This window comes from Strix uralensis, chromosome 3, assembly GCF_047716275.1.
Source record: "Strix uralensis isolate ZFMK-TIS-50842 chromosome 3, bStrUra1, whole genome shotgun sequence".
Classification (NCBI taxonomy): Eukaryota; Metazoa; Chordata; class Aves; order Strigiformes; family Strigidae; genus Strix; species Strix uralensis.
In genome coordinates, this window is record NC_133974.1 from 23552698 (window position 1) to 23696876 (window position 144179).

The window sequence follows — 144179 nt, forward strand, 5'->3', positions numbered from 1 at the left end:
GCTTGGCTGTTGTCCTTTTTGTCATGAGCAAGTCTAGGTTGTCTTCATCCAGCATGGCTGGTGCCCCTCACCACACTTGCTGCTGTACAGAGCTGATACAAAGAAATAATTTTCCTTCAAGCTAGTAAACATCAGAAGCCTGATTTTTCATCAGAACAGAAACAGACCATGGAGTTGACAGAAGTTTGTGTGGGACAGTTTATGGTGTTATCTAACCATAATCTGATTAACCTTTCCTGGAATAATTAACTTTAAGGCTCAAGGTTTATGTTTCTTTCTCCTGCATGAGATTTACAATGCTAATAATCTCCCACCCCGCATTTTCCAAACTTTCAACAAACTTTTGAAGTTTTTGCAATTAATAGTTTCTGGTTTATCTTTGTAACTCTAGGCTTATACATTTAAGTTAAAAGCTGAAATTTTGTCACTTCAGGAGTGGGAGGCTCCCAGAAAAGTATCAGATGTTTTCAGGTAGATGGTTGTAAAATTGCCTTACAAATCTGATGAATCTGAGAGAAAAGCTTGTGGTTTTACTCAGAAGGCTACTACTACATGTGTTGTTAAACACAAAGCTAAGAAAATGTGTCTCCTCTGAGAAGTAGATGCAAGGGCCATTTTGCCCATCTCTAAGATTTCAGCAACTTTGACATCTATATCTGAACTACTTACCCCAGGAGGACAATTTTTAGAGATTTACTTCAGAATGGGATGACTTGCATTTGTGAAGTGGCTTTCTCCACTGGCAGTAAAGATAACCCATGGCAATGAGTTCAGGTACAAATGTGGGGATAAGCAATTAATAATAGCAGTCTACATTCACACTGTAGGACAATCGCCTACAAGATCGTAAATCATCAGGTGAGGATCAACTTTGAATGGATTAAATAAGGAACAGTTGTGGGTCAAAGTGAATACAAATCAGAATGATATCCTGGATCAGTGGTTATGACTCTGGCTGAGAAGTGCAGAGATTTTTGTTTCTTGACCACTTCTCTTATTTTATATGCAAATATCAACATTTTTTGTAGGCATGGATCTATGAAGCAGAAACCAGGCAGGGAAACTGTTGCATTTCTGTGAGAGGCTGAGTGCCTAGCAGACAAAGCCATGGCTGAAAGGTCTCTAAGGACTATTGCGTGTTGGAAACATATTTTCCTGAGGGATACTGGCATTGCTGTTGTTTGAATCAACAAGGAGGAAATACATGATGCTGCTTGTATCACATAATTTTGTCCATGTCCTCCCCTGAGGGTAGGTGAAGCCACAGTTCTATGTAGTCAGACACAGTTATGTGAAAATCTTTTTAATTTTATTTGTAGAATACAGAGACCTAATTTTTTTTTTAAGGATGTTGGGTTTTAAGGATTAGGTAGCCAAGAATTTGTAGGGGTAGAGGGTCTATGCTTTCCTTCTGGTCTAGGGGCTAATAGAATTCAAGTCCCCTTACGAACTAGGTTCCAAATTCAGCTCAAGCTCATAAACTCGTTTGTGGTTCTGATATTTCAGAGCACTTTTTGCCCTTATTATATTTCTCCTCTGGAAATGCAGTTTCTCAAGGTGAACCTGGCGTTGTGAGCTGAGAACTTCTTGCCTTGGAGCCCCATCTAGTGGGTAGTGGCTTGCACTGAGCAGTACCAAGAGCAGCTTTGTGTTGCTGTGAGAAATAAAAAAGCGGTAAAAGGAGCTGATACGAAGATTCCTTAAAGAGCTTCATAATCGCAAACTAAATCTCTGTGTGTTCATTCTTCTTCTGCTGACATTTTGTTTCTCTATCTCTCTATATAGACAGTTACTTTGCATTATGTGCTGAAACATTTTCATAATGTAGCAGAAGCATACCCCAGTCATAAAAAAAAAAAAAAAAAGAGAAGGGAAGGGAAGGGAAGGGAAGGGAAGGGAAGGGAAGGGAAGGGAAGGGAAGGGAAGGGAAGGGAAGGGAAGGGAAGGGAAGGAAAGGAAAGGAAAGGAAAGGAAAGGAAAGGAAAGGAAAGGAAAGGAAAGGAAAGGAAAGGAAAGGAAAGGAAAGGAAAGGAAAGGAAAGGAAAGGAAAGGAAAGGAAAGGAAAGGAAAGGAAAGGAAAGGAAAGGAAAGGAAAGGAAAGGAAAGGAAAGGAAAGGAAAGGAAAGGAAAGGAAAGGAAAGGAAAGGAAAGGAAAGGAAAGGAAAGGAAAGGAAAGGAAAGGAAATCCATTCCTTCTGTACCCCTGCATTTCTTGTAAAGGAATGGCTGCGTTATTTCACTGAGCACGCTTCAGTCATTGGTAAATGATTCAACGATATCAGTATTACTCGGTGAAGTTATCCATAAGTTAAGAGGCTTATTAGGTAACCTTGCAAATAGGAAGCATTCCAGCAGCACTAAAAGGTCTGTCAGAGCCAAACATTTAAAATCTGTGTTTTGTCTTGACAGAACTGTTTATATGCCAGATTGCTAAAGTGTTAACCATGTTCAGACATGAACTGTTTGTTGTACATATGTATTAGGAAAAGAAAAGAAAGTGGCTTGAGAAGTGGAAAAAGGTTTTATGGCTATATCCAAGTCACTTGTACAAATTTTTCTAGTCCATCTGTCAAATGAATTTAGCAAGCCAAATTTGGATTTCAATTGCACTTAAGTCATTCAGTGTAACCCGAGGGAGTAAGATGGATAGCTAGACAGAACATATGGCCCTGGCTCTCTAAAAATTTGCTTTTTTAAAATAAAAAGGAAAGGAAAGAAGGAAATAGCTAAACTATCTGGTAAGGATAAAGATGTTTTCTCTGGAAAATGTGTTTTACAAAACTAGTTATTTTCAAGAGAGTGTAATCGTACATAGCTTGCAGTCTTTCAGTTTAAAATGAACGCTGATGAAAGCACTTTCTGAAGAGTTTCTGTGCTATCTGTATCTTCAGAGAGGATCATAAGGGATGGAGATGGAATAGTCCTGAATTTGTGTTATAGGGTTATTTTGCAAAAAGTTATTTCATAAAGGATAGGATGATTATGTTCATTAAGGGGCATAGTGGGGTTATTTAAAAACACTGCATGAAACTCACAAGGTAGAGATATTGGAATACAAATGAGAGTCTGGCTAAAATAAGAAGAGCATTGTTGGGAAAGAAGGCTTTTTTAACTTTGACTGTTGAACCATGATTTTGGACTCCTCTTGCCTTAGGGTTGGTTTATTTGTTTTTTTTGGTTTTTTTGTTTGTTTTTTTTTTTTTTTTTAATTTAGTGGGGGACTAAAAAAGACAAGTGATGCAATATCTGGAAGGCTTTCCAAGCCTTGAAAATCTGACTTTTCAGTTTACTGTTTATAAAGGAGGAAGAGTTTGAAAGGAAGAATGTGTGAGTGTGTGTTTTTGTGTGAAAGAATGATTCACAAATGATTTTTCCTTTTTTTCTTATTGACATGATATCCATTTGCATTATTTTCTCTCGGTTTTCAGCATCTCTTATTTTATTCTTTGGCTTCTATAACTGACTTCCCTTTGGCAGAACACTTAGAGCTCTCTCTTTTGATAGCCTAGGTTGGCTTTACACTGTCTCAGGAGTCATGTAGAGAGTGGTGAAGGTCTTTAGTTGTTCAAATCCTGGAAAAGCTCTAAATTCTCTCCTGGCATGGAGAAGGTCTAAATTACTTTTTTTTTTTTTTTTTTTTTTTTTTCTTTTCCCCACTGTGTTTCTCAGCCTGTAGGGGCTAAAATAGTTTCCAAAATAAATGATCCTGGAAAAAATTACTTTCAGAATAAATGATCTGAAGCACAGTGCTGGAATTACAGCAGCTGGAATGGTCCCATAAGACCCATTACACTGACCAACAATTGTCCTAGCTCAGCTCCCCAGAAAAGGCATGAAGGGCTGACAGAGGTGAATGCTGATAAGGTTTCTAGGAAATAGATCTTATTTGTGAGAGAAACTTTGTATCACAGATATATTCCACTCTAGACTACACAAAAACCATATTTTTCACTATGATTTCTGAGCGTCAGAAAAAGTTTTTGAACTGAAGCAGTACTGATACTCACGTTAAATGGAAGTCCTCCCTTTGCTTATATTGAGGGTCAAGTCCTGGACTTGGGCTTCTTTATGTTTTCCTAGTTAAGCTATTTCCATTTGATATTTGACTATTCAAGTTTTAGAAAGACTGGGCAGAGTCAAATACAGCCATTTGGAGAGGGAAGATTTAATCCCTTTTTAAATTCAAGTAGAGGTTAATACCAAAGAGGAGGAGTTGCAGTGGAGGAGCAGAGGTGCTCCCAAAGAACATGGGGCTGAGGGGAGGGGATGGGCAGATGCAGGGCAGAATGCTAAGTCTCAAGCTGTATGGCCGAAGGCTGTGGCTGTCTCCTCTTGCAGCTCAGAGGGTAGGCTGTCTCTGAAGATACCTCTGGAAAATGGTCTAGTGCTTCCTTCATGCTGAGGAAGGTCTTCTGACCTTGGGCTCAGGCTTGGTGAGCCAGTAGCAGTAACAACTACAAGGCTGATGGGAACAGGTTCACATCCAGCCGCTTGCCTGGTAGGTGCCTGCCCTCTCATCTCTTTCTCAAACTACATGGTACAGGTGGGAACCCATACCCAGGGCTAATCTGCTCTCTGGTGCTTTCCCAGTGTGAAAAGGAAGGCAGAAGTGTTGCCTAAGAACTCATATATATATATAAATACATCTTCAGTGTGGCCTGAAACTCATCCTTGGACCTGAGAATCCTTTCCTATCAATTCCATATCCACAGATGTACTTATCTGGAGGTAATTTCTGTTGAATGCAAGCTAATATTTCATATACTGTAAATATTATATTTAATATGAACTTTGATATTTATCAAGTTTATGGCAGCATGAAGTTTAAATAATTTGCAATACTGAATTAATAGCTCACTGAAACTTGCTTATTTGAAACTGGAGTTTGTGAATCATAATATATTGCAAAAAGTAAAAGAGGCTTTAAAAGAAAATTGACCAGCTTAATGGGCCAATTATTTAAGTGCAAATAACGCTGCCATGGAAACCCTGCTCTGTTATTTAGGATTCCTTACTCATAAAAAGCTATATCTTGTGTTATAAATAAGACAATAGACATTTCCTGATCAATGCAGTTTCACTGATGGCCAACACTATGCAATATGTTTGAAGAGAAGTCAGAGGCATGGAGGAGGCTTTCACCAAGTCTCCAGCTCTCCACAGCCCTCGGCACCACTGAAAAGGTCCTGGCTCTGTCTTCTTTACACCCTCCCTTCAGGTATTTATACACATTCATATGATCCCCTGAGACTTCTCTTCTCCAAGTTGAATAGTCAAGCTCTCTCATCCTCTCCTGGTATGTCAGTTGCTCTAATCCCTTAATCATCACCATGGCATTTCAGTGTAAATGCTTATGTATGCAAATTTTCATGTAATGTATGTAACAATAAATCCAAGGATGGTAAATGAAATGCTAGAGGGTAGTCTTGTAAATGGTGGCCAAAATTATTAAGTCATGAAACTTTCTTGAAGTTTAAAGAAATCTGAGGTGTTTCTGAATATTGTTAAATTTAAACACCTCATATAGACAGTCCCATCTTTCAACAGCTACTATTTAAATTATTTCCTGGAGGGAGTTGTTGATCTTTAATGTTGATCTTTAACTGTAATGTATCTACCTAGGAAGATGTCATTGTACTTGACTCCTCTTCTGATCTCTTTTATACACACTCTGATTTATCTTTCCTCTTTACTTGGTTACTGTTCCCTAGTCTTTCCTTTCAACAGATTACATTCGCCAAGCAAATGTTCATTAGCTTCTGGAATGCAAATCAATTCTTTGACCTTTTCCTCTTTAAGATCCCTGGTGCATATTTTACAAGTGTTGTCTTAACACAAGAATGACTTTATTAGACCAGGCCTAGAGGTACATTTAGCATCTTCTCCCTGTCTATGGCAAATAGCAGATCCCTAGGGAGGTTTCAAAGAACAGAGCAAATGTATGTTGTGCTGCTCCCCAGAGTAGTTTCCATTCTCTGAACCAATTTCAGCTCAAGGGCTCTATGAGAAGAATATAGTAACTCTTCAGCTGTGAGTTCAGAAGGTCTAGATGTGGAGGGTTGCTTTCCAGACCAGCATTAGCCTACCATGTTCCAGGTGCCTGTGAGGTCCATCAGCAGGAAGGGCAACTGCCCATAGGAGGCCTCATCAGAAGACTGATGGATGGCATGATTAGTTATGCTACTAAGTTATATGTAACCCTGCTTGTTCTGTGTCTCTGTGAGTGGTGAGAGGTGGTGGCATTGTCTTCCTGGTCCTCCTCTCACCCCCTGGGCTGGCACCAGTAATGGGACTTATGGACATCTCCCTTTTCTTTCTCCTTATTAAGCATTATTAAGGGGGGGTGGTGTCTGGGAAGAGGAGAAGCAAAAAGTAATAACGAACAAGACACACAGCAAATCTGAAGTCCAACTATTGAGACAGCTGCTCTATATTACTTGAGACTGAAGCTTTAATGGACTTATTTCCATGTGTTTCTCATGAGGCACGACTGTTTCCCAGGGCATGTGACACACTAGGAAATTGCTGGCATGGTTCCATTGGAAAGGGAGTAACATGTGTCCTTTCTGCAGTAGGGAGATACACACGCAGTGGTCTGTTGTCTTTTCAGTGCCATATTTTTTTAAAAACTGAAAACGGAGGCAGTATTTCTGTTCCAGATGTATCATGCATGAGTTTAAAGTGTGTGATTGATCAAAGATCCCAGAAAAACAGCCACCATTTTTTGTTGTCCATCTAAACTCACTAAGATCAGAACAGCTCTTTCCCTTCCACATGTCACTGTTTGCTGGCTCCTTTCATGATTCCTGTGAAGACACGACCTTCTAAGCTGTCAGGCAGCCTCACAGCTAGCAGCCATCACAATCAACATTGCACTCTTTATACTAACTCTACCTAGGTTTAAGCAGGAAAAACCATTTGAAAAGTATATTTGTCTTTCTATATGTACACAGCTAAAATTCAAGTTGAAGCTTTTATGTTACAGTATAGGACTGCAATGCACTTTGCTCAGTTAGTATTTCCCAGAAAGCTTCTGAAAAGAACATAACCCTAGGGAGTCCTTTTGACGAGGTTCCTCTTTTTACAAGCTTCCTCTTTCTAGAAGATTAATTTTTTTCTAATGTACCACTGCAAACTATTTCCTCCATTGCTTAATGTTTACCGTGACCTATGTCTAGCCCTTATCTCTGATTATGCAAAGGTCAACACATAATGCCATCTTCCTTGTTACTTCATTGCCTACTTCTAATATTTTCTAAGCAATCACTCTCTTTTCTCCCACATCTGGAAAATGAAAATTATAAACATCCTAGAACAAGACTAGTTCTAATTCTTTGGTCCTTTCTACCTTGTTCACAGAAGTCCTGTCTGCTTTGTGCTCGCAGGCTGCACCAGCATCATACAGTCAGAAACAAATACTCTGTCTAGCAACTGCAGTGGGAAGGAGAAGAGTGAGGATTAGTGTGTGAGCACTTTCAGCAGAAGTAAATATGGTGGTTTTCTTTTAAAACTGACAAGCCAGCAAGAACTACTGGATGGAAGGTAATGCTAGGCAAATTTAAACTTGAGAAAAAAAGGCACAATTTTTTTACACTGAATATGATTAACAGTTGGAGGAATGTACAAGCAATAGGGAAGAGCTAATCCCTGGATATGTCCAAATTAAGACAGATTTCCGTTTATAGAACAAGTACTTCAGCCAGGTGGTGTTTTGACCACACGTTTTGTCAATTGCATGGTGTCACTGCACAAAAGTAGCAAACATAACTGAATAGATGGTGAGGTATAAATAAGATGGTCATGATGATTCTTCTGGCCTTAAAGTTTATGTTTCCAGTCAAGAATTCCCACGTACTGGAAACTCTGAGCAGCTGATTTCAGTCTCTTTGTCAGGGAGGGAGCAATTATCTGTCACTCCCTGAGGCATCCTAAGCAATCCCAATGGTTGCTGTGATGTTATGATGTTGCTGTTGTTGTTGTCCTGTCACAAATGCCCAGACATCTTGACGACTGCACTCAGCTCAGGATTTTTTCCTCTCCTGCACTGCTGTAGTATTTGTGTCACTTGGGGAACACTGCCAGTGAATGGGATTGGGTACAAGTGTAACCAGACAGGCCACTGAGGCAGGGAGGGAGGACAGCTGTCCTAAGCATTCAAAGCTTTACATTCTGTGCTGCTCTGATATGACCTGGGCCTCAAGATATTTATTAAGCTGGAAGAAAGCCTTTTTTGGTCTGGTAGCTCTCTGAATCTGCCTACCTGTTATTTAGGATATGTTACAGTGGAATACAGAGAGGTACCTAATGCTGCCTTATTGCAGTAGAAATTCAGAATAAAAGAAACAGGCTCTATACTGCCCATGAAGAAAAAATTTTACTGCCATCTCAGGCTGTCTGTGTATCTGGAACCCATAACTTCCTCAGATTAAAATTAAGAATAATGGGAAAATAGTTTAATTCAGATATCAGTAAGGTAGGAATCAAAATGTGTATACTTATATCTGTAAAAGTTTTTCAGTCAGCAATGTAAATATTTCAGAAGATATATAGTTGCAGAGGAATACTGAGCCAGCCCAGCGTGTGAGACAAGACACAGGCTAGATGACTTGTGGAGAAAAATAAAAAGAACAAAGTATTGATAACTTGTCTAAGTTGTGTTTGAATGTGAAGGGTGTTTGTGTGGGGAATCCTAGTCTTTATTTAGGTAAAAAAAGCCTTTGAAATCAAATAAGTCTTTAACTTGCAGACCAAGGATGCTAGTGGGTGACTGATTTAGTGACAACTGAATGTGAAAGAATGAAAATAGTAAATAATCAGTTAAATGGCATGGACAAAGAATTCAGTGAAACCTTCCCATCAGGAACACTTGCAGCTGTATAGTAACTGAGGAGCAGTAGCAGTAATGGTGAGAACTGGTGATGTCCAAATGTAGGTTGATCAGAAGCTGGACCATGGAGAGAAAGAGTAGTTGAAGGCTGGAATGAAATAGTCAAGTAGGACTTTTCAGTCTGTTTTCTGTAATGAAATGTTGCTTTGTTTTATGAACTATGGCATTGCTCTTGAAGACTGGGAGAAGAAACTACAGAGAAGTTGGAGAAGAATCAGTGTGACTCATTGGCACTTCTGCAAAACAGTGGTTTCTTCCTTTGTTGTTACTAAAAATGATAAATTCTATCTATTAAAACAGTGTAAATTTGGGACCTGCCTGGGACCGGCAGTCTTAGCACACTTCTCATTGTATCTACTTGTGGTGAACTCAATCCTTTTGGTTGTAACAACCAAAGAATGAAAGAAATCCAGCAGCAGTGAGGAACAGGAATTAAAGGGTCCAGCTGCTATCATTCCTAAAGAAAATTGTGCCTGGGCTGCATTTCCAATAGTTCTTGCCAGTTTACAGTGAAACCTGGTTAGACTTCCACTGTATCATTCCTCCAAGCTGTTGTGGATGTGAGCCATTTAGCCCTGAAACCAAACAATGTAATTTTTCTAATGAGAGTTACCTGCTTCCAGGAATATACTAAAAGCTCATTACCCTAGAGCACATTTATGATCATATATAAGTCAGACAGTACATCATGTGTGGCATGGACCATACGCAGCATAGCTACATGCTTTCAGTGACATGAACTGATGGATATGCCACACAAAGTTCAATAACCTTGAATAGTGGGATATGCCTGAACTTGATACCATTTGATGTTTTCATGTCAACTCTCACATTGGATTCATCATGCAGGTGATCTGCCATGTCTGTCACATATTCCTTTCCTTCTCATTTTCCTCTGTGAAACAGGAGCATGTTATCTGTGTGAGGATATGTGGAGTGTGAGAATATTTTGTTCTGTAAGGTTATCTGACCAAGGATGTTGTCAAATGGGATGATAAGGAAAAGGGGAGAGCTAAACACACAGACACTAAAACCCTGACTGACTATTGGTAATGAAGTCAATAACCAGAAACAAACCTAGTCATTAGCACTAACTGATAAGGATAGTGGAGAGTGAGAATGCTTACTCCAACAAGATGATCTGATGGAGTAGCACTTAAAATCAGGTTGATAAGAAAAGGTGAATGCAACAAACATACAGAGACACAGACCTCACAAACAATGATGGAGACTATAAGAAGAAACAAACCTTGCCAGTCACACTGATTGATGGACTATTCCAGAAAAACTACCCTGCACATTGCAACTGATAAGGTTATAACTGGAGGGGTTGGGATGGAGTGAGTGAAGATCCTGAATGTTGGACCAGAGGAGTGGGAATTGGTAGATCTGTGCAAAGTGATGAATAAATGTTTAGGGGAAGGAATCAGGGAGAAACAAAGAGAGGAACAGACAGAAAGGGGTATAAAAGGGGCTGGTTGTGTGTAAAACAGGGCAGGTCAGCACTCTTGTCTGACTGAACCCTGCTCCTGGTCACCACTGTCTGTCCTGTCTTCTTTAAAACCTTTCTTAACTATCTCCCTGTGTAATCATCCCATCTGTGTGAGTGCTGCACGGACTGAGTGCCAGTTACTGGTGGTCTGACATGAGTGGACTGGGTGCCAGCTATTGGAATCAGACTAGGGGTGCAGGTGTCCCTACACACTACATGTAGGTATTGGGGCAGACTCACGGGTGTGGGGTGCCTGTGGGGTGAGTGTATGAGTGCATGCATCTGTTTGCAGCGAGCACCGACCTAGACCAGAGAAAGAGTAGGTAACCAGACAGCAGTGTGTGCTTGTGACCGTGAAGAGTGTTGTGTGTGTGTCTGCACTTGTGACCTTCAGTCTCTGTCGGCCCAAGAGGAGGAGGGGACAGGACCAGAGACAATGAGACACAGGAGGTTCTGAACATCAGGAAACCCTTTTTTTTTTTTTTTTTTACTGTAAGGGTGGTCAGGCACTGCAACAGGTTGCCCAGAGAGGTTGTGTAGTCTTCATCCATCTGGACACGGGCCCAAGCAACTGGCTCTAGGTGGCCTTGCTTGAGCAGGTGGACTGGACAAGATGACCTTCAGAGGTCCCTTCCAATCTCAACCATTCTGTGATTTTGCGGCTAGGTTATTCGTGCTTATATCTGGTGTGAGCCCTGTATGTAGGTGCTGTTATGATCAGTAACCCCACAGCTGGCAGCTACTAAAGCCTGAAGGCATTAAAATAGACTTTGCATGGTGCTACCTAGTGGTGGATTTGGGACTGTAGCTGTTTCACCTGCATTTCCCAGGTGAATCCTCTGGGCCACATGACTGCAGTGTAACTAGTTCCTGTCTCTGCTCTCTTACAACCACAAGTTGTGTCTAGGTTTAATCTGTTGTGGCTGACATTGAGATTAGTTGATAGAGATAACTTACTACAGCAGATGTTTGCAGAGCATGTTGTGTGATACTAAGAATAAATATACCACATGTGCTGGTTTTGGCTGGGAGAGAGTTAATTTTCTTCACAGTAGCTAATATGGGGCTAGGTATTGTATTTGTGCTGAAAACAGTATTGATTATATAGAGATGTTTTAGTTATTGCTGAGCAGTGCTTACGCAGAGTCAAGGTCTTTTCTGCTTCTCACTCCACCCCACCAGCGAGTGGGCTGGGGGTGCACAATGAGTTGGGAGGGGACACAGCCAGGACAGCTGACCAAAGGGATGTCCCAGACCATATGATGTCATGCTCAGCATATAAAGCAGGGGGAAGAAAGTGGAAGGGGGGACATTCAGAGTCTTCTCGTCTTCCCAAGTAACCATTATGCATGATGGATCCCTGCTTTCCTGGAGATGGCTGAACACCTGCCTGCTGATGGGAAGTGGCGAATGAATTCCTTGATTTGCTTTGCTTGTGTGCACAGCTTTTGCATTACCTATTAAACTGTCTTTATCTCAACCCAAGAGTTTTCTCACTTTTTCCCTTCCAATTTTCTCCCACATCCCACAGGCATGGGGAGTGAGTGAGTGTCTGTGTGATGTTTAGTTGCCACCTGGGGATAAACCATGATACCAGGGTAAGAAAAAAATCATTATGGTCCTTATCTTTGCAGTTGGTTGAAAAATAGATCTCATTTTAATGGTGAATGAAGAGGTGTCACTGAGCTGATACACTGCTAGTGGGGTCTCCTATGTTATGGTTTGTCTAAGTAACGACAATTAGTAAAGTGTAGGAAGTGCTGTTGTTTTCATTAAGGTTTATCAGAAACACTTCCAAAAGATTTGATTAAATAAAAAAAAACCCCAACATTTGAAATATGAGCTGCAACTTCACGTCACTGTCAAGAGACTGTAATTTTCTTGTCTCACCCTAAAATTTAGCAAAACCTATTTAGCTAAGCATTCCCACTGGCTGAAACCCCAATTTTAATTAAAGTATCACTGTCAGCCCGTTACCAGCTCTAGAGTATTTTATGCTGTCCAAAGCAGTGGAAAGCATTGCCACTTGCAGCAACTCACAAACTAAGTAGTTGAAACATTCTGCTGCACCAGGAAACTCCATATTTTCTGTTTGTGGCTGAGCTAACCTTCTGTCAACTTTTTAAAGAGACATTAAATCAAGAAGGATATGAATCAGAGTTTTCCTGAGTCAGTAAAACCTTATCACTGACTCTCATGTGCTCTCAAGTGGGCCCCTGGACAACAGAATAACACATTATCATGTAAATATCCTATAAATGATCAACTCACTGTAACTCAGTGGTGTGTTTGTCTTCTTAGATATAAATAAGGATACTTACCAAGAGATTCAGTTTATCTTATACTGCAGGGAAAAAAATCGCAACATTTTATATATTCAGGTATTTTAGTATTTGTTCAAAGGCTCATACTAGAAGTGTCTGATGTTCTGTATGCAGTTCAGTGTAGGTCTGTTAAATAGCAGTTGAAAATCACTGTTTAAAACAGCTCTTAGCAAGTGGGTTTTTTTGCAGCTGCTGTCATCCTCTCTCCTTGGAGCTGTACAGCCTTCCCTTGGTTGCAAGCATCTCCTCCTTCTCCTCCTCCAAATGTCTTGACTCTTTTATGGTCTTATCTCCACACAACCTATCCTCATTTCTGAGAGGGGTAGTTTCAGTTTTTGGCAGTTTGCAGCCACATGTAGCCAGCCTTAAAATACTTGAAAGTTGGGCCGCATGAACACATTTACAGTGCTGTCAGCAGTCAAATGTGTCTGTTACTTCTCTCTTGTTAGCTAATCTTCATAAGTAGGTCCACTGCCTCCAAAATTTTTTTGAATTAAGTGTTTCAGGAAGTAGTATTCTCTTTTGAATAAGACACATTCTATTTTGTACATATATGGACCCCATACTTGACAATTTTGAACTTCTGACCAAAGACAATAACAGAAGAAAGAGCACAATTCATTTTTCATATGGTTGAATTTGTATGCCTTGTTTTGTCTTTCATTTGTAACACCAAGGGAGATGCTAGAACTGGGGCAGCTGTGAAGGAAATCCAAGACTGCTCTATGATCACCAGTGCAGAGTATCCATTCTTCTAGCATGGCTTTAGAAAACTTACTACAGGGCTCTGTGAATAATTAGGACTGCTGCAGAGATCAGGAACTTCATTGCTAGTTACCAATCTTTTAATTTATACAAAACTATAAATATACTACAAGCATTTGAAGAAATCAAGAGCTAACATAGTATCAAAGCCGGACTTCAGAAACTGCCATAAAAAGATGCAGGCACTCTTACAGGCTAAAAACATACCTCTTCTAAAACCATTACCTTTCATTTCATTACTGTTTTGGTGTTTCCTCCAGTAGCTTAAAAGCTAATGCATCTTTTTTTCCGAACTCCATTTCAGGTCTTCTTCCCCTTTACTGGAGTAGTTGAGCAATTACTTAAGCCTGTATCAGTTAAACAACCCACATCAAGGGATTGGTGTAAGATAAAGAGGTAATTCTAAAATACCACATTCACAAAAGGATTTTAGCACATGCTCAGTTTTAAATGCTTGAATAATCCTTTTGATATCCTGCTAAATCTCTGCTTTAAAAAAGCACCTCTTAGGGAAGAACTTCTATCTGAGAAGTGGAAGGATCAGGAGAAGATGCCTTCAGTGCCAGGGAGGAAGTTTGTTTGAGGACGTAATGTAAATTATTTTATGATTAAAATGCTGGATAATTTTTGGTGTTCTGCTGCCTAGATTTCAACACCACTGAATAACACAATATTGCAGTTTTCCCTTCTACCCTGTTTGTGAATAACTATGAAGAGAAGGAGAATTGATTTATTGACTAACCTGGAGACAACCTGGGACTGGCCCCACTGCACGGTTTGTTGTTGCATATGACATGTTGCCCACAGCCCTCAAGATGCACTTTCACATTTTTGACATCCAACCACACCCTGAAGAAAGAACTTAAAATAGAAGAGAGCTGAAGTGTAAAGGCAGACAGAGCAGGCTGTACATTCCTTCATTTCTTTAAAGCTAATAAATATAGAACAAGAAATTAAAAGCAGAGAGTGTAATGAGAACTTTAAAGTTTTCCTGAAAACTGACCCCTTACCTCCCACAGGAAAATGCAATACGAGAATAAGAGAAGGAGCTGTGTAAGTAAAGTGGGTTTGCTCTGGATTATTACATGCTAATTACTTTGACAGCTGCTTCTGAAGCAACATCTATGCTCAGTGCATGTGCACTCATTCCACTGTGTCTGTCTCTGTAGATCTAATTCTGTCAGACTGTTACAATTTAAGATCGATGGGAGGAAGGGAGAAGTCTGTGTCAAGCAAATGGTAGTGCTAGATGATAAGAAAGTAGGAAAGGTCCTTACTGGAGCTATTAGGAAACTTGGATGAATACTGTGAATGTGATAAGAATCAGTTGGTTAAAGGCTTTTCCACACCTTGTGTGCTTCCCATACATGTATGCATAAGAAGAAAACATGACTTAAAAGAGCATTGTTCGTGTATCAAAGTTTCTTATATCAAGTTCTGGAAGATCTTAATTGTCATTTAGTGACTTTGGTTTTGACCCCATTCCTATATAAATAAACTGAAAATAGATCTTGCTATTTTCAAATACTTTGAATATCAATGAATTCCCTACTTATTGTATGTTGCTGACTCACTGGATATTTGAGTCATTATGGGCCGAGTCATGAGGTGTGATTAGATCTGCCATATAGCCAGGTTTTCTGAGACATGTTGTCCTATTTCCAGACAGAATGAGAGGACTGTGATTATTTCTTCATGCTTATCACAAAGCCTTGTCAGAGATCCTACCCTTCCTTCCCTTTCCCCATATGGGCTCATGTCACAGGACAAATGCCTATGGTGTTGCATACACCAGAATGGGACAGAGTGACTGAGCCCATGCTCACCAGCTCTGCAGAGCAAGTGCTGCTACCCTATCACATCTGGACATGTCAGAGCCACCACCATGGTGCCTTGGAGCTTCTGGATAGAAACCTAGGGGCCCTACAAGCACCAAACCTCTGTTTTAGGTGGTAGTAATCAGAGATCATCAGGGTCTGACAGAACTGAGTGATTTGGCTGTGGTTTTTTCTCTGCATGTGTATACCTCTATGTATTAATTCCTCCTCCTTTACCTACAAGTCACAGAGAAATCTCTCTCAGATTGACTGGTGACATTGTGGAGATAGAAATAGTGAGTAGGAACTGGACTTTCTTTAAATCCATATTAATAAGCTTTTTATGCAGTTGCTATGCCTTCACATACTGCAGCCGTGTTCTCAAATCCAGGGAGATCTTGAGGAGGCAATGGGGAGGCTCAATTTACAGCCTGGGGCACCAAGGGGATCTCATGTCTCTCCTAAAAAGATTCTGGAGTTTATGTCTCCTCACTGGTCTTCTAAGTTATTGATTATTTAGAAACTTCAATCATTTTAAAATAAAAAGTTCAAGCTGTTTTCTGACATTAAACAGTTTCCCATGTGCTTGGTGTTGCTGGGAAAAGAACCCCCACTTTCAACATAAACAACTGCTTTTTTTTTAGGAAAGAGGTCTATCTTTTCTTAAAATACAGTGTAAAACTGTGTATGGAGTAGGGATTTTCTTCTGCCTTTATATCACACCCTTACTGCCTATTAGGCTGACCTCATTTGGTTAGTTCTAAATATAGCACTGCATCTGCCCTTAAATGGGAGTGGAGGGGCAGTAGCCTTTAGAGAGGGGAATTATTTTTGTTTTCCTCAGCCAGAGTTTACTAAACTGGGAAAGGCTGGTCTTCCTCTGTGCTTTGCAATTTTTCTATATCCCTTGGTAAGTCCATTTTTCATCTAAGTTTTTCTTGTTCAGATCAAATGGGAGTGATTGTACGAGGGTGTTAGTTGCTTTTCTGTAAAAAATAAATTACTTTCCTTTGGGAAAACAAGCAATAAGCAAGACACAGATTGATTTATGAAAAGACAAACAAAAAAGTAAAATAGAATTGTTTTATTCTGTGCATAGTCAGCTTGATTTTATTGCGTATTACATTTCCTCTGTTTCTTTCTGCATATAAAGAAGTACATTATACCAATCCATAGCTCTATTGGTATATGTGCTTCTCCAATTGCACATATATTGGCAATGCCATTGTCTTGTGTGCTTATACTGTATAAAGAGACAAAACATGATTTATCTGAAGTATGTGGGTAAATAATTAAGCATAAAATCCTATAGTAGATGGCAAAACTGCCTGAAGAATAGGATGTAGCCAGGACAAAAATTTCTACTTTTATTTTTTGTCTACCATACTTTCAATTACATGTCTTCACAAGGCATATTTCTGGTGTCTGTATTGCTCTAGGCTACGTGATGTGTTCTGTGCCACATGAAAATTCCAGCTAAATACCACTGATAGAGTCTTGGGAAACCATGTTCATGCTCTTGAAACTATGCCTGTGTGTTGATAATACCTGAGAGCCAATGAGAGTATCGTAATGAAGGATAATGAAGGTTGGGATGATGGGAAGTGACTTTCACCATCTCACTGTCTCACATTCCTTGCTGTCCAGCTGAAGGGATGTAATACACTTGCCAAGTGAATGGAAATCTTAAAACTTTATCAGAACATGTTGCAACTCTTTGTGCATTTGGAATGTTAGTTTGGCAATGTTTAAAGTAAATGTGGACAAATTCAGACTCATTTAATTCCCAGTCATGTAAGATCATGAATTCATAGGAAAGTACCTACGTAAGTACCCTCTCTGGGCTCTATGCTGCTTAGCTTGTAACGGATATGGCAAAATAAATCAGATTGCAGGCTTCCAATCCTTTCCATCATGACAGTCATAGAAAAGCCAAAATTACATTTTCTTAGACTCAAACAATGTGGGAACTGGTGCTCCCTTCCACAACAATGACCTTGCTGGAGGGAAGAGTTCCCATGGCTCTGCCTTCTACCTACTTGTGACAGAGCAAAGCTGGTGGTTAACTCCATCAAGGATTGTGTCTATGACCATGGCCATGGCCACCCATGGTATATTCCAAATTGCCTCCACACTAGCTGTTATGGCTAGAGGGTGAAGCAAACCACTCAGGGACTACTACAATGTCAAGGTGTGCATTCTAACTAATCGTACAGGTGTTATAGCCAAACGATTGCATTAAATTGCTTAATCTACCGGTATGTCTTTACAAGCAGAGTCATTTGATGTAGTGAAATATTACAAGTCTACTCATTCAAAACTTATGAAATTATTAATGAAGAATAAGCACATCTGTGATGGCCAGTATTGTCAGCTGTTTGAAAGTGTTGCTGTGCTGGATATTCAGATGACTAGAAATAGATGAGAGGTTTTTTATGTTTAATGAGAAAGTGTATGCACTTCTGGGGATGATTTGAACCAGATTGAACTTGTTGTCCATAAGATTTCTATTTAAAACTTATTTGTGAACCTAGGATAATATTATCCCCATACAAAGGAAGTATGATCAGTAAAACATAAGACCAGCTATGTTGTAGCTAAAGATGTCAGAAAATAAAAGACAAGGAATCTCAAAGCTTGCTGAGTAGTGTCTGGAATTCCACAGAGTTTAAGCAAATGACAATCCCGTATGTTTTTTTTAATTTCAGAAGCATTTGTATTCTGTTGTCAAAAAAGTTAAAACTGAATTCTTATTATGCAGAAGGAAAAAACTCTGCAATGGAAAAGACAGAAGCATCTTAAAATGACAGTAAATTGTGTGGTTTTTTAAGTTCATCCTTTTTCATACACAGAACATAATGTTCTGTGTAAGATCTAAATACACACATGCACACAGAGATAAAAGACTAGAGACACATATTAGCATTTTAAAAGTTTATTACCAAAGTGGAGATGTTACAAGACCCTCTACATCCCATTCTGTTTTAGACTGCAGTGTGTATGAGCTATATAATGATTCATGCTGGTTTTACAAGATTTCCACCAAAGTAAGTTTCCCGGGGGAAAATGTTCTTATGTTATTATCTACTGCAATTTCTAGAGGACTGATATAACCATCTGGAAAAGACCACATGTTTTCTGAGACAATATGGTAATTCTTTAAACTGGTCATTAGAAATAAGTGATGACTAGAAGGTGGTTTGGGGTTTTTTTGTCTTTTTTTTTTTTTTTTTTTTCTTGTATCTTTTATTGTGGTATATAGGTGGTATGGAATTAAATATCTTTTATCAGCTAAATATCATGGGCTTTAATGTACCATGGAAGTATAAGGTGGCAAATTGGAGCTTCCTAAAACCACTTTGAACAATGTGGATAACAACAAGCAGATCTACAGACAGGTAGAGGAAACAATGCCAACGTCATGGGAAAAACAGAACAAACCCTCAAGTCAATACAAATGGTCAAAGATATTTAAGAAAGATGAGATACAGAGGAAGATCAAGAATGAGGATATGCATATAGGAACAGGATGTACTGACCTTTCAGCCAGAATGAGGATAGGCTACGTGAGGGCAGGCAAGAACCTGCAAATCGTTTTTGGCTCTTCTGCAGATGGACAAGGACAGACATAGGCAAAGAAATTGCAGGTTGCATTGACAGGTCAGGCAGAGAAAGTACATGCTGTATGGTGCATTGCTCATGACAGGATCCTTCTGAGTCTGGGAATGCAACTTGTCTATCTATGGTGAGCACAACCATGTTCTTCTTCCCATGGCACTTGTCAATCCCATCCATCAATTCATTTGGTTGTGTGCCTGCTCTCTGAGGCTATGTGAATGATCATGCCAGAATTTACTGCCTGTCCTTTAAATCTTAAATTAACTCACTTATGAGACTAACAATGTCTATATCAGACCCTTGGCTTCTTTGCTCAAGAATGTGGCCCCTTGTCACATGGTCCTAGATTACTGCTTTCTATTCAGACCAGTATTGCTATGGCATGAAACTATGCATATCGTGGCCTGGGAACTCTGCCTTTTACTCATGACCAATTATAAATTGTTATATACATACTACTAAACATGTGGAAATATATATTTGTGTAGAATAATTCAAATAGGCTAATTCACCTCTGGTTTATATCATTAATCCTTAAGGACATTTTAGCTGACTTAATACTTTTGTTTGGGTTTAATAGCCTTCTGACTGGTTTATACAGCACATAGATTAGTGCAGTTTAGGTCCTTCTGATGTCCCCAGTATTTATAGTCATAGAAATAAATAGGAATGATTAAAAAAAGAGGTAGGAGTACAATGGCACTGTGTTCCACCAAAAAAATAAAGGTCAGATGAGAGACCTTTTTTAGGACCGTTTTAGGACCATCTTGTCCTGTGACTCTAGGTCTTTTTCTTGAAATCCAGGGATTTTAATAGAATCTGCATGGATGAAGTTCAAGGGCTGTTGGTGACACACAGGCTGTATATTTCAGCAAGTTCTCTGTAACTCTTGCAGTCATATACTGGTAGAACTTGGTGAATAAAACTTGAGACTTGCTTTTTAATTTGTTACAATTATCCAGAATATTAATTTGTCTTTCTTTTGGCCTATGTATGCTTTTTCTGATTCTTTTGGTTTTGTGCTGAATTTTCAATTGAGTGGGAATTTTCAATTTCCCACTCCCATTTCAACTTCCACCAATGGACTTGCCAGTATAATTAAGTGTCCAGCCACTGCCAGTAATAATATCTTGGTTCACTTACATCGGTAGCTTCAGTAGGTCTAAGCTGTCATCTGCATATCATGTTATCTGTTAGTCGTAGGTTTACTAAACATTAGTATATATTTCAAACATCTCACATAAACGTGTATCAGTGGAAAACTGGGAAAACAGTCAGCACATTGTTCCTAGGAAGACAATAGAAACTTCTCTTATCTTGAAGTCAGGATACCCTACATGATCTGTAAACTGCTGAACCTGGTTTTACACTGCGGCCATGATTTTGCTCTTCAGCTACTTGTCTTTGCAGCACTATTAAGTATTAAATACATACTCTGCAAGCATCATTTTAATTAACAGATGATAATTATTACATTTGGAATTGTTGCCAGGCAGCTCCCCTCTGTGTTAACATAAGGCAAAATGAGTCTGGCTGCTAACAAGCTCAGTTAATTGCTTGTATGGATGCTGGGAGTGGATAGCTATGCTTATTTCTATTCTAAGGGTGTTTGGGTAAATGTGGAAAATATCTGAACCCAAATTTTGAGAAACTCAGGGTGCTGTTTAATAGAAGAAGATATGCTAATTAAAATGTAAGTTTTCCATTTAGTGGAAAAGGCTGAACTGCAAATGACAAAGATGTTTCTTCCTATCTCAAAAATGAAAATAACCCAGACTGTGATCCATCTAGACACATGGGCATTACTCTGCAACCCTTATATGTCAGAACTCAGTGGGAGTTATATACATAGCAACACATAAATTGCATGTTGATAAATTCACAAAATTATTTAACTGGGCCACATGTAAACATGAGTAGCGCTTAACAGCTGAGTCAGCTTAATCTATGGGTTTGCCCTTTGCACCTTCATTTAGGTGAAAAGGCTGCTTAAAAATAGAAAAGAGGGAACATTATACCATCAACTGTCCGGTTAATGTACGAACTAATGGAGAAGTCAAATGTCATACACACAATAGTCACACAGTTAGAGAGCAGGAAGAAAGCCAGTATTTGATGTCTGCAGATATAGCATAATGTCATGTACAGATACCAAAACTAGGAGAAGGCAAGGCTGCTCATGGATCTGCATAACTGTGTTCATGTAACTAAGACAACGTATTGTATGATGAGTTAATAGGTCCACATCAACTCAACATCATTGCATGAGGGCACCTAACCAAGCTAGCATCTCTGCTAGACGGTGGACTATGCTGTACTAACTTGGGTCATGTTAACTTTCTTGTTGCTCTAGAAACGTGGTAATATATTTCTTTAATGTCCTATAGTAATGCTGTAAACCTGTTTTATTTTTGTCTTGCAGTGTCTGGTATTTTGCCTAAAACTCTCATTCCTGAACATGTGACTTGTAATTTTCATATCTCTTGAAAAAGGGTTGAAAAGGTAACTATAGGTTATGCAGAAGATGCAGCTATTAGGTGATAAATTGTAAAAACTCATCTCTTTAGATCTCATGACTTTTTAAAATAAGATATATCTGCAATTAAATATACCTAATGTCTTCTCCTGCAGAGTCCTTTTTCTTGGAAAAGTAAAACTAGCTGATGTGAGAATGTCATGACTTAGGGGCATCTGGCTCCACTTTTGAATACCTGAAACTAACAGTCAGACACAGCTGGAATTTATTGCACTACTTAATCAATAACTAGCATTTGCTTTTGTTGGTAAATTCTATATGCTGGAAATATGGTATTTACAGGTATTTTAGCATGTTTAAATGTTTGATTTCTTAGCCTATGAAACATGGGGCTTTTTTACTTAATTTGGGCTTAATTTTATACAGTTCAGGCAAAATTATCAAACAAACACATAAAATGAAGGGACTTGCTAAACTAAGAATTGCAGACTTTCATTGAATCACCTTACATTCTTCTTTCTAAAAATATGATATGTTGTATAAGAAATCTAGCTCTCATTGTTCAAGAATAAATTGCTGCAATGAAATGTAGAAAAAGATTTCTTCTGCATATACGATCTGGATAGTAGTACAATTAGAAAAAAAGATAACAAGTCACACGTTAAAAATTCATGCAAAAGTCTTGCTAATATCTGTAATTTTTCAACATTTTTATCACTGCTTCCCATTCTCAAATGGGGATTTTGCAAAATGATTTTTCAAAACATGAGATACTAATAAAAATTCCATTATGTGACAGAAAACATGATTGCTTTCAGAATAAGTAATAAACATTTAGAAACCTATTTTCAGCAATATTTTATTAAAGTGCTTTTCACACAGTAAAAAGATTAATGAAACCATAAAAATTACAAAGAATTTGAAAGTTGACAATGATGTAGTGACTGGATTTCTTCAATTTTGAACTAGATCTCATTTTACCAGAAACCACTTTTTCCTGAAACAGTTATTAATTGAATTTTGATGTGGGTATTACCCATTTTTGTTCCCAAAGCACGTATCTCCAGGTATTTGATAGGAAGCAGAACATGACCTAAAACTGGTCAGTACAGGTGCCTTTGTAATTACATAGGAGGAGCTCGAATTGTATCTAAGTGAGTTTATAAGATTTTTATTCAAATCCCTTTGAGCTTTCATTTTATATACATCACGAAGCTGCCTAACTATGGGACTTTTTGTTACAAATGCAGACTTTCGGTGTGGGTCTGAGGATTTCCATCACAGGCAGGTTCTTCTTGGCAGGACCCATGGCTGGGCAGGGCCAGGCTGTAAGAAGCTGGAGACTGACCCTGTTGCAGCGTCACTGTGGCAGGGGCTGACGGCCCTGGGGGGCTGAAATGGGATTCTGGGCTGTGGGCAAGGTGGGGGGAGCCCTGGAGGATGATAGTCAGGGACAGTCAAGTCCACTGTTGCCCCCAGGACCCTGACACCCTCTTAATATGGCCCCTGGAAGAACTAGTGTTGCTTCACTTCCCATGGGTAGCCCTGAGGTGGGTCCCAGGCCATGCTTCTGCCTGTGTCCCAGATTCTGGAGCGGAGCTGACAGGCTGCACCCCACATGGGAGCATAACTACGGGGTGCTCCCCTTACCTTTCAGGAGGAAATTAGAATGTATTGCAGGAATTTGCCTGACTAAAAACTTCAGGATTTGGCCCAAGCTGCTTTATAGACTTTATATTGAGAAATTTCTTCAGTTGTCACTGAAGCGCAGCCATCTCATGGGGAAGCTGTTGCCTGTTCTGTTGCCCCCTGAAATCCCTCACCACTGTTTAGGCTAAGTGACCCAGGATTAAAGAGCCCCACATCCAACTGAGACTGTAAATGGAACTTATTCAGCTGACTGTAGTCACACAAGCTGGCACATACTCAGGACATGGCTGGTAACATTCCCCACTTTTGCAAGAAGTTGTCGTCATGTTTCTAATGAGCACAAAGGGATGTGGGCACCTCTGGGTTCTTTTAAAGCCATGGTTGGGAATTTGCTTAACTCTGTCTCAGTGGGAAATATGCTCTTCCCACGCACACTGTTTCTGGGAGCTCCCTGAATGTTTCTGAGATCCTTCTATCCAAATACCCATCAAACTATGCCATACTTTGGAGGAAGTCTGCAGGAGAGCAACCAGAATGATTGGAGGTCTAGAAAAAATAACCCATGAGAAAAGATTAGATGAGACAGCTTTGTTTAGTTTAAACAAGACAGCTGAAAGAGGATGCAAACAAAATCTTCAACAGGCTGCTTCAAAAGTGGGTGAATACCATCTATTTTTTGTTGTCATGGTGAATTGAACAAGAAACAGTGAGCATAAATTGCAAAAAGGGACAAAGTAAAAGCTTTGAAACACAGAGCTGAAACATCTAAAAATGCTCCAAAATCTGTCAAATTTTCATCCCTGGAAATTTCTATGGAGGTATTAAATGACATCTGCAAAGAAGGGGAAAAATGATGCAGCAAATTCTCTTCTAGCTCTATCATCTATGATTCTACAGCTCACGCTGTGTGGCTGCTAACATACAGCCTGAGGTACCCATGTATATCACTGATGGCTCTATTTGTTATAAAATGATGGAATTTGATACATTTGTACGTGTACACACACATATCCAAAAATATCAGACCTAAGTGTCTGAAATATATGGCTAAATGTGATTTCACTCTCTGCAGGAATTACTAGTTGTAAGAAACTGAAGTATGTCTTCAGTAGTGGTGCCATTTTACCAGAGGAGGCACAAGCACTTTGATCAGTCCTATCGCAACATTCAGACAAGATATATACTTGAGGAATATGCAGCAAGAAAGTAAGTGTCATCTCTTTCACATATGGAGCATAGAGACCTCTCTATTTTGGGTAATCAGTTCTTAGAATCAAGATATTTAGCTTTGTCCTCTGCCCCCCAAAATTTCGATTTATTCAGAATGGTAATTTTCCAGTTCCTTCCATTGGGATGCTCCGTGTCTATAGTCTCCCACCAGCATAGCTAGACTTTCTAGCTATGTTGCAACTCGCCTAGATAGACTTTTTAGCTCAGGATCTGTCCTGTTTACTACCTCCAAGGTGGAAATTCTTCCTTTCAGGCTCTGACTTAAGGAAAATTGCCACAAAATTTATTGTAAATCACAGAAAGAGTTTTTTACTCATTCTTCCATATGACATGAAGATATTCCTTCTCCTGAAGTTAGCTATTCCTAATTATAATTTTTGTCATTCAATTTCTTTTTTTTTAAATTAAATAAAGGTTTAACTCTTGTCATGTGAAATCTCAGAGTTTTAGCCACAGGATACATGTTCTTTGTATCTCAAAGTCTGGAGCTTTGAATATTGGTTGCTTAGGAATCACTGTCCTCCCTACTCAGTAATTAAGATGCCTTGCTAGCCTAGCTAGCCATGTAGCTTGTCCAGCTTCCCTTATGAAAGAGAAGAGTTTATGCAGAGGTTTTGTGAAGTATAGAAAGGCAGGAATATTTAGAAATAGACAATGTTATAGGCATTCTGTGTGATTTGTGTATTAGATAGGCTGGTACCCTTGTGGTTCACTGAAGTGCTATCATAGCACTTGAATGATTGGAAACTGAGATAAGTATAAATTTAATAGAACTGAATGAAATAAAATGTCTAATGATCCCCTGTGACAGATGATGGGCAGTAAGCCCTTGAAGGACAAGTGAAAATCAGCACCCTATGCAGTCTGTGAGGAATGCAAAGTAGGTTTCTCACTGAACAGTGCTCAGTCATGGTATTCAGCTCATCTAAAGTAATTTCTCTGACTTTTGTGAGTTCATGTTTTACCAGAATTGCTGGATTATAACAATGTCTTTTATATTTGAAGGGCTGCTTCCAGACAGGCTGCCTATTATGAATCGTCTGGCTTGGGAAAAACGACATGTAGACTCTGTGCCAGGAGGGCACGCACCTTGGCTCATGAAGCAATGCAAGAATCCAGGAAAAGGTAAAGCTCTGTTGGTCCCATCTGACCTGTGTAGTGGCTCTGGTCCCATTTAGTATTGCTCTTTTGCCAGGGGTCTTTACAGAGTATACAAGACTGGAGGTTTTTTCTGTCACTCTTCTTCACTAAACTATTTTGGCTGAAATACTAAATGACTGAGTGTCACTTTCAATCTCATATTTCAACCCAAAGTTGTTCCCCTAATCCCCACTCTGACCCTTGAAAACAGCTTTAAAACTAAAATAAATTAGAATCTCCCTGGCATCCAGAACTCATTTTTGAACAGATCTACTCCACTATTCCTAAATTTATGATTTGGATCAATTTAAACTTTTTGAGTTCTTTCCTTAATATCAAGAGGACTTACTGTCACGTCTCAGTTACAGCATTGATATGGAGTCCTATAGTAAATGTGCTGATGGCAGTATTCTTGTTTGTTAGTGAATTTGACAGACAAATAATTCTCTATCTACTGTTCAGTGAACTTCATGCAAGCCTTCTCAATTCCTTGATGGCATGTTGGGTTATGCTTTAAGAGACTTGCCATATTCTATAATGATAGCCACGTTAGAAATATCCCATATTCAGCTCCCTTCTTCTTTTGTCCTGTTGGCAAGGCAAAGAGTATAGGCTGCTTACTGAATCAGCAGGAATGCAGGAGCTAGAGCTAGCTCCTCCTAAAAACATTTATGAGGTGTTTTTTTTTTTTTTTTTTTTTAATTCTGAAAAAATCTGTGGAGTTAGATTTTCAGGGAACCACCCACAAATTTCTCAAAATGCTGTCTTTTCCGGTAGTTTCTATAATACTTCCTGCTCACCCTTGCCCAAGGACAGCTTTTTTGCATGCAGCAGTTCATCAAATCCTTGTGAACTCCTTGGTCTGTATCTTTCAGGTGAGGCCAGCTGATACTGCCCTTGGAGCTAGCAGAGCTTCCCAGGTGCTAGAGCCAAGGGCACACCATAAACAAGGCCCAACTCTTATCAGAGTGTGAACAGGCACAGAACATGCCTTCACTCATATTGGTTACTCTTGCCTGATATTTTTTCTTGTCCTACAGGACTCATGAACAAAAGTCTCATGCAAGTGAAGAGAAAAGGATCCGGTTCGCCAGTGAGTTGTCTGCTTTGGAAAAAGAGATTCACACAGCCAGGCACCGTGCTAGAGAACATCTGGATAAACTTGCTATACAAAGGATGGTACGGTGATGAACCTTTTTGTTCCTATCCAAGCAGAATCATAAGACATACTAAAATTTAGGCCTGTGTTTCAAATATAAATAGTGATTTAGCATCTTTTAATTTTGTGTATTCAAGATTAGATCTTTTACCCCGTTTGAGTCTGGTGCTAGATGCTTCTTTTCTTTTCCTGTGTTTAATAGGTAGAAGAAAATATGGCTCTGGAAAGACATGCTATTGAGGAAAGTATAAGTCGAGCTCCTGAAATTCTAGTGCGCCTGAGGTCTCACACTGTCTGGGAAAAGATGTCTGTGAGCCTTTGCTTCACTGTACAAGGATTTCCCACCCCTGTTGTACAATGGTAAGAGACTAGCCTTTCCTAGCCCTCTAAAAATGTTGTTAAGCTTTTTTCATTTGGAAGTTATGGCATAACTGATAAGTGTCACATACATAATGGCTATGTTAAACCCCCTTTATAATCCTCATAGATGTGCTGGATGGTAGCACTTGATACTGTAGTGGAAGGGGTGGGAGGACAGCTTGCTGAATGGCCCTGTGTAGTGTGAGAAGCAAGCTCAAGTGTTTCAGAAGGCAGACTGTGGAAGGCATGCCAGTCTTTCTGGCTGTCGAATTCCCTCACGATGAAGTAGCAAATGGCAAAATACACAGAGCTGACAGGCTACTTGCTAGGCCTGGGTCAACTTGCACAGCACCATTGTTGCTATGGGCTGTATCTATGTTCACTTTGTGTCAGTCTCTCTTGAGGCAACGTCCCTGAAGCTGCCCTTCTCTCCAGCCAAGCACTGTCTTGCGTCTGTGAGAGCCCCAGGCTGAACTGTGAAGATCTAACCCGAGGCACAATCCTGTTACTGCTTCCCTTGTTTGTGCTGAAGTGCTTTGCTGTGATCCAAGACAAAGTTTGCTTCCCATCTTGTGTCAGGGCTAGCAGACTGTAAAGTTCAAGTCACATGCCATCTTCTCTCTACTTCACTGCCAGCTCTTCTGGTTTGGGTGCACATCTTCCACTTTCTTACTGCAGTGATGGTCCCCCTTTGCCTCCATGGCCCAATGTATATCTATCCGTGCATATTGGAAAATACTCTATGCAAGCAGAGACAATTTATAAAGAGCTCAGATGACAGTAAATGATATCTCTATGTAAAAATCTACTAAATTAATGCAGTGCATAGTAGCTGATATTAATGAGTTCAATTTTTTCTTGATTGTCAGGTACAAAAATGAGGAATTGATTACTCCTGCAAGTGTTCCAGCAAAGTACAGCATTGAAAGCAAATATGGAGTACATGTGTTGCATATAAACAGGTAGATTATTCTGGGGAATACAACAGATTTTTCTACTCTACACAAAGTATTTTATATCAAATACAATTAAAAATTTACACAAAGGCTGCAAGAGAGTTGTTAAATTCAGCACACTTCTCTGTTGGTACTCACATTTATGCTAGAGAAGGTTCACTAAGCAGCTGAATATTAAATCATTAAAATGAAATGAAAAATCAGATACTTCTATTATTTAACTCTAGCAATCTACAAGAAGATAGAAAAGAAGAGGTAAGTAGCTGAAAGAATGGTAGTTCTTTTTTTATTAGGATTATATCTTCTCAACTTTCAAAGTGTAAAATTGTCTGTATTTTACGATCTTGCCATGATGAAGCTCTTTAAGGTAAGCAGAAATTTAGGTGATAAGGGCAGGGATACCCAGTCATCAGTATTTGTTTTATTATACGTTAAGTTCTGTTTATTTTTTGACTTCCATTTTTTGTTCTTCAAAAAGTGGGGAAGGATAAATTTATTTTTTTTAAAAAAAGATTCTAATATAAATAATTTTATTTTTTACAACCTTGTGGTATAGAAAATGTCAGGGTAGAACAGCTTCCTAAAATTAATCCTGTGCTGTCCTAAACAATTGAAATATTGTATGTTACATGTGACCTGGTACAAGTGTTTTTAAAAATTATAAAACCCGAAATTAAAATGAAAACATGACTGTGGTATTTAAAAAAGAAAATTAATATCTAGAGCAGAGACACAAAACCCCCCTTTTAATTTCTCAAGAACATGAGCATCAGCTGTGCTGAAACAGCTGGAATATTTGTGGCTAACACTCGGCTAGCCAAACATTTCATCTTCTATCCTGTCCCCATCTGTCAGCAGTGGAAGCAGTCTTGAGCACAGCCTTGTGGCATTGGTGCAGAAAATAAGTGAATCATTCCTTCTGCTTTGGGGAAGGACTACTTGCCTTTGTCATCCTGCAGCAAAGTCCAGCCCAACTGTGCACTTTTTCAGAGCTCAGGATGGGAGAAAGAGATCCCTATACAGAAGCTGGCAGCAAGAATCATTATGTTGTTTCTTCTTAAGGGATGCTTCTCAAGGAGTAGCAGTACTTAGGAGTACTGCTAAGATACTCATAGTCTTCTACCCCCAGGCCATGGATAACTTACTGACTGCTCTCTTTATCTGTAAGATTCTCAACACAGATGATTCTTCTCATCAACATTACTTTTGGACATAAGAGCAGGAGGTTAAAAGATAAAAAGAGGTTGTCCTCTTGCAATCCTCTCCCTTGCAGCAAGGAAAATGGAAAATTATCTCCTTTGTCTGGATGTGTGTGAGTGACAGTCAGGAGATGAAACTTTGGTGACTTCCTGCCGGTGGGTGACTGCAACTGTTTATTTCCCTTGGTTAGTGTCCATGAGCAACTGCTTGGTGAGTCCAGATGCCAGATATGTAGTATGTAGGTTCCTTTTGTGACATTTTAGGAATAAATAGCTTTTGAAGAAATAAGAATCAGTGTTGATGCTGCTTTCTGAGTGTCTGTAACCATCAGGCTGAAGGGTACTAATAGCTTACATCCCCTTGGTGCTTTTTTTCTCTTTCCTGTGCTGGTTATCAGTCACATAGACACCATCTACAATCAGCTTTGGGACTGTTCAAACCCAGCCACATTTATTCAGACATACTACAGAGTCATTCATCGGTACCCACTCAGGTTCCCACATCCACCCATCATCACCCACTCTTTACTAGTCCCAGACCTGTACGTATGCATGCAGGGTCCCTCATGTTCAACCAAGATGCTGTCTTCAGAGACTGTTTCTCTTTCATTTTGTCTGGCAATGTGGTCTTTTTGCCACATAAAGATACCTGGCTACTCTCCCACAGGTTTCCCTTCTCCACTTAAAAGAATACTGGGGGATTGTAGACCCAGACTTATGATTTATTTACCATAGATTTATAGTTTATTAAATTAAATTTTCTAACCTTAAATTTATTTCTTTATATGTTTTATTTCAAATTTTGACCATCAGCCATATTTTCTGTCTCAAAAGACAGAAAATCAACATGCAGGAAATGGAAGAATGTTTTGATAGTGTATTACTAATATTAGGTGTTTCTTGTACTGAAAACAATGGATGTATAGGTAGTGGTTAAAATATATATATATATAATTCATGTTTTTATACAAACATATATCAATTAACTCTGGATATTCCATGAATATCTTTGTGCACATATATTTGTAGTATTATTTTTTTCCAGGAAGTAGAACTGCTGAGATTTTCTACCTATCCACTTCTGTGCTCTTCTCAGCTGTTCATACCAAAGTGCTGAGGTGCATGTCATCTGATCTGCAGCCACTCAGAACAGCCTTGGCATTTCTTGGCTACCTTCCTAGTGCTTCAGTGAAGCTCAGGGAGTGAACTTTTCCTTCTGATGCAAGTGTGATATTTATTCCTACGAGCATTTCTTGATCCCAGTGGAAAAATTCTTGAGGCACCAAAATCAGAATGTCACCTTGTCATCTTAAAGTAGTAATGACACAATTTCATCCCCTCTGTTTGCTGTGTCCCAGGGCCCATAACCTATACAGTAGCCAGATCATTTTCATTTCTCCATCTCTTGTTTTTATGATGCTCTGTGCTCAATTTACCACATTTTCTGCATGCATTCAGCACTGCCATTATCATATAGTGCCTCTTTTTTGCTCCTTTTAGGCTCTTCAGTTGGGAGCTTGAGCTCAAGGTCTCCCTTGAGCAGTAAAGAGGTTTGGAGTTTCATTATATTTTTTTTCACATCTCATAATTATAGGAGAAGAGATATTGCCAGCCTGCACTGGAGCGGTGGGTCATCCCATCTTCCATCTCACTTCTGATAGGTGTTTCAGAGGAGACTGTGAGGAATCCTCTGAGGGAAAGCTACCGGTAGTTGAAGTGATTGATACATGTCTGAGAATGTAAGGGTTTGCTTAAAATGCATTGCTTTGTCCTGCCTACTTTAACTATGGATGGGCACATAACACAAGGAGTTAGAAGTAGTCATGATGAGGATGCCCCATTGCTTTATAGCATAGCTGCAAAATATTTTCTGCCTTAGTATATATCTTAGTAATTAAAACTCAACATTGTGAATTTCTTAGTCACTGCTACTTGTTTAGCAACAGGTTGGGGTTTTTTTGGTGTTTGTTTGGTGTGGGTTTTTTTTTGTTGTGTTTTTTTTTTTTACTATGATGTGAATGGCTATATTACATTTCCTGATATGTTGGTCGGGGCATAGAGGGGCAGCAGTATGCTCCTGACTGGAGATGTTCCTGACCCCTACCCCTCAGCGAGCAGGCAGGTGAGATGATGGGATGCTGGACAGTAGAAGGAGCAGAGAAGGAAGTTTGATTTTCCAGCGCTCTGTCAGTGTGATGTGGCTGCACAGTCTTACCTATAGAAGGCTCAAAGTTTGGCAGTATTTTGTCTTTTATTAGGGCCCTCTCCCTGTTTTGTTAAGTTATCATTTAAGAAGTGCTTGTAATTGCAGCAGAAAAGATTTGCAGTTGCATCAGCAAAAATGTGTAGCAGGGCCAGCAGAGTGCAGTGTAATACCTGCTGCCAGGAGGCAGAGCTAGCTCTGATCAGACACTACACTCAGCACCACCAGCATTGCTTTAAAAAAAAAAAAAAAAAAAAAAAGCTTAAAAATTGAATGAACCTTCTCTGCTAACTATTCTCATTTAACAAATTATGCTGTGCAGTCAGTACAGCGCTATTTTAGTTTGATTAGGCACAAAAGGCTTGAGGTGATTTAATCTGGAGAGCTACAGAACGAGGCCTGCCCTTTCTCCTGCTGTAGATGGAAGCAGAGCAGAGCAGAGGCATTGCGACAAATGCAGTCCTCTGGTGTAGAAGGGAAAGCCCTTGAGCTGTATAGGGTTGATTGGGTGATAAAATGCAGCTCCCAGGGTTTTGCAGGTAGGCAGGACCAGTGAGAGTATAGGCAGCAGGCATGACGTACTTATGGTCTTCTTTCCTTGCTGAAATGCAAACAGCCCCCAAATGAAATGGTCTGTGATCTTCTGACCTGTCAGTCACTGTCCCCTATAAGCTGCAATAGCTGGGAGCTTGAGGAAGTGGCAACCTCATAACAGAGGTTCCTTCTTCAGTAAAAACAAAACCCAACCAAACAAAAAGAATCAGACAGATCCAGTGTGACTGGAGAATCAGCACATGAGATGGTAATCCTGCAGAGTATTTCCACACTTTGAAGTCATATAGCCATAACACTGAAAATTTTGTCATTTGGATTCAAAAGAGGCAATTTTAACTCTATAATTCACTATGTTCTGCTTCCTGTTCCTGACATGTACTGAGCTGTGTTCCAATTCAGGCAAAAATGTTATTTCACTCTTAACTTCCGTGTTTAAATCTGCACTAGGCAGATGGATGAATATATACATTTTAAACAGATATATCCACCTGGGGAATATTCCCCACACAAACATTAGCACTTCAGAACCTCATGTGGATTCAGGGCAATTTAATTTTCACAAAAAGTATTAGTACCTTGGGACAGATACATCTCCGCACTCACACTTCATGCTATCTAAATGTACTCTATGCATATTTTATCTGACCTTTGTAAAGGTTGGAAAAAACATTCTCCATTGTGATGCAAGAATAACTGTTGGAGAGACCACACCTTGCTTCCTGGGTACTTCAAATACCGTTCCTAACTGGTCTTGCCTCAATGTACTTTACAGTGCAGTATAGGAAGTGTAGGGTTTTTAGCGTACAAGGAAGTAGATAGTTTCCAGGATAATCCTCAGTCCGAGCATTATCTAGCACAAAATGAGAGTCAGGACCTTATGTGACTTGCCATCCTGTCCAACTTTCTTCAGAGTGGGTATTAAACAATGACCCCATACTCTTACAATATCAGATTTGAAGGTATTCCACTGAGTACTAACCTATCTAAGATGGTTTGATTTATCTCTTGGAGAGTCAGGTTAGAGATCATAGCAGGGAATTGTGAAATGCTTTCGAAACAGTGACCTCCGGAATATGGGTAGAGTTGTTAGGACTTCTTAAATAGCAGGAAGTGCTTGGCCTGCGGAATTGTTACCTGTATGTTCATAATAAGTGTAAGCACCTTGTTCCTCTTCATAAAACCAAAGGATGTTGTAAGAGTGTGGTCAGTCATTTGGTCAGTAACTTCTTTCTTTTGTTCTCCCTGAGAAAACTAATTATCATTCTATTACTAACTTTGTCAAATAGTTGCTTCCAGACACTGAACTTCTTGGGCTAAAGAAACAACCATTTTATGAATCTCCTGTCTGTTCTAGAGAATTCTAGGATCATATTCTGTTTTCTCTACCTTGGAGGCCATCACAAACAGAAAAATCTCATCAAGAGATGTATTTTGCTGTTCCTTATGAGAGCAAACATATGCAGAGGGGCTTGAGATGAGCGCAGATATATGTCCATTTGAAAAGTTAATCAGATACCTGCTATTCTGCTTTTTCATTTTAGATAGACAACTTTGCAGTTCTTACATCTCTAAACTTCTGATGCTTTGAGTGGTGTAGCATAGACTAGGCCTTCACTTTTCTTCAGAATACACATTTCTATAGTTTCTGGATCATTTTTACACCACCTTGTAGTTAATGATAAATCACTCTTTAGATCCTGAATCCTGTGTAATTTTTAGAGAAATTAGTTCCTATTGATTATTTTATCTGTTGTTTTGCTGGAAAATGAAGCCAACACTGAGAGCAGATGATTATTCTTATTGTCAACCCTCTGTAACAACAATGAAATTTAAAGAGCAGTTAAGTTGGGTTTGAAAGAAGCAAAGCAGCCTGAAGTAATACTTTGTTTATGTGAGGGAATGGCCTAATACAGCAATGGTAGAGTAGTGTGCATCACTCAGTTATGATATGGGTGCTACCTAAATCATGTCAAGCCCAGGGATGGATCAACACCTCATCAGCAAACACAGCATGGCTCCTCCAGCACATGCCCTGACAGATGTAAGTGTGCACCATCCTCCTGGAGGATCTCGCTCACTCAGGAGAAGCTTGGACATGTAGGTGGTAGGAAGACACTGTGCACTTCCACAGGTCTTTGGGCAGGATGGTGAGTGGCCTAGACCGGGCTGGAGGGCAGGAAGCCTTTATAAGGCAGGTAGCTGGGGACAAGGCCTGCAGGGTACACTATGGCACCAGTGCCTAGGAATTACACTCCTGGGTTCTGCCTGACATGGTGAAATAAAGACATCCTTTGCCACAGTGGCCTCCTGGCATGGTATGGACTAATTCTGTCCTTCAGGACAGGGCTGTCAGGACATCCAGACTGTTTTCTGGAAATGGTCCCTTACTATCTCCTGAGCTGTGTCTGGGAATACTTTTGGTAAGCTGGTGCACACCAAGCTGTGCCAAGGGCTGTTCTAAAACATCAGCACTAGGGTGATCACAATCCTGTTTCTGGGGACAAATGATCTAACACTGTTTAATTTACTAATATGTAATATAGAGTATTAAATATACTATATACTATGTACTATTTACTCTATACTATATACTCTCTATATATTTCCTTAAAGCAAGGATGTAGTGCAGAGTGACGAGAACACCTCACAGTTCCAGTACAGTTAATTCTGCAATGCCACTTCTTGTAAGAAAGTTTTGAGATGCCTCATTTGTTTTTTCACTATAACAGGGCACTGTACTTGGCTGTGATAAATGTATGAACTCTGTACATTTTAGTATAGAGACATTATAGCATGAGTTAGGAAAAAAAGCTTGTACTGCAGTTTTACCTTGCTTTTCTCATTTATCACCCAATTAAACAGCGTGAAACTGGGATAGTAAAAAATTGTTCTTCTTCTAAGAAGTTAGTGCAAAGGAATGTTGTCAAGTCTGACAGCTTTCAAGCATGTTCAGAATCAGTTAAGCTTTATATAAATCTGTGGACAGGTATTGGCATTTTTTAAATCCTTCTGAAAACCAAAACCCAATATTGAATAATATCGAGCCTAGTATTCCAATTCTTTTAAATTGTTTTTCAGACTTTGCCTGTCCAGATTGTAACAGGGTGCTCAAGAGCTCCATACCCAACTGCAGGCTTTTTGGTTAAATGGCCTAATCTTAGGGCTCTGTCTTTGATAATTAATTGTATGACAAACTTTGTCTTTTTACTGATTTATTTTGTGAAATGTGTGGCTGAAGAGTTGCCTCCAGGAGGAGCTGTTAGTCTTGTACATTTAGAGAGGTAAATCTCAATTTAATAGAGCTTTCATCAAGTTGTGTTTTAGACATCACAGTACAGATAGTATCAATTTTGTGGTATGACACTGTCCAGAATATATGCAAGAGCTGAAAAATAGGTGTCTGATGTGCCTGTCACAGGTGCTGCATACCCCCAAACTGGCATCTTGTTATGCAATTTACATCAAACACTTTTACATATTCTTTCTTTTCCCACACCTGGGATATATGCCCTCTTAGAAGACAAGTGCAACCAGAATTTCATCCCTTTCATCTGGTAGTTACCAAGAAGATACAAATTTGTTCTTCTGAGAGAAAACTAAGTTCATGCATGCAGAACATTTTATCTCATCACTGGAAATTTCTGAGTGTCCTCCATTAAATGCACTACTAAATAACCTACACAGAAGCAGGATTTAAATGTGTGTCTTTCAGACAGTGCTCTGATTAACTGATGGCTCAACCTAATAGAAATTCCAAGAAATAAAACAAATCAACAATTTTGTTTGACAAACATATTGTAGAATACTTGACTATTGGAAAAGTTCGAGAAAAAATATTGAATTAGACTAAATAAAAAGTTTTGCTCATTCCAAACCAAATGTTTTATTTCATATTAGAATATTTAGTATGTTTCTGAAACCAAAGCAGAAGTAAATTCTGAAATAATGTTTTAAAATTCAAATAATTCTGAAATGTAAAAATGAAATACTCTACTGTTTTCAAAATTGTTTCTTCATCTAGACTAAATTCTTTCAGCAAAATTGAAGAGATCTCATTCTACCCAAATCTGCATTTTACCAAAAACTAGTCCAAAATATTTTAATCTTTTTCTAGTCAGTAGACACTTTCATTTATATTTATTAGAAATATAGCAGATAAGTTTATTTCAACTGTAAATTTGAGTAATTGCACCGGACATATATATTTGCACATACTTTAGTTTCCTTTACTTCAATTTTATGTCAGTAGTTCTTCTGACTACCCTATTTTAAATAAGAACTGGGACATCAAAGTTTGTACCTATATCTTGACATCTGACCATATATCTGCTAATGTAACTTCCTCTTCAAGGAAGGACGCAGTAAGTGAGACAATCCATCCCTGGGTCCTATTTTACATGAAGTAACTATGTTTTTCTTTATTTTTTGTTATATTATCCTTGCATAATAAATATCTCTTCTCAGTAAAAATACATCAAGCCAAGACATTTATGCCCATAAACAATTTTGGTCAGTTTCCCTGGTTTTGTATCATTTACTCTGGACTGCCTAAGATATATGAAAGAGGCAAAAAATGCCAGTATTTGCCTGCTGGGAATAACCATAGAAGAAGGAATTTCAGCAAGTATCACATGTGCTTTTCTTCCATGTCTCTTAAAATACGTGACAGAAGGGCAAGACAGATTAAGGAAGAAGGTTACATACAGAAAGAGAATATCCAGACTGGCATCCTCCAGCTATCTCCTTTTGATCATTCTCTAAAGGTCATTTCAGTTTGCTCAAGTTAATGCAGCCTGCACACTAAGCTGTAATAAAACTGCAGTAAAAAACAGTAACAGCTTTCTGATTGTCCTTCATGAATGTCTTGCACTGTGTGACACCAGCAAAGAGCTTTATACACGTTCCTCAGGGATGATGTAGCTTAATTTGTAATATCAATCATTAAGAGAATTTGTATTTGTGTAAAGAGTCATCTGTTTTCCTCCCTCCCCTTTTCAGAGCTGATTTTGATGATTCTGCTACCTATTCAGCAGTTGCAACAAATGTCCATGGGCAGGCATCAACTAATTGTGCTGTGATTGTGCGAAGTAAGTCCTATTTCATGATTAAAACAAGGAATAAATATGTTCATGTCATTGAATGTTTATTGTATGTTTATTTATAGGGTTCAGAGGGGATGAAGAGCCTCACCCAGCTGGGATAATGCCTTTCCACTGTAAGCATTTTCTTCTTTTTGCTTAGATAGTTTGTGTACTCTTATCAGAGCACTGTTTTACAGATGAGAAAATTGGATAAAACTTGCTGCTTCTGGCTTTGCTTTCAAAGCATTCAGTTACAATAGGAGCTGTCCAGATGCCTTTGCTTTCCCAGTTACATTTCTAGATTGGCATAGAGTATTAACAGAGCACTCCATCTCTTGTTCAGATTGGACAGTGATCTGTTTGTGCCAAGTACAATTTATTATACTCAAGAACGTTCTCATTTTCTCACGCATAGTGCCTCTGTCATATGATGTTTGCTTCACCCACATTGATGTACAGTTTCTGGAGAAGTTTGGAGTCACCTTTGGAACTGAAGGTGAAACACTGACCCTGAAGTGTTCTATGTTGATCACCCCAGACCTGAAAAGACTACGACCTCGTGCTGAGTGGTATAGAGATGGTAAGTTAGTACATTGAATAGAATCTACCTGGAAAATGCTGGAGGAAACACTGAGAATGCAGATCTGGCTTAAAACATGAGATTCTCAGAATTAGATTTGGAATAGAGCAAACAAATATCTCTAGTTAGAATTTATAGACATGCACTCTTTTTCAATTAAGTGACTTTTCTTGAGCACACATTTAGAGCAACAGGAGGTAATCTCATATTATCTAATAACACAATAGTTAGAACATTTACTGACTAGGTGGAGATCCAAACTGACTTCCTAGATTTATATTTAATGATTTATAATTGAATGCTGTGACCACTGAGCTGAAGGGTACTCACAGAGCAGTAAATTAAAGTTTAAAGCACTGAGGTGTGGGCCTCCACTTCCATCTTACTCCAGTATTTATTGTGAATTTTATGTTAAAATCAATTTAATGTGTAGTTCAGAAATACTGACAGGAGCCAGGCCTGAAACACATGCCTTTGTCTGCTGTTTAAGTGCCATGCTGGTAGGTTGCTTTCCTTGCCTCTTTTGTCAGTGAAAAACTATGCTATGCCAAGTGAAGCGGTCTTAAAAGGAAGTACTGAAAATAAAATCACTGAAGCATATGATATACTTTGGTGGATGGTACACAAACCCTGCATGAGTAGTGTTTGTTCACCATACCACAAAAAGGTCTTGAAACATAAAATTAACTATTTAGTTTAATGAATAGCAGGCTATTGTAGATATTTAGCTCACCACTCTTCACCAACCACAATCTCTGTGTAGGATTCTGAAGTAAATGTTCTGCCTAAGGATTTAATGAAAGCCTTGGTTATTTGTGAATGGTGAGACCTTTCCCCAAAGAGACGATGTTTGAGAATGGTGGACTCCCAAGATTGATTTTCAGACTGGTCCCAGGCAAGCTGGCAGAAATTTCCATAGCTGACAAAATGTGATGCATAAACTGCTAAGAAGTGACAGTAAGATTAATAAGGCAGTCAAGAAAATTCAAGATTAGGAAAATCAGGAAAAGGATGCTTTTATTGCTGCTACTTATGCCTTTTGTTTCATTTGCATCATAGTTTTACATAGATTCACATCTGGTCCTTCAGGGAATGGACTGTTACTGTTTCATTCCTATTTGTCTATCACTGTAGATACTTCATTGTGATGGAACTATTAGATGTTACTAAAACAAACAAACAAAAGAAATAATAAAAATGGCTTTTTTTGTTTGGTGAATAACATAAAGTCTAAGGCTTATCCCTGAACTCAGATTCTGTTCCATCTGGAATGTACAGGGATTTGTAATTGCTATAAATAATCGCTTACCTCACTTTGAGGTGAGTCATCAGTTTCAATGGTACCTTTACTTTGTCTCCTACTGGGCCCAGTTTCTTGAGGTGCCAAACCTCTGAAATTTTGGGTTTGGTACTACAGCTATGACGAACTGCTAATTTTCAAGTGATGCCCCATATTGTTCCACATTTCATCGAATATGAATTCTTCTTGCACTATGGATAGGTGAACAAAAGTTTATGGCTCTTTCAGTTTAAGCCTTCATAATGCCAAGATAATTCCCTCTTGATATGTAATAATATTGCACTCTTTGTTTTCCCCCTTATTTGACTTAAGTTTACCTTCCCTGTGAAAACCCGAGATGAAAACTTGGTCTCTTTGAAGCCAATAGTTTTTTGCTAGTAAGTCAGATACGCTTTCATCCCATTATTCTATTTATGTTACAGGAAACAAGAAGGTACAAACAAGTGTAGATTTGTCCTTCATTGCAGGTACTTGGATCACAATATTTCCAAGAGGTATACAGGTGCATCAAGTAGCAGAACTTGTTCCCGAACACAGCAAGAATTCATGCACTGTGAACCTTTGCTATGAGTTCCCTGTGTTGAGTCTCTTGAGAGCTGGAGGCAATGCATAAATGTAAACAATGAGAAGGTTAATAATTTGTTCAGCATCATATGCTTTAGACGTTTTGGTTCTTTTAAGAGGTAAAACTTAATTCTACTCTTGCATCAAGACAAACTGTATATTTCCTAAAATTTTTCAGTTTGTGTTAACCAAATAATAACAACTAAAGCCATGAGGTGGATACGTATGATTTACTTCTAATAATTATACACAAGAGAAATATGTGTTTATCCAGCATTAATAAGCTTCACACGAGTGAACCTTATTGAGGATGTCTACTAGACTCCTAGGGGCATATAAGTCAACTGAATCAGATCCTCTAAAGTGGTTTGGGACTTGACAACCATGAATATGATGTCTATAATTCATGGCCCACTTAGAACATTTTAAGATACTGAAAGAACTAAATCAAAATAATACTTCAGGAATGTAGATCTAATATAGATATGAGTTCAGGTGGTAACAGGAGCTTTCTGTTATTGATATTTGATGCAATATAAACATTATAAAGCTATATGCACCAGCATTCTGAAGCCATTTATACTGTAATCTAGAATAAAATAGTTGAATTCAGAGGGAAAAATCATGGAATGCAGAATTTAGCTGAAACTTCAGAAGACCAAAATACATGATGAAAAGAAGCTTCAGTATAATTTCCCATCTGTATATGAATTTTGAGCAGAGTAATGTTTTAGGAAAACTGTCTCATGTACTGAAAACAGCATGTGAGCTTTGAGTCACACTGCCTCCAAAGGTTAGTCTACTGCAGGTTTATTCTTTGGTAAATTCTAGAAGTGACAGACAGAGAACAACACATGGATAAACTGGGAATCTGAGTACAGTAGTGAGACCCTGTAATTGTAATTTGTGGCCTACAAAATCTACTCTTCTTCCTGGCTTGTCTAGAAAGCCATCCATCCAGACTGCATTAAAAAAGAGATCTCCTGCTTTCTTAGGGGATCTGGTGGGTCTTCGGCCTTGTGTGAAGGAAAGAAGTTTTTCTGCTCTTACCAAACATGACTACCTCCACAGTTTCTGGTCTCAGTTACATATAAAGGGTGGAAATGGATGATTCTGGCCTTAATAGACAATACAGGCTTGTTTATAGTTTCTATATATTCAAACTAGTGTCTACCATTCCCCTCAAGATTGGAGCCTAAATAAGTGACCTGTTTTTCAGAGATGCTGGTCACTGAACTTTGTTTTTTCTTCAGGATTTTCCACAGAACTCATGCATTGATTAAAGTTTCTAGGTGAAGACATTTTCTGATTTCATTTCAAGTACTTTATGTCTCTCTCCACAAAGTCTCAGTACCATTGTAATATGCATGACAGAAAGGGGACATGCAGATTTTCTAGGTAAGGATCTCATGATTAAGGATCTCATGGGATGGAATGTAACTGAATTTACTTTGTACGCTTCTTAGAAAACAACTGTATGCTTAAGTGATTATGTAATTTACTGCTGTAAGTTTTAGTACTGTGTGTCTTCCAGATGCTTTATTATCTGAATATGTGTCATTTTTTTATACCTTCTTATGCAATTCAGCTGATAGGTAGGAAGATCGATTTCTTTGCAATTGTTTGAGTGTCTGCTCCAAAGTGTATTTAAGCAACAGAAGAATAAAGATTTATAGATATTCAGCTCCTTTAAATACAGTTCTGCTGCACTGATTACAATAAATTAGTATGCAATGTGTCTTAGGGAGTTAAAAATAAAAAATAATCCAATCAATTATTAAAAAGGGTGATATGAGAAAGTCCCTTGGCTAGCATAAAATATCCCACTCATTCTTTTGCTCTGGTTTCACTAGGCAATCAGATTAATTTGCATTAATCATGGGTCACAACCTCTCACCTGTGAGAGATTCAAATTTAATTTTATTCACTGCTCAACGGGCATGCCTTGAAGTTTTAAATTTGGTGTATATTTATAGCAGTCTTCAGATTAAACTGAAATCTGGTCTTTAAACTTGGAGGAAAAAATTTAATAATCTGACATTTGACCTGAACAGGTAGAAAAACTTATTAAAAATGAAACAAATTTCCACCCTGCATTCATTACAGGGTATGGCAGGTTTTCACATTATTGTTTTGAAATGTGGACAATATTTTTCTCTGTCAGTGTATTAAAAACTACAGTAATGGAAATTCTGTTGTTGGCACTGCATCAGGTAGTCTGAGACCTCATATTCTTTAAAATTCACTGATCAAATAAATTTAGAGAGACACAGCTTACTCTCTGTAGAGTTTTCATAACACCAAAGCATCATCACTCTGAGTAAAGCTGGCATAAAGGTTAGTTTGTGCCCCTGATTAGCACAGAGCTGCACCAGGAGGTAGGTTGTTCTGGCCGGTATAGTAACGTGTCTGATGGGTCTTCTCTTCCAGATGTGCTAATAAAGGACTCCAAGTGGACAAAGCTGTATTTTGGAGAAGGTCAGGCAGCTCTTTCCTTTACTCATCTGAACAAAGATGATGAAGGTTTATACACCCTGCGCATGGTTACAAAAGGTGGAGTGAGTGAATACAGTGCATACCTGTTTGTCAGAGGTAAAGTTTTCATCTGTTTCTTAAGGAGAAATTGAAAACAGCAGTTGAAAGATTAGCTTTATTAAACAATCCCATGTAATGTAATGACTGAAGCACAAAAGAAATCCAGCTTTGCAGTATTTCATAGTAATTTGATTTATATAGTAGTCTGTGCTAGAAAAAACAGTCACCTTACACGAATGCTTCAAGAGGAGCATACTGCTGAGGACATTTTCTTCCCTGAAGAACTAGGGAAATCATTCTTGTGAAGAAACTTCTTGTTTCTTTCTTTGCTGTCTCCTTTCCCGATAAGAAATAAGCACCTTTGCATACTACCAATCCTCATAGTGATAGTTCTAGCTCTAGAGATTGCCAGCTGGGAATGAGCTGTGTTGGGCATTCTTATATCCTGTGCCTGACCTTTGGAGGAGGCACAGGAGAAAGTGAAAGAAACATTCCCACCACTATACCAATCACAGTCATCTCAATAATCAGAGAAAAGAAGCAAAGTAAGAAATTAGCTCACTGAAGAAATATAGTTTTCACAAGGGACATAGATAAAAGGAGGTAAATAGAATAAAGAACAATAGTAAAAAAGAATAAAGGTCAGAATTTTCTCTCACATTTGCATGCACGACTCTCAGTGAAGTGAGAATGAGCTTCCATATGCACCTGTGGGCAGAACTTGGTTTTCGCTTTTTTATTTTTTCATTGAAAGATGAAAATATCTCTGGCTGATGAGTTCTTTCTTAAATGCATTGCACAGCATCCTTGATGGTGACAAACTGGAGCAGCCCCACTGAAGCCATTAGAGCTGTATTAATTTTAACCCTTTTTCTTCTTGGAAATGTATTGGAACATATGTGTCTTGGGGAAGTGTCATCCAGAGAGTTTGTGTGAGGTGGAGGGACATGAATGTTTTTTCAGGGGGTTGAGATCCATCTTCCTCACAGGACTAGTGCAAGAGCTTCATCAGATTTGCAGTGGGTCCTGAACAAGCCACTCTGTCACCCTGATCTCATTGGAAACAATGTGCTAAAGGTTTCTGTTTCCCAATTACCTTCTAAGAAAGGAAGTACCCAGTTGAAAAAGACCCACTGATACATAATAAATTTCCGAGAAGTTTTTGCCGTAGTGGTGGGTCAATTTTAGGTACCTCTATTGTCCATTTTATACTATGTCTGATCCCTTTGCTTGCACAGGACTCTGGACTTGAGCTGTGTCCTCTGGAGTCTCTGGTGTCCTCTGTTGGTCTTTCTCTTGAGTTTTTTCATGTAGGCTATGATCTGATACTGAGCACTAGCCACCTCACAGCTGATTGCAATTAGACTCTATAATTTAGACTCTATACAGGGTGGTTTTGTGTTATAGAAACCTTTTTTTGAAGGGAGAGAACTTTATGTGTTAGGAGACTTCATTAGGAGTTGTGGGTCCACATCAGTCAACACCTCTCAAAATCAAGCTGCAGAAGGGTATCTTAATGGTGGAATGTTGATTATTTATGTCTGTTGGTATTGTAAGACTTTAAATAAAAATTAGGCTTAGAAATATACCAGGGGTTTGCACATTTTTTATTCTTAAGAGATTTATTTTCCTCAGCTACAAGTTCTTTACTGAGTACCTTGGTCTGATCTCAGAGTAACCCACAGAGCCACAGCTTTCAGTGGGAAAGAGCATCAAAACCACATGGGATAGTTGGGCTTTTAATTCTTGTGAAAAATAATAGGTGTTTGATGCCTAAATTGCTTTTGTGTCCTCAAAAATATCCCTGAACATTTTTATCTATGTGGAATTATAAACACTATGGACCTGATTCATTAGTGCAGTAAATTAGTGTGTAATGAAATCTTTGGGCTCCCATTCATATAAAGAAATAGCACAATGAACTGGAAATATTCTCTTTTGTCTTTGTGATAGATTTCAGAGGAGTCGGGGTCAAAACTGATTTATTTTTATTCATGGTCCAGATGCTGATGCATTGATTGCGGGAGCACCAGGGGCGCCAATGGATGTTAAATGCCATGATGCTAACAGAGACTATGTTATTGTTACCTGGAAACCACCAAACACAACCACTGAGAGCCCAGTCATTGGATATTTTGTTGACAAGTATGTAAATATTAGGATTTATTTAATTTTGTTCATTGCTAAAAACCTGTATATACTGAAGAAAAAAAAAATTACCATTATATCCTTCAGTATGCAGGTTCTTTAGATATATTTTTACAGAACCCCGGCACTGGAACTCAGTTGTATACTGTGTTAAATTACTAGACTGTTTCCTGGCAAACTTCTGGCCCAGATGATCTAGTACCTTCCCAGGTAATTCTGGGCACAGTCTGGGATTTAGCAAGGGCTGGGGGCCATTCCCAGTAATCATTTTCAAGCAGCCACATTTTATCAAACACTAAAAATGTTCAATGGTATGGATGTAGCCAAATCGGAAAATAAGCCCTGACAATATTTAATTTATAGAAGCCAGAATCCATGGGTATCTTGAATTAGATTTAGTCTCTTTAATCTGTATACTACAAAAGCTGAAATCTAGGAGTTATTACTTTATCTTTTTATTTCTGCCTTAACTGTGGTACACCAAGAGTTCAAGGCATGGGCTCCTGGGAGCTGGTAGTTTAAATCAGAATGGCAGTTCTCTCTCCTCCAGTCTACTTTTCACTTTGCTGGGGTTTCAGCTCAATGCAGGCAGTCAGGGAACAGGGGATTCAAGCGCTGTTTTGCGTGTCTCTTCCACTGAAGTGCATGCTTGCCCCTTGTAACCAGAGCAGAACATCTGATCCTTGGTGTCTGAAACTGTCAGTCAGCAAAAACATTACTGAAATGATTTCATAATGTATACTGCTCTACACTTGCTTTTGCAACATTTGCAGCCCATTGCTATTTGCTACCCTGTAATTTGGTCTAGTTCAGTGACAACTGTATGGGAATTGCTAGAAAATGTTGGCTTACGAATGACAGTCAATATGAAGAAATTAACTTAAGCCCTGGCGAGTCTATCATTTATATTCAATTTGTGCAGTGCAGAGATCATGGGAGTATTTCACCTATTTTGTGTATAATCTAGTCAGATGTGCCTTTTGACATTTTGCTTGGATTACTGCAGTGCCATGGAGCCCTTTATCATGACCCTATTTTTCCTGCTACTCTCAGGGCAAAAGGCAGTCTTCTCCACAAAAGATTATAGTAGTAGGACACAAAACAGATATGTATGCACAAAGAAGCCAGTATGAGGACATCACTCTGCTTCTTGGTAACTCTTACACTCTGTGGCCCAACCATTGTTGGAGTGAAAAGCACAAAGATGTCTGCTTAAAAATATGACAGGAAAGAGATGGCAAAGATTAGGTGAATGTTGCAAATTCATCATGTTCTGTGGAGATGCATGTTAAAACAAAAGTGAATAATTTGTTCTTTAAATGACAAGGAAGAGAACCAAATGGAAGTGAAGCAGAGAGAGTTGAAAAGACTAAAAGCCATGTAAGAAAAATGACTTTTGCAATTCCATTATGAATAAATATGAGCAAGGTAGGAATTAATTGTCTGTTCAGAGGAAAGAGTGTATAAAGTGTATGACTTTCATTAATAAGGTGTATGGTTTAGTTCCTCAACTTAGTGAGGATGACTTCTGTGATTCTGACTTGGTGTGTGTAGGATATTTATTGTGGGATGGTACTGATAAACACTATCTTCTGCTACTCCAAGATGTGAAGTAGGTTTGGAAAATTGGATCCAATGCAATGATGCTCCTGTAAAAATCTGCAAGTATCCTGTGACTGGTCTTCATGAGGGACGGTCTTACATATTCCGTGTGAGAGCAGTGAACAGTGCTGGCATTAGCAGACCTTCTCGAGTCTCTGAACCAGTTGCAGCTCTTGACCCCATTGACCTGGAGAGAACACAAAGTAGGTTATGCAAGGCTGAAACAGATGTTTAATTTTTTATTTTTTTTTTTTTAAGATTCTCTTTGCTTAGTTAACCTAAGAAGCAGAGTTTATTTCTTCCTTTGGTTGAATATCTCACTAATTTCAAGGTGGGGGATGTAATTGGAAGGCAAGGTCCTTACAGACAATTTGTCAGGACCTGGGGACTCCATCTCAATTATGGCTGGTTTTGCTTAGCTTTAGACATAGTCGTTCATTATCACGAGGGGCATGTTTTCAAAAGAGCTAATATGCCCTGAAAGATTGTATCATCTGCACTGGGAGATGGGTCCTCAGATCCCATAAACTTCTATGTCTACTGGTAGTAACTTTTGAAAAAGCTATTGAATATGTCTGTTTTAGTTAAATAAAAAATAAAAATTGTCATATGAATTCAGTGGCTCACATGTTGTATTTATCCACATCTTTTTTCTCAGTGAAGTGCCAGTACTGGCACAAAGCCCCCATGCTACAGCTTGCGGGGGTCTCTGATATTGTGAGTTTTCTGACAGAGGGAAAAAGTCAATCTATCTAATGAACAAGCTCTTTCTGAAAGCTGGTCTTGTGCTGAAGGCCACTGCAGACTGTAAAGGAGCCTTACAAGATCTTCTCCATGAATAGAGTAAGCTGGCTTGCTCTGGGGAGTAGATTTATTGATTTAGCCTTGTCCTAAACCCCTGTACATATTCTGTATATTGTGCACTTGCACACCTTCTGGTTTTTGTGCTCCTTTTACCCAGAGGGGAATTAAACTCATTATGAAGACAGCAGAGCACTGTCCCAATGTTACTTGTAAAATCTGAGTTGAATATGCTGTGTTTCCATTAGCTTTATGATCAATTCCTGTAACAAAAGTCCTGTTCATCATTCAATTGTTTACTAAGCTGCCACAGAACTGAATCATCCACTGTGACTATGATTCTTGCTTTTTAGCATATCTTTGAATAGTATTGTCTTATCATGCTCTGTTTTCCTATGAAAGTGAATGAACCAGTGTATGACTTTGAGTTGACTCCCTCTGGGGAAAGATTTAATAACAGGGCTATAGAAGTAGAGGTATGCGGGCTTTTGAACAGGTGATGAACAATAATTTGCAAAATTTGTAAATATATTAAACTGGATCAAAAAACTAATTGAATATTTTGATTAACAGCTATTCATGTGGATGAAGGGAGAAAGATTGTGATCAGTAAGGATGATCTTGAAGGTATGTAGCATTTCTATGATTTCAGTCCATTTGTTTATATTCCAGGAATTTAGCATTATAATTAGAAACATAGCTTGAAAAGAAATCCACCTAGTGAGTAAACTCTTTATAGTAACAAATAGAGACAGATATTCTGTCTTGCAAGGCTGAGAGAACACAAGTGAAAGGTGAGGTGTAAAAGGACAGAGAACATCACACCCTCAACAGTATTGCTTCATTATGTGCTGACAGCATGTCTTCATCTTTTTGCTTTGGCTAGGGCTAAACTGAGTTTAAACAACTGAACACTGCATTTAATTGCCCACATTTCCCTTCCTCTTATCCTTCTGGGAGCTAAATATAGTGTTTTTAGACTGAAGTTGATGATCTGATCAAGTTATTTCCATTTTCATAAAAAATTATGCAATCCATCCCAATTCTTTAATTAATATATCTATCTGAATAGAGAGGTTGCTCTTAAGGTTAAGGTTATACACTGAATGTTGTTTTTTCTCAGGAGATCCAGAGAGATCACTGCTAACTTTTGAGATAAAGCCTGAATTTCTTCTGTCTTTGGTTATTTCTCTATATGGTGATTTTTTTTTTTTTTTAAGCTGGGGTAATAATCCTCTTTTCACTTAAACTGTCAAAAATGTTGACTATAATGGCTTGGTAGTAAAAAAAATGTCCGTCTACTCTCTTCTATAAAGCTTATAAAGCTCTAACTCCAATAATAACAGAGTAAAAGAGAAACCACCTGAGAACAGGTGCAGTTCGAAGCCGAATCAGACATTTAATGGTTTTCCCAGTGCGTGGGCAGGACATATGAAGTTTCTCTATTTTTAAAATGGTACCCTAAATGAATTTTTGTGGGTATTATAGGATCATAAAGGATCAGAATACTTTTGTCTTACTTGTTTGGCTCCACAGAATGTACTCCTGCTCTCAGGATTGCCTGAGAATGATCAGAGGCATTAAATGGCCACTCTGGCATGAGCACGAATAATGATATTTGCATTTCTGTTACATGAATGTGTGTATTTAATAGAGTATGAATATCCAACTACCATTGTTTATATAGATCATTACTTTCATCTGCAAGATTGGAAACCATTTCTGAAAAAGTGATCTCATAGATCACAATGGATTTCACTTTTAGGGCCACTCCATTCTGGGAAAGCAGGCTGTACCATCATGTTATATCATTAAAAATTATGTCAGCTTTGGGTTTTCAAGGATGTAAGAAAACATGTTGAAATTTAGTTGTTGTGAAAACAATTGGAAATCTTTTTACTTTATGCATTAAGCTGTGAAGGATTATTGTAATTTTCTTGACTATATGTCAGCAATTTTGTCTTAAACTCAGCTGATTCATGTGCCTTTCTTAAAGGAAAATGTATTTGTAGGAAATCCAATATAGAAAGCATAGAAAGAAAATAAATTTTCTTTGGATATGTCAGCTTGCTTTAAAAAATGTCTGGTTTTGATTGGGAAATTTGTATGATCAAATAACTTCAGTGTACATTTTGAGCCTGGTTTGTTCTACAGATGTTTATAAACTGTTAAAACGTCACTTCCAAGATTTAGAGATTATTATTGAAACATTTTTCTCTTTTTTAATGTCAAATCCTGAGCATTTAGAGGATATACGCTCCTTGTTAGCTTGAGAAGTGGCAACATGTACCTTAAAAGAACAAAACTTTTTGCTTTCTCTATTGCAATCCATAAAAATAAAATATTTTTAGGTGTCTGATGAGTTGCTATTTCTGACCTGTTAGCAAGAGGAAGCTTCTTCAGGGCTGTGTAGCTATGCCTGAAGTCGTCCATCATAGGTCCAAGACTCTTCTATCTCTATTGCTGTTTTACACCATTGTAATTCCTTGGGTAGTGAAAACAGCTTCTTCTCTCACTGTGGTGGGTGAGTGTGACCACTCAGGGCCATGCTGAATTCCTCCAGCCTGGCCCAGGGGAGAGGGGTTTGATCAGGCCACACCAACTGGTGGAGTCACCAGAGCACTGGTGACATAATTTTATGTCTCTGATCCACAGTTTTTAAAAGTGCTTTAGACTATACAGCTGGTAATACCATCACATTATAGGCTACATTGCTCATAGGTTCTGCTTCTTTTTCTGCTTCCTGCTTTGTTTTAAGCTACTTTTCTCTGTACTACACTTCCTTTCCAGACATTTTCTTCTAGTCTGATTTCTCATAACAACTCCAGTCTTCTGTATTTGATAAAAAAAATATCTCTTGTTTGCACATAATGAGTAGTTTTTTTCCAAGGCATTCTGCCCAGCAGATGGAAGTAATTCAAATGTGATCAAAGAAGAAAAGTGTGACAAATGTACAGGTTTTCAGGGGCATATTTAACTTTTACTGAAAAAGTAAATAACTAGCTTTTAATACTGATGTTTTATTTCTCAAAATTTAATTGAAGTGAGCAAGTGATCTTCACAGATGATATCGTAGCCCCTAATAACTGAACATTGCACTGGAGGAAGGGAGTTCAGAAAGATGAGCTGTAGCATGAGTGCTGATCCAGGGGTTAATCTGCTGTTTAACACTCACTACGTTTATTACTCTTCCAGGCGATATTCAGATTCCAGGCCCTCCCACCAATGTACATGCTTCAGAAATCAGCAAAACATATGTTGTACTCAGCTGGGATCCACCTGTTCCCCGTGGCAGGGAGCCACTGACGTATTTCATTGAGAAGGTACTGTACTGTACAGCAGCATTAAGCTGTAAGGTGTTTCATTGCTGTGTGAAATTGCATTCAACTCATTTTTAGAACTACAGAATGAACAGAAAAACTAACACTTTCTGTGGTCTCGCAGGGTTTGGTAATGGGGTGTTAGAGTAGCATGGACAATCAAATGTCTTATTACACGATTTAATGAGCATTGAAATTCAAGGTCCAGGGAAAAAAGATGCCCCTGTGCTATTTGTTTGCTGTTGTCTAAAATGAGAACAAACTATGTGTGTAAGGTAGCGGTTTACTGAAAAAGAAACATCTTAAGATTTTGCAGTCCTACAGGCAAGACTGGAACTCTGCCTGTATTAAAGGGAAGTTTCTGGTAGTCCTGTGGTAGAGCAAAGAATAAACAGTGACTCATAATTTGATCCTCACTTTCTTTTTGCAGGCTATGGCACCTTCTGCTATACCCTGACATTTCCAATTTATTCCCTGTAAGGTCAGCAGAGAGGCAGATGCCTGTCTCAGGTTCACTGCTCCCTCGTAGTCTTCATGGCTGCCTTCCTCTCCCCTTTGACTTGAGAGGGGACTTCAGTGATCAGAATAGGAGAGGCTTGTTCTTTTCCCATCTAAGATACTAAGATTTAGATACATCTGTCCCTGAGCCAGGTTTCGAAATTAAGTATGTTGGATTACATCCAGAGGTCATAATCGTTCCCCCTTGCTACATTTTCCCCAGTAGGTAAATTGGACCTCATACCTGACCTCTAAAACTCTTACATGCCAAGCTATACTTAGTTTTTATAAATTATGCTTCTAGCATATGCCTCTTTTAACAATCCACAAACACTAAAACTGTCCATAAAACTGCCACACATTCAATTTGCATCTTGAAGACTGTGACAGCCTTTTCTCAGGTTCTTACTATGCAATTTTTTTTTCTTCTCACATCTGTTCAGCACATTACTCTAAAGTTCATTTCCCAGACAATCATTCTGTTCACACTACTCCTCTTTTTGCAGCTCCCATCTTGTCTTTTCCTTTTCAGTCACATCGAAATCTCTACTTCAGAAGACTTTTATAGCCCATCTCTACATTCTTCATCATCCATTACCTGCTGGATATAGAACCAATAGGTGTGAAGTGAAGTCCAGTCACTAGTTAAATTGTCCATGATTTCTCCCACTCTGCCTTTCACATTCAAAAGAAGTAATGAAAATTTCCACAGAAATAAGTATCTAGTTTTCTTCCTCTGCAATAAAATAACATTTCTTCCTTGTACTTATTCCCAGTTGCATACATCTGCTCTTATCTATAAATTCCAAACATACTGACTTCAGGATTTTAAACCAGCTCTTAACATGAAAATACCTCTTTGTTTCCAGAATATGCAGAAATAGCCCAGATAAAAAGCTCAGACATAAATTTCCATTGAGTGGACACCTACACTTAGTTAGTTGAATTTCATTCTAAGTATGAATTAGAAAAAATATGTATCTGCTTGTTTTACAGGAAGAGTTTTATATAGCTCCAGAAACAGTATAGCGCAATGACAGTGAACAAACAAGTCTTAATTAAATGCCAAACTTACTGAAGGAAAGTGAGAATGAGGACTAAAAGGCTATTATTAGAAAAAAAGGTTCATTATACTATTTAATACCTGAATCTAAAATCTTTTTGCATATAAATAACATATATATGAATAGCTCAGTCAGTTCATAGGTGAATGTTTGTTTTTGGATTTCCACAGTCATCTGTTAATTTAGAAAAGTACAATTTCTAATTAATTTATTTCAAATAAAGAAGACTCAGTCCTAAAGAATAAAAATGTATTTTTAAAGGCTTCAAGAAACACAAAATGGAAAAGAGTTCTCTATGCTCTAAACCAGTGTTCTGTTAAAATCATTTAACAGATATATCCAAAAAATGTGATGTTGACTTTTTCATCTACAAAAATGAAATGAAACAGTTAATGTTTTTAATGCCAGAAAGTAAGATATATGGCTGTTGTGGTTTAACCCTAGCCAGCAATTAAGCACCACATGGCCACTCACTCACTCACTCACTCACTCACTCACTCACTCACTCACTCACTCTCCCCCTCTCTGTTGGATGGGGGAGAGGATTGGAAAAAAAAAAAAGAAGTAAAACTCGGGGGTTGAGATAAAGACAGTTTAATAGGACAGAAAAGGAAGGGAAAATATAATAAAAGAATATGCAAAGCAAGTGATGCACAATACAATCGCTCACCACATGCTGACCAATGCCCAGACAATCCCTGATCTGTGATGCCCCATGGCTAAGTCCTCCCAGTTTATATACTGACCATGACATCATATGGTATGGCTTGTTTGGGACGGCTGTCCTTGCTGTGTCCCCTCTCAACTTCTTGTGCACGTCCAGCCTCTGCCGGCAGGGCAGCATGAAAAGCTAAGTTGTAGACTTAGTGTAAACACTGGTTAGCAACAACTAAAACATCAGCATGTTATCATTTTCATACTAAATCCAAAACACAGCACTATGCCAGCTATTAGGAAGAAAATTAACTTTATTCCAGCCAAACCAAGGACAAAGGCAAAATAATGTTTATTTCATATTGTCCATCTTTTTACTATGAAGAAAAAGAATGTTAGATTTGTTTTTTTTCTGTTGAGAACAGTAGGTGGGTTCAGAATCTATGAAAACGATTTTGATATTTGGAATCCAGCTGTTTACATTTTTATTATTTATTTATAGTAAGTCTCATTATATACAGGGTAGTTTCCAATCACCCATGAAATCATGTTCTTCCTCTAAGAAGTTCACAGTCTATTGGGTTTTGTTCCCAAACTCGCTCTTCTAAAATTTTATAAACATTTAATTTGTATGCACCTTTCTGTGCTTGAAGGAAATTTTATTTAAGCTATTTACTGGGCACTTGGGTTTTACTAAAATTGCTGAAAGATTCCGTGACTAATTTTTGTTTTGGGTCAACAGTTTATCTGGGGAACCTAATGGACAGCAGACTTCTCTCAGAGTGCTGGTATGCTGGCTCTCTTCCATGTGCAGTTGTGGTGATGATTAGCTCAGCTGCTGCACTGAGAATATTAGAAAGTAATTATTTCATTTGATGAATGCTTTCAGGGACATGACCTTACTCAACAGAATACATAAAGATAAAGCAGTGAGTAAAGTAACATTCCCCTCTCTACCTTTCTGCAGAATTTAGATTAGGACTTCCTTGCTTTATATTGAACCTTTGGGTGTTCAAGTGGGTTTTGCAGGACATGAGAGCAATTCTTTTGGGACCAATCACAGTTGACAGTCATGGCCCTAACTGAAGGCTAACTGTATGTACAGTGTGCATATATTGAAGTCTAGACAGGCAGGAAGACAGTGAGGTATTCAGACCTTTTTGTAGAGTAATGGAATGCATGAGCTATGAGAATTTACATATGTTAAAGCAAGGCATTTGAGAGTGATCCTTCTCTTATAGCTCTTAAATAAATTCATGACAGGATGCAATACAGCAATATGTTCGTTTTTTGACAGTTCACAGAAGTGATTCACAGCTTTTTTTTTTTTTTTTTTTTTGTAGTCCATGGTTGGCAGTGAAGGCTGGCAAAGAGTCAATGCACAGGTTGCAGTAAAATCTCCTCGCTATGCAGTGTTTGACCTTGCAGAAGGAAAATCATATGTTTTCCGAGTCTTGTCAGCAAACAAGCATGGCGTCAGTGATCCATCTGAAATCACAAAACCTATTCAACCACAAGATACCGTTGGTAAGGCATTAATTCTGAGGCATTAATATTAAATACTATCGATATTTTACAAAATGGAAATAAACAACTCTCATTATAATTAGTTTAGTATAATTACAATAATAGTAATTGAATCAATTTGTGTTCAGGATTTCAAAAAGACCAAGATGTTAAATTTTAGAAACATTCCAAAATTTTCCTAATGATCACAAGTCTCCTTGCTAAGATCAATAATTGTTAAAAGGTTAAATTAATTTTAGTTATTCATTCTTCAGAGTCCTCTATTAATGTGACTTGTCAAAAAATAGGATAATACAGGTTAATCGCTAACTTAGATAATTATATTGTCTGGGTCAGGTAATTATATACTGCCTAATTCCCTACAGTTTCAGCTAGATAAGGTAGCCTTTCATTTCTTTCTTAGTATTCTAAGTTGCAGATTACTACTAGTGCAGAATTCCTGTGGCATGCAGATGAGATTTCAGGGATAAATTTACATCTACATATTCAGTGGTAACTTTCCAGATGAAAATTAAGTGTTTATCTTGAGGCCCCATTCAAAAACACAAGTAAAAATTTAGGGAGTGGTTGTTAGTCTTGTTGCTTAAATATTTGGTTTGCTCTTGCAGTGTTGCAGAGGTCACATATAACAGCCTCATGCATTGATAACTGTCACCTTAAGAGCACATATGTTACTAGTACACTTGCTAGAAATATAAGAAATATTTACACTATCTGATATACCATAGTTCACTAAATATGAACTATGATATAGTGATAGATGTAGCTTTCTTAATGTTTACCATAATTTTAAAAAATATAATCCTTCACCTTTAGCTTGATCTGTAACTATACATGATGAAATAAAAACATCTTTTGCTTTTATGTATTCTTTATTTGATGTCTCATTAATGCATATAAATTATTTAAACCATTCAACATTCCCCAAGGTAGGGAAGAAAAATACTGTATTTATTTCACTTAGCACAGAAAATAGGTTATCCCTTAGGGGTTAACGCAAGATGTTCTGAATAAATCATAGCTATAGCTGAAAGCAGAAATCAGAAGATGTTATTTCAAAGAGAAACTGCAGGAGTATTGGAGTTTACCATCTGAGCTAAAATACCTCAGACACACATGGCTCCCTTTAGTTGCTTGCACCTAATGCCATTTGACATTCCTAAGGGTAGCTGAGACAACTTCATGGGAATGGCAATCATTACACAGGAATTATAGCTAGCTTTCTCTCTTGTGCAGAAACTAGAGGATGGATGGGGTATCCTAGACTATCCAAAATGACACAATATTATGCAGTTGAATTGAGTGGTAAAATAGTATTCAGTTTCAGATTAACATCTAAATTTAGGTGTTTCCGTGTAGACATCTACAGGTGCTGTAAATGTCTCTACTCTCACTGTGGCAATTGGAGCCTGAAGGATAAGTTGTCTTATGTTGCCATCAGTTGCACCATGGCACCCAGCTGTGGAGTGTCTACACTGGGGAGAGAAGAGTAATTACCAACCACTGAGCAGAGGCTCAGTTTAATTGGCCAAACAGACATCTAGTACCTTTTCAAATGCTTTCAGTTTGCCATTTCAGAGGGGTGTAGGTATTCAGTATCTCCTGAGTCATATCCGGCAGCTTCATGAAGAAGTCTCAGATGCTCTAAAATGGCCTTAAATAATTTGTTTGGGTAACTGAATTATGCCCTAGCTCTTTGACCATAATGGCAGCTTAAGAACATGTGCTTGTAGACACTTACACGTAAAGTCCTAAATGTAGGTACCATTATCTCACTCTGAACCCATCTGATCTTACAGACTTACTGTATAAAGTACAATAGTGTGTATTATTTTTTATTTTGAGATTGAAAGACAAAATGAAAAAAATGCTGCCTTTCTTTTGTTTCATGCTGTTTGTAGTTCTCCACAATATATCAATCTGAGAAAACTAAAATGCCTTCAATAGGCAAGTGCTGGATGCCTCTCAACCTATAATGAAAGGCTGATGAGACACTGCCTTAGTTCCTTACATTATGAAAGCTCAGATAGGTACTTTATAGTGTACAGACTGTGTGGGCTTTACTAAGATTTTTTTTTTTTTTATTTAGAACTTGATATTTCTGGTTCTATTCATGCACATTCAGGGTGTTTAGATCAATAGAAACCAACAGTGAACTTTCATTGCATGTAAAGTGAACTGCGTACTATGTTTCATTTGGAGAACTGTGGTCAACAGATTGAAGCTTCCTTTATCCACTTCTGCTTGGTGCTGCTGAGGTTGATCCTGGAGTATTGGTTCCAGTTCTAGCTCACGTGGTCTAGAGGGATGGATGTAGAGGAACTGGAGAGGCCCACTGAATGGCAACCAAGATGGCCAGGGGCCTAGAGATTGTGACCTGTGAAAAGAGGTGGAGGTAGATTGTTTAGTTTGGTGACACAAAGGTGATGGTGCTGAACTGTTCTCAACAATGCCAGATGACAAAAAAAAAAAAAAAAGGCAACAGCGACAAATTGTAGCTTAGTAAATTGGGGTTGGATATACACACTTAGTGAAAAAGGTGCAATGCTGGAAGAGGTTGTGCAGGGAATCTGTGAAATCTCCACTGTCAGAAGTTTTCAAGACTTGGACAAATCCATGATTGACTAGTTTAGCGTTGGTGACAATCTCACTCTCAGTGACAGGTTGGACTAGATGATCCCCAGAGATCCCTTCCAACCAATGTTCCTATGCTGTGAAATCCATCTAGCTAAGTTTAGATAAACACTTAATAATCAAACATATGCTTAAAAGTTGTCCTGAAAATCTGGTCTTTTCTGAATTGGGGTTGTCATTAGTTGAATGGAAGGCAGCATTTCTTAATACTCGTGGTATCATACCTCTGTGTTTTTATGTGCTTTTCTAATGATGCAGTAGTGCTACAGGGACATAAGCTGTACATAAAGCTCTTATTTGAGAGAGAACATTTGAGAGAGAACATTTTCATATCTGTATGCCTTTATCCACAATGATATTTAAAAATATGTTTTCCTATAACTCACTCTCAGAAAACCTATATAAAATCAGGCAGGTAGGGAGCCTCACAGCTTAGGGTAAATTTACTTTAAGTAAACAAATAGAAAAATGGATATATTTATACACACATATGTAGAAGTATCCGGACTTATAGTGAAACAAATATACTAAAATATATATAATATAGCAATATTAATGTGGTAGGAGAATTCATAGTTGTAGTGAATAAATATGATAACAGTATACAATGTTGCAGCTACCTCAGCTTACTTTTGTTTTTATGAATTTCATAATAACACATTTTCTCTCTTTTTATTAGTTGTCCCATCTGCACCTGGTCGGGTAGTGGCCACAAGGAATACAAAAACATCAGTCGTGGTTCAATGGGATAAACCAAAACATGAAGAGGATTTATATGGCTACTACATTGACTATTCTGTGGTGGGATCAAATCACTGGGAACCTAGTAACCATAAACCTATTAAATATAACAGGTATTAACAATACTTCTGTATTTTGGGGAGGTTTGAAAACTGTAGGACAGTTTTAAGCCAATTTACGTGTTAAGCAATGGTGTTATCATGGAAGGTGAATGATGAATGAATGTGAAAAAAACCAGTCTGCACTCTCAGAGCTAAGCTTTTCAGATTGCAGGGCAGACTTTCTCCTCCTCTACCACCCCTTTATTTTTTTGTCTATTCCATGACTTTGAGTTATAAAAGCAGGTTTTAGAGACATGATTCTGTATGTATTGGACATGTGTAAGTATAAAATAAATGCCTTTCTTAAAGTCTGAATTATGTTATGGAGTAAACAGACCTGATGTAAATGATGAAGAGTATGAGAAGGAAAGGAAACTTAGAAGCTTTCCCATAGTCCATGGACATCAAGGCAAAAAAGGCAGGCCATATCTGCTATAAATATAGTGGGGAAAGTGCTCTGGCTGCTGACACTACTGTGCAGGGAATCCAAGTGTCCCATACCAGAAACATCAGGGCTCCCTGACCTGCTACATCTGTGGGTAAAGGACAGCAGCCCCTGTTTCTAGTTCCCTTTTCATGATGCTAGTACTGTCTGTATTTCCGATGATTTCTTACTCCCTCCTGAAAATACCACACTTCATTATGTGATTCTTCAAGCAATTTCCTTTGTGACAATCATGCTTACTTTTATGGGAATTACTCACCAAATGCAAAGTTTAGATATGTAATTTATATTTTCTTATGGGTATATAACAAGCACATCACGTTGCTTAGTGTATTTTGTCAGTTATTAATTAATTTTGAGTGACTTTGTATTCTGCTGAATCCTTTGATCAAGTAGTCAAGGAATTTGATCAAAGTAAAAGTAGAGACTAATTCTTGGTCAAAGGGATTGCGACAACAGAAAAATAAGGAAAAACATTTCATTCGTTCACATGTGAACATATCTTACAATAGGATAGTTCTGACTATTCTATCTGCTACAATAATTACCTAGAACCTCAGATCAAAACTGAAAGCTATTTTTTATAGTGACTAAAAATACAGTGAAAAATATAGTCCCTTCCCAGAATAGATTAGAATTTAGGAAGCCAAAGTTCAAAGGGAATATATTATAGTTTATTTAACTCTACCTGGTAGATCATCACTAGCAATTTAATGAGTACTGTGACTTTTGTTTCAGTGTCCCATTCAATTATATAGTACTACATCATGTCATTCTATTGCAGTTTCCCTCTTGGAAATATTTTCCTTTGTGAAGCACACATGAAGTTGAGCTTCCTGATTGTTGCCAAGATTTCACGTTACAGCACAGAATGGTTCCTGTAAAATATATACTAATACGTGATGTTATTTTTTTTTAACCTAGGTTTGTTGTTCATGGTTTGGAAACTGGGGAGCAGTACATCTTCCGTGTGAAAGCTGTGAATGCTGTAGGATTCAGTGAAAATTCACAGGAATCAGAGGCTATAACAGTACAGGCAGCTCTTAGTAAGTATGATTCTGCACAACTCAGCTTCTTGTTTCTTGAATGAATTACATATTTTCAACAATCAACTCTTTTGGTCTTGTTTCCTGTAACAGTACACTTTGAAACCACTGAGCACACCCCCTTAGTAACATTTGTGCTCTGACATGTGGCTGTTCTAGAGAAAAGATATTGTTTTTAAAAAAAAGTTATTCATAATGCCTGTTAGAAATATTGGGTCAAATTCACTATAATGACCAGGTTGCCTTCTGCTCCTCAGCTGTAACAAAGAAATTGTAAATCTTGATTAAGTTAAACAAGTATCTTTGGGGTGGTTTGGAGTGTTGCAAATCAATTTATCATGGAACCTGCTCCATCTAGAAGAGTTTCAGGAAATTTTATTACTGAGTGACTGAACCAAACAGAAAATTTCTTTTGGCTGCTCCAGGCTGGAGCACAATCTACCTTCTCTTATACCCTGCAAACAAAATTTCAGTGTAAGAACAATCCATTGTGCAACCTTCAGTGGGAATGATACATGCTGAGTGAAAGGCTGGATAATTATTGAGAACAAAAAGTACACAGATCTACTGTGTCTAATTTTCAAGTCTGCAGATTTTCAGTCTGATACTGAAAAATTTAAAATAGAACACCTTTTCCTCACCTGAATGACCTCCACCTCTTGGAGAAGACCAATAGGCATACTTGTCAGAAAAAATCCTCTAAAAAATTTGTAATTCAGAATGATTAGAAGATAAATTTGGATGAGATGTTACTGACAAGCTTACTCTGTTTGACTTTTTTAGGACAAAGTGTGTCTCATATGGGTAGGTGGTGCACAGACATTTGTACATATATCACCTCTATGTTATAAATGCACTTGCACATTTTATTTTGTCACTGTGTGTTCTGAAGATGAGGGTTGCATGGGGTATGTCACCAAACACAGAGCACATGGATCTTACACAAACTTATGGGATGTAGACAGCTATTATTCATTTTGGCAGCCTTAACAGGAATTTAGAAGGACTATTTATAGGTGACTTACATTAACATGGACAGAACCTTTCTGTAGTATTGTTTTAAGGGCATTTATAAGAGTTTGTTATGATCATTCTTATTTACCAAGAAAAATAATTACAATTGGTAATAATTGCAAAGGCTATGTTTTATGGCTTCTGAGTATAACACCACATTTGAAAAAAAGAACAAAAGGCCAGTTCTGCAGCTTACTATCTGTTTTCATGCTGATCACTAGTACAGCTACAAGATCAAGGACTGTATTAAGGGACTATGCTAACATATTATCTTCTGAATGAGGTAAATCACATTTTCTCAAGTTAACTGGTAATTCAGCTGAAAATATCAGATGAGCTTTAGGGGCAGGAGCTTAGCCTGTACTGAGTGCAGCACAACAAGGTCAAGAAAAGGGTATCTTTGGGCAAACTTTCATGCATGGATGGCAAATACAAAACAGCGCTTGCTAGAAAGGGTGTTTGCTAGTAGTAGGGGTGCAAAAAGATCAGGAAAACAGTTTTCTTCATCTCTAGGAATACACCTGGCATCTGCTACAGATGTTTCTGCTACAGATGGGAGTGAACTCATACAGGAAATGTCTTTTCTGCCTCAACATAGGTTAAGCTGGTGAAAGTCTAAGCCCCTCACTACAAAAAGGACATTGAATTACTCGAGCGTGTCCAAAGAAGGGCAACGAAGCTGGTGAAGGGTCTGGAGCACATGTCGTACGAGGAGCGGCTGAGGGAACTGGGGTTGTTTAGTCTGGAGAAGAGGAGGCTGAGGGGAGACCTCATCGCCCTCTACAACTACCTGAAAGGAGGTTGCAGAGAGCTGGGGATGAGTCTCTTTAACCAAGTAATAAGTGATAGGACAAGAGGTAATGGCCTCAAGTTGCTCCAGGGAAGGTTTAGACTAGATATTAGGAAGTATTTCTTTACAGAACGGTTAGTCAGGCATTGGAATGGGCTGCTCAGGGAGGTGGTGGAGTCCCCATCCCTGGAGGTATTTAAGAGTCGGGTTGACATAACACTTAGGGATATGGTGTAGTTGAGAACTGTCAATGTTAGGCTAATGGTTGGACTGGATGATCTTCAAGGTCTTTTCCAACCTAGACGATTCTGTGATTCTGTGATTCTGTGATTTTCTATTCCTTGCAGGGCAGAAAGCACCCTCAGTCTGAAGTAGGGATATAATATGGGGATAGGAGGGCAAAACCATGAAGGCCATAGATCAGACAGTCATATGACTTCATTTCATTCAAGTTCATAACTTTTTTTTTTTTTTTCTTATTGGGTGGTTCTTACTGTATTCCAAAAGTACTTGAGCAGCTTATTTGTTTCTTAGCAGGAAAAGATCTTATGACCCATTTTAATCTTCTAGCATAATATCTGATCTGCAGACACTTTTGCTGGCATTACCATGTCTATATCAAAGATCATCTATTCCTTGCTGTCTCCTGAGCACATTAGGCAGATGTTTCAAAAAGCTTCCACATTTATGTTTGGAGATAAAAGTAATGTTGATTAACAGCTTTACAACTACTTTGTTACTGATATGCAACTGATAGCAGTACCCTGCAGAAAACAAAAGCAATATGAAAAGTATTAAACAACTTCTACCCTGTAGTGTTTCAGACTCTGTACTAACTCACAGGATGCTTGTTTCCTTATAGCTTGTCCATCATATCCTCATGGTATCACACTTCTGAACTGTGATGGTCATTCAATGACCCTTGGCTGGAAAGCACCAAAGTACAGTGGAGGTTCACCAATTCTTGGTTATTATATGGATAAACGGGAAGCTAACCATCAAAACTGGCATGAAGTCAATTCTTCCCTTATTACCCGGACGATTTATACGGTTGGTACTATTTAACCCTTATCTTTCTGGAGTTGATTTGTGTTATTTCTTTGCTTTTGGCAGAGTTTTATTTTCTTGCAGAGAAGTTCTTTAAGTACTTACTACCACAAAATCAGGCCCTTCTATTGTGTATTTTGAAGTGCAACATGCCTAAAAACTGGGGTAGAGAATCAGTGCCATCCCCTGATATGAAATTCTAAGACCAATAAGGCCATTTAGATGAGGAAATTTTTGAGGAAAAAGGTACGAAGCACATTTTTCACAAAGAACAAGATGAGCTATAAATTGCTTCATAAACTATATTCATTAATGAGCACTATATGTACCACCACTGTAATAACATGCAGAGAAAGGATGGAGACATTTAGCAGCACAGGTGACCAGGCTGTCTGCAGAACTGGAGACTTGTAAATGAAATGGAGATGGACTTGAGAACAAATGTAACTGTTGCCGTTCTTAGTCTCAGAATCTGCCTTAGGCCAGAAAGGGAAGTGTATTAATAAACTCAGCATTATGCCTCATGGCCTCCTTTCCAGAGCACCAAAGTGATGATTTTAGTTTTGATTTTACTTGATACAGCAAGTAATTAATCAATCTGATGTTTGTTAAATTAAGCTAAACGATCAGATTTTATTCCCAAATACTTCTTATAATTATTTCTGTAAATCAGCAACCTTCCTATGAACCTCAGGGCAGAAGTAAGTCTTTAGCATATATTTGACACTGAAGTAGAAAATAATGCTGCAGATGAGCTCAGGAAGAAGTTTCATGCACAGAAGGTGGCTGGCAATACTCAGGTGTATGTATGCTTGCGAGTGACTTCATAACTGGCATCTCTGACATAGCAGATGGAGCATGGATGTTGAGAAGTAAAAAAGGGCAGGTAGGATAGGCATGAAAGGGCAATACTAAGCAATGCTTTCAAAATATTTTCATTTTTTAATGCGTTTGTAAACAAATGAGTAATGTAAATTAAGCGAAACCACTCAGAGTTTAATTAACTGGATATTTAAGTCTCAGTCCTGCCAGTAACTGTATTTGTGCCTGAAGGTGCATCTTCATATGTTAGTTTAAATGACTGGAATCTGAAATACCAATGGGAAATAAAAGTAAGACAGCTTTTAGTAGCACAGAATATTTTATGACATACTGCAAGCAGAGAAGGCCCTGAGATATACAATACAGCACCAGGAAATCACTGAAGCTTTAATCCTCTCTGATTAAATAATTCTATGGGAACCCCACAAATATTATTTCCCTTAATAACCTGGGATTTCAAAACCATTTTTACAGGCTGAGCTGTTATTCTCTCTTGTAGATCACACTATATAGCTCTCTACAGGAAATTCTGTCTAAATTGTATTAGTACCTGACTTTTCCTAGCTTACGTTCTTTGCTTTGGTCTTGTTTTGATGCTACCCTATCATATGTTTGTTACCATCCCATCACATGTTTGTTACCATTAAAAAAATCAAACCAAAATCCTTTTTTATCTCATATTTTCTCAGCGAATATAGTTATAGTTTATTTATTCATGAAAATTTAAAACTGTTCAGTGTCTCCACTGGAAGTACTGTCCTCAGCTGCCTCTTTCTCTTGAGACATATAATTAAATATAACTTTGAGAAAATTATGCAGGGACTGAGGTGTAGATGACTTATTTATTGTATTTAGGTGGTCTGGAAGAGGAAGGATGGAAGAGGGTTGCTACCATGAGGCACTCAGGGTGTCAAGAAGCTCATGCCTTTTAGTTTGTCTACCTTGACCTCAAAATCTGAGATGGTGATGTGGTGATGGACTCATTAGATAAGTCAGGGTTGATTCGCCAGGGATGTTTGCAGAGGTATAGCATGGACTCTGGTCATCCCATTTCCAGTGCTTCCTCACTTTGTAATGGTCAGTAATATTAAGATTCATACCAGCCAGAAAAAAATTACCGAAAGAATCTTTCCCAGAGTTACAACAGCACACTGCAGAACTAATTGGATTGGCTTTTCCTTTAGTTTCCTGTTGTTTTCCTTTCTTCCTTGGTCAGTCTACTATGACCTCTTTAGACTGAAACACCATTCAGTCTTGCTTAAGTGAATGGCTTATGAATAGCCATTCATAATCAATGTAAGAAGGTATTTCATGTTAGAATACTCACCCATAAGTTATCTGTTAGTGGTCATTCATTGAATGGACTCCCTGGACCTTTGCTCTGACATTTGCAGGCTCTCATGTCAATATATTGATTGTTGTTATTTCTAGGATGATGTGGCTGAAACACAGAAGTACAATGTAGTGTGTTTAGTTTAAGAGTAAAATCTTCAAATTTGATACTTCCAATATTCCAGCACAGCAGTAAGGCCTGTTAATTAATTAACAAATACTTATTTTTAAGTATTTAATTTAAAAGGATATACATCATACTCTTTGATATATTGAACTGTTTTCTCAAAAAAGGTAGAGGATTTGACAGAAGATGCCTTCTATGAATTCAAAGTTGCTGCTGCAAATCTGGTTGGAATAGGTCAACATTCAGATCCCAGTGAGCATTTTAAGTGTAAAGCCTGGACTATGCCAGAACCTGGTAAGTCTAGTAGTTCCTTATGAATTTCAATTAAATATAAACTCCTTAACACACAGTCAGTGTAATGTTCCAACCAAACTCTGCTGGATGTCTTTTGGTTAATTTCTGTCATATTACCTGTTGAGATTGCTATTGCTTCCAAGATCTCCTATTAATAAAAGCTGAGTCCACATTCCCACTGATGACATTGAATGTCCTGAAAAGTTCCTTAGCTTGCTGGGTGTCTTCTCTTTCACTGCCCACATCCAGTCAGAGCATAAAGTCTTCAGCATTTAGTCTATGTTTTTACCTCTATCAGCTCTTCACCCCCAGTCCTGCAAGGTCCGCTTCACACTCACCACCTGTACAATATATAGGCATTTCTGCACAATAATTGCTGTCTATTACAAATATTGCTGGAGTTTCAGACTCCAAAACTATGTTTTTTTGGTCTTAAATAAGACACAATAAGGGCCTGTTTCTTGACATAGAGGTAAGTAGCACAGTGTGGCTCACACTTTACACCTAAGGTCTCCCAGTCTCAGCTAGTGTGCCCCTATTCATGTGTTTCCCTTAGATTGTACCTAAGTGTTACCTGAGATATTATTATTAGCCAGGTGTTAGAACAAATGTGCTAACAAACATACAGTAGAAATGACTGTGTGCTAATACTCAAACCTGTGTTTAGGTTGTCTGTAGTTTAGCAGTGTAGATGTAGCTGAAGACTGTTAATTGCAATGTTAACTCTGCAGAAAATGTTAAATAAGAAGTATTGTGAATTCAGGATCCCCAGCAAAAGAAAGTTAAACTTCAGTCTACCTCATGTGAACATACAAATTTTTGCTTAAATGTTAGACATCTAGGGAATTGGTTCCCCTCAGTAATGCTCAAGTTCTGTAAATAAATTATGAACGGGTTTTTGAAGGCCCATTCTTCTTATTTTATAACACCCTCACTCATACTGAACAACACTTTTGCTGAAGTTATTTCTGATGTCTGGTACTGATTTGCCTAAACAAAGTGTGTCATAGTGCAATAATATAGTCATAATGAAAACTCAGGCACCTACCACTTTAATATATTTCTACCTTCTTTTCCCAAAATGCTGTAAAGTACTGCTGTGTTGTTAAATCAAATTCTATTTATGACATTGAGCTTTGGTATGCAATTAAGGATCCATTCTAGTACTTGTTTATGTCATCAGAAGCTGTCTAACACCTACACACATCTGTTTCATGACTAAATGTTCATGCAGTTATTTTTGCAGTAAGAAAAATATAAATCCAACCCCTAAATCTGTTTTTTTAAAACTATTGGGATTTTTAGTGATTTCAAAAATGCATAATTAGCCCAAGGCAGCAGGAAAATTTCAGTTTTCTTTTCTATGGCATATGTAAAAAGTAATTCTTGCCTGGAACAACAAACAATTCAGTAAGATCATGGAATAATTTACTAGGAAAGAATCTCAAATGTCATCTAATTCAACGGCTTGCCCACATGCAGGATCAGCTATACCTATCTCATTGACAGAGCCTTGTCTAACCCATCCTTGAAGATTCCTACCCATGAAAAAGTTCAGGCTCTTTGGACAGGATCTATTCCTAATTTTATTATGTTTAGAAGTTTTTCTAATATTCCTGAATTTTTCTTCCTGCAGTTTAAGCCTGTTTGCTTCTTGTCCTGTCCACCAAGGACATGAAGAAGAGATTATTCCTTTCCTCTTTGCAACAGGTTTTCTATGTGTTTAAAGACTATCAGGCCCCTAGCTTTCCCCTTCAGTTGACAAAATCCAGTTCATGCAACCTTCCCCATAGATCATGTATTCCCTATCTCTAAAGAAACAATTTTTTGCTATTTGAACCTTTTCTAGTTGCGTCATGTCCTTCTTTGTGCTTAAATGTTAGGCATCTAGGGAATTGGCAGCACACAAATTGGAGACATTATTTCAAATAAAGATTTTTCGATGCTGAGCAGAGAAGTGGTAACTCCATGCCTCCTACAATTACTTGCCTGCTTATAAAATCCCCTTCTATATGTCTGCACTGCTATGCTAAGTTCCAAGTTTAATTCTTTTTAATGCCCAGATTCTTTTCTGCAAAACTGCTTGTCAGAGAGTTATTCTCCACATTTTCTAGATAAATTCTTCTGAGTTCATAAATCTTATATTCTAGATTTAATGATGTAGCAAAGCTGTCAATAACAAAATGTTTAATCTCCTGACCTTAACTCCCTTTGTGTTAATTACATTTTCTTATCATCTTATTTAGTATAAATGCATCATCAGTGGAACAATTATTTTCCTTAAAGAAAGGATCTATGATTTATACTCTCTACAGTGTTTTCAGAATGTCAGTGATACTGCCTAGTGGGTAAACAAGTGAGGATTATCCTTCATTTTAAATGATATATAAAGAAATAAAATAAAAGGCACTTTCAGAAAATGAAGAGAGTGAAATTTCCATTTTCATAATGAACAATCTGACCTTTCTACTCCTTGTCTGATTACTTTGTTCTCATAATGAAACTAGTTGAACAGAGTATTGCATTCTTCCTGCTTAAAAAAACAACCAAAACCAAACAACACCCCCACCCCTGCTCCCCAATTGTCAAACTTGTTAAAATATTTCACAAGCCTTTTTTACAATAAGTTTTTAAACAATGGCTTAGCAATAATGAAAAGAAATAATTAAGGTTTAAGACTGGGAGAAAGAGGCTGACCCTCTTCCCTGACTTACTAAAGATACTGAAGACTAATGTAATATGACTGCAATATACTCCCAGCGTCAATGAAATATCCTTACAGCTTTTGATATGGAACGGAGGTTTTCTTAGAAAGGCCAAAACCCCTTGCAGGATTTTCAGCATGAGTGATGGATATAGGCCCAGGGCCCATAATTATTTAATCTTTCTGCAGAACTCTACTCTTATGTATCTCTGTGAGCCTCTGTGAGTTAGCAATGATAGCTAATGAATTATTTTACATGGCTTTAAAAAAAATGAAATGTCTGTGGTCTCAGAATCCTCAGAATAGAACATACTTCTTTACACATTTTCATCTACTGTGTAGATTTCTAACAGGTGCATCTGCCAGTGGAATTTTAATTATCTGTGGATATATAGACATTTAGGTTGGGATTTTTAAAGAGCCCTGAGAGAAAGCTTTAGAATACTTGAAAGCTGCAGTCTTTCTATGAGAAATCTAGTATTTATCCTCATAAGGTCTGTAACAAGTACTTATAGGTCTATTTTCTGAAATGTTCTTATCCACTATAGAGAAACACTTGTCTACTTTTGCTGTATATTTGCTGAATATGATCCTTTACAAGTTTCATCTTCATTCATCACATCATGTAGGCTGGAATGGAACCATCAGGTTTATTTGTAAGGTTTTTCTACTCTTCCTTATTTTAAATGGCGAACATATGTTGTAGGAAAAGTAATATCTTGAATTAGGCCAAACTCACAACACTGAGAAAATCCCTAAATCTCAGGTACTTTCAGGTTTCCTTACTCAAATTTAAACCACAAGAAGCAAGCTTCCAGCTACATAATATGGCTGAATATCAGTATTCTGTCATGGGTATTTTCACCATGGTAGGAAATTGATATGATTATGCCTTTATAGTCTACTGGTATAAATAAATATCAGAAGTATAGTAAAAAATAAATGCTACAAGTTAAACTGAAGGACACTAGAACAGTTAAGTGAAGGAGAAGGAAAGTATAGTAGCAGCACCTGATAGCTGAAAAGGTATGAACTCTCACTTATTCATAGAGCATCAGGATGTTTTTGGTGTAAATTTTTCTCCTAACAGATATCCTTTTGAGAATTTCGTCTTGGTTATTGTTATCCACCTTACAATGAAAAAATGTTCTGTCAGGGAACGAGAAGCCTGATCCAAAGTCCACCGGTGCCAGTGAGGTTTGAATTAGTCTGAAGGATCATGGTTTCCATATACCAGCAAAACCCAGAAGTTCCGATACTAAATTATGAACCTGAGTCAGGCTCCAGTGAAGTGACTTTGATGTGGGGCTAGTGAATTAAATAATAGACAGGAAACCTCTGTTACTTGTTGGAAAATTTTAAATTGCATGGATTTTTCACATAAATAACTTTCCCTTAAAATGGAGTTACTGAGATCTAGCTAGGAATATATGCTTCAGAATACTAATGCTACTCACTGCATAAAGCAGGTATTGCTGCATACAGCCATGAGGGGAAAATTACCTAAATACCACATATACCACATTTATTGTAAAGGATGAGATTTTTGAAAGCAAACACAGTCAAGACAAAATTTAAATGGTGCATTTCAGCCTCTGTAGGGCCAGTTTGCAAAACTTTATACACTGAAGTGAAATTGCAGTATTTGAAATATTTTAGGTCCTGCCTACGATCTCACGATTTGTGAAGTTAGAAATACATCACTGGTTCTTCTGTGGAAAGCTCCTGTGTATGAAGGCAAAAGCCCTATTACTGGGTATTTAGTGGACTATAAGGAAGTAGATACAGAAGACTGGATCACTGCTAATGAAAAACCTACTTCAAAACGCTATTTTAAGGTAATATTTTCATTAGTTAGTGTTAATTCGAAACTGAGTTCTAAAAACATCTGAGTACTCAAAGATGTGTATTTGAAACTGGCCTTCTGCTAATATCTTTATATAAGTAAACAAAAGAGTTTAGATTGTTTTTTAAATTGGCTTTGTTCTTTATCTTGTTCAAGGTCACTGATTTACATGAGGGTCATACCTATGTTTTCAAAGTTCGTGCAGTGAATGATGCTGGGGTAGGCAAGTCATCTGAGATATCTGAACCAGTGCTTGTCGAGGCAAGGCCAGGTAATGAACTGTTTTATCTCCTCTGCTTCTAAAATACTGAAATACTTAGAAGTGAATTTAATCAATCTGATTTGATATTATAGCACAGATAAGTAATTCAAGAGTTAAGAAGCTCTTGGCCTTAAAACTTAAAGAAAAATTCATGTGGATACAGAGGTACTGTCAAGACTTTTTGCTTTACTTACTGCAGGAAATATTTGATAATCAGTTATTTTAGTTTGTATTCTCATAAACAAAGGTGCTACTTGCTGTGAGTGAAAAGAAGTATGACAACACATTTATTAAAGCTTCAAGAGTGATAATAAAATTAATTTACTTAAACTTCATATCTTATATTCAGGTTCGTTTTATAGATTTGTTTCTCAAGAAGCATTTCTTATTTTTAGCGGTTTTTTGTGTGTAGAGTAAGAATCTTGTTAGTATGTGATGTGGAGTCAGCATATGACATAATAGGTTTCAAGATCTGCGAGTAAGATCATTATCTGTTAGTGAAGATGGACAGAATTTGCATGGGCTTTAGTAATTTCTGAATTGCAGCTCGAAACAAAAATGCAGCCTTGACATTTGAGTTGATTCCTATTTTGCAGGAACAAAAGAAATCTTTTCAGGTGTGGATGACGAGGGTAATATTTACCTGGCTTTTGAGTGCAAAGAAGCTACAGATGCATCTCACTTCGCGTGGGGTAAATCATATGAGGAGATTGATGATTCTGATAAGTTTAAGATTGAAACGGAAGGAAATCAGTAAGTCATGCCAGTCTCTCAAATTGTTAGAAATTTGTCCTGTTAAAAATATCATTAACATGAGAAACCCCACTAATTATATCTTTATTGATGATTTTAGTTCTAAGCTGTACTTCAAAAATCCTGATAAATCAGATTTGGGAACTTACTCTGTCTCAGTTAGTGACACAGATGGGGTTTCATCCAGCTTCGTTATGGATGATGAAGGTAAGGTCCTTACCACCTCAAGTCTTTCTTCATTTTATCACCTCAACTGCACTAAAAATTGTCCAAGAAAAAAGAATAACCCCACAACTCTCACATAATTTCTTATGCATTAAGGAAAAACAAAAAAGACCACACAACAGGCTTTGTGTGATTACTTATTTTTGTTATTATCATAATAATGAAAGTTGGGATAACTTAAAGCAATATTTTCTTTAAAAAAGAGATAAAGAATATGCTCAATTAGACTGGTTTTCTTTATGCTGTCTGCAAATATTTGTTGCACTTTCAGTTAAATGTCTGAAAATGTTGCTTTTTTCACTGTTTTCTGAATCTTTGTCTTGCATGTGACTTTAGCTGTGCTTTGACTTTATACCCTTTCACACCTCATAATTGGCTCTCTGTTAGCTGTAAAGCTACAATAAGATCTCTACTTACCAAGAAGCCTAATACAGAGACAGACCTTGAGACTCTAGTTTCATATAATTGAGATGCAGAGAATTAGTGAGAAGAATGTGTCAAAAAGGATGTTGCTCTAACAAGATCTGAATACAATGGGTTAAATTATCCTTTGCCTTAAATTTACATTAGTTTTGCTTTATTTCATTGTAACTATTTTTTTTCATTGGAGTTTCAATGAATTTTCTTCAGTCTGAGTTTGATTTACCATTGAGAGGTGCTGAGGTGAAAGGCAAAATGGGGGACTCCGCCATTTTTAAATAGGACAAAAATTGCTTTGGTGCTTTCCCAGTTCACAGGTTGTGATTGCTATGCCCAGTTCCTTAAGCATGAAAATCCCTCTACTTACCTTCTTTCTAAGTAATTTAAGGAGAGGAGACAAGACTGAGTGTGAGTCTGATAGTAGGCCGGGCTTTTATCACAGTGCGAACCTCATGAAACCTCCCATTCAAAGTAGGTGTTGAGAGGAAATCCATGTGCAGCCTTGAAGTATGGTTCTCCAGGACATGGACCATTTATGTGGACTCTTAGTCATTACCATTACCTACTTCTTCTAGGCAAGTTAAACTTGTAAATTTTTTAATTTTCCAATGAATAGTGTAGGAAAAGACAGATATGCATTTGATCATGAAAACTTCCCTTTGGCTTAGTTTTGAAACATCACTCTGAAACCTGTCTGTAGGGCTTGTCACCACCAGTCCTACTTTCGAAGATTTTTCTGTAGAATAGCACTGAAGGTGTTTCCCTTCCCACACAGCCCATGTCTTCCCTGGTCATATCTGTCATTCAAAATTACACTTTTATTTGTACTGGGTTCTTGCACAAGTGTCAGATTTTGTATTTTAGCACTGAAACCCATTATTTCACTGCCCATTTACTTCCTGAAATGCTATAAATTCTCCTGTAATTTTGCTAAAACCTCGACCATGTCATAAATCCTTGCTAATTTCCTCTGATCTTTACATTACCTGTAAATTTGGAATTGCTAGTATTGGTCATCTTCCAAATATTTATTAGTAATGAATATGATAAATAGGGTGTCCTGGTTTAGCTAGGATAGTGTTAAGTTTCCCCAGCAGTGGGGGGAAGCTCTAGCTGGGTTATTCATGTACCATGCTGACGTCACTTCCTGGCGCCAAAGCGCGGCAGTGCGAGACAGTCGGTTAACACGTGTATTATGCCATCGCTCTGTGCTCACTGCTGTATCAGTAGATATCTTGCTCTGTTCATTGTTATCACTGTTATTGTTATTGTTGTTGTTTGTTGTGTTGCTGTTGCACTGTTGTATTAAACCTTTCCTTATCTCAGCCCCGGGGCTTTGTATTTCACTCCCTTTGGGGGGGGGGGGGGCAGCGGCCACGTGGTCTCAGACCCCAGCAGGGACTAAACCACCACATAGGGTTAGTACGAAAATCTAACAAAATTATTTCTAGACTCTCACACAGCCTTCATGAGGATTTAGTAAATAGAACTTTCTGTACCTTTTTCAGACTAACTTGCACTCAATCTTGTTTCCTGACACAGTAAAAAAAGCTTTTCGGGTACAGTGTCAGAAAGGAAGTCAGCAGATAAGGGAACCTAGTACACTTCATAGAAGCTATTGTCTCCCACCTTTAGTTTAAAACCCACAGAGAGTTTAAAACAGGATTTGTTCCTTGCTTAGATTCTTTTACATAAGATAGTGTGCATGAAAATGCCTGAAATAGGAATACTTGCTAAATCCATGTATCAGAATTTTAAGTTTCTTAAATCTTATTTTTTAGTCATCATTTTCTGAAGAGAGTTGAGTATTTCACATATAAGACTTAAGGAGTTTATCTCCTGATGCTGATATGTACCTTCTTTGACACTTATTTTCTGGCTGTATTTTTCAGAATAAATTAAAATATGAGTATTTTTCTTAATTTCAGAGTTTGAACGTTTGATGGCATTAAGTAATGAAATAAAGAATCCAAGTAAGTTGAAGATCTGAATCTATTTGAGACTTCTAGAAGAAATATAATTACATACTAATGACTGGAGTTCCAAAAAGGTTCTTTCTGAGACAACAGCAGCTTCATTTTTCATGGAACGACTTGCTTACTTGCTTTTTCATTCATTTAGAAGAATATTAGTTTGTATTGAATAAAATCATCATTGCCTAAAAGTGTTTCTAATTTTAACTTTGACAATAGACTATAGGTTGCTACTAACCAATTCCTTAAACAATGTGCAAACTATAAATTGTAGATTCGTTTATCCCTTTGAGAAATTAATTTAAAAATCAACCAAAGACTGCATTAGATGTCTTTTCCCTGTGTAAAATTTATTCTATATCCAGCATTCTGTAAATAATAGGGAGACACTAATATTTTACTATAATAGTTCTTTTTCTCACAAGGATTCATGCATTATTGACTTTTGATTGCTTTTCTTTCTGCAGCAATACCTCTGAAATCAGAATTAGCTTATGAAGTTCTTGAGAAGGGAGAAGTTCGTTTCTGGATTCAGGCTGAAAGCTTATCACCAGATTCAACCTTCAGATTTGTTATTAATGACAAAGAAGTTGAAAACAGTGACGTAAGTATGCATTGAGTACTATATAGATGTGATTTCATTTAATAAACCTTTATGCATTAATAAGTATTTTGTTTTTACAGTTGCCTAAATCCATGTTATTAAGGTCTAATAATACCTGAAAGGAATGAATGCCAGTCTTTAAGTTGAATCTTTTTTGAAGTATAGAATTCCCGTTGCAGAGTGAGCCTATTCATACCACGAAAAGAGAGCAAAGTTTAACCCTCAGAAGTCCGTATTCATTTTGGGTAGCTAGATGACCAAAGGGTAGGAGAAATTAGACACAGACACAGACCAGTATTAAACACATCTGATTAAAAGTACTACACAAATATTTCAGGAAAATAGCTCATGACAAAAAAGGCTGCTTCAAGTACAGTTTTGGACTCCAAACCAGGGAGACATGTTGTTCCCAGAGACCATCTGAGGCTACTGCTACTAGTTTTACATATAATGTGGGAGGCACTTGACAATGCAACAGTGGTCATAGATACGAAACTTTTAGATGTTGCCACTTTTTTTTTTTTTTTTTTTTTTAATTTTGGCCTAGACACTAAACAGACATTGAATGGCTACATGGAGATGAAAGGGCAGGCCACCAGATTCCTGCATTTTTATAGCTCTAGGAAGACCTTTCATAGAAAGGGACACAAAAATGTGGTCAGATTGGGCTGAGAAGAAAGCAAGGTCATGCCTTTGCAGGGCTGAAGTGTGGTTCATCTACTAGGCATAAAATACAGCACTGGAAATATAATTTCCTGTGAGGAAACCACCTCCAGTGCAACTGTTTGAAAGGTTCATTTTATTCCTGAGCATGCAAAGACTAGTTTTGGCCAGAGAAGCTTATCAGCATTTTTATACCATAGAAAAGCAAAGAGCATTTACTTTAATTAGATATTGACAAGTGGAAGAAGAAGTGTTTCTTAGTAAAATACTTCTCTGGTTTTCTTACTTTAAGAAGTAATAAACTATAGCACTGAAAACCTGAATATTAGTGACTAGGATGTATTGAAATGACAATATTCTGTCTTGGCAATGTTAGTGGAACAGAACAAGCTATTTTTAGTTCGCATATGTTTTGGAAGTGTTGACATCAGAGAGAGTCTTGAAGTGGTGCTGCATTATTTCACCTCTTTAATTAGTAATCCACAGGTGACATTTACGTTTGGAGACTGATGATATTTTTGTGGAAAGTCACATAAAAGCCTAGTATTTATGGGGCCCATAAAATCATTGAACTTCATCTTGCTGCATAATGGCAATAGTTAGAAGCCTAATTACACTCTAAAACCTGCCTGGAGACTGGGATACAGTCACTGAACATGTTCAATAGACCGTTGTGCTGGTGAATTGTAGTCTGATTCTTGACATTGGCTGAAGTGATAAATTTTTCCTTCTAGGTCCTAACAGGGAATGGTTTCAGTAAGATTTCAAAAGAATCTGAGAATGGAATGAACTGGGTCCTATTTAATCAGCTGTCATTTTAATATTTTAATAATTTTTTCCTTTACCCAAAAGCAAGAAATAAAAAAAATTTAGAAGTGTGATAAAGGATCAGATTAAAACATATATCTTGCTCTTCCTTTTTCTGCTTCTGAAAAAAATCTCAATTTAGCATTCTCCCTGAGAACTCATGAAATGAATGCAAGTGTTGTCCTTGACCTCTGTGGGCTAGAGACTGTGAGAATCTGAATTTGTACGTTTTTGATAGTTTGGAGAAGTTTATAACTTCTCTTTTTAACCTACCTGGCCTATCTCCTCAACTCTTATAGATGAACTCTTACAAAAGTAATTTTTCTACTTAATTTCCTGATTGATTAAATCTTGTCTTATTCTTTGACATTATATATCTTTCTTTGAACTATATATGTGAAATTTCATATCCAAATTATATGAGCATTTTCCCATTATTTTATATAAATGCTATACTTCAGTCTCTTCCCTCTAAGCAATTTATTTAATAAATTCTTATCCTAATCAATCTGTTGCCCACTGTTTTGTTAACTCCATTATCTTTTCTCTTTCTTCATCCTTCAGTTACCCCATTAAGATTTAAACTAGTATTATTATGGGTACAAGTTACTCCTGGGAAGATTATGACTGGACACAAGAGGAAATTTTTTCACAATGAAAACAATCAGCCTCTAGAATAATCTCCCCAGGGAAATGGTGGATTCCCCAATATTGGACTTTTAAGATTCAGCTGAACAGGGTCTTGGGCCATCTTGCCTAGACTGTGCTTTTGCCAAGAAGGGTTGGACCAGGTGATCCTTGAGGTCCTTTCCAACCTGGTATTCTATGATTATCTGTACATTTGAAAGTACCAGTAATGAATGCTAAACATCTTGACTATGTCTACACTATTCTTCCAGGCTTGTTGTCCATACAACAGAGAACGTGTTCGTGAGGCTGGCCAGGAGGTGTCCCTCAAAGTTAAAGCAGATATATCTGTGGGGTCATTGCTACTAATTTTGAATCAGTACTTAAAGGTTCTTCCACTTAAGGCAGTGGTCCCAGAGAGTTTAATAAGTGGTATTTTTAATGGCTTTTTTTCCCTTCCTTCTTTCATCCCCTTTCTTAAACTTTATTGACCTGTGGCTTTAGGTGCCTTTTTCTAGTTTTGGAATCCAATAAAAAGGTTAATCAGAATATTCTCTTTATAAGGCATTGTGTCTTCTTTTAACAGTAACAGGGTCTATAATAATTTACTGCACAGAACTCCTTCCAGATCATAACATTTACTTTTCTGTCTCATCGTGAACAGAACAATTAGTGTGTAATATCCTTGGCCACATTTGTTACTTAGAAGTCTTCAACAAGTAACTTATGTGGATTATTTTTACTTTGCTTTAGGAATTTGTTAGTTGAAATTCAAACATCACTGTTAGTGGAACACACAGTCCTCATGGTTGTTACTCACTGAATGAAAGAGGATATTAAGGTAGTTGTATCTAAACCAGTACCTGCATATTCAAAACACCTATTTTGCAAGTATTGTCCAATATTTGCTTGCAATTTTCTGTTTCCTTGACAATGCCTGCCAATAATTTATCTTTCTGGAATATTTAATAGAAACAAGCACAAAAAGGACACAAACAGTGAAAAGTATATTCAACTTTGAATTCAAGTCAATATTTGATGTTTCAGGTATTTTGCAAGCACTTTAGTAAGTAACTAGATGTTTTGACAGAATTCCAATTTTGCTGGAATTTATTTTCTTTTTAGTTCCCAAAAGCTTTGCTGGTTTTGCACAAGTTACTGTTCTTATGGTCTTTCACCTTAGTGTTCTTTGAAAAAATTATCTAGCATTACATTAGCAAATCATTAAACCCTTCCTAAATAAACTTTCTGAGTGAGAAGTTAAGATCCAGTATTGAGCTGCCACATATATCTCAGAGATATTTAGTAGTGATGATTTTTTGGATTTGTTGTGATGGATTTATTTAGAGATCCACATTTGTGTCTACAAACACAATACTGCCAGCTATTTCTGGACTCTGCTAGGAGTAGTGCTTCAGCCTAACAAAACCCCTTGTTGAACTGGAAGCTGTAATGCAGCTAAAGGCTGTCTGTGCAGGCTCTTCTTCAAACATGAATAGTGCCATACACTATTATTTTTAAATCCAAACCAGCTGTTTATGATGACTCAAGGATTCCAAATGCAGCTGCACACAGAGATTTCTGTCACCATTGGGATCTTGTTGTACAACAGTGAACACAAGCACAGCTCTGTTTCCATAGTTTACAATCTAAAGAACATGAAAAGGTAGAGTGTGGAGGCAGGGGTATAAGACATGATTAATTTGATAGGGAATCATAAGTAATTTACACAATATTAGACTAAAGTTATTACTTGTTTATTTCAGAGGCATAAAATAAATTGTGACCGTTCAAATGGCATTATAGAAATGGTGATGGACCGATTTACAATTGACAATGAAGGTACCTACACAGTACAGATTCAAGATGGAAAGGCCAAGAACCAGTCTTCATTAGTTCTCATTGGAGATGGTATGTTCACTGAAACATTGAAACTTTGATGAAGAAATGAACTTCAATTACTCTTTAAGTAACTTGTGACTAACTCACTTTTTATTCATCTCTTCTAAAATTTAGCATTCAAGACAGTACTGGCTGAGTCTGAGCTCCAACGAAAGGAATTTCTCAGGAAGCAAGGTAAGTAAGACAGAGTAGACTGGGGATGTTAGGCCCAGTTTGCATCTCATGATGCATCCCTGGTGAATACTAAGAGCTTCCAACTTCCATTGATTTCATTACAAGATGAGTATATTGCACTTTGAGGAGACACTGAACCCTTGTTGGATCTTATTTTCCAACATTGTCATATGATACATGCAAGTAGTGACAGAACTTTCACTAGAGAAATAAAGTGGGAGTCCTTACAAGAGGTTATCTTTGCTCAGTATTCATGAGAAGTGTGTCTACTGTAGGCTCTGATCCAACAAAACATTTCAGCATGTTTACCTTTAAGCATACAAATCATCTCAATATAATTGACAGAAGAGTAGACAGCATAGTGGCAGACAAGGAAGGTAAATATCTGATCCTATGGTTTCTGTCCAGGCAAAATTCCAGGAACTAAATGTATATCTGTTGTAAAGTTGCTATACATTTACAGAGTTTGTTATATACTTGTTATTGATATTGTTTGCATTTGAAAGTAAAAATTACTATTGGATACCTAATTCAGAATTCTATTGCTGTGAAATCTTTAAAAAATTTAGTTTGAGCTCTGATTTGTAAATTTCACTTGTCGAGCACATGGTTTTTAGGATGAAAGTAACAATAATAATTAAAAGCATTTTTTCTAAATAGCTTAGGTAAGATTCTCTACATAAAAAATATAATTACTTTTTTTTTTTTTTTTTTGGTGGGGGGGTACATTTTTTAAAAATGGATTTAGGAAAGAAATTATACTACTTACAGCATAAACTCACAAGATCTTTCAGTTCTCAATTATTTTAGTGAAAGTTGGACTTTGCTACCTTCCAGATCTGAATATTGCAATTATGGGCCGTTATCCTGCAGACAGTAAATCATATAAATGCACTGACTTGAGAAGCACAATAACTTTAAAAAGGCTATGTATGTCAGTAAATTTACTTAAGGATATATATATTTTTGCAGGACTGGAACCTCAGTGGGGAAAAGGAATATTTCCTGTTCTGCTTGTAATGTTTAATACATTTTTAAACTTTATATAATTTGGACAAATAATGTCTGTCATGGGATTTTTGCTTTGAATATTTAATTGGGTGTTTGTATACATTTGTTTATTCTCCAGTTCCTATTGTATTAAATACACTGTTTGTACACTTGTTTGTAGCTACTCTGTTTCTTTCCTATGCTTAGTTGGCAATTGGGCATAAATACATTTAGTAAACTAATTTGTCTCACCATTTTGCATTTTGGAATAGCATTACACAGAGATGGCCTCAGGTTTCTAAGATGTACTGTAGACACCTGGGTCAATATGATAAAAACTTACTGCAGGATTTTCCTTCTAGTGCATGGGTAGTTGAGGAGTTCACTCTCATTGTTCTAGTGAAAAGATGTTATAACTGTTATACTTTTTCTTTCTTTCACTGGATTTCTCTGATACTCTTCAGTCTACAACATATGTATTAAGACAGTTTTCTTCCTTAGGCCCTCACTTCTCAGAGTTTTTGTATTGGAAAGTTACAGAAGAATGTGAAGTTTTACTTACTTGTAAGGTGAGGAAATAGTACTTGAAATATTTTGTTAGAATGTGTTGATTAAAAATTGAGGTAGGAAAATGTGAGGAAAGATTTTGATATTTTTAAAATTAAAAGTTTCATATGAAAATCTTTTTTTATTATTTAGAAATATTTAAAATAAAAATTTCTGACTTACTACTCTTCATCAGTAGTTTTCATTAAAACAAAAAAAAAAAATCACAGGACAATTCTAAATGTGTTAGGTAATCTAATTCTTTAGAATAATTGTGAGCCATAAAAATAATTTAAACAAAATATTCATTCCTTAGTGGTTCTTCTTCCTTCCTCAAAAAATAGCCACAAAACCACAGAGTTCAAATGCTTTCCTCTCTGTTTTCCGATTTGGAGGTTCCTCTACCAAAACGTCTGTTATTTAATCAACTGTAACCAAACATGCAATAAAAGCTTCTAGAATTAAGGTTATAAAACATGATTTTTATTATACTTGGCTAATGACTTTTGAATCTTAACTAATGCTAATGTGTATGGAATTCAGAGTAATTTCTGCTATTAACATCTTTATGTGACATTCTAAACATATATTTTAATTTTTGTTTCTTTTCTAGAGTAACTAATTAGTGGTCTGAATAACTAAGTTAATTGAATTCAGCAGCCATCAAACTCTTCTTCATTGCCTTTTCCTGTAATATGGACTCTTTTGTATTAATTTTCTCCACTTCTTTTGAATAAGTTTTTGGCTTTTAATTAGACTAGCTTGAATCGTTCATTATGAGCAATTTACATGCACATTTGTGGGATTTTTTTCCTTCTTTTTTTTCTGCTCACTAATTAGGAGACCTTTAACCTCAATTTATTCCCAACAGAACCGACCTGAGTGGTGAAGATGCCATTCTGTGTGCCCCCATTTTAGGGCTCAACACTCATTAGTTAACACGGTGCCTTTGCTGGTACTGAGATGCATCACTGGAGTACTTTATAATCTTGACATGTATTTGCCTCAGGCATGAACCCTGCTATCCTTTCATTCTCATGGGGAATTAAATGTTGCTGAACCAGTTATACTAGTGTTAATTCTCTACAAATTAATCTGAAATTATCCTTTTTTTTCAGTGAGTGTTTATACCACTGAAACTGTGAAAGGCTGAGCATCTGATTATAAGCTTTTCACCAGTGTACTTTTTGTTTGTAAGGTCAGAACATTTTATGTAAATGAAATCTAGGATATAGGCTGTTTGCACTCTCATCATTTTAACTATGCCATTGACCTTATAATGTCTGTTACTGTTAGTATGTGACTGGCCATTAGGTTCATGTGGTACTGTTGTTTATGCCTGTTTAACTGATATTTGTACATAGGAAGAGTTTGAACAATAAAGCCTAGATTTGTCCTATGAACTTCAGATACCTGACATTCAAGTTAGAAATGTGACAGGCCTGCATCATTTCTGTGGTAATAAAAACACCCAGGGAACAATCTCTGCCTCCCCAGGACATCTCATAGCACTTGGCCCAGGTCTCTTCTAGTCTCTGTTTAGTGCTCCTGCGCAAAAATAATCGTCATGCGTGTTTTTACCTCTTGAAAGAACCTTGGATAATGTGAAGGAAGTACCTGCAAGAGAGCACTTTTTGCCTTGACTTTCTGAAAGACCATGACATGAAGTAGGGGAGTTAGGAAACCAGACCAACTGGAAGCTTGTGTAGGGCTGGGGACTGACTGCATGATCCAGGTCCATAACAGTAATAATGAACAAATACAGATTGTGCTATAAAAGAGTATATCAAAAGTAATATGTGTTACCTCATGTACCACTTATTTTCTGATTGGACCTGACTGACTTTTGTTTGACTTAGTATTTAATTCTGAAATAGCTGGAATTGATGACCTTGTTCTTGATATTGTAGCGCCTGCATGCCAGTGGGACGTTTGTCCATCTGAATGATTTGATGGTTTGCTTTTTATTGTGTGTTTATTTTTCTTCAAATGCCAGCATCTACTATCATTTTTCTTCAAGTACTTCTAAATTTCAGAACATTCAGAAGCTACCTGCTTAACTGCATAACTTTGACTCCTATTTGTACTGTGTCTGTTAGCAAGATTTTTGGTGTGTCACTAAACAGCGAAAAAGGTAACTTTTCATAGTAAATGTCAACATGAAATAACTTTGGCACTGCAAATTGCATGTGTCTGAAACTCAGTCTATTTATTGTCAGATTGAGCGCTAACAGTCTTTGATGAAAAATTGTTGAAAAGCATTAAAGGCTTGTTCCTTCAGGCTTTGTTCAAATAAAATTGCCACTCATGTCATATGACTACAGGAATCGCCACTTTGTAGTTACCGGTAAATGTGAAATGCTGCTCACTTTTCTCAAGCAAAGCATTGCTTTGGGCTGGGTTGTGATCTCAAATACTCTGTCAGAGATCCATAGCAACCACACTGGTTGTTAAGCAGCAACATATGTGATTAATTTGAGCAGGCTTTATAAAGATGTCCAGGAATCAGTGTAGGAGGCCCTCCTATTTGTCTAGTCACCTCTATAGTGAGCTTTCATAGAGCTGTTCATCTATGGAATGACTTCTCTAATGTGAAAGGGTTAGAGATTGGTGCATGTTTTTTCCTCCAGGCAAGCCACTTGAAAACTACTGCAGGTCTGTATTAACTTCTGGGCTGCCCTCTATCCATTTGTTCAGTTGTTTTTTAAAGCAACTGCCTGGGGACTGAGAAATGTCCTGCCAGCTCTGTTCTTCTACCAAAGACACACTGACTGGGAATTCGGGCTACACACTGAAATGCCATTGCATTTTTGTGATTTTTAGAAGGGTGTGAGGATAGTGACGTCAAATAAACCATAGTGTTTCTGAAAGGGACAAAACCAAAATATATTGCCACGGCTTCTAAAAAGACCTAGGCTTTCAGCTTCTTTGAATTCACAGTTTGAGGTTATTCATCCAATGATATTTTAAGCATCACAAATGCACAATTTATATTTCAAAATTATAGCAGTACTTGAGGTATAGCTGTGGTCTATTTAGGCATTGCTTAGATGAGTTGCTGCTACTGCAGCAAAATTCTAGCTTTCAAGCCACTTCTCTGCGTTTTCACTGTGTTGTTAAGCCCCTTTGTGTTGGGAGAGACTGCAATTTGTAGTATTACTCAAGTCTTTGTACTTCTCATACGACACAATGTAGTAGAAAAAAAGGTTTTCTGGTGCAGCTCACAATTTTGAAGCCTCAGATGCTTTCAGAGCAGTAATTTCAGTTGCTCTCTGCAATTTAGCTCTGAAAGACATTGCTTAGCTAACGGAAAAATCTGCAAGTTGTATGAAGACTCTCTAAGATAGGGTCCAGGTTCTGTGTTATAGCTCTCTGGAGGCACATAGCAAAAACAAAAAGAGAAGAGTTTGGCGGCTCTAATTTCAAAGATACTTCTCATAGATATCGCTAGACAAACTACAACCACATAGCAAGGGTGCAAAACCCTTTAAAGGAAGAGATTGACAGAATTGCCCTTAAGGAATTGACAGGGCTCTAAAGCTGTAAGCTGTATACTTCTGATCTGTGCTGCAAATAAATACAGTAGGACTAAGGCTTTCTTAGTAGGGCTTGGTTGAAATTGGTTTTTACTTAGCTTTATTTGACACATGTTATAAAGAAATTGGCTTCTCATGTTGAAAGTACCTGTGTGACTACCTACAGTGTGATACCTTTCTTCAGGCCATAGCCAGGCTTATGTGCCTTTTCTGTTGTACAGGTTGCGAACTCAAAGAAGGAGACCATTTTCAAGTGGTATAAGGATGGTTCTGGGATTGACATTGATGAGGTGCCTGATCTGCAGAAAGGAGAATGTCACCTCAGTATTCCCAGGGTATGGTATCACCTACTGATTAGAAATGACAGCTTCTGCTTGACATACTATAGATTTGCCAGGCAGAGCACTAAACCAGCTATCATGATTTCTGTGAACCATTTTAAGAAAAAGCATAATTGCCTCTCTTCAAATAGCTGATGAGTAACTAATGCTAGTAAAAGAGTATCTGTTTTTGTTATCAGCTCAGAGAGTTCATACTTAAGTTGCTGAATTCAGCATCTTTAGGTGAACTCTATCTTGTTCTTTCTTATTTCTCCTTATTTTTTCAGTTTGTTGAAGCACCTCATTTCTGACAGTGTTTCAGTTTTATTGCCTAAAATGAATAGTTTTGAGTTATATGGCTTCTTAAGATTTATCTTTATGCAAACAGGATAACCCAACTTGTGTCTGAAGCCTTAGCTTGCATAGCTGCTGCCTTCATCAAGTGCCCAAACCTCCCCAGCTCGAGTTTTTCTGCTTCCATAATGTGCATTCCATTTAATTGATTTATTTTATTTATTAGTTTCATATTCTTCTGATTTCCTTCCTTCATTTCCCTTGCAAGAGGATACTGACTTTCCAGTGGCTTCATTTTTCCTGAGCAGACTTTTTTAGGGAGGGTGGTTTCTGCTTTTTTTTAAGTGCTCTTGTTACTTGTCATTCAATTATATGATGCTTCTACTATGATATACTTGCTTGTGGACTTGTATAAGTCTAAGACTCAATTAAATAGCCTCCAATCTATAATAATTATCTATTTATATTATTTATATATTTTCCTTCAGGTTTAAAATATATATTAAAATAAAAACACCCAAACCAAAACCCCCTATTGCCTTTAATGCAGTATCACTGTGTTAGATTTTAGAATGTAAACTCTCCAAGGGTAATGACTTAATTATTTACTTAGCATAGATATAATCTGACTACAGCTGCTGCTTGAATGAAAGCTACTGAGTTGATATTTGGACAGTTAAAGATCTATTGTTATGTTTTACATAGACTGAGCCAAAAAACCTGTTTTGGTTGAAGAAAAATTGCATTTCTAAAGTTTGTGTGGGTTGAAGTTGCCCTCTGTTACATCTTACTATGTTACTTGTAATTTCTACTGAACATGATCAATCCTGTTTGTCTTTTTGGAACAAGAGAAAAAATACAATTTCTCAAGGCAGTTGAACTGAAATCAGAAGATGTTTTAGGCTTAAGAACTAACTACAGCTCCATAAAAAGGCATGTACAAGCCATTCATAGTTTCCATCTCAGTTCTGATAAGATTATTTAAGCAGAATGCAGTACAATGTATGTTTTTTTGATTTAGAAAATAGTGCAGGGATTGAGGAAATGTACTATTATTAAGTCTGTCAGTAAACATCTTGTGTTTTCCTTGTAGCTGTCTCGCAAAGATGAAGGAGTTTATAAGGCAACACTATCAGATGACAGAGGTCATGATGTATCTACTCTTGAATTATCAGGAAAAGGTAATATTTGGTTTACTATTTTGAAATAATGATCACCACATGTTCTCAAGGGGTGTTAATGATCTATCCTTGCAAATGGCAAGTTAGTAAATATTTTTGGAGTCCCTTGCATTTCAGTTCTCTTCTTATGTTATAGAGGCCTGAAGTGCAGATCGCCAGTTTGGGAGGGACGACACTGGGCATTTGTCCTGGTTTTGGTCAGGATAGGGTTAACTTTTCTTGGGCTGAGAGAGAGCACAGCTGGAGGGCCAGACCCAGATCAGTCATTGGAGCATTCCATAACATGTGATGTCATGTTCAGTACATAAAGGAGGCACCTGCTCTCCTTTCTGGTTGGTGTGGTGGGATCTTTGGTGTGGTCGGGATCGCTGCTGGGGGCAGGCTGTGTGCCGGTTGCCAGGTGGTGAGCAACCACATTGTGTATAACCTGTTTGAACTTACTATTGTTACTGTTGTTTTGTTACTATTACTAAACTGTTTTTTTTTTATTCAACCTACGAATTTTCTTTTTTTTGTCCCTCCCCTATTTCACCAGTGCCGGGGGCGGGGGGGGGGGAAGTAAGCAACAGGTTGTGTGGTGATTGGCCTCTGGCCGAGTTCAAACCATGACAGCATTGTATCGATTAATCTCTAGCACTCTGACAGGCAAGAAATGAAGTAAGTTCCTAATCAGACAGATACTCCCTTTTATGTGAGATCTTTTGTAGAGACCTCACTCTCTCAAATTTGTTAAGCTTTAATGTCTTTGATAGACCCCTAAATCACCAAAGTGCTGAATATGTTGACGTGGGGCTGTCAGTGGGGACTGAGAGTTATTTTGATTGTAAAATTGTAAAACTGCTTTGTGGGTTAACTCCAGTAGGCAGCTCAGCCCCACACAGCCACTTACTCTCCCTCAGAGGGATGGGGAAGAGAACTTGAAGGGGAAAAGTGATAAAACTCATGGATTGAGATAAAGATAGGTTAATAGGTAAAGCAAAAGCTGTGCATGGAGGAAAAGCAAAATAAGGAGTTAATTCACTGTTTCTGATTGGCAGGCAAGTGTTCAGCCATCTCCAGAAAAACAGGGCTCCATCATGCATAACGGTGACTTGGAAAGACCAATGCCATAACTCTTGAATGTCCCTGCCTTCCTTCTTCTCCCCCTAGCTTTTATTCCTTTGATTACATCATATGGTCTGGGACATCCCTTTGGTCAGGTGGGGTCAGCCGTCCCAGTTGTGTCCCCTCCAAACTCCTTATGCACCCACATCCTACTTGCTGGTGGGGTGGTGTGAGGAACAGAAATAAAAGACCTTCATGCTGTGCAACCACTGCTCAGCAATAGCTGAAACATCCCTGTGTTATCAATACTGTTTAAGTCACAAATCCGAAACACAGCACCATACAAGCTGTTATGAAGAAAACTATTCATCCTAGCCAAAACCAGTACAATCTCTGAGCCTTACTTGTTACCATTTATGTCATGCTCAGGTCCCACGCTATCCAATACATCTTCATTAACCACGTCCTCCCTTGCTGTCCTTTGATATATACACAGATATCATTCCCTTAGTCTATGGATTTTCAAGTAAGCAGTATCCTGACCACTGGAATAAACAAAAAGTAGAGTAGTTCTCCATCTTATGGTCAGGGGCCCTGCTAGCTTCCAGAGACTATAATCCAGGTATGACAAGACTGTGCTGTGCTGGAAATGTAGAGTGAAATGCCTATTTAAAGAACTCACAGTATCTAATTCAGTGGGTCCAGGAGGCTTTGAAAAGGTCAACCAGGAAAACTACAAGAACTGCAGTGTTAAACCAAACAGCGGATCTCGTAAATGGTGGAGTTAGCCTTGAAACATAAAGGGTAAACAGAAAAGTTTAACATGAATGGGGCCTGGAAGACTGCATACTGTATGGGCAGGTTAGTTCAAGCTCAGTGTGCACTGGCATTCAAATGAATATAAATGCCAATAAGGGTAAGAGGATCTACTCTAAAATGCATCAGTGATAGGCATTTAAAATTTCATATGTTATCAGATATCACAGTGAACTGCTCTATGTATATTTAAATTTGTTCAATAAAAAAAAATGTTAGTTTACTTCTGATTCTATAGGAAAGACTGATCTGTTGCCAGCATAAATGATTTTCACTCAGCTTTGATAGAGAGAGCTTCCTTGGGTTTCTTTGCTTAGGTCCCACCAGCTAGGCCAAAGTGAAACTGGATTCATCCCATCTGCATGTATTTGACCCAAATAGTGAATATTTTTGCTGTGTCCTAATAGAATGAGAAAGACATGTTCAAAAATTAACTCAGTTTACCAAAGATCTTAACATTTTTTCAGCAGGTTGGGAAAGTACCTGAAATAAGAGGAAAAGATGAATATCAGACTGAGTTCTTAAGCTGTGGTTTACCTTGGAAGGTTGTATCATCACTTGATAGTCTCTCAGGCATTCTTCTTCTGTATAAATTCTGTCCATTATTCTTTCAGAAAAAACATCACATTTAGACAGTATAGGTAATATAACCCCAGTTTCCCAGACATATGTAATGTAATTTATATATAGTATGCAATCTGTGTCCTCATGTCAACATGCCAGTAGAAGCATACTGGATTTTGTAGAGGGTTACAGAATTGAATCACAATTTATTTTAGCAGAGACAAAAAATGTGCAGATACAGATCAATACAGACCAAATATACAAGTAGTATTTTCTGAACTTCACGCATTTTGCTGTTTTCCCTATTAATAAAATTTCCTCAGCCTTGAATATACATTCTTCAGATTATGGTGCTTCTTTCTTTCTATCTTTCCATCTTCTACAGTGACATTGAATAGGATTCTTCTGCTATGAGAGTTCCCCACTCTTCTGCCCTTGTTTCCAGGGTTCTCCCCATCTGCAAACCCATCAGCTCTGTGATATTTCAAAAGCTTGATATGATACCTGGTTTCTTTCACTTGATAGAAGGGTTTTCATTTGTCAAATGACATCCTATAGGTAGCAGGTGAAAACTATTTTCACCTAGAATGTGATAATTTCTCTTTCCGCTGTGCACTCTTCTTTGACTGTGAACTACCCAGTTTTAATGACCTTTTATTGTTTCTGGCCTGAGGGATACAAAGACGAAGATTTGACAGCAGATGACTGACTCCACATGCAGCAGAGGTACTGAGTGACACAGCACAGAATTCATATGCTGTACACAGTCTCAAATTTGTCTCATACACCTGTTGCAATTTTAATGGTTTTCTTTGCCTAAGGATGTGAAGATTCCCATATTGCTTTAATTAAACTGAACATAAAAGAACTATATTCTGATTGAATTTTGATGGTACATTTTCCTTTTTTTTTTTTCTTTTTCTTCAGTCTATGATGATATAATTCTGGCATTGAGTGGAGTCAGTGGTAAGTAAATGCTGTCTTGGATTTTCATGTAGGTTTTTAATGTTAAAGTCATCTGAGCCCGAGGCAGACAATTTTTGTTTTAAGTGGGATATCTCTGGGAGTCATAATGCTTATATTATTATGGACATGTTATTAAGTTTCTGAATAGGCAGTTGACCTTGCTAATTGACACTATTAAAAAGGAACAAAGTATTATTTCACCTGGTTTGTTTGTTTTAGATACTGTGACAGTGTCATAGCAATAATTTTCTTCCTACTTCCCATTAGTAAGTCAACCTTGATACAGAAAGAAAGAGATTCTGATCCTGCTCACAGTGAGAAGCTGGGAGTCATTCCTCTGAAAGAAGAGGGGTTGCATAAGAATAAAATTTCTGTGCAATTAGAATCATGACACTATTCTTTCACAGAAATTACATGGTGAGGTTATTATTTCACAATGGATCTTGCTAGTCATAATGCTTGTATATGACAATAAATCCACAAACTTATAATGAACTTTCACCTGATATAAATCAGATCTCCGTTGAGAGACGTGAACCATTGTTTCATTGTGGTAGTTGAGAATCATGGATCAGATTCTGAATTTTTTTGTCCTGACTGTACAAGTAGTCCATTTAACTGTTTCCTATTCATTCCACTCTGCTGTTTGATCTACGTATATTCTATTTTACATAGGTAAGTCAGCCTCTCCACTGAAGATCCTTTGTACTGAGGAAGGAATAAGGCTCCAGTGTTTCTTGAAGTACTACAATGAAGAAATGAAAGTCAACTGGTCTCACAGGTAGATGAGAATATTTTTTCAATTTTGTTAGAGAAAAAATGCCATCTTTATGATTTAATATTTACTATTCTGTGGCATTCATTTAGTAACTGGACCACATTAATGAATTTCTCTTTCCAGCACTTCATATTCTCTTTTCACATAGATAGTACATAAAGAAAAATAAATATTAACAGGCTTGTCCACCACATATCAAGAGGGATGTAATAGCTAGGAAAAAAAGTATCTACAGTATTCCAGCCTCTTATTCAACACAAGATGGTTTGTCTTCCACTATATTATCTGTTTGGTTCAAAGACATAAATGCTTGAGCATAGTTTTCTATTCAGGGCTGCCTTTTTCTTTAAATGAGTGAAATTCTCCTCCAGTACTAGGTGAATACCAAGGATCTGCTCTCAAAGTTTAATAAAAGCCTGTATTAAGAAAGGAATTTTTTTTTTTCCCAAACTGATACAGTCTTAAGTAACCCAAAATATTTTAATTCTGTTTCTTTTCTTTGAAAAGATATTAAATGGAGCACACCATACTTTGAGAATAACCCTCAGAGCTGAGAATATGACCAGAAATTATCTTTAAAGTTCCCAATAGATTTCCACCCTCATGTTACATTAATCTTTGACTTTGGAGGCACTCTATTGATCTGTGTATTTACAGTTAAATGTATGCTCAAATGTTTTGCTATGTCAGGCCCTCATGTGTTTGAAACCACAGGTAAGGTTTGGAAGAATTTTAAAACTCTTCAAGTGGTTTCAACTTTCACATTCTTTGATGGTTTACAAAGATAACACACAGTGAACTGGTCTGACTTGGACAGGAAAAGGCTGGCTTATCAGCATGTTGTCCTAGTTTTGTAATGCTGTCCAGCCCTTGATTTCTATGAAGACAGAAACACAAGGAAAGTGTCAGTGATCATCAGGTTCATGGAGTTCAAGAGCACTTCTGCACGGGTGTGCGGCTGTATTTGTAACTCAGGCTTTGTATTCAGTAAGTTCTGCTCCTTCTTTCAGTAAATGTGTTGCTAATATGATAGAAATGGAAAAAAAAAATTTTTTTGCCTCTGCCTTTTACCTATATCTGCTTGAGTTTTGAAAGTGACTTAGTCCATTCCACCATCCAGTTCATAGAAATATAAAACTAGAGAATGCTATGTGGCTAATAAGGAAATATCAGTGTGCATATTTATATTTACATATAGACCCCTCTCCCCACTCTAATATTTCAGATTTGATAATGTCTTACACATTGACTATCTTGAAGATCATTGAACACAGATTTTGAGCAAATAAAATTTCAATTCTTCCATGAATACAAGGATTATAAACCAGAGTTGTTAAAGCTAAAACAAAGACTAAACCAAACAAACCAACCTCCCCTTGCCTCTCCAAACCTCCTGCTCTTTTAAATGGTGTTCTAGGAAAATTTGTCTTGGAAAAGATGAAAGACTAGACAACCCATGTTTTTCTACCGTTGCCTGCACATCATGAAACATACCATGTAAATTTCTAGCTAGCTTTGAATTATCCACTATACTGCATAGCAGGGAACATAATACAAGTCCTAAAGCCAGCATGCATCATCCACTCATGGCACAGTGGGGAATATTATATGTAGTATTTTCTAATATATAGTAGTTTCTATCCAGGTATCTAATTTGGTATGCTGAATTTGATGTAGGCAACCTACAGAATGGGAAATAGTAAAAATTTATTTTCCCTATCTAACTCTCTAGCTATGAAGGCAAAGCAGCCCTGTCTGGGCAAATAAAATAACTGATCAAAGAGAAGCTAATGCTGACTTCAACTATTAAAAATTCCAGCTAAAGATGCTTGAGGAGGAAGGATGAAAAGAACTATTTCTTTAGTTACTGAGTGAAACAGGAAACTTCTCTTCAGATCATTGAAAGTGGTTGGGTTTGCATGCTCTCATTAAAAAGCTTCTTCTATTTTCACTCTTCATGACAGATTATGGACCAGAAGAATCTCTGATCTGAATCAGTAGGGTATTTCTTATATTCTAGCTTAGGAAGTCAATATAATGCCACTGTTTTTTAAAGATCTGTTTATTAATTATCTGTACTTAGGAAATTTGCTTCTTGTCTTGTTCTTAAAAAAACCCAAAGGTGTTTTAGACTTGATGCAAGTATAATGAATTCTATCCAAATCTTTTATTGTTTTCTTAATTGATTTTTGAAGCTAATGAAAGGTAAAGATTTTTTTCCTCATCAGAAAAGGTTATTTGCCTCTAGTTTAATATTCTGATTCATTCTACATTAGTGTGTATGAAGTGTACAAAGCTCTAAAGTCATGAACCATTTTCGCTTATAGACATGTATGTGCATATAAACACAGGTAATCATGTATGTGGAGAGAAGGAGAATGAGAAGAGGGTGAACAAACTAATCTTTGTAATGAAAGCTCAAGCTAATGGTTCCAATGTGTTTTATACCCCCACTAGAAAGATAAGAATCTTCTGGGAAATTGCTCTCATTAGTTGCAATTTATCTGTAATTTAGGAATAGTACATTATCCTTTGTAACTTTTTATAGATGATATCCTATGGAAAATATACATTGAAAAGAATGTTCAATTCATTTCTATTCATTTTTTCCAGGGATTCTAAGATTTCTTCTGGTGAAAAGATGAAGATTGGAGGTGGAGAGGATGTTGCCTGGCTGCAAATAAGTGAACCCACTGAAAAGGATAAGGGGAACTACACCTTTGAAATCTTTGGTGACAAGGAATCCTACAAACGCACACTTGATCTGTCTGGGCAAGGTATATTTATAAGACCATACTTATATCGTGTCTTTTCATAGATTAAACAGAATTTACTGGCAATAACCAGAGGAATGACAATAAAAAAAGAAAACCTTTGGTCAGAACCATTTGTAGTTTAATTGCATAACTGTTATGATCTTTTTAGTCTTATATCTGTTTTCACCACCAGTGGCATTGGGTTTCAGGGGTTTGTTTTCCCTATTTTGTTACTGTGTAACCCTGTATGGGTTTTAAAAGAGCTTTAACATGGATATGTGTTTATATGTTTACACCAAGCCCCAAGTGCAAGTTATGTTCATGGACAATAACTCTCTCAATTCTTTTGTTACAGCTTTCGATGATGCATATGCAGAATTCCAGCGACTCAAGTAAGTGCTACGTCTTTTGCATTTTAATGCTGTAACAACAGTGTCTTTACTTACAGAAAAAGTATTTCATTAATAACTTTATTAATAACATATATTTCTCTTTCTCTCTTCCTCAACCATTTTAGGGCAGCTGCTTTTGCTGAGAAGAGTAAGTTTATTTTACATTTTATCAAAGGTGTTCTGCAATGTAGTCTAGTGTTCTCTTATGCTGCCATAGTTTTCAGAGTTCTGTGGCTGCAGAAATCCCATGTCAGTATATAATACTGCAATAATAATAGTAATTTGTGGATTTGTTTTTAATTCCAATGAAAACCCACTAAAAGTTTTACACCTTTTGCAAGCCTCCACTGTATCTTCTTGTGTCTGCAGAGGTTTTGTGAGGTGTCAGCTTCTGGGTGTCATATAAGGAGGTGTTGACTCTGAAAGCTGCTGTTGACACTGAATATTGGGATCTACCTATTAAGTTAAAAATTACCTGCTAATGCCTGTTGGGCAGTGCTTGCTGAGACACAGACAGTGGGAAAGTTTGTTACTGTTAGGAGCTGTAGGAATTCTGGTACTTTGATATTAATTCCCCTAGTAATGACAAGATGTTTCTGCCCACAAAGAGCATGGCAGAACAAATTTTCCTTAGATCTTAGATACCACCAACATGCTAAAAGCATCCTCCTTGCTTTGCTCTGTGCCCAAAGCACAAATTGTCAAGCTCAGGAGTAGCTTCAAGATTGTTAAGTGTATCAATTTAGACCATTATAGCACAATCCCTGCTAAAAAATCTGAAGGGAACATAAAATATATATTTAAAAGATATAGCACAGAATATCATAAAAACTGTATTATTTTACATTTAATTAATGAGGTACTACAGGTTTTTTAAAGATAAGTGCAAACAAAAGCTGTGACTAATATATCACCAAGTTATAAAATCATTGAGAAATGAGTAATTTTGAGGTCTAAGCTTCACATGGTCCACATATTTTTCTTTAACTCCTAGATCGTGGTAAAGTCATTGGTGGTTTGCCTGATGTCGTTACTATAATGGATGGGAAGGTAAGAACAGTTTTTGCCAACAAGTCATGCTGACTGGTGAGAGTTTTGCTTTAACAGCAAAAGGGAGGGAATGCAGATGATTTTGTAGAAGCTGTAAGCAGAAGGAGAATATTTTAAACCACTTATTTTATTTCATTTTATTTATTATTGTCTCATTTATTTGAGACACATGTGAATTCTAAGTGAGCACAGGTACCATAAACTGACTATACAGACTGATTCAGATCATTTAGGCAAGCAAGGTCAGCCTCAAGAGGAGCTGGTCTTGTGCTGATTATAGAGTCTTGGAGTTAATCTTGGAGTTAACTGCATAATCAAATCTGGGCTGGCTTTCAGCTCTGTGTACTGAGTAGAGCAGTTCAAGGGGAGAGTGCACTCCTGCTCTGTAGAAGAAACTAAAGAGGCAGGAGGAAGCAGCCGCTGTCTGAGAGCCAGTATAATAGAAACAGAAAATAGGTCCCATTCTCCAGCATGCCAGACATAGACTGTTATGGCTGGTAGGAGTAAAGAAGGGTAAAGGACCTACCTGAGCCAAGGAGCTAAACTCTCCCCTCTTCTTATATATTGGCAGATAGCCCCATTACAATATATAATTATGGGAGATGGAAGGCTAGTGAATACACTTATTTTTTTGACATCAGTAATAACTAAACGCCCAGATACAAAGTCAGAATTGGTAAATCTTTGCAAAGTCCCTTCCTAGGTCAGATTGAGTGGTGGAGATGAAATTTCATTATTCTGACTGATTGTCCCTCACTGGGATTTTTGTCATGGTGGAGGGGGATCTCATGCAACCTCAGCCCAAACTCTGTGGGTACTAAGACAGAAGGAGAAGACTATTAGTCTGAGCTGCTGTTAGGCCTTACAGGTGCAAGGAAGTACTGGAACTCGGTCTCTCCATCCTGGGGGAGAGTTCCAGACTCCAGACACCCAAGCCTTCAGTCCAGGAAAAACAAACTTTTTTCAGCCTTCCCACTCAGACAGCAAATTCTTGTCTCTTTTTCCTGAAGCAAATCTTCTTCTCTTGGGCGCCCTGTCCTTCCCTATGGGGAGGAACTAGGTCTTCAATCTGGGATGAAAAATTATTGAAGGAGAACAGGGTAAAAAAAAAAAAAGAAATCAGTATTGTGCATGGTGCAGTGGAGGAACTTGGAAATTATTCTCGAGTACTTCTCACAGCACAAGAACTAGGGAATGTCTAATTACATGGTCATTACATGGCTTTAAAGAACCAAAAGGATTTTTTTTTTTCAAGTGGTTCATAATTAATTTGTGCCTTAGTACTTTAGGTGAAAATAGATTTGGGTCCAAAAAAGAAAATAGGCAATATCATGAAAGGAAGTCCAGCAGGGGCCATTAAATACAATGTTCTCGATAAAATTTATGCTTATAACCAGTTTAAAAGCCATCAAATTGTGGAAAGCAGGAAGGCATACTGGGAATAGGATCACACTATTCATCCTCTGCATTTTTGTATACTTTCTTAAGCAGTTGCTTTTGACCTCTAAAAGAGCTAGATGGACTTTCATTCTGAGTGACTATAGCAGATCAGCTCATGAGCCAATGTGACTCTTACCATCTGCTGGCTATCAAAAGCATGTTGATCAGGTTGTTTATGTCTCTTGTATGAAGTGCATCTTCAGAGACATCATCTGTGTTGCTCTGTGTGAAAACTGTCTTATCACCGGAGTAAGAGGTTGCATACAACTATTCCAACTTTCTGTGTACTTGGCTATTTTGTGGATATCAGGAGCAGTGTCTTTAGAAAGATGGGGAAAATGTGGTCCTTGCAGTGGCTGCTTAAAGCTGCTTAACTCTGGACCAGACAGATGATTTTCCTCTTGGCTCATTCCTTCCTTTGTCTCTAATGGGTGTTCACATGAGGTGCCTTCTTATTGTGATAGACAGAGGCACTTTACAACAAGAAAGCTAGTCTTTTAGGAGGTTAGGTGTAAGTCACTCTATGACCAACACCTTAAAATAGTCTAACTGTAAGGAAACAGCTTGGTGAAGTCACCCCTGACTGCATGCACAGACTAGCTGCAGTTTCTTCATATAATCATGCCCTAAAAACTACAACCTCAAATTAAGGAAATACTACATAGTGCATTTCCAGAAGTAAAAGGCTTCAAAGGAGACTTAATCATGTGAGGATTAAATAACTGAATGTGTGAAGAGAAAATCTCTGATTCCTGAAATCATGCAAAACAAAATGGATCACGAGATTTAAAATCACCTCTAAATTAAATATGAACATGTACAATGAAAGAGTTGGTTAAGTACAAGTGTGAGAAGTTAGCTATACAAAAAAAAAAAAGCGTAGAGTTTTCCTCATTCAGTGGAATGGTATAACTACACAAATATATAGACAAAAGACAGAGCTTTACTAATGCTTCTTAAGAGAGTATAAATCATTTTAGGTCACATCTATAATTTAATAAGTTAGAACAGGCCAAAATGATCTAAAATGACTGTGGAATATATCTGTTCTCTGGTAAGTTATTAACTATTAAGACGATTAATTATTATGGATTAATTATTAATTGCTCTTAAATGAGGTTACTTTTGAGGGCAATAGTCATGAAATGTTGCCTGAGATACAGTATGGACAATAAGATTTAAACTCATGCTATTAGACATTAGTTTGATTTCCCAAATTTTATTTTTCTGTTTGCATCATTAAGCCTTTAAATATTTTACAGTAAGGCTAGTTCCTATAGGCTATTAGTTAACTTTACATCCTACATGATACCAGTTCTTTAAGAGGACTCACATACTCAGGTTGTTAATAGGTTGCAACCAGAGCATGTAAATCTTCCTTCAACATTCCCCTCTGAATTTGGAAGCATGTTGTATGCAAGACTGCTTCTATTTGTGAACATATGGAACTTTTGATCACTTAAAATTTCTTTCTGTTTTATTTTTTTCTCTGACATATATTGCACCTATTAGAGTCATCATCATTCAAGAAAAATATTGCACAAACACATGCATGTATGCACACAGACAGACTCTCTCTGCTTCCTCTGGGTCAGGATTTGGTGAAACCTGAAGGGGAATATGGAGGGGAGGGAATATAAGGAGGCATTCTGGTAGAAACTATCAGGTTTGGGTTGTTCATTGTTGATTTTTTTCTTTCTTTTTTTTCCCTAACACAATGGTGCATACGTGAAATTCTTAAGACGACTTTATTTATCTAGGGAAGAATTTTAGGCAGAATGATTTTCAAGCAAAGGTGGACAAAGTAGGCACTAATCAATGCAACTTCTCAAATGATTCTTTCATTTATTCTGTCATCACTGTACATAAATACATAAAGTTCACATACATATACATATGGTGCTCAAAATGGGGTTCAGCAGTAACTATATAAAAGTTTGGAAGAACAACCACAAAAATTTTACCGGCTGCTTCAATCTCATTTCAGTCCTTGGAAAATACCTGAACTGCCAGGATGGCCTAGTAGGTCATTTCAGCTGTTCTCTGAATACACTATACACACATGTAACACTTTTATAACATCTATGTATTATTTATTCTTCATGAAATATTTCCATTTTACTAGTCAGCAGCATCTAGAATCAATGTCTAATGATTCATGTTATGTACTCAATTTTTAAGTGATATATATTTATTTTTTTTTTATCATCTCAAGCAATAACCTCAGAAGGCCTCGGTCAGAAAAGATTTGCTCAGTTCTCCTCCCCGCTGTGTACGGGGAAACTTCAAGGATGTTTTTAAACCTATCATTGCCTGAACCTCATGTCAGACTAATGGGTTGTCAGGAGTCTCCTGCAGGCAGGATTGCAGTGACAGTCCAACTTACCATCTTCAGACATTGTTACCCTGTGGCTATTACTGCATAACAGTCATTGGTAAGATGGTAGAAAGACTGAATCAAAGAAAAAAAAATATTAGGAACTCTACTTTTCAGTCCTCAAAAACCTGCCTTACTTTAATTAACTAGGAATAAGAAGTGCCTGAAAGCAATACTGAGAATATTCTGGTTAAACCAACCTGACTTATCCTCAAAATTACTTCTCTTTTTCTCCTTCAGACGCTGAATCTGACTTGTACTGTATTTGGAAATCCTGACCCCGAAGTGGTTTGGTTCAAGAATGACAAAGTGTTTGAATTTAATGAGCACTATGTGTTTTCACTGGAACAAGGGAAATATGCCAGTTTAACAATCAAGGGAGTGACCTCAGAAGACTCAGGCAAATATAGCATTCATGTCAAGAACAAGTATGGCGGGGAAACAGTGGATGTCACTGTAAGTGTGTACAGACATGGTGAAAAAATGCCTGAAATTAAGCCTGGCCAGCTTGCTAAACCCAGGCCAATACCACCATCAGAAGAAGTCCTCAAACCTGAGGGCAAGGCAAAATCCAATAAGTAAAGCTTGACACTATGTTTGACAAACAAAATAGAATACATGAGCTGTAGTTGAGGTGTTCCCATACATAACTAATTGGTAATATCCAAAGGGAAAGTGAGCTTTTAGGGATTTGCTTCAGGGAGGTAGCTGTGCTATGGTGCTGTCCACATTTCCAACAATCTCATCTTGAATACATGTACTAGGGTGGGACTGGCAAATAGCAAAAAGCCAAATGCCTTTCAGAGGTTTCCATATGCAATGGCAAGTTGCACAAACCTACACAAAACCTCCATTTCCACCCTCCCCAATTCTCTGCAAAAAACCCAGACAACCCAACAACCCTCTGAGAACAAATGTCCCATTAGTAAAGGTAGTGAATTGCAGTTAGATACATATTCAGAGATGGTTCCTGCTTTGTTCCACACACAGTCCCTTTGGCTTTGAAGCCTCTGATCCTGTAAGTCGAGCAGGTAGCCTCTATTTAGCAGTGATACTGTTGTTTCATAGTGTGACTTTATCTTTGGTAGACTTGTACGAATGTTCACTGTTTACTCATTGAAGCATAGGTTGTATTTTGTTTTTCTTGCTCTGTGCTAATAAAACTTTAAAAGTCACCTTTGCTACTCACTGCTCTAAATCACACCTAACTAGTTCTGTTTACTCTCTTTCATTGTTTAATTATTGCTTATTGCACAATTTCACAGCTGGTAGCATGCAGACTATCGACTTTCAATAAAGAATGCAAATTATGGTTAATCACAGCCACTGGTGGCACTTGTGACATTAATTTTACTCTTTACGATACAGGTCAAGATGCAAGCTTAAACTGGTACCAAAATACGTGTATACAATTCAGCCACTTAAGCTACTTATGTCTTTGATTCTCCTCTATCCAAAATGAACAACAGAACTCTTCCATGGGTGATGTTCTGCTAGGCAAACATTTCAATGTATGCTTATCATGAAACATTCAAATAGAATGAGCTTCAGTGAGATTACTCACATATCTGTCATACAACACAGCTCTGTGTTTACAGCTCTGGATTTTTCAGATCAGATTCCCTGTTCAATGAAAGTCCATCTACCGAGATGAACCTTTGTAATTCGCTAAACAGCTTCCAGCAAGGAGTTGTTTTAATGGTAAGTAACATTGGTGATAAAAACACCCTGGATGCAGCCCTCCTCTCTTGTGTCTTCTCCCAGTCTCTTGGATAAATGCAAATAAAAGGGAGCACTGTGGGAGACAGGGGAGCTTAGATGAGGGGTGGCCTGGAGAAATAACGCTCTTCAAAATCTTCACCGGAGAAACTGGATGAAAGTGTCTGGCACAAGTATTGGGACTGTAACTTGTGTTTGCGGACATGGCTGAAAGCCAGTGCTGAGTGTCTGACAGCCTCTGATCTTAAGTGTGGAAAATATGGAAATAATTGTTCTGGGTTTTTTATTACTTTACTATTTTTTTTTCCAAGCACACAAACTGAGAAAACAGGAAACTGAACAGTTTCAGAGTAAATTTAATCTCAGGTCTTTTTTCCATATTTTTTTTTCTCATTTCAGTGACATAAACCTTCCATTCTTTTGTATGGCAAACAAATACTTCACTTGATTCAAAAAACGGTTTTTTTTTGGACAGATGAAAAGCAGAGGAAATGAAAAGCCAATTTACAAGCTGTCAGATACAGTAGGTTGGAGCACTCATCTGGGAGACAGGAGAGCAGTGTTCCTCTTCCCTGTCCTCCCCATCCATGGGGATTTGAACCTGTATCTGACCACCAAGAGTAGTGAACTAATCCCCTGTCTTTCCTGTATTTGGAAGTGCTGCTTCTATTTATTCTTTTTTAGTTTGTCTGACTAGGTAAACAGACTGAAAAAGAGACTAGGCCTAGGCATCCTACCTCTGACATGAGCATATTAAATGCTAGATTTGAGAGGTTATCTCTTCTTCTTGTATTTTATCTTAGTTTTCAGCATTAAAGGAGGGATTGAGGGTGTGGTAATGTAGTGTGAGAGACAAAAAAAACAGGACTGTGAGAAACACGGACTGAGAAAAACAGCCTGAGAAAGAGATAAAAGTTGAGGCCCTCCGAGCTAAGGAATGCCTCAAACACTCTCAAGACGAAACTATAGTCATGGGGTGGATGGGGTGGAGGTCAAAGCTGATAAGGCAGCCCAAATAACACAGGATGCAGCTGGAGGGGGGAGCCCTGTGGAGACAGGACGGCTCTGCTCTGGTGCATAAGACTTTTACAGCAAGCACCTGTGCTTCCTCCTTCTAAAATTGTTAATGTAAAACCTTATGCCTTACTGATAGGTGCCAGGGAGGGGATCTTCGGTAATAGCAGAGCTGCAGGAACAAGGGATAATTATTCCAACTCACTCACCCTATAATTCCCTGGTGTGGTCAGTCCGTAAACCTGACGGAAAGTAGCAACTGACAATTGACTATTGGTGATTAAATGCCAATACAGGTCCTCTAACAGCTGCAGTACCTAACATAGCTGAACTGATTGCAACCATACAGGAACAAGCCCACCAGGTCTTAGCAACTAAGTCAGGACGTAATATGTAGACTGTTTAAGAACCTGATAGTTTGAATGGATAATGATGAGGATGAGAATGGATCCACTGTAGTTTCAAATTCCCCAAGTAAGAAAGACTACAAGCCTCCTTTGCAACTCAGTGATATCTGTCAGTAGTCATGATAAAACACAACAGGCCAGCTTTGGAAAGGAAATAGTCTTTAATCACACTTTATTAAAAGATGCTTTGATTTGGAATAAAAAGCTTTTTGAAACATTTACTTAGTACTTAGAGTCAATGAACAGTGAGTTTATATTTAAATACAGTATAAACAGCCAGGAATTACATTGGAGAGTGATCAGAAATGCTTCTTTTGGGTGAAAAATTCTTGTGGCTATAGAACCACATTCTGTGTCTGGTCATTGAATGAAAGTGTTCAAGAGTGTTAAAGACTCAAGAAAATGATATTTTATATGAATCTGTCATCACAAGAACTTCAGCAAATCTCTCAATAAAATAACTCAGATTTTCTTTCTTTCTATCCTAAATTCTTATTAAAGGCCTTTAAGGTTTTCAAAATCTTACTATGACAAGTTCACAAAACATCAGAGCCAGTCTGCGTAGCATACAAAGTGAGCATCAGCAAGAATTTAATATTATTCTTATCTCCTTCTACAGTACACAGGTTAATTTTAGCTGACACTATCAAATTATTGCATGTTATGGCAGCTTTTCAGAGGTATCCTTGGGCACAGGAGACAAGGTTAGTCTCATCTCGGTTTAGCTGGCCTTAGTTAAGCAAGCTCCACTTATTTCGTTCCAGGCAAACAGAAATAATTTATTATGACAGTTAATCCTCTGCTGAAGTACAGAAATTATCATTCACAGGAACATTGTATTCAAAAGGCTAAGGACTTCCTATAAACTGTTTCACGTTTTTCAGTGTTCAGTGTACCTTTTCTTCTTTTGTACACATTTTAAAATCTTGTTATGAGTGCTAGGAAATTAATCAGGCCAACTCTGTTTAAAAGGGACTACCTTTTCAGAGTGAACGTGCATCTAGCTGCCCAGAGGGGCAATTGGATAGATATTAGAGGGACAAATAGGATGCTCTGGTAATCAAGTCAGATGGAATACATGATGAGGCGTATTAGCATTTGCTTACACCTTTCACAGACTTGGTGTCAAAATTTGTTTAATTAATAAACACTTTGAAGGGGGAAAAACAGAAAGCAAGATTTGCTAGAGAAGGTCTGATGCCAAATGAGCCTACCCACACTAACGTCAAGGGAGATTGACTCATTTATAGTGGATGTGAATTTAGTCTGTTATTTTTACAAATCCAGGCACCCATTACAGTGAATTAGCTATTTCTGTTACCTTTAAGAAGAAATGCTTCTATTAGAATGATTTTCTGTCACACTGGTGAGTTTTGTGCTGTCTGAGTTTCATGTTGTGCCTTTCTAGGCAGTGCTAGCATGAAATGGAGCATCGTTGACTTGTCATGGGAGGCAGATAAGATGTCAGCCACTTGTGCTGATGGGCCAGAGTTGTGGCTGTGTCTGTCATGTTGGCATCCTGCTACAAGGCTGGCAAGGCTGCCTTTTCTCCAAGCACCTGCTTCCTTTGAATCATCTTTGATATGTTACTGTTTATTTTCTCGAAAACAGGTTCTAAGAAAATTCCTCCTAAGGCCAATTTACAGGTGCTTCTTAAGAGGAAAAGATTTTTTTTAATGACAGTATTTGTCTCTAGTTTAAGTCTTTCTCGAGCCCATAAGGTTCACTTGCATCCCACAGCTCAAAAACTTGTGTACACTTCACTAATCTGCTCTTGTATGGAGACAGAGGTTCAGTGATAATAGTGATGTTAACACTAAGTGATGTTAACACACAGTTTTTAAAGGAATCTTTTGAAATATAATAAAGCACTTAATTTTCTGTTTTGTAGAACTAAGAACAAAACCTCTAGATGGCACCAGAAGAACAAGCTAGAAATGAGCAGATCTTAAAAAATTCTGCCAGCTATAGCATATCTATCATTTTGATACAAACACATCACTTAGGGAATGGGAGATTATTAAAAGCATTATACTTATGCCAGTGACAAGGACAGGTCCAGCAAATGACTGTTTCCCGGAAATAGCAGGTGATTTTGCAAGCAATAACGCTGCCTCTTAATCATTGCATGACACACATTAAGAGGTTAAGCATGCCTTGTAAAATATTGCAAGACTCATGTTACATCAAGTTTCTCCTTAGGATATGAAAACCCCAGCATATCAACTATATTTACAAAGGGAGATTTGAATTCGAGCTCTAAAGACAAACCTCTCAGACTTAGAAGCTTCCACAGGTTTTCAAAATACTGTTTCTAATACTGCAAGGCCCATGCCCTGCAATTTTTGCTCAGTCTTTACAGAGGGATGTTTCCATCTCAAATTAAGGGGAGGTCTGGAAGAAAAGAGCACAGGGTCTGGCACTCAGCACTGCCACTGCAAGTGATTCAGTGATGTCGAGACCTGCAAGAAACTACCAGTAGCCTTCTATATTAATATTTAATTCCTCATTGGAATGTGCAGTAACTCAGTACCAGCTTTGTCCTTGGGTATTAGCTCAAGGTTTATCAGATTGTTATATTTTAAAAATAGCACACTTGACCTCACATCATTTCCTTTATGAACATTTGAACTCTGTGTGGGTGCATTAAAGGACTGTTAACTTGTAATAAACTTGTCTCATTTTTTAAGTTAATGTAACTTCATTTTCTGTTATTGTTGCTCTTCTCTTACATTAATATTGTACAGCTGAGAGTCTGATAGGAAAAAGAGACTTAGACACCCTACTGCAGTTAGAAATAATAACTATTTCTAGTTATTATTCTAGCAGCTAAAGCCTTTCCCATGGTATCCTAAACTATCTGACGGGGTTGTCCCATGCAGGTTTCACTGGGCACCAGTGTCCCCCAAGAGGGAATTTGTCATCCACCCTGCCAAGGGCCTCTGTGGGAAGCCATTATCCATCCAATGACATTGATGCACACAGCATGTAGAAGAGAGGCAGATGGAAAGAGCTGCAACTTCTGTTAAAGACAGAGCCAGTGTAGCTCTTTACCATTTTAAATCATGGTAAAAAATATGATTAAAATTTTAGTCTGCTGACCACTGGACCATTTTGAATGAAGAAGTGCACTAAAAGCCAATCCAACAATTGTAAATCAACCCCAAAGCTAGCCCTTCTGATTGCAAGATAGCATGTGAAAAAGAACCCCACATAGTTGTGTGCCACTTTTGCTGTCTGGAAAAAAAATGCCTTCCACATATGAAAATGGCAATCAACCTCCTGCATGGTGCTTAATGGGAGGTAAAACACAAGACGACTCCCTGGCTGGGAGTTATGAGGCCACATGCAGATGTCTTCATCTGAGCTAATCACTGAAACTCCCTTCTTAGAAAATGGAGAGAAACAAGTACTAGTAAGGCACAAGTCACGTCACTCTAAAGCAGGTGTCTCAAATAAGTAGATGAATCATGTCTATTCTTTCCACTGACTGTAAAAGGATCTTAACCAAGTTGGATGGGAGACATCTACATGGCTATTGTCTGAAGTTTGGTGTGATAAATTCTGCACCATGTTTCTCCAATTTAATTAGCTCTTCAGTTGAAAAATCTATTTACAGAGATGCTTCATAATAGCTGGAATTTTTGCTATGTTTTTACAGACTGGTTTTGTTTACTGAACTCTTATATTTTGAAGTCTTTGCAGCCTTCTTGGATATCCATGTTATTTTGAAATCCCTGTGCAAGCATTTGTTGATATCTAGCAGTCACTTGGTCCCAACTCATAGTTGACTCTTGTGATTTGGCCTTTACCAAGACATTGTGTTAGGCCTTCTATTCTTTTAAATATGTAAGTAAGTCTTCATCCCAGTTTTTGGTTGGCTGTGATGCTGCTGTTAGTATGGGAACTTGTTTCTGTCTTTCCTCATCTCAGTGCCATTGTTCTGGGGCGACATCTCAATCAATAGATGCCATAAGCTTTTCATGGTCAATTAGTGCCCTTTTGCTAAGCCCATAAGATACGCCTTGTGCAGCTTCTCTGTCATGCTGGCCAGGCACACCCTCTGGCTGGAGGAGCATGATTCTGTGGTTCTTATATGCCAAAATTCTTCCAGTGTGCCTAAGGCAGCTCAGTGACTGGCCAAAGCTTTGAATCCTCCTCCTCCTGGGCTTGAACCTGTCTGTTTTTGTCTTCTGGTTGTCTCTAACTAGTCCCCAGTTACCTTTCTGTTCAGGTCTGTTACTCTTTAGACTTTGTGGTTTCTTGGTATGATCTCTGTCATTCAATCTGCTGTCTTTCGATACTGCTTTAATGGCAGAATCTGTATCAGTAAATAAAACAGTGCCAGACTTGATTATCTAGTCTTTAGGCCAACACCCTGTACACATCACATTAATCTCTTCTAGCATCCACCATAAAGTGTAATATCATCTGGACTGCCCACTGGAGAATGTACTTACATACCCTAACTACCGATCAGGAGGTGTATAGGAGTGTGCGAGCTGACCTGCACCAAAACTTTGTTAAGGTCAGTCTGAACAGATAAAAGCACTAGCTAATTAAGTTCAGTGCTGATGCCTTAACACTGGTTAATTTACTAGCAGAGGTTGTTACTAAAGTGTCCAAGCACCAGTAGCCATATGAAATGTGCATGTGATAGCATCAAGACTTAGTGTCCTGTTAGTAAGTAAATAATTGAGCCTGCATAGCCTGCTGTTCTCATAACCACTTTCAGCAAGCAAGCCTATTATAATGAAAATTAAATGTTTGTTTCAGCAGCCTGTGTGTCTCTGTACTGTTGGTAGCATTTCTGGATGTTGACACTTTCCCGTTTATGATGCCTTTTTATCAGCATTCACCACTGATCCTCTTCCTACTAATTTTTGGGTAACACGGGGGAAACAATGGATTATGATTAACTGGCACATTAGTACTTGAACTCCTCTGCAATGTATACAGCACTTTGCAGGCTTAGATTCTAAACTTCCTGATTTTCTTCTTGGCTTTTGGATAGACCTCCAGGTCACATACAGTAAACATCTGTGGCAGCTTTTGCTGTTAAAGATTATGTTCTGACCTTTCAGGGACAGGTTGGGCTCTTGTGAGGTCTTTCTCCTTAGCTTGGTGCATACCCCCCAATGCTCCAGTCTGTTTGGCATTTATGCCTGGTCAATGGGCTTCCAGGTTGCCTCAGATGTGTTTTTTTTCTCCAAGTATGACATGCAGACCTGTTTTACTTTGTCATCAGGTCTTAAACCTGTTTTTGTGTTCCCTTTAAACACAAGCATGTTTTACATACACAGCTCTCCTTTTAGTGGTTTCAGGCAGCTAAATTCCTATGGATCTTATTCTCTTCAGGCTTACTCATCTGAAGTAAGCCTGTGTCCCATTCTATTATGACTGTCTGAAGTGTCCTGCCGCAAATCAGAGAGTATCTCTTTCAGACCTCTCTGTCTCCTGCATCATCAAGTCACCTGTCTTGTAGTCCATTTAATTAACCATGATTTCCCTTCTCATAACCTTATTCTTACCTCATAGTACTGAAGACTCAGAAACATAATTTCCATCACTTTGAGAACTCCACATGATACTTTCTGATGGGTTCTGGTCAGGCCTCATGTCCATCCCGTGCCAAAACATGAACTGATATATGACTGTTCCATTCTGAAGAAAACAGCTAGTAATTCCCCTTCCACCTGGGCACAGTCTCTTTGGGCCTGACAGGCTTTAATTGAAAATGCCATGGGCCAACGACTGTGCAGTAACTGTGTTCCCAAGTCTCCTCCTGAGGCCTCAGGCTGTAATTACAGATGCTCCACAGACGTTTCAGGATTGGCATCTTGCTTACATTCATCTTTATTCTTTCAGATGATCTTGTATTTTGATGTTAAAGAGACAGGCAGAGATATTCTGAGAGTGAAAAGGGACTTGTGTCTTTAGTCAAGTTGAGCCAATAAGATGTAATCCATTAGCAAAAACCCCTCAGAGACTTGTATTGTTTTTCCTTTCCAGGAACAATACCAGCACACCTCCCCTGGAGATTGGGTTATTCCTTGAAGTATTGCTTCTTCTTCTCACAGGACTAATCATTGCCAGCATGAACCAAATTCAGTTCACACTTCAACAAGCTGGACCCACAGGCTGAAGTCCCTCACTTCTTTTTTCTGTGCTAATCAATACAGTAGCTATAGCACATTCTGCACCATACATGTTTCTCAGTTGTGAGTGCAATGTACTGTAACAGCAATTATAAGGGAAGGTGATGAGGGCACCTTGCCCACTGAGATTTGAAAGGCAATTTGGGATAATGTGACTAAATTCAAAAAGGATTTCCAGTCTTGGTGGCATCTAGTTAATTTCACTTATGACCCCACTGACAGTAAAGCCACAGCTTTTGTTTTGACAATACGCAATATGCTTCGGTATACACCGTATCTATTAGAACATAGGGTATGGGCCCAACAAAATGGGAACAAATGACAAACTGTTTATGTTGAAGCATGTGTTATAAGGGAACAACAAGGATTTATTTGTGAAAGTAATACCATTAGGGCATTTGTCACTTTGAAATACATCCTGATGAAACCTCTGAAACTGTACTTGTGTATCTTGGAAATTGATATGTTTGTATGAGAACACTTTGTGATTCTATACTTACAGACAACACCACTGTAGAGACATATAATTACTCAAATATCTGTATTTGTGATCTCACTAAAATTATGGGCTGCAACTTTAACTATTCAACTCTTGTCACAACCCACCAATTGCCACAATCTGACTAGACATTGTATCAAGATTTATTGCCCACACCTATTGGAATGAATCTCACATTGATAAGAAAACTTTCAACTTGATGGCCTGAGTCAATTGCTAGAATGAATTCAGAACAATGGACAAAGAACCCTGATTACTGTCCATCAAAATGCAGAGAAGATACAACATGTCCTAGAAAGAGTGAAAATGGAGAACATCACTGGTGGGAAACTTTTTGGATGGTCACCAACAATAACTGGGATTTTTGATGCTGCATCCAATTGTAGTTTTGTTATTTTTAACCTTATTATGTTTACTACTTCTAATCATTCTGTATATCAAAGTTTGGCAAAAGATGAAACAAATTATGTTAATCCAACAAGTAAAATGTATACAATCAACTGATTCTGTATGTGAAATTTTATAACTAGCATTAAATGTGTCACCTAAACTAAACAAATTATCAAATAATTATACTCTTACTGCTGATCTGCAATATACCACGTATTTATGACATAGATGCAAGAGGTACATATACTGCCATTCTGTGAGTTGATAAAGTGGATTGACTGTAGTTATGGGGTGGAGAGCAATGGATGCACTCGACCCCTTAACCAAACTAGTGGTAGTTTGGTACAGGCTCCAAAGGAGGTAAAGGCTGAAGCTGTTAACAGGCCAAGAACTCCTCTGTTTTCAATCTGTGCTCTGAAAACCCACAAAGGAGCAGAGTGACACAGGGACCACTGATGCATATGAGCTTGGAACACCAATCATGCAATAACACATGAATAGAGGGAGGCTTTTCCAAGACCCATTTTTCAAAGAACAACGTTGTAGGTACAAGGAGTCTTATGCATACTTTTCCCATCACATGTAATTTGAGTAAAAGCCAACTAATTTTTTGCATAAATATGACAGTCTAATTGAGCCTTCTGTGAGCTCTCCCTGCTAGGCAGCATGGCTGCATGGTGGTGATGTCTCCTTGAGCTGGAATGTCTCTCAAGGTTGGTTCTTGAGGCAGAGAGACCTTTTATCAATGGCAGACTTTTGGTAAGTGACCGATACTGCACATACCCTTGTCATATGGTAACTCTGATTTGTGACTTGGTAACTTTGATTTGTGCCTTGATAGTTTTGAATCGTTCAAATGATTGTGCCATACAGTAATAGAGTGAACCTTGCCATCAAACTTTATTAAGTTGGACTTTTACAACATCATATTAAACCCACTTTTGCTAATACCTTTGACAGTGGTTCTTTAAGCAATCTAAATCACCCATTTGTGACAGATTGAATGAAGAAAATCAGGAAAGGGGATCTGCAGAAGAAAATTGCCTCTTGCTGTCCTCTTGAAGACCTGTCTAAATTTGGCCAAATTGGTATTGTAGTTTGCACATGAGTAGAGATTTCCTAGAGGTAAGAGTCTCTGATGGTTCTGTGTGCACAGGTCAAGCTCCATCCAACAACAGTTTGCTCTTTCCCTGAGATGACTCCTCTGGGATGCCAGAGGCAGTGCCTGCTCTCTTAACTAGCTGCTGCAGCAAAGACCATCTCTTTCCTTTCTCCTGTTTCCCTGTGGGATTCAGGCAGGGTAAGAAGAGGGAGCTGGCTGATGCTGGTGCAGAGGAGGCGAGGGGAGATGGTTGTGGGAAACCTTGGACCACAGGGAGCCCAGGGAGGAGAGGGGAAGGGGGTCTGTGGAGATGCTGGGGGCAGCTGGTAGAGTGAGTGAACAGGACAGCTTCAGAGAGCATTTGATTGTGGGGAAACTGGCCTGACTGAGAAAAGAGATAATAGCAGGGAGAGAAGAAATTTTTCAAACTATAAAGGGAGCTAGAGGGGAAGGAGACTGCAATGAAGGGGATGGGCAATCAGGCTGAGATGAGTACCTGGTACATGTGTGGAAGAAGCAATAGTGAAACAGAATGCAGCTGGGTAAGAAGGCAAAAAAGCAGTAGGGACAAAAGCATGGGTGGGATGACATGTATTTCTCTCCAGAGCCTGAGATCATGGACATATCTGTGTATCTTAGATTAGTACATTTTATGAAATCTGCTGTTCATTAGCCAAAATTATTACTGGTGGCAGCTTCTAATGAGCAGATCATGGCAGATGAGTGGGGTAATAGGGCTGAAATTCAAGAGAAGATCTAAGCAGTAAGATAGAGTGACAGGAAGAGAGACATTGGTGAGAAACTGTGGGAAAGATGCTGCTGTAACTGGGAAAGACCATGTCAGATGACAAGCCAGAATGATATGGAAAGGTACCTACTCCGAGATACTAAAGGAAGACTCAGCAATAACACCAACCAGAGTATGCAGGGAAAAAGAGAGAAATTAAATATTCAACCAAGCTTACAAACTGAGAAGGAGATTCATAGTGGGTATATTCATGGCTTTATAAGGGTATTTGCAGCGGGAGTGTCAGAATTTCTGTTTGCTGGAACTGTTATGTGGCAGAAGATGCTGGCATCAGAAGCAGAGATATGTGATTGAGCTGCACAAGAAGGTTCAATCTAGTCAGATAAATGTAACAGTTGTTCTTTTAGTTATGACAGATATATCCCTGCAAAGCTCTGATCTTCTACATGTGAAGACTACCAAGTTCCCTAAGGGACTCAGCTACAGGATTCTAAATAAAGAAATGAAAGTCTGTGACCAGATCCTCAAGACAAACTTGCAAAATCTCTGAAACTTTCTGATAGTTAAACCTGTCTCCTTCTCAGGATCTTTGTACAGCACTGGACCTCTTAAACTTAATACATAGACTGATGAGAATATCTTATTCATAATGACAAGGGGGGCACTATCTTCTATCTGAGGGGATGCTGGTAGGGAATTCTTTAGTTTGAGGAGCTTCTTCTCCTTACCAGCTGTTCAAATACTAATAACAGAACTACTGACAAAAGAAAGTTTATGTTTGGGCTACACAACCTGATTAAATTTTCTTTTCTAGTTCACCGGCAGTAGGTTGGATCTCAAATAGGGCAGAGAAGGAACTGTGCAGCTATCAGTATTTGCTCTGCAGTGATTTAATCTGTCAAGCTGCATACAGCTTTCTGCTTTGGTTTTACAAAGCCAAAAATTTTAATAGAAAAAATAATGAGATATTGTGGCCTGCCAGTTTCACTGATGTGTCCCTATTCTCTGTACCCAGCTCCAGTGACACATTGTGGCCATAACCTTAATGTTTATGACTCTCTTGCTCTTCTGGCATGGTACAAAACAACCCCCAAGAATCTAGCGTATATATTTCTCACCTGTAGAAGTACTTTATTTTCAAGGTTTTCTTCTGTTTTCATTACCTTGGCATTGTGATCATGAGCTATTGTGTGAAGAATTGCAGCACCACATTTGCAGAAAACAAATTTGTATATTTTAACTGCCATTTTCTGATTTTTAACCCCTGTCCTGTTAGATTTCTTTATTTTCCTGAATTATAATAAATGCTTTAATGATGAATCTACACCTAATTTGGAAGACAAATGAAAGCTCTTTCATGTAGCTCTTATTTTCCTTTTTTAATTTTATTTTGGTGGTTAATCTCAGATGGGACATGAGTATCACATCCTTTTTTTACAAGGACTTTACTGAGTGCATAAACTCTTATACAGTATGAATCACATTTGAGAAGCTTGATAATAACTGCTGCAATATTCCTATTCAACCCAGAATGACAACATCTTTGCTATCACTTACTGGAAGTACATATTATAGTGGAAAGCTTTAATAGACCACTGTTTAAACTATTCCCAGAAAAACAGAATGATGAGGACCAGATAGCAAAGAAAAGGTAGTGCACTTCAGGCATAAGAAGTATCATGAAAGAAATATTATGTGCAAGTGACACTTTCTTGAAAAAACTGAAGTTGTGAGCTGGAGTAAAATTAGCAAGCGGGAATGTAGGAAGCTCTGACAACACAACCTGATAAAAAAAGATGTTTTGTAGTTTGTTCCACCTGTTAAAATTTAAAGAAAAAAATAAAGAAAAAAAATGAAAGAAGTTGAGCACTTTTACACAGTGACTGGTCCAACATAAAATCTCAGTTTTTCTCTGGGGTATTCTTCCCTAGAGGGATAAGTTCTTCATACGGGCTACAGCACACATACCTCTAAAAACTGTGTCTTGTATGACACAGCATTCATGAAAGCGTGCAAAAAAGCAATGTGTGAAAATATTGGCAGTACTAAAGTTCAGTCTTTGCTCTGTTGCTTGAATCATGACTAACTGATAAACGTTCAAAACCAGGTATTAGGAGGAAATAATTCTCCCTGAGGCTAGCAGAATTCAAATTGGAAGCTAGTAGCTGATTTTCAACAGTGAGAATCAATTAACATACAGGGTATAGCTTTCAATAACAATTGAAACAGAGGGTCTTTCTGAATAGATACACATTAGTTAAATCACAAGTTATTTAATAATTGCTGGGCAACTTAATTTTTTGGGTTTTTGTTCAGGCTGGTCAATTATTTTCTTCCTGCCTTAAAAATTTATAAAGCAACTGCAGTAGTCCCATATAATCTGTGTTATTAAGTGAAACCTTAATTCTTTCTTTCAGGGATAAGGTCTTGAACAAAAGAGCAAGTGACTCTGTCATCATGAAGGGTGTACAACTCAGTAATAATGAGAAGTAACTGAAAGGGGAAGTTCTACTAGGTGTTTCTGTGAGACATCTCCTCCCTTAGTGGGGAGGAGAGATGAAGCTTTTCCCCATGTAGAAGGTATACGACAAGATAGAGTTGTCTTTGCATTTAGAGACAAGGATTAGTAGTGATCTTGAATTGGATGCAACTCCTTGTATATCACCAGGCTGAAAATTTGAGTCACAGGACTGTCGTATTATTGAAATAAATGGGGTCATACTAAGAGACATGTTCTTGGGCACTGGGAAGTTTTGGCCCCTAAGGACTTTATTCACCCGTGCTAATTCTGCTTATCAATCAACTGGTTATTCACATTTAATTCTGGCACTAAAACATTCTTGCAGGAGAATCTTAATTTGTGAGCTCTTGTGTTATCTTGTGAGTTAAGACGTTAAACTAATTTGATGTTGCACTCCCTTGATAATGAAAAAGGCTGATGAGAATAAGAGAGATTTTACAATAGTGTGTCTCATTTAATCATTTTGCAGTTTGGTAGTAGGATGGTTTATCTTTCAAGTGGTGTTTGTGATACAGGACAGATAAAAAAACTGTCCAACAATCATAGTAAAAATATAAGTGTTCATTATTTTTATTACAATAACATTTAAATTTCTGCTAAAAATCATGGCTGAATGGTGCTAGAAGTTGTACAAAAAGCCCCAGATACATCAATGAGCTGTAATGTTGCCAATGGCTGCAATTTCTACTGTACCACCTTATAATTTAGACTCGAAGTCCTAGATGGATGTGAGTATATCAGTTTCAATTTAAAACATCAGAATGCTTTTCTAATCTGGTGATGGTGCAGAAAAGCTTGAGAACATGAACGAGAAAAGGTTAGAAAACAAAAAAAGTCAAGTGTATTTAACACTTCTCAGGAGAACTGGGCTTATTCTGTCCACTCTAACCACATCATTCACAAGTGTGGCCTCCCTAGGTGCACCCAAAGAAATACATCCAGGAGTGGGCTGCTGCCACTGGAGTAAGTTGGAGGACTATCTGCTATCAAGCCTCTTTTCTGGGGTGGGGAAAGCTCTCCACAGGCCATATGAACTGTCCTTGTTACAGCCACAACCTGCTTCTCATCACCATTTCTCCTTGTGATACTTCCCTCATGACACAACAGAAGCAAATCAGTTTATTAGACTTAACCCCTACTCCTTGGTTGCTACTGAACTACCTGAAGAGAGAGGGATGCTGAAAGCAGTTGCGTGATGGATTATTTTTTCTGATGGGCCACACGAATCCCCACTGGATCTGAGGTGAGCATCCCTGAGTTATAATTTTATCATAAACCTGAAGGCATTTGGCTGATAGTTAATTATGTATGAACACAGTGACATGAATTTTACCTTCACCTTTAATTAAAATGGTGTGATGATCAAGATTTATTAGAAAAGAACCTGCTTAAAACCAAACCCAAAACTTTCCTTCATACAGGAGTCTGATTTCCAGGCATAGCAAAGTGCTTATCTGTGCAAGAGGCCTTCTTGATCATATTCACATAATAGTCTACTCACTGTAACATACAATAATGCAATGTACCATTCTAATGACAGAACTCTTATTTTTAGTCATAAACTTATAAATAAACTTATTTATCCAACAAAATGTGCTGTCCTTTTCATTGTTGAAGCTTATGCTTATGCTACTCTAAAGCAAATTCTTATATGCCTATCAACATAACTGTCACACAATATCTCTGCTCCTGACAAGAGAAATACAAGCCCTTATTTTTCATATTTTTTGAATAAAAAAAAGTAGTATTCCAGAACTCTGTTTAGAAATATGAAGATTAGTCTGAATTGAACTCACATTAAGGCAGATCTTCAGTATTTACTGTTTAGAGGGGAAAATTAAATTCTAAGATACCTAGTCCTGGATGTGCTCAATAAAAGGATGCATAAATCAGCCAGTTTAATTCATATTCACAGGTAAAAAAAACAACTTACCAACATCTAAAATGATCATTTACAACTTAATGAAACAAATGGTCTTTCAGCTTAAAGCTGAAGACAAAGAGGAGAAAGAGGAGCTGATTTCTTGTCAGAAAATGAGTAGAAACACTCTCACGATGTAACGCAAAGAGATGTGTTAAAAGTTCCCGATAATGATGAAAAGCAGGTCACGTACATAGGTGCCTAAATATGGTTAATGAATATTTGGCCATGTGTAACCCCTGTGCAATGCTGCAGCGAATCAAAGAACAGCAGCATTTTTGCAGAGTGTTGAATCCTTAAAATGTTAATGAGGCAGTATGCAGAAGTCATAACTGTTGCCACTGTCAAGTGGCAATGAAAATAATTATCTGGTAAGATATCGGAGGCAGAGCTACTATCCCCTAAATTCTCATAGAACTCATCTGATTTACTAACTTTTCATTGCATCAAGATTTTCAGTTTGTCATGGCAACCCAGGAACAGATAGAGGAGTAGGATGCCATCAGGCAGCAGTCATAATGCAAACATAAGTTAAATGACTCTAAAGTTAACGATCCAAATTCTTCACTGCAGCCGCGAGGCACACAGTGTAACTTGGGGGAGGTGCACAGATGCTGTAAATTACTTTGGATGCCATAACCATGACCCTGGGCCAGCTGTGTATCAGACCAGACTGCTGGCATAAGTTACAATATTCTAACTGCTGTTGTGAGTGGTCCTGTATGGCTGTTGTGGCAGTCATGTAATGCCAGTGTCGTGCTGAGTCCCTGCCAGGTTTTTTTTCCCTTTTCTTTCTTACTCTGGCTGTAGGGTTGAAAGTAACTTGAGAACCGCTACATATTTTCTGCCCCGCTAGAAAATTACCCCACCCTGAATAATCTTTCCATTGCTGCTGGCCTTTTTAATTCAGCAAAATGTTGTAAGCCATCTTGAACTCAAGGGACAAGATAAGGCAATGTATTTTCCCTTGATTTGCATTTGTTTGTGTTTTACATTCTATTTTATCGTAATAGTATGGACACTAATTTTGCTTTAATTGTAAAGCCTAGATCCAAGAAAATGCCTTTAACAGTATCAAAAGACTATTCACCTGGGTAACAAAAAATGGTAACTGAAAAGCAATGTTATTGACAAAATTATCTGTCAGTGCAACAGCATCCTCTCTACAGTTTTCATAGTGTGATGATATTAGTGCATGTTAAAGCTGCCTGCCTGCTCTGCTGCCTGCTTTTTAGTGATAAGTATTATCTATTATATTGCAGGGGCTTTTGGACAGAGCCTTCTATATTTTGCAGTTTTCTGAATATATTTCAATACCTTCAGATTTTATCATCTGCAGATAATTGTTACAGACAAACTAACAGAAATTAATCTAGTGGAAGAACAGGGAGAAATTTCTACAGCCAGGGACACCAACAAACAGAAGTTAGAAGGTAGCAATTGAACCATGTGAAACTAGGACAGGCCTAGCAAGGAACAGACACTGTTCATCTGTGCAATAAAATCCATGAAGTTTAAGCCACAGCTGTAAAATTAATGGGCTTTTGTTTTTTGGTGAGCTGCCACTCCCTGGGGATAATAGCCTACATGTCTAGATTTCTTACATTCTCCTTTCCCTTATCCTGGAAACGTAGGCTGCTGAAGTCCTTTTTACACTGCCCTCCTCTCATTTTTTTTCCTGTGGAATATGCCAGGAACTTTCATAAAGCAGTCACTGTATTAGAAGACAGAAACTCCCAAAGCCTGGGTAAATGTCAGCGCCATGGAGCGACTTTCACCCCTGAAAGGTCACAGACTGCAGTTCCAGCACATTGTGGGCCAGTCAGCAAGCAACCAGTCAAGCATATCAGTTCAGCATAATACCACATTATTACATTTATCTGGCCAGCATTAAATGAGCCGCAGTCCTGTGTTTTGTTTTCCTTGACTTTGAAAGAATGAGGCAGCTTTTGTAGGCCATTCCAAAGCTGTTCATTCAAAGATTAGAAAAAGGCCATGGTGTCTGATGGGGGATTTAGAATGAATGGAAACACCTAACACCAAAACCATGATCCTCAAACCTTCACTCAGCTTCTGTCTAATCCTCACCATTTACATTTGCTAAATACCTAGTATAGAACATTAAAGTTATCTGGTAGCACCTCAGCTGTGATGGGGCCAGGGAGCTCCTGGGACAAGCTTGCCTCTCTCTGAATCTGCCTCTTCCTCCTGTGTCCTGAGCTAGCATTTGCAGAGAGATGAGTCTTTTTAGGCACTTCCTCCTACGAAAAGTAATACCTTGAAAGAAAGCAGTTAATTCCTTCTCTCTTTTTCGTTTTGTTTTGTTTGTTAGCTTGTTTGTTTGGTTTTTTATTTTGTTTTGAGGGTAGAGGGAAAAGGGTCTAAGAAGTTTCCAGGCTGCAAATCCCAAATGGAAGACTGTGCTGCCTGGTAGCACTGGGGCGCTAACTCAATGCAAACCGTCTCTTCAGGACTTCCCTTTAGGCTACTCTGTGGTTGGTATATTGGTTTTTGTGGGTCTAGCTGTCCTGCATGGGGGTGCCTAAAGGTTAGGTACCACACTGTTTAACATTTTGATTAGTAAATTCTTATGGGATCTTATATTTTGTTGATTAAGACTGTTTGTTGTGCATATGGGGAATATTTTGGGAGTTAGAATTTTCTGATCTGTTTCTCAAATCTGTCAAGTTGTCAACTGAATTTAAAAAGTATGACAGGAACAGGTGATTCGTTTTCTTGAATTTACATATATGTATACATACACTTTTGTTTTTAACCAAACAGCAACACTAGGAAGACCACAGGGGTGTATGCTACCCTTCATGCTCTTATTGACTATGTATCGCAATACAATGGAGATTATATATTGATTACATAACATTAGCTGAAGTTTTCATGATCACCATGACCAATTATTTAGAAAACTAGTAATAAATCACTCATCTGATGATTACTCACTGCTAATGACTTCTTTTCCTTGGATGACTATTCTGTCAGAGATTATTGTAAAATCTATAAAAGTTTCTAAAGCTGTTTTTTGTGTGGGTGAGCCGGCACTTTGTAGAAGGGCTCTGCATGTTACAACTTTGCCATTTGCTAGGGCAGGCTGCCGATCTCTGCCTTCACTTTTCTGAACATTATCAGAACATCTAATTTCTATTCCGCTTTGGGGTCATGCTAAGTTTCCAATTTAAAACAGTTGCTGTGATGTTGACAGTTTTAATTTGTTCCACTTGATATGTTAGTAGGCCTATTTTCTGTTCAAAGTAGATTTTGTGGTTCTGAAAGAGACAGTTTCTGTATTTTCTCAATGCAATGCAATTTGTACCCATATTGCAGCTTCAGACATCTCCTTGAGGGCAAGTCTAATTGAAGTTGCTTGATTTCTGTTACCAATCACAGCTTTTTCAAACTGAGTTTCTTTTCATCTCTAATGCTTTAAGCTTCTCCTGTATTAGCAGGCCCACTCAGGTGTAACATTTTCTCTGAATCTTTCTGCTTGACCACAGCACTCTGGTTTGCTTTAGTCAGTCTCCCAGCTAACATTTAAAAAGCACCTGATGAGCTCTGAGACCGTCTGATACTTATGAGAATTTATCTGTCCTTTCTTAAAATGATTGCATGTAAATTAAGCCATAAATCTAGCTCTGAGCCACCTTTCAGCAAGTTGTGCCTTTGCTGGACTCCCAACAGAGCAGGGCAGGATTCAGCATGGATGTGAGGACCACAATCTGGATCTCTGTCATTCAGTAGTCAGTTAAGGGGGTAATATTTCAACAGCTCCTAAACAAGTCGCTTTACTGGACCACTGTGCAGAACTGTACATGCATTTTTTCTTGGAAAAAGAAGGATTTGTTGGCAGTTTCAACAATACGCACTAGGTTATGAAGGGGTAAGCATAAATTTCTGTGCACTGGCATTGGAATTAATAGTTTGTAAAAGAGAGGGCGAGGGTGGAAATTTCCATGGGAGTATATTCTCCCATGGAAAAATATACAGATGTAACAAGCACTGCTTTAGATTTTAAGAAAAGCATGTAATGTATTACTTGAGGGTTTTACTTACATCTTTTATTTGAGCAAGATGGCAAGTGCTTGATGTTCATGGATCTCTTCTATATCAAAGCCATACACAAAACTTGTTAAGTGTAATTATCTCATTAATCTTCTCATGATCTGGGTTTTTTTGGATCTTGGTGTAACTTGCATTTTAAATATCTTTGGTTTGTGACGAATTTGTGTTAGACTCGCATTGTAGGGATATATCAAAATGGCTTTTTTTTCTTTCTAAGTAAATAGCTAACCATGCAGAGCTTTTTTCTCAGCAAATGATGAATTTGTTTTTTCCAATTGGTTTTCCATCTACACACAAGGCTAATCCTCCCTCCATTTCCTCTTTCAACATTTGAATTTTTTTGTATTTTAGAAACATATGTTTGAACTTGGATGGGCCTTTTACTGAATAGCTGTCAGAAAGAAGGACAATGAAGGAGAAGAGGCAAGAAGGACTGACTTAAAAATTAACTTAGAGACTTAAAAATTAATTTCACTTGTGAAATAACTTAGGATATTAACTCAAACCTTTACGAGCTTAATGTATTGCAAACCCTTCACAAATATTTTAGGGTGGCTCAGCAGCAACTAAATCATTGATTATGAATAAGCTGATACATAGAAATTGTGAAAAGAGTCTAGAACCAGATCCAGAGCTAACACACACACATACACTTCCATTGAAATCACACTCCTTGGGCAAGTTCATCATTCTATTTCCCTTAGTAGTAATATATACTAGGTAGAGTCAGAAATTACAGTATGGATATTATGGGCAAAACTGCCATGCAAAGAATCATTATTGTTAATCCTTAATAACATATTGTATGCACAAGGGTCCAACTGTACATCATAAATAATTTTATATTTCAAAAGTCTCCTTTAATGTGCAGTATTTTCATCCCATGTGTAACATTATAAAAGTTTCCAATTAAATAAAATTATATGTAAAGAAAATCTCATTTTTATATAAAATCTCAACTTATAATACTAAAAAAGACAGAGATTGAGAAAAGTTATTATTTTTGTTGCTTGTAAATGTAAAGGTATGTAAAGAAATATTTTCCCCACAGGGCTGATGACCTTTGAATGTATTATTAAGGGAAAGTGAATTCCTCAGTAATAAATCAGCATTCAGGCTAAGGTCTGGAGGATGTATTTGGATCCTGGTAGATCTTTGCTGATAAAATTCTACCTATCACATTGTTACCCAAAATAATGATACTCCATTTTGATTTCTAAGTTAAATCATAGCACACTAGAAATACATGGAACTGGTGTAGTTTACTAAATCATGCTATGAAAGATTAGAATTGTTCTGCAAAAGCCTCAAGAGACTTGAGGTAGTCCATGAAGATTTTGTTAAGCTTCTTCTGTTAAGTTTGTCATGTCATTAACTGATTGTGAGAGATGACTTGTAACTCCCTGAAACAGGGCCTGAGAAAAACAGGCCTGTGAGAAAAAACAGCCTGAGACAGATAAGGGATGGGGGGGAGCAGAGGCCCTCCGAGTCAAGGAATGTCTCAAACACTCACAAGTAGTGAAACTATGCTCATGGGGTAGATAATGTGGAGTTTGGAGCTGATAAGGCTGCCTGGACAGCACAGGATGCAGCTGGAGGAGGGAGCCCTGTGAAGGCAGGATGGTTCTGCTCTGGCGCATCTTGTAAAGCTTCAAGGGCCATCTGTCCAATGAATGATCTTTGCTTCATTATCCATGAAAAGTATATTAAAAATAACACCCCTGAATATGCTAACCTTAGAGATGTGCGGGTATGTGAGTCAACCTAGGGGATGGACCCAAGGAAAGTGTGTATAAATTGAGGGGGTGGCAAGGAGTGAAATACGGAAAGCAAAAAGAAGACATGAAGAAGTGAAGAAAATGGGTGCATTCCTGACAAACTTGGAAGGGACCAACGCAGGAAACTGGACCGGTGATATCTATGTCTCTATTCTCTCTATCTCTCTCCTTTTCTTTTTCCCCTTTTCCCTCACTACCATTAAGTAACGCAAAGAATACTATATTGCTTGCCATAACTTGTTATATACTTAGCCAATTATCATGTATCCAATTAGTACATTGTGAGAGGTTAATCAATGTCTGGACTTTGAGACTTGTCTCACCATTGTCCACTCAGTTGGGGATTTACAAATCTGAGTCACTTGTCTCCCTCATCTGAGCGGGACATGACACTGATAAAATAGGTGTACCAACAGACTTCTAGCTATATTAGAACCTCTCAAATCCAGTAAGATCTGAGGAGAACTGTTGTATACTTATTTCCTTGATGGAAAAGTTTTCAGAAGGTTCAACTTTCTCATTTAAATCAACTTATAGCAAGGAAGAATACTTCCATAGAGTGTTTTATACTTTCAACATATGGTGGCTATACTAATCCTGACAATACTATGGACAGTGAGAACAGTATCATTCATCAAATCTCAGACACTGGAAAGAGCAGATTTTTTTTCCTTATATTCAGCAGAAAGAAATCTTTTCTAGAAAAGCTCTTTGTCATTAATATATAGTTTACATATACTACAGCTGTTTTAAGGCACTGAAACTATTCATGATACATATATTCATTACTCTGTGGTAATCAACGTGGCTTTATTGGGTCAGCACACCAAATTGCAATGTATATTTTTTTTTTAAGAGAGATTGGGATGGAGATTTTATAGTCAGAGATACAAATTATAATATCATTTATTAGGGTTTACATCAGCTGTTGACATTTTAAATCCATAGTCTGAATTTATTAATTGAGCTCAGCAGCAGAGCATCATATTCAGCTTGCTGTTGACTCCTACAATTTATTGAAAAATTATCTTGCTTCACCTGATGTATCAGAATCAGTTTGCAGAGAGCTTTTCTGTTGCAGAGGTATCTGTATTAAATTAGTACCGCAGAATAAAAGAGAAGAAAACATTTAAAATGTCATTAAAATTGAGCAATAAATCTTTCACTTTAAAAAAGAGAGGAGGATGATATCTCATTTCTCATCAAAGGTAGGCAACTAATTAGTCTCACTCCAATTAATACTTGGGTTATATATGAGATGATTGATCCTGTCTAGATTTTTACCCTTTGAACACATGGCAACAAGAAACATGGAAAGTTTTCATCTTTCATGTTTGTGCTGGTATCTTAAAGTGTGAATGTATGGGTTATGCACAGGCAACGGTGTATAATTTTGACTGCAGAGATTAAGTGCGTGCTATTTAATCACTTTTATTTCCACTGTTTATAGCCAATAAAGAACAGATCTTGGCCATGCAGAAAGAATGTTGACCACCTAAACAGTCTACAGATGGCTTTTGAAAGTGTATTCAGACTGGTGATTCCAGTGCAGAGCAGAGAACATAACAATAATGGCGATATAAAATTTAGGCTCAAGGTAAGATTCAGAGTCTGGGCCAAAGATGACCTTCCAAAAAAACAACTACACAGTCTCAATTTCCTACAGACAGTCCCATAAAGCTGCCCAGTCCCCCAGCTCCTGCTTGTTCCCCTTCTTTTAAGTCTGCTATTTGAATCCCCTTGCACAAGCAGATGCTGAGATAGGCTCAACCAGGGAAAGTTTTGGAGCTCCAACCTTCTTTGTCAAATAGGAACAGCTTCTATGTGCTCTGCAGAAATTAATTGTAGCAGGCTAGCATCATACAAGTTTGCCTGGAGTTGTATGAAAGCAGACTCAGGGTGAAATGGGTTGAAAAAATCTCTTGATGAAGATGTTATGTGGTATGATGGAGGAGAAGGGTAATGGGTCAAGCTCAGGAGCCCAGGAACATGGGCTTTTGAGCAATCTCTTGGACTGCTCATGCCTATAGCTGGGTCTGCCAATCATAGGAGGGATGCCAGAGAAATAGTTGTGCAGAAAAGTTGTAGCTTGTGCTGTTTGTAACACAGACCAATTACTAGTCTCTCCATTTTGGGGAAAAGTTTACTCCCCTTTCCATCCCCCCAGACCCTCATTTGAGAGATGGTGATTTAGAAAAAGAGTTTGCTAAGCTGAGTGTTAATTTACCTCAGAAAAAATTAAATATGATTTATCGAACAGATGCATATTTCAAGCTCTGTCATCTTCATTATGGGTTAGAATTTATTCTGTCTGCAGGAGAAGTTTTTGCCAGGAATAGAGGGCAGATCTCTGACAAGAAGGATGTAAAACCAAGTTCCATAAGTAAATGAATGCTGATCTTAGCATGCTGTCCTCTCTCACTTCCAGTTGCTTTTTACGAGCTCTGTGCCTTTGTCTTTCTCTGTTCCTTCAGTGTCCTTTATGTCTTTTTTTTTTTTTTTTTTTTCTTAAACAAAACAGGGGAGATGGGACTGTTTTCCAAGGAATTTGGTAGAAATCAAGTGCAAATTCTTATACACAGATGTCCTAGAAGGTGAGGAGCTACAGGCAAACACCAGTTTCTCAGTGTCAGTGAACACTGGTTCACTGCAGACTGCTACAAACACAGGGCCACCTGTCTCAGTGGCTTTCTGTATTTCTGCTGTTCAGAAATGTTTCCTGGCACTGGTCACAGCAGCACATACTGCAGCTCTCCACTGACTGCTACTGTGTGGGCCTGCTATGAAGGGAGAGGATTGCTGAAATGTGGATTTACCACAACCAGACTTCTTTTCTGTTCTGCATATTTTCCTCTTCCACATGTACATGGCATGCAGAGGTAGCATTGAGGTAGGCTGCTACTTAAACATAGTTGCTCTTTGAGCCAGGAAAACTGCTGTTAGGCAATATTGCTGAGCAGTCACCCCCTGTTCAGTGCCATCTTTCCACAATCTAACCTGTCTCAAAGTCTCCTCGGCAGCATGAATTAGGCCCATGATGCTTAAGAGTGCACAGAAAATGAGGCAAAAGAAAGTCACTCATCCTGAAAAATAATAAACAGCACTGTTTGAACAGTATATAATTAAACAGTGTTACTTTTGAAAGCATTTTCTGGCCTTAGCTTGTAAATTAAATCCATTCCTGATAAAGAAATACATGGAAATCCAGTAACATTACTTGTTCATATATGTTGCTAGAGAATTATTTTTCTGTAACAAAGCATATTTTCTGCACTGTTGAACTACATCCATCTTAACGGGATCTGCCTCTGTTGGATTTATACATTTACTTGAGTGGGTGGTTTGCCTGCTTGAGAAAGGGAGTTTCTTGAATTATGAAAACAAGAAAATCTCATCTCCACAAACCACTGTCTATGATTTTTATGAGATGATATAAATGTTAACAGAAGAGTTATTAATTTTCAAACATAATCATCAGTAACTATTCAGGTTTTTGCTTCCTCGGTAGTTTATGAACTGGCAGTAAATCTTAAAGTGCTTTAGTGATTCACCTTAATCTGGGAAGAGGGTATTTCAGTGAACTGTATATAAAACCATTGTCCTTTCTTTTTTTCCAGTATTTCCAAAGTACGTCTGCTTTTGCAAACTGCATCTTGAACGGCACCAACTGTGAGCAGTTTGTTGCTCTGTGATGAGGCACTTTGCTTTCTTGGACAGAAATGGAGCTTCAGGAGCCAGATCCTCAGCTGGTGTGAATATACAAATAGTGCTGAAGTAAATACACTGCCATTTAGGCTGCCTGCTGATGTTCCTTTTCATTCCCTTAGAGTGATGTGTGGCATCCCGCTCACACAAACATAGCATGGCTGACATTATTCAAGATGCTATTTGCAAAGCAGAAGGATTTTGCTCCCTATAAGGGTAAAGGGTCAGTGGTTCTCTATCCAACTCATTCTCTCCACCACTGAAAAGCTGTTCACAAAAGCCTATTGGCTCAAGCAAATCATCACAAGCATATTTACTTCCAAAGGAGAAAGCAATAAACAGTTACTCAAGGGTACATCAGTAAATTGAAGACAGTGGGATTATGGTAATTTATTCTGGTTGGTCTGCCCTAGGTTTTAAGAGTATATTGTTAATATCTGACCAAGGCTTCATTTTCATACGTTGGTTTCTATTGCAAATGACTTATTTTCCTAGCGCCCACTAAATAAATTCAGGGATTATCATGTACCATATGTAAAACTGTGCAATGTTATGTTGAATCTAGAGACTGTGAAGCAGAGACAGCATTGCATAACAAGTTGGAGGGAGGGAAAAAAAAGAGGGGTCATTCAATAATATCCAGCAGAAAGATACTGAAAGAAGCCTCAAGGAAGCTCAAGAAAAACAAAAGTAGATAAGATGACAATCAGAAATGGTGAAAGATGAGGAAAGAAGTTACAGAAGAAAGGTGTTTACACTTGTTTCGCACTAACTATGGGAGGGCAAACATTGCTTTTTTTCTTTTTTTTCTTTTTATAGTCAGTGGTACCAAGACCTCCAACACAGATATTTTAATTGAGCAAATCAATCTAGTTTAAGAAAACTGTTATAGATCTTTTATATGTATTCCATTTAATTATTAGTGATCCTTTTGACTAATAGTAGTCATACTACAAATATTATTGTGATGTGCTAATCATAAACTCTTTACATTGTTTTTAAAGCTATCAAATGACTTGCACATTAAAAAATGCTAATTTCTTTATTTTGACTACAATGGGTACTTCAGGTAACTATCTTAAGTGTTGATGTCTGAGCTGCAGGCTTCAGATTCAGTTGATCATCAAATCTCCTCTGGAGAAAAACTAGAAGAAGGTGATGTGGCAGGTGCATCTGCCCAGTGAAAGCAGAGCTTCTTGGATGCTGAAGTGTGGCAGCCTCTGGCTGTCTTTGTTTTCAAGGTCTCGCGCTAGTTGAGACCTTTGACCAATGGGAGCCGTTACTGACTACAGGTCAGATTCGGCCTGGGTATAAATGGAGTCCCCTAGGGGAGCCATTTTGAGCTTGTCCCCCTGGAGCTGCACGTTGTGGTCGAGGACTCTCCCCTTGGGTTCGGGACGCTGCCCAAGGAAACTCCTCGAGGTGCCTTGGGTCGGGATGCTGCCCTGAGCAGGTCCTCGAGGTTGAGAGCCCTCACTTATCAGGTGAGTGATAAAGCATTTTGGGTTGTCGTTAAACCATAGGGAGTGAAGTTTTGTTTGCGTTCGGGGTTGCCGTTAAACCCCTGGGGAGTGGGGCTTTGTAAAGTGTTTTGGGTTGTTGTTAAACCCCATAAAATTATTCTGTTCTCCTCTTGCGGACATTCGAATCTGTAACTTACGGAGAGCTGGTTCGTTGTTTTATTAAAAAATAAATTTATTTATTTTTTTAAAAATTGGTGGTGGGTTGCTCATTTGGAAGCCTCCGTAACAGGTGATTTATGTCCTGCACAGTAGTGTAGATGTCAGTGTTTGAGTCTAGATGAGAGCAACACCATGTGAGGTCCCCCCCTACCTTTGAAAATTTGGGATCTCTTTAATATCTCCCATCTTCTACAGGTCTTTCGAGTATCAATTTGTTAGGTATACATAAGATGTGCATATGTATCAAAAATCATTGAAGAAACCTGTATGTAGGTTTGGACTAAGCACCAGCACAGGTTGCCCAGAGAGGTTGTGGAGTCTCCCACCTTGGAGATATGCAAAAGCCACCTGGACATGGTCCTGAACAGCCAGCTCTAGTGACCCTGCTTGCACACTAGGTGACCTCCTAAGACCCCTTCCAAGCTCAAACATTCTGTGTGTGTAAATAACAGATTCAATGATCAGGAATTAACAAAAGTGTGACACTATGCAACTGAACAAAACACTACCACCTCAGTATCTTCTTGTTGCTAGGGTTGTAGAACTGTTCAAAAGACCGAAGTGACAACAGTCATGACATGCATTCCTATCACAGCTATAGAAATATGTATATACAATCAATTACATTTTCCTGGCTGAAGGACAAATTAAAACAATATCCTATATTATAAAAAAGCCTTGGCTTGCAGCTAGTGATTGTACATAAATATAGTAAAAATAAAACTGACTTTTTAACTTTTTTTCTTTTCAGTCTTTGAATCGTGTAGCTAATAACACATTCAAAAGGTATTAAAAGTTTAATGGAATTTACTATGGGGTACATACAGACTTTTTTATTCCTAAAGGATAATTATAATTATTTGAATTCTTCTCTTCATTAAAGATGTCTAAAATGAAGTTAAAGAAAACATGTGAACATTCTTCCAAGGCTCAATTCGGGTATCAATACAACATTGTTGCCTTGGAAAAAATTGTTTAATGAAACAGTACACTTTCTTTTAAAAAAAGCTAATTCCTCTGTTCTGTACTGGATTATGCACTTTTGTTGGCTGTATTGATATGGTTATGGGAATAATTTCTGGAGTTTATTTTTTTAAACTGTTTTGATAGGTATTCTGCATCTCTGCCAATTGCTCAGAAGAGATTATCCCCTGGAGCTAATTAGAAGAAGTAAAACAAACCTACAAGCAGCCTGGTCCCATCTCAGTTGTTATAGGGATTGGATTCTGTTACAAAGCCACAGTAAAATTTATCACATAAATCTACTACAGTAAAAGTAGGTGTTGGCAAACCACAGTTTATAACAATATCAAATGTAAATTTGTAGATTTGTAGAGGTATAGGAAATAAAGTAATAAATTGACAATAAAACTTATCAATGTCTACATTCTGTGAATCTCTTTACAGAAGAAAATCTTTGCAATATGCCATATAACAAGCAAGAATAGTTTTGTACTGTAATACATTTAAATTTTAATATAGAGGAATCAAATGCATGAAACAGACGTTATGTGCAAATAGTTGACCTTACGCCACAGAATCAACAATTCAGAGTCAGCAGAGAGACAGGAAAAGATGGGTGTGTAGAAGACAATGAGAAAATCCTGGTTAGCGCTGCACACGAATAGGTGCCACATGGTCTAGGTTCTTTAGCCATTGTGGCAAAGGAAAACTTTAAAGAGTTTTTGAAGGAAGATAGTACAGGAATAAGGATGACTTTGAATCATTTTCTATAGTGATTTTAATCAGTCATGGCAAGCTAAACGCTCAGTCCTATGCTTTCTTCTCTCTTAGGGCTGTAATCTCTCATCATATCTAAACTCTCTCTGTGTTCCTCAGTATTTCATGCCATTGTACTAAAACCATGTGATTGCCAGGCATATCCACAGAGCACTGATTTTCCTGGGGTATTAATTTGAGAAATATTTTTGTTTCTATGTATCTGTGTATCTGTATACACTAATGTATACTGCACATTCTTGCCCCTGCAGTTTATCCTTCACAGAATCAGGAAGATTGTTTAAAAGTTCTAAGCCCCGGATTTCTGACATGTACAAATCTGCTGTGATCGAGTCTGCCTATGGAGGACTGTTGTGGTTCCTGTGGTCTGAGTGGGTTCCATAACTTTCTCTTTCGCTGGTTTCATTGTCATGCTCTATAGGGTCTGATTTGATCTTCACAGCACTTTGATTTCATAATCCAGCTACCTACCGCCTAGTGCCAATGCTCACCTTGGCTGATGTGTGGGCATCTCTGATAAAACAAATCTTTTCATGGTCAATCTGTAGTACAACCACAAAACAGAAGGACTGCCAAAAGGTTTATAGGACAACTACTATTTAATTTTAATGGCACAAATGATGTGTATGTCCAGACACAAGAAATAAACCACCTATACATATTGTTTATTATATCCAACACCTAGAAATAATCTATGGCATATGGACTGAGCCTTCCAGAGTTTTCCTAAATGTGCCTTTTCTTTCAGTCAGAAACTCACAGAGTGCTATTCCTCCTTCTTTTTTCTGTTTGTCCAATTGTGTTTGTTCATTCATAGCTGATTGAATAGTAGAATCAAATTCTCTCTGCCACAAGAGCGTGTTCTTATAGTTCCTTTCTGAATTCTGTGGTTTTAAAGTCTGCACTCATGTTTAGTTTTTATGGGATGCCTAAATTGTGGGATTAAGTAGAGATAAAACAAACTGCTTGGAAGCAGTTTGGCAGCATAACACAGAGCTAAATGAAGGCTAATTTACTCAAATGAGAAATAGAGTATGTTAGTACACAGATGCAATATGTGTTGTGGATGATATCTGAGCTTAATTTTACCACAGCTCATCTGCTTTTAAACTTTTGATCAAGTTTAGACAAGACCAGTAGAATTTGCTTTACTTATCTTGTATATGCTAGTTTTACACAGGTAGGCATGTTCAAAAATGTATAAGTCCTCACAGCCTGCTCAGCCTAAAGAGATATGATGATGTGATGCACAGAATATGTGCATGCTATTTGCCACTTCAGGGAGTGTCTGTTGAAGCAAATTATTCCCTTACATTAATTGCTGCCCCCTGCCCCCCCCCCCCCCCCATCAAATTAAACAGGTAAACCAGGTCACTATACCTCATAGAAGCAATACAGAACTACATAGTCTTTTTACAGTGCTTTTAAATATATGACGATATTTCACAGTTCATTTTGTCTGCTTTTAGCAACATCATAAAGACAGTGGTAGAATGGTATTTTTGTGGTAGAATGTACTGTTTTTATAGGATCCTTTTGGATGAAGCACATGTCTGTCTTTTTAGATTTCCTAAGAATGTTGGACAGGTCTGTTTATCAAATATTTATTCTCATTTAAGCTTGTAGCACTTTTAGTTTATAGTCATTATTTCATTGCACTCGTAGTGCACTATCCTGCTTTTGTGTTTATGCTTTGTGACAAAGCCCTGTGAAATACTTTCTTTGACATTAATTACAGAAGGAGTTGAGTGAGTTTGGATGTTTATGATAAAATATTCAGAATGGGAACTTGGCCTTTAAGTGCTGTAGTTTTTACTCCACATCTTAAGATGACCAGATGTTCTCATACCTAATGGAGTGTTCATTATCTGTTATTGCCACTTTCTCGAGTTGTCTAGCTGTTTTATTTAATGCGTTTCTGAATCAACAGCTGTAAATAAGCCTTGAAAGAGGTGTTTCTGTGCAAGGAGTCTTAATATTTTTAAAGACACTAAGTCTTGGGACCTTTGAGATCTCTTTGGTTTTGCAGGAATATTTCTGTCCCTTAGGAACACTGTATAAAATTGAGGACTAAATTATTATACTTCAGGAAGCCAATGAAACACAAGTGAAGAAAAATAACAGTGACTTCCCTGTAAATGCACTGCAAAACAAAGACAGCTAACTTTTCCATTCATGTAGACAGTACTTTAATAAATAATCTCTTCAAGAAGTTCTTGAGCATTACTGAGGCTTCAACGCACACTAATTTTTTCACTAAAACTAAAGGTCAACTTTAAGCCCAGACCCACAGGCAATCTCCAGTGAGAACTTCTGAGCTTAACCCATGCCTGCAGTTCAAGGAGATGATGGAAAGGTCATGCTCGAAGGCAAAGCTTTGCCTCCAAGTCATCCAGCCCCACTCCTTAAACTCTAAGCACTACAGTACTATGTGACAAGCAGCAGATTTCTTGTTCCTGGTTTCCCACCCTTTATAGCTGATGATTATCTGCTTAGCTGAAAGTAGAAGACCGATTCTTATAATGGTATTGTGGGAAGAAAAGGAGCCAATGTTTATAGATAAAATATATATATAAATTAAGGTATAACTTGGGGAAGTTGGCTGAATCCTCCATTACAGTGTCTACTTTTCAGGGGAAGCTAGACATCTACCATCCCAGGCCTTTCCTATAGGTTATTTGTGCCAACATGCACTTCTGTGTCAAAAGGCAATATCAGCTGGAATTTTCTATACCAAGAAAAAAAACAAAAAATAACTCAACCTAAAATATGAGTGTCTCCTAACAGTGCTACTGATACCATCCCAAATAAACTCTGTTTCCAGTGAATACACAAAGTCAAAACACTGATCAAGTGTGCCCTTATTGCAGCTCTGGGAGATGAGAGGTTTTAAGAATCTAGTTGTGTGTCAGAAGCCTCCAGTCTGTGGTGGGTTGGCCTCGGCTGGCAGCCAAGGCCCCATGCAGCCACTTGCTTCCTCTCTCCCCTAAATGGGACATGGGGGAAATGGGAAAAACAAGAGTGAGAAAATTTGTGGATTGAGATAACAACAGGGAGATCATTTACCAATTACAGTTGTGGGAAAAACAGACTCAGCTTGGGGAAATTAACTTAATTTCTTGCCAATTAATATAAATATTTAATTGCTAATTTGGATATTGGGAAATAAAAACAAAACCAAGAAATGAACATTAAAAGAGTAGGGGAAAACATCCCCCCTTCACCTTCTCCAGGCTCAACAGATACCTCTCCTCCCCCTTGTTATCACAGCAGGCACACTCTGTACCCTCTGTGACATAATGGGGTGGCTCAGAGCGGGTTGTGATCTGGACATTTTGGTTTTTTTCTGCCACTCCATCCTTCTCACACTTTTTCTCTGCTCCTGCGCAGGTCCTCCATGGGAATAGTCCCTTTAGGAATACCTGCTCTGGGTCCTGGAACACCTCCTCCCCTCCTTCTCCTCTTGGACCCAGCTTGCAGGGTTGTTTCTCTCACTTTTTTTCCTCACTCCTCACTGCCTGTGCACCATTTTCTCCCCTTTCTTACACGTGTTTTCCCTGAGGCACCACTCCCTTGGCCGGGGGGCTCAGCCGTGCCCTGCTGTGGGTGGGTTGGAGCCGGCTGGAACCGGCTGTGTCCGGCATGGGGCAGGTCTGGCCGCTCCTCATAGAGGCCGCCCTGCAGCCCCGCTGCCAGCGCATGGACATGCAACCCAGTATATAGTTATCTTAAAACATATTGTAAGAGTATCCTGTTTACATTTCTGTTGAGGACATTGAGATGCTGGATACAATATGGCTGAACTTCTCCAGTTTTAAAAATAGAAATGCATAAAAGTTGAATACTTTGGTGTTTACCAGTCATCTTGAAATCGTTGTAATACAACTGCAGGTTGTATTAGTACATCGGAATGCACTAAGATCAGAGCCAAACTTCCGAGTGCATCAAAAGGTATTAGTATATTTCAAGACTGAAATCAGTGCTTTAAAAGTGTATTAAACTGGAACAAGACAAATTTTAAACATGCAGAAATTCAGATATGATAGTCATCCCTGATTAAATAGAAACCTTGAAAACTTGCCTCCTATTCATTTTGTCATTTCTTGTCAGATCCCTTCCTCCAGTCTTCTTTCCAGTCTAGGTTTTACCAGTGGCTTTCTTGAAAAAATCCCAAACAGTATCCTCTGGATTTTTAAGAAAATATTCTTTCCATCACCTCTGAGTTTTGGATGTTGCACCCTGCTTCTGGGAGGTCCCTGCTCCTGTCAGTATTCAGTCAGTCTGCATGAATGTGTCAGCAAAATATAGAGCAGATAGTAATTCAGGTAAGTTATGTATTGTTATTCTTATTGGCTAAAAAGAGAAACTGAAAGATTCAGTGAAATACTAGAATCTGATAGACTAAAGACTACTAAAACAGTACAACTTGTTTATGGAATCACAGAAACACAGAATGGTTGATGTTGGAAGGGACCTCTGGAGATCATCTACTCTAAGACCCCTGCTCAAGCAGGGCCAGAGCAGGTTATCCAGGACCATGTCCAGTTGGGTTTTGAACACAACTAAGAACCGAGACTCAACAACCTCCTTGGGCAATCTGTTCTTGTGTTTGACCATCTTCACAGTACAAAGGTGTTTTGTTGTGCTCAGATGTAATCTCAGGTGTTTCAGTTTGTGCCCATTGCCTCTCCTTCTGCCAGTGGATGCTACTGAGAAGAGTCATCATTCCCTCCCATCAGGTATTTAAAAAAAATTATAAGATCCTCCTGAGCCTTCTCTTGACAGTCCCAGCTCTCTCAGCCTCTCCTTATATGTCAGATGCTCCTTACATGTCAGATGTTTCAATCATTTAATCATCTTCACGACTGTGCTGGATTTGGTCCAGCATGTCCATACCTTTCTTGTACTGGAGAGTCCATCACTGGACAATCCAGATGTGGGTTCACCGGTGATGAGTAGAGAGGAAGGATCACCTCGATCATATGCTAGCAGCACTCTCTAATGTAGCCTAGGATGTTCTTGGCCTTCTTTGCTGCAAGGGTGCATTTCTCGCTTATGGTTGACTTGCTGCCCAGGACCTCAAAGTCCATCTCTGCAGAGCTGTCTTCAAGCCAGCTGGCCCCTGGTATGTACTGGTGTGTGCGGTTGTTCCTCCCCAGATGCAGGACTTTTCACTTCCCCTTGTTGAACTTAATGAGATTTCTCTCTGCTCAATTCTTCAACCTGTTCAGGTCCCTCTTGTCACAAACTGTTCATAAACAAAAAACTTCATGAAGAGGATGTCTCAAACAACTTGAGTGGGATACCCTGTGGGGGAGAAGCAGAGCAAGCTCTGCAGAGGTGGGGTGGTGGGCCGTTTCTCTCCCCTTCCCTCCTGTGGTATCCCAGAGACAGAACTTGCCTAACTGCACAGGTACAAGCCAGAGAAAATTAGAACCTTCTGGAACAGCCTATTGAGCATGTGTAAGAAAGATTATATAAAGACAACACCCCACGTGTGTCTTTGTCAACCCACCACCTACGGACCAAACTGGCTACTCTGTGACAATGCAGGATCCAAGGGTGGTGATTCCCCTTTTTCTATCCCCTCCTCCTCTCTTTTCTCTTTCCTCTCTTTTTCATACATATATTCATGTGTATAAGTTTTGTACGAATTGAATTGTGGTTGATCACTGTTGAGGGGCTATTAGGAAAATAGTCTCATTGACAAAGTGCCTTTGTTTGTTCTCCAGAGAGTTATCAGCTGATTGTTGCCAAATTGTCTCCATTCATTCGCTAAAGTAGTCAGTTAATAAAGTCACCAGCACAATTGTTTCTCTGAGTCATTGTGGTGACTCGGCTGGCCCTGCGGCTCTGCTGAGCAGAGACCAGCTCTTCTACTGTTATGCAGGTTCTCAGGGAATTCAAAAGATTCACCCCTCTCGTAACCCACCTCGTGGAGAGAGACACCTCTGAATAGCACAACTGTGTGGTGTATGAGCTACTCCTTCCAGTTTTGTACCATCTGCGAACTTGCTGAAGGTGCACTCTGTCCCAGATTTGGTTAAATGTGAGGCAGTATTGGCCCCAGTTGTGATCCCTCAGGTACACCAGTGGTTATTGGCCTCCAGCATGACTTTGTGCCACTGATCACACCCCTCTGGGCCCAGCTGTTCAACTAGTTTTCAATACACCTCACCACCTGCTTATCTAACCCATACTTTGTGACCTTGTCTATGATGATATTATGGAAGACAGTGTCAAAAGCCTTGCTAATGTCAAGGTAAACAACATCCACTGGTCTCTCCTCCTCCCTCAAGCTAATCACCTCATTTTAGAAGGTTATTAGGTCAGGTAAACATGATTTTCCCCTTGCCAATTGCTCCCAATCACTTTGTGGTTGCAACCTGTGGGGCCCCATGGACTTATATTTCTCCAGTTTGTTTGTCGTCAGATTTCCTAACTCCACCCCTGCACAATCAGACAGCATCTCCATATTCCATGTGGACCTCCTGCTGCCTTTGCTTGATTTCCTGTTTGTTGGGATGGACCATTCCTGAATTTGGAAAAGGTGATCCTTGAATATCAGTTATTTGGATTTAGATACATTTTAGGAAGAACTTTTTTAAAACCATAACTTCAGCTGGTGACAGATAATAGAACCATCACTAGTGATACAGAAAAGGTAAGGAAGTTTTAACATATTTGGAATATTTTGTATTCAAATGAGCTAAAAAAAAGCATTTGTAATCAGTAGAATAGATATTAAAAGTTTGTAACAACAACAATGGGGATAGATATTGTATGTAAGAATATTAAAGGAACTATTTAAGGAGATTTCTTTAATTAATTAAAATATTGTTTTAATTATTATTGGAAGTCTGAAAGAAATGGATGGCTGTGACTGTGATTTTTAGAGTTAAAGAAATTTAAGTGGACCTGTTTCTGAGCATTGATCCTCAGGAAAAAAAGGTTGGGATTTAGAACTTAGTGAAGAATTTTAGTGTCTAAACATACAACCACATAGTGTTAAATGTTGCTGATTTAAACTAAGTTGATTGAATCAATGATTTTAGTAATAAATTGAGGAATATATGTATGAATCAAGAAAATTATAATCAAATGTTTTAAGAAATTATAATGTTTATCTTTGTACATTATACAGCAACCAATGCTACTACAAGCTCCTCTCTACAGCCCTATACCAGGACTGACGAATTGGTCAGCAATCATTTACTAGGTACGTTTAGGTACTAGTTAGATAATTAGATTTATGATTGAAGATAATTCTGTTTGAAGTTACTATAGAGATGTCTAAACAAACAGTAGTTTATTATCTAGAATGTATTGTAAAGAATGTCTAGAAATGTCAGAGCTCAAGAGTAATGGGAACTAGGGAAAATGAACTGTAACAGTTTGCAGTCCTCTGCCAAGAAACGAGTGAAAATAGGTAAAAGGTAATTCCGGCAGGGGGAGATTGCAACCACCGATTTATGGGTCAGGCCACCGACTCACATTACACCCCAGACTCATTTCTAGACATTTCTAAATTCTAGTATGCAGAATTGGAAGTAGGCGGGGATATGGTAATGATTTCCAGGAATTATTATGTTTATGTATGAACACTTAATGAATATGTATTACTGAATCCTATATAATCTGTATGATTTTTGAGCTTGATGTGCATCGTTGGTGAGAGCACTCACCCATGCACCCGGCTGTTAATAAAGAAGTGTCTGCTTATCGGCATTGAATTGGTGTCGATAAGTTTTATTATCCTGCTTTTCGGTGACAATAGTAAAAACTGCTTTATATTGACAATTGTGTGGTATAATATGGTATCCAATGTCATACTAATTAAAAAGTTTGACCTATAGAAATAACAGGAACTCACTCAGATGCATTAAAGGCTTGTCTACCGCAAATCTTTAAATCTACTCTTTATTTGTTGCAAAAAACAGAAGTCTCTCTGTTTAAGTATTTATTTATATATTGATTTTCTTTATGATGATAAAGCAACTTACCAGGCAAATCCAGCTATGACATGACTACTGATGGAAGAATAAGCAATGAGGACTGCATTTTCTCATACAGGGTTATAAATTGCCAAAGTAAGTGGTCAGAGGCCAACAAAATGCACTTTAATGATGAAAAATAAGTTGGTTCAGGTAAGAAATGCAGACAGTCTACAGGAGGAGAATGTAAATCTTGGAAAACAGGGCTTCAGGGCACCAGGAATAGCCAGATCCCCATGTCCTCCACAAAGTAATACTGGGCAAGAAGAACTAATGTGATCCTTGTATAGGTAAAGAGTAGAAATAGGGTCATGAGCTTGCCTCTGGTTGCACCACTGTTAAGGTTGAAATGATAATCTACTGCATCTGCTTCTGATGGAGACAGCTTGAAGGAATACACTCAAAGTGATATATGAATTGCAAAACATTGCGAGACTTAAGGTGCTCAACCTATTGAGCTTAAAGAAAAGCAAGCTGAAAGATAATTTCACACATAAGTGAATCTGATGGGTGGAAACTTTCTAACATTCCTAGAAAAAGTCAAAACAGGATTCAATGACTGGAAGTTAATATTAGGCAAAATCAGCCTTAAGGTAAGATGACTTTTACCTGCAGTGCAGGTAATCAAACACTGGGAGGTGGTGGACTCACTGTAGTTGACAGAAAGATAAACAAGTTTAGATAGTAAAAAAACCCAACAACACAAAAAGCTTTAATTCACCTTCTGACAGGATTCATATTGCCCAAAGAAGTGCAGCTCAGCATTAGAAAATACAATTTCTAATATTTTCTTCAGGGTTTGTGTTACGGAGGCTCCCAAATAAACAGCCAACCACCAAAATAATAAAAAAATATTAATTATTAACACAGTTAACTAGCTCTCCATAAATTACAGGTTTGAATATCTGTAAGAGGAGAACAGAACAACTTTTTAGGGTTTAACAGCAACCCAAAACACATAACAAAGAACTCTATAGGGTTTAACAAAATGCTTTACAAAACCCCACTCCCTAGGGTTTAACAGCAACCCAAAATGTTCTATCACTCACCTGACAAGTGAGGGCTCTCAACCTCGAGGACCTGCTCAGGGCAGCATTCCAACCCAAGGCACCTTGAGGAGTTTCCTTGGGCAGCGTCCTGACCCAAGGGGAGAGTCCTCGACCGCAGCGTGCTGCTCCAGGGGATGAGCTCCAAATGGCTCCCCCAGGGGACTCCATTTATACCCAGGCTGAATCTGACCTGTAGTCAATAGCGGCTCCCATTGGCCAAAGGCCCCAATTACCGCGAAGCCCCGAGAACAAAGGCAGTCAGGAGCTGCCACACTTCAGCAGCCAAGAAGCTCTGCTTTCATTGGGCAGATGCACCTGCCACAGTTTGAAGGAAAGTTTTCCTCTAGTCACAATCAATAAGGTATTTTGTTTATATATGTTATTTTATTTTGTTTTCCTCTTTTTCACCTCAGATGTGGCCAAGTCAGTGTAAGGCAGTGCCTTGAGGTGGACCACGTCACCCGTCTGGGTAATAAAACAGTCATTTGTGTTCAGACAAATACATCCTGAGCAACTGCCAACGCTGCAGTTGGAAAGAAATATTCTTGCCATTCAGATTCACAGGGCGGCAGAGTTCCTCCTTTTTTCTCCTTGGCAACCTGAAGCAGAGAGCACCTGCAGGATTACTGAGGCGTATATCCTCTATTTAGTTCTCTGGTATTTTGGGACCCCGACGTGCTGCTGTACCCTGATCTTCCCTGCTTCTCTGCTTGTGCTGTGTAACAGTCCCAGCTTCTGTCTGTACCCTGATCTTCCCTGCTTCTCTGCTTGTGCTGTGTAACAGTCCCAGCTTCTGTGGAGTGAAATGCTTTAACACAAGGCAGCTGGTTTTGAGGTTTTTTTTGTATGAATAAAAGGGTTGCTGGGTGAAAATAAGTGGTCTGTAATATCCAGGAAATCAGCCTAGATGATCTGAAGATCCCTGAAGCCTCAAATTCTATGAAGCGATGGAAGGTTAACCAAAGTAATACATAAAAGCACAATAAGGTCCATTCCTTTAAAAGGGTTATGAACTACAGGATCCGTATATAAATTCTGAGTAGCTCTTGTTCCCCCTCCCCCATTAGAGGACAATATTTATGTAGGAAAAATTTCCGTTAAAGTTATCATCATCTATTTACATATATATTCACAGGACTAAAACACTAGTGGCTAATTTATCAGGTTGAACCATCAACCCATGTCTGCTCAATGGTTCTTCAAATGACATTGAAATAAAGGAGTTTGCGTAAGAACAGGCAATTAGTGATATTAACACCAACTTCTCCCACATCAGTAGATACAAGTGTTTAGAAAGTTGTGCTGTTTTGGGTGTTTGTCAGTGAACAGGGAGATCACTGTAAGGCAACAACATCAAATAAGTTTAGAAACTGAGGTTTCTAATTAAATGTTAACTTTGTTTGCCTTGGGCCTGGAGAAGAGATAAGAAGCTGCTTCATGCTGATAAACAAATATGCATGCAACAAAATGGGACAATGAGATCACTAACCTTGCTTTGCAATTTGTAGAATTATTACTTTTTCACTTCATTTAAATAAGAATTATAATACTTAACAGAATGTTTGTTTACACAGATCTAGGGCATGCTCCAAGTTACACTAATGAAAATGAAAATCAAACTTGATAAGACGGTCTGTTTGTTGCTTGGCAAGATATTTTCAGATGAGTGACCTGTAAATTATCTGTAAATCCCTCTGTTTCATGAGCACTACAGGTGATGTATGTCTATAGGCAATATAAAGAACTTAGCTGAGAAGTCCCTCCTCTTAAAAGCCTGCTCCCTCCTCACTAGTACCACCCTTGCGTCTGTATCTCCTCATGTTACTTCTTCCTTAATATTGCAGTCTTGTGTAGATTATTAGAGGATATAGATGTCCTGAAGACTTAGTTACAAGGGTGCTGACTTTATGTATATATGCTGAAATTTGTATTTCTTTTGCAGCAGAAACTTTCTAGTGCTTATAAGTGGTTGATCACTTTGTTTGTGTTTTTGACTGTGTTTGGAGTAGATTTTGGAGAACTAAAACTTACAGTCCACAGGTGAAATTATGTAAGTGACCTCTAAACATTCAGTGTATTCTTTGTTGAGAAGTGTGATTCAGCAATGGAAAAGAAAACAAGAACAAAAGTCAAACACTGAATAAAAACCCATCACTTTGTTCTTTTATTTATGTTGCTTTAGGCAGTCACTAATGCTTTTTCAGCTCAGTTTGATCCAAGAAACTATTTCACTTGAGTGGTTTGCACATTATAAAAGCTACACAGAAAATAGAATATGTAAGTGGAGGAAATTATTTTGTGTCCTATCCTTCTCTGTGCTTATGGATGTTTTGGGAGAGGAGTTTTAAAGCATGTGAATTTATCTGTAAGGCTGGTAATTGGACTTCAGAAAAAAGAATCACTTCTTTTCATTTGTTTCTTTTCTTTCTCCAGCCACAGGTTATGGTATCAAACTGTGATGAAAGAATGTATAAAAGAAAGTGTGAAAGAAGTGGAATTTGATGCTACATGATATCCCAGAGAGATCTAGGTTAACTGAGCAGCCTATCCCAACTGTAAACCCATTGAAGATGTAGAAATAAGTGATTTTTTTCCAAACAAGTGTATAGAAATATGGTTCAGACTGAATTTGCAGACTGTGTCCTGACTTACATCAGTAGTATCTGGTACCTCACAAAATACATCTGCAGTTACTGCTTTCTTTTGAAGTTCATCCAAACTGATTTAATTTACTTCTCAGCTTGTGTGTTCATGCCCATGTTCCCCATGATAGTGTATGAACTATGAGGAAATGGTCTTTTCTGGATAGAACACACTGCAGCTTTTCCATGGAATTGCACTTTCTGCATTGTTGTGCAAAGGTGGCGACAAGATTTGCTGGAAAATAAGAACATACAAGAAGAAATATGACAAGAATAAGTATGACATCGCTGGAGCGATGGGCTAAGGCCAACTGTATGAGTTTCAATAAGGCCAAATGCCGGGTGCTGCACTTGGGCCACAACAACCCCCAGCAGCGCTACAGGCTTGGGGAGGAGTGGCTGGAGAGCTGCCAGTCAGAGAGGGACCTGGGGGTGTTGACTGACAGCCGGCTGAACATGAGCCAGCAGTGTGCCCAGGTGGCCAAGAAGGCCAATGGCATCCTGGCTTGCATCAGAAATAGTGTGGCAGCAGGGACAGGGAAGTGATCTTACCCCTGTACCCTGTGCACTGGTGAGGCCGCACCTCAATTACTGTGTTCAGTTTAGGGCCCCTCACTACAAAAAGGACATTGAATTACTTGAGCGTGTCCAGAGAAGGGCAACGAAGCTGGTGAAGGGTCTGGAGCACATGTCGTACGAGGAGCGGCTGAGGGAACTGGGGTTGTTTAGTCTGGAGAAGAGGAGGCTGAGGGGAGACCTCATCGCCCTCTACAACTACCTGAAAGGAGGTTGCAGAGAGATGGGGATGAGTCTCTTTAACCAAGTAACAAGTGATAGGACAAGAGGGAATGGCCTCAAGTTGCTCCAGGGAAGGTTTAGACTAGATATTAGGAAGCATTTCTTTACAGAACGGGTTGTTAGGTGTTGGAATGGGCTGCCCAGGGAGGTGGTGGAGTCCCCATCCCTGGAGGTGTTTAAGAGTCGGGTTGACATAGCGCTGAGGGATATGGTGTAGTTGGGAACTGTCAATGTTAGGCTAATGGTTGGACTGGATGATTTTCAAGGTCTTTTCCAACCTAGATGATTTGTGATCCTGTGATTCTGTGACTTTGTAAGGCAGGAAATTTCTGTTAGGTAGGTGATATGACTTCTTTTCTCTGCTCACAGGATTATTCTTGGATTTGATCGGATGACTAGGTAACATCAAACAGCTTCAGAAATGAGAGATGGAGCAAGGAACTGGGACCTATCTGAGGTTCAGGCCCACATTACTGACATTGTAGTTGAACTTAGCTCTTTCTGGAAACATACTTAGTACATTCTTCTCTGCTGTATATCTCATTGGGTATTGACCATGGGTCCTTACAGTTGGATACTTTCTGAGATGCTTAATCTTTCTCTCAGACCATGTAGAAAATAATAGCTGTCTAACTAAAGCTGAATCCTGCTGAAGGACATAATAGTTGTACACTGTGACTACCTCTTTTTGCTACTTTCTAGTAAACGTGATAATGCCAGGGAACATTTCTGCAAGCTGAAACTTCATCATGTGAGTTGTCAGAGCAGTTCCTGGCATGTTTTTGAGCTAACACTTTCTCAAATGATTCCTTGCCATCGTTCTGGGTTAATACAGGCCATGGACCACTCTTGCTAGACAACTTGCAATCAGCTATCTTATATTGGAAGGTGATTTAGTGGAAAGGATGAAAGCTGTTTTGCCTAGACAGGTCTCTCTTAAAAGTTGTTGCTTGCTACATTTTGTGTACAAGTAATGTCATCATCTTAATTGTTCTTTGTGGGTCAAGCCCTTTTGTCTACAAAGACCCCTTATAGCCAGGAAAGTTACTGGGCTCCAGGCTCTAATATTCCTCTTCTAAGATTAATTCTGATTCAGTGAAAGAGAAGACAAATCGACAGTCACCAGCTGCTATTTGGAAGTTCTAAATAGTGCAGAACACAACAGCAGACTCCCCTGCACAAGATAAATCTGAATGCTGGTCTTTACACCACCTTCCTCAAAGCACTTCATTGCCTCTCTGTTGGTCTTTCAGTTGCTCAATTCAACTGAATGAAATGAAGTTCCTGTGTTATCCTGTAAACATAATCACAGAGAACTTTTTAATGGATTTCTCCTTATTTCAGTTCCTTTGTTATAGATACACACCTAGTATCAAGAAAACTTGGGAATATCTGGATTTAAAAATCCTTCTGCTTAGTTTACACATAGATGTGGGCTTTCGACAGAGAGCTGTTGAGCCTTTATTGTTCCAAGACTTTTCTTGTCAAATAGCAAGGGTTTATTGCTAACCACAGGTATTAAATTTATTCAATAATGTTTAAATAATGGCAACAGAGTATTTATTTTGCTCACTGTACCTAAAAATTGCTGAACTGTTTTCACCCATGTCACACAAAAATGCCTCAGGCAGAAAACAGGCAAAAAATGCCATTATGAGAGTTTGAAATTTGGTAAATTTGAGTGTAAGTATAAAGAAATAGTTTTCAAACATAAAATCATACAGCCTTAGCTACTGAGGTTGCCACGTAAGACTGTTTCAGTAATAGGTGAATTTATCAAAGTGATTTTCTTTTGCTACCTTTTAAGCTAATCTTAACCCAGATGAGTCCTAAACAATAGGGGCTCATATCTGTTTCATGCCACTGAAAACAGTATAAGAAGGTTGTTTCATTAATAGCAGGATGACTAGAAGCAACCACTGTGATGTAGCTGTGAAAAAGCCAAATGTGATCATGGACATTATTGGGTGATGCTTTTTTCCAGGAAAGATAAAGAAGTATGATTAGTATAAGGCACTGGCAAAATGCATTCAGTAAAGATTATTCAAGGATTCTGAAGTGGCAAAAGGGATGAAAAAATATTTTATGAGAGGAAAGTAAAAAAGCAAAAGTGCCTGTGCTTAGACAATATTGATATAGGAACAAAGAGGTGTAAAGGAGCTATAAATGTGTTTATGCTGAGAATTACAAGGAGTCTTGTCACCACAGGACTGAGGCTCTGGGAATCTCCATTATGAATAGTGAGAGGAATCTGAGTTATCTGGATCTTGGTCAGTTTATCAGTTTATCACAGTTACCATTGTCTGTGGTAGTGGGAGAACAGATTTGATCCAGGAGATCTCTTCCAGCCCTATACACCTTTATCCTGGTGCAACTTCAGTGTTCAGGGGAAATACTCCTTGCAGACCCTCAGTATGTACAAGCTGTGAAACAAAACCAAGCTGTAGCAAGAGTTTTTTCTTGTTTCCTTCATGTATTTTCTTAAAGGAACCCCTTTCATCACAGCTGACATGTTGACCTTTAAATGTAATAGGACAAGCATCAATTGTTTGAAAGTGTTAAACACCTTGAGTTTTCTCTCTCCAATCCCCAAAGAGGCTGCAGTGATCTAGCTCAGTTAGTATCATCAGGGTTCATCACCTGTGAAGAAGAATTAAAGGACCCACGAGGAGTAGAAACTTCACAAACTCGTCTTACATGTGTTGCTTACTGAGTGCAGGCTTTCTAACATGAGAAAAAGGCTACTTGAGTTGCAGTGGATGTCAAAATAGACATAACAACTCATAAACAGTATATACATATATATATATAAAAGAAACTGATAGCTACAGGAAACTGAGAAAAGGCAAATATTCAGAACCGAAGCATGTCCTCAGTAATTTTTTCCTTTACCCTAAATGTACACTCAGAGGAATGTGAGTGAGCAGTTTGAGCTTCCCAAGGATAAAGTTAAGAAGTTGTGGGACAGAGGGTAATGGGAATTGATAAGAAAGTGTTGAGAAAGCGGAAGGTTGCAAGCACAGGGATAATCAGCTGCATACGAATTTTTAAGGCTTGTTCCTGTGCCTCCAGTTCCTGCAGCCTCCAGGTGCATTGCTTGGAGTGTTAATTGTGAGTACTGAAGACAAGAAGAGCCTGTTTTGCAGCATGACTCATGGGAATGTCAGGTGCCTTCACAGTGAGAGGTGATCCTCCCCAGTTCTCCTAAATGCTGTTAAGCCATTTCCCTTACACCCTGCAGTACAATCTCATCACTTTTAGAATAGTAGGCTGTGTCTGTGCTAGTATGTTAAATAGTGTTCAAGTAGGCACCTGAACTGAATTGCTTTTGCTGTTAAATTATTGCAATGCTTCCTGGCAGTTTTTGGCCTGGTCCAGCTAGTACTGTCCTCATTAATTGGGCATGTCAAAGGGTTGGTAGAGGCCAGAGACTACCCTCAATAGGTAACCTGCATGTGACCATTTTGTTTTAAGGCTAAGGGATCACCCCACTCTAGTCAGTGTTTGTCAGGCCACACCTGGAGTGCTGTGTCCAGTTCTGGTCCCCACAGTTCAAGAAAGATGAGGACAGACTGGAGAGGGTCCAAAGGAGTGCCGTGAAGATGATCAAAGGTGTGGAGAAACTCCTTATGAGAAAAGACTGGAAGAGTTAGGTCTCTTCTCATTTGAGAAGAGAAAGCTCAGGTGGGACCTCATCACAGTATTCCAGTACTTAAAGGGTGCCTACAAAGAGGACAGAGCCTCTCTCTTCATAAGGAGCCACATGGAGAAGACAAAGGGGCAATGGGTACAAGTTGCACCAGCAGAGGTTTCATCCCAATATAAGAAAGAAATTTTTTACAATGACAACAATCTATCACTGGAACAACCCCACAGGGATATGGTAGAGTCCCCGTCACTGGAGGTTTTCAAGATGCGACTGGACAGGTTGCTAGATAACCTCATCTAGGGCTCCCTTTCCCACAAAAGGTTGAACAAGATGATCTTTGATTCTGTGATTTAATAGTAAAAATGTTACCTGACTCTGTGGCCCTGGTAACGTTTACTTTATAAGCATAGCTGTAGTCCCAGAGGTCCTGGCCAGGCTGGCAAGGTTGCCATGAGAATGGCTGGTGTCTCTCCCTGAATAGAAAAGACAAAACAGAAAGTTCACGATGTTTCAGGAGTGCCAGGCTTCTGGGCAGTCCCTGGCGTCCTTGCTAGCGTGGTGCCTAGTGCATGATGCTCACTGTTGAAGAGACAGGGACAGGCACAACACAAAGCCAGCACTTTTCTACCTGCATATACTACAGCTGGCTCCTAAGGGCCTCTGTGGTTGGAGGTTTGGGAATAATGTGCTCACTTTGCTGTCTTTCACTCTTTTTTGTTGAAGAGCCAGGAAGTGACTTGGATGTAGCTAGGAGATGGTTGATAAAGTGCCATCCTCTCTTCTCCAACATGGTGACTATCCTATCCGAAGACAAGCCAAAATGTGGCCCTGGGACAGAAGTGACACTGCATTTTTGGGGTTGCTAGCATTTGTGTGCAGTCTTCCTCCATTGCACCAGCACTGCTGGTCAGGGCTGGGGAAGGCCTGAAAAAAAAAAAAAAAAAAAAAAAAAAAAAAAAAGAGTCTGAATGTACAGTGCAGATGACAGAAACAGGCAGAGCACCTTGCAACTCCTCTGTTGTGTGGAGGGAAAGCAAATGTGCCTAGGAGGCATGAGATGTTGTCATGTGTGGTAGATGCTGTAAGTCAAAATGAACTCTAGGATGCATATAGTACCAGCTAGCAGCACATGTTTTTTTCCACCTGTGGTATTGAAGAGTTTCATTCCCAGAAAGATTTGTTTTGCCCAGCAAACTAAAAGCAGGCATTTAGTCTGCAACATCAAGCAGGCTTTCTGGGTGTTAGTCTGGGGTGTCAGTCTGCCTGGAGCCCTTCCCACTCCTAACTGTGAGGTTGAGGTGGGTGGTAAAAGGGGAGACTGCCTTCAGCAAAGAGAAATTATTGGGAGTCTTGTGAAGCTTAATGAGATTTAAAAATCTTTCTCAGCTGTGTGCCTTTCTTTCTGACAAGACCTCAGGTGCTTTTTATTGTAGCCTGATGGTCCAGTTAAATAAAAGGACTAGGCATATATATGTGAAGACAAGCACACACTGGTGTGTGATCTACAGACACAGAAGTGATGCCTGTGGGTTTGTTCCTGATTGAGAAGGTGCTAGGAGGCCAGGTTAAGGTTGGGCATTGCTGAGTTTGACTCTTCTGCAGCATAAACACTGTTGTGCTAATCTTGAGAACTGGCAAATACCACAGCAGTCAGGGAATTAGGGTACTGGAACACAGCTGAGACTGTCCTTAGGAGTCCAGCTGCAGCCTGCAAGACCAGTAAACACTTTTGCAAAGCTGCAGAATATGCCAGCAGTAATCTATATCTCCTTCTCACTGTTTTGCAGCCTTCCCTCAGCTAAAATGAAATGCTGGAATATAAAGCATGCAGGGTTTTTTAAAACCTGTTGTTTTCATTGCTCCAATAAGATAATGAATAAATGCATCTAAAACTGATTATAAGCAAAACAAAGATTTTAATCTGATTGGAAAGAAAAAATGTTGCATGTTATTTTCAGGGTTCTTGTAAAATTTAAATGAAAAACAAAAAATTGGAGGCAAATACTCTTTACCAAAACAAAATGTTTAATTTGTTGCTTTTTTCAAAATGTTATGTATTCTTTAAAAGTTCTGCTTACTAAATTTGGCATACATTTATAGCTGTTAGAAATTTCTGAATTTTGTTCTAACCTTTAATAAAGATCTACCAAAACAATACAAATCTCTGCGGATGTCAAGAATGTAAACAATCTGCTTTTGTATGAGAATGTCTTCCTTCTGAAATCAGTCTTCTCACTTCATCAGTTCATTAACTACATGAGAATACTCAGTTTCAGTCCCTGTAAGAATAGGTAATGTTTGTTGTTTCAGTGTTTTCTACACTAAAAACTAGCTGTTCAATTTCTATGTGATGTTTCCAGTTAGATATGCACATTTGGAATCAGAAATATCAGTAATAACTCAAGGTACAACTGTAAAGTAACTGCAGGTACATATTTATTTTAATTATAATTACTGAAAGATTACTGTAATGACAGGAAATTAACATACATGTTTACACCATACAGAAATTAAAATTGATCACAAGGTGCTGAATGTTGACATTTTTCACTCTCTGAAAATAGATTTTGCTTTTTTTTTTTTTCCCCACAAAAAGCGTAAATTACAGCCTGAGCTGGTATGCTCAGTATGATGTAGAGGCATATAACCATTTCATCAATAATTTCTATATCACTTATTCA

General features: G+C 38.2%; 1 protein-coding gene across 2 annotated transcripts; it reads left to right on the forward strand.

Annotated features, from left to right (window-relative positions):
- The first annotated feature begins 16090 nt into the window (after window positions 1–16090).
- On the forward strand, window positions 16091–97230 carry MYOM2 (myomesin 2). Of its 2 annotated transcripts, XM_074861692.1 has the most exons (38): window positions 16091–16195; window positions 24102–24235; window positions 25265–25384; window positions 26440–26578; window positions 26761–26918; window positions 27788–27880; window positions 36830–36918; window positions 36996–37046; window positions 37328–37492; window positions 41787–41948; window positions 43895–44036; window positions 45645–45844; window positions 47016–47069; window positions 49638–49765; window positions 53322–53505; window positions 56819–56993; window positions 58351–58472; window positions 59256–59276; window positions 61139–61326; window positions 63772–63898; window positions 68262–68440; window positions 68605–68719; window positions 69307–69463; window positions 69564–69670; window positions 72037–72081; window positions 72549–72685; window positions 76549–76693; window positions 76799–76858; window positions 78350–78417; window positions 82152–82265; window positions 83638–83725; window positions 87077–87115; window positions 87791–87896; window positions 90507–90670; window positions 91005–91041; window positions 91167–91189; window positions 92036–92091; window positions 96149–97230. In XM_074861692.1, the coding sequence occupies exons 2-38, from the start codon at window positions 24129–24131 to the stop codon at window positions 96488–96490; spliced, it is 4407 nt and encodes a 1468-aa protein (XP_074717793.1). In that variant the 5' UTR covers window positions 16091–16195; window positions 24102–24128; the 3' UTR covers window positions 96491–97230. The 2 variants fall into 2 exon arrangements, with proteins under 2 accessions (XP_074717793.1, XP_074717794.1); XM_074861693.1 differs by lacking the exon at window positions 59256–59276.
- The last annotated feature ends 46949 nt before the right edge of the window (window positions 97231–144179 follow it).

What these genes read in the sequence shown, in the direction of transcription:
- MYOM2 (XM_074861692.1), top strand. Translation starts at nt 24,129, where the DNA reads ATGTCTTCAGTAGTGGTGCCATTTTACCAGAGGAGGCACAAGCACTTT. An exon ending in AACTTGCTATACAAAGGATG is followed by an intron (nt 26,579 to 26,760) that starts GTACGGTGATGA and finishes TGTGTTTAATAG; the next exon opens with GTAGAAGAAAATATGGCTCT. An exon ending in CTTCGTTATGGATGATGAAG is followed by an intron (nt 69,671 to 72,036) that starts GTAAGGTCCTTA and finishes TCTTAATTTCAG; the next exon opens with AGTTTGAACGTTTGATGGCA.